At 41.3% G+C, this 134,991-nt stretch overlaps 3 protein-coding genes across 4 annotated transcripts; 1 reads left to right on the plus strand and 2 right to left on the minus strand.

Annotated features, from left to right (window-relative positions):
- Positions 1 to 1,914: 1,914 nt before the first annotated feature.
- LOC133444712 (ankyrin repeat domain-containing protein SOWAHC-like) lies at positions 1,915 to 36,287 on the minus strand. 2 transcript variants are annotated; one of them, XM_061722586.1, is made up of 4 exons: positions 36,205 to 36,287; positions 15,058 to 15,130; positions 3,309 to 3,404; positions 1,915 to 2,571 (listed from the first exon to the last, which is right to left on the minus strand). In XM_061722586.1, the coding sequence occupies exons 1-4, from the start codon at positions 36,241 to 36,243 to the stop codon at positions 2,423 to 2,425; spliced, it is 357 nt and encodes a 118-aa protein (XP_061578570.1). In that variant the 5' UTR covers positions 36,244 to 36,287; the 3' UTR covers positions 1,915 to 2,422. The 2 variants fall into 2 exon arrangements, with proteins under 2 accessions (XP_061578570.1, XP_061578569.1); XM_061722585.1 differs by lacking the exon at positions 36,205 to 36,287 and having other exon boundaries at positions 15,058 to 15,332.
- An 8,489-nt stretch (positions 36,288 to 44,776) lies between these two features.
- Positions 44,777 to 105,816, minus strand: LOC133444879 (uncharacterized). The gene is made up of 8 exons (XM_061722774.1): positions 105,669 to 105,816; positions 94,231 to 94,516; positions 90,146 to 90,228; positions 67,322 to 67,492; positions 56,473 to 56,517; positions 51,563 to 51,685; positions 51,330 to 51,341; positions 44,777 to 44,845 (listed from the first exon to the last, which is right to left on the minus strand). The coding sequence occupies exons 2-8, from the start codon at positions 94,502 to 94,504 to the stop codon at positions 44,777 to 44,779; spliced, it is 777 nt and encodes a 258-aa protein (XP_061578758.1). The 5' UTR covers positions 94,505 to 94,516; positions 105,669 to 105,816.
- Positions 105,817 to 111,546: 5,730 nt separating this feature from the next.
- LOC133444713 (Iroquois homeobox protein 5a-like) lies at positions 111,547 to 115,819 on the plus strand. Its single transcript, XM_061722587.1, has 3 exons — positions 111,547 to 112,013; positions 112,871 to 113,276; positions 115,073 to 115,819. The coding sequence occupies exons 1-3, from the start codon at positions 111,789 to 111,791 to the stop codon at positions 115,651 to 115,653; spliced, it is 1,212 nt and encodes a 403-aa protein (XP_061578571.1). The 5' UTR covers positions 111,547 to 111,788; the 3' UTR covers positions 115,654 to 115,819.
- Positions 115,820 to 134,991: the final 19,172 nt, after the last annotated feature.

A 134,991-nucleotide genomic window follows, 5' to 3' on the forward strand; every position in this document is an offset into this window, starting at 1 on the left:
TGTCACACTGAGGCAGAAAACCTTGTCCATGCATTTGTTATTGCAGGACTGGCAACTCCAATTCCTCATTAATATGATGTCATAAAATGACTGAACAGCCTCCAGCTGATTCAAAATGCTCCAGTGAGACTTCTGAGGATAAACGGCTCCAATCATATTTCTTTAGTATTATCCTCCCTTCCTGTTAAATCCATGATAGAATCTAAAAATGTTCTTCTTATTTTCACACATTAAATCCTTAAGGACCTAGCCCCTTCTTACCTTAAAAAACTCATATAGTTCCAAATGATCGCAACCGCACACTTGGAGGTGGAGAATTGTGATTCCTAGAGTCACTAGATGTATGTAGGAGGTAGACCCTTCAGTTATCCGGCCTGTTTCTTGCAGAACCAGCTCCCAGCAGGTGTTTGAGAAGCAGGCACCTTCTGTACCTTGAAGATTAGCCTTGAAACTTTCCTTTTAGATAAAGCTTCTAGTTTTTAGTGGCTCAGGTACCATAAACCATCCCTTTAGTGATGCTACTTTAGTTCTTGACTGTTCTTGACAACATCCCCCGTTACACTGGGGGATGTTGTCACTCTGTTCTCTTTACTCTTGCGGTATGTTTATTTCATTTTTGCAATGAATATTGTTCTCCGCTCATAGGCAGAGATCTCTGGGCTAATCTCTCTGTTTGTTTGTCGCTCTTTCATCTCAGACCCCCAACCAGTGGAGACAGATGGCTGCCTCAGAGTCTGGTTCTGCTACACGATATTGTTTATCATTTGGTTATTAATGTATTCACTCATTCCTTGTCTATTAGGATCGTACCTCTCCACTGTCAGCTCACGCTTGCCCAAGAAGGAGAAAGGCACCAAAGTGAACATTCAATGCAATCTGTTGGGTTCCATAGTTACCATGTTAGAATGGACTGGATTAAGTGTATTGGACATTCGCCATATAGATGTGCTTTTTGCAGTTTTATTTGATGTCTATTATTCTCGCTTCAGCTGACATTGTGAAATAAAATATCGCCCTGGTATCTACTATTAACGTCACAAAACAGGAGTTGTATTCTCTGCCTAATGGGATATCAATAAACATCATGAAAAAAAAGACCGTGTGTGTGTGTCATGGATCACATGCCGAGTAAGATCAACTGAACATTTACAGTCTACAAATAAAAACCTTTTAACCACAACTTTTATGCATTCCTTTAGCAATGGTAGATGTTAGACTTTAATCAATTACACTATTACATTTTAATGACAGACTAAAGAAATGGATTTCTGATAAATACTTAATCAAAAAATGTTATTTTAACCGACTGCATTGCAAGTATTATCGTTCACTGTAGTCACAGTAAATGTAAAATATTCATAAAGCAAAGTTAAAGAATAAAGGAAATCTTGTCATAGCAATAGTTATAGGTAACACTATTTTTCATAGGAAATGACCATTACACAATTAATCCCCCTGTTAATTTGAGCTGCTTTTAGATAAATTTTACACATTATAATTTAATATTTTTACAACTAACTTGAAAGCCAGTAGCCTGACTTTACAGTAGTATTTCCTTATTCTGTGGATGCGGGAAGGTGGACCACCTGGATCATCTGCAGATGATTGCTGTGAAAGTGCACTCTTCCTTGAATGTTCTCATTAACCAAACATTTGTTAGCTCGGTGGCCTTTGATCATCCTTGAAGCTATGAAGGAGCATTTGTTATTAGAGTCTGCCATGTCCTCTCACCAGTCCGCTCATTTCCTGCTTATCACATTCACAAATGGTGCTGGCATGCCCTATTAAAGCAGATAATGATCCTTGCGCCATGAGCCGACCAATGTATTGGAAGTTAATGAAGACATTCATGAGTGGAAGAAAGCGGGAGGGGGAGACGTGTTTCAGTGTCCAACATTCACAGCTGATTCCTTTCAGAGATTAAACACCGACATTTTATTTTTAATAATCTCAATCAAGGTCTAATCAACATGCTGGAGAGCATATTTGTAATCAAACACTGTCCAAGTGCCTGGTGCCGTGTTATAGTTAAAAAGCTTGTCGTTCATTTAAATCAATCTAAACAAAGAAAGACACAAACTAAATTCATGAACACTCTGGAGTTACTCTGCATTTCCACTTGCATAAGGAAAAGTTACTAAAAAGATGAAGACTGGAAAAGAGGAAGAGTTTATATTGTGTAATCTGTTTTATTCTTTCTCTACAGTGTTTGCACAAATTTTTCTCATGATAGATTCATTAGAGAATTTTGCTCTTCATTTCCTATCATTTCCAGGTTTCCATGCAGGTTGGACAAATGAGTTTTGTGGCCATCACATGTTGGCCCAGTTGAGAGGCCTCTACTGGAATCTGGACAGTGACTTCTGAAAGGCAAGCAGCTGCAGACGTGCAGGACTTGGGGTTTCCAGCAGGACGGTGGAGGTCACACATGGAGGTCCAACCCATCGTGAGAGCCTGACTGAGGCAGCGTCCCAAACTCCAGATGGAGCTGTCCGTGACTGCGAGAGCGAGACAGACGCAGGGATGGCAGAGCAAAGCGTTGTGTCCGCTGCCCCCGACAGAATCTCTCCGCTGCAAACACAACACACTGAATCAGCTTCACATGGCCTGAGGCCTGCTGGCCAAGTCTCAGACTGAAACACCCACTTTCACTTTTGTGTATTAATGTTTGTGTTTTTTGGACATGTACCCATACTTGACCAGGCTGGAACAAATCAGTCTCTCAAGACACGCTGGCTGTTATTTAATTTTTCATCTATATGAAATATTTACATGTTGGTTCGTAGCCTTCATTCATAGCATTCATGATGGCACTCACATTTCTATTTTCTTTTAGGGCCACGTGAGTGGGATGTCCCCTTTTGTTTTAATGAAATAAAAATGATGTTTCAAAACTCAAAGTAAAGCCTCTTTTTGAAAGAACAGGATGTATGTGCTTGCAGATTACAAGCACATGTATGTTTTGGCTGGCGTTTTGCAGATGCGCGTAAATGCTGAGCGCCTCTGATAACCCCATTTTAAAGAACATTTTGATTAAACCATTAAAAATCCTGGGGAAAATTTCAAATTAAATCTGACATTGTTTAAATTATGTAAAAAAAGATTCTGACCTCTCAAAGTTGGCAAGACATGATATTATATACCAAACACTTCCAGCTCTTAAGAATGATAAGAATCATTTCTTATCATTCTCAATTTGAATACATTTTTTTAAATCCACATTTTAACTGTAGAAAATCTCTGAATTAAAAAAAAAATGTTTTAAATGTCTCAAAGAAGGTTCAAATGGGATTCTTAATACCACTGACCGGACTGAGGGTCTGGTTGGTTGAAGATATCAGTGCAGCCGCTCCAGTATTGAATAGCCATCTTCCCGTGATAATCTCTTATGTTGGTTTTAGCATCTGTTGAAAACAAAAACATATTGTGGATTGAAAACCTTTCCTGATGTCTGACATCATGTTTTTTTAACAATATCTTTATTGTTTTTTTATTCACACACAGGATATTATTATAAAGGACATTTCACAACAACTTTTGACTTAACAGTCTTAACCCTTAATCGTCTGGAGAAACTGAAACTGGTTTTAAATGCTGAAAAATCCAAAGTTATGTTTTTTTCAAATTCATCAGTTTTCCCGGAGAATACCCCATCAATTAAATCTCTCCATGGTAAAGCTGTTGGGCTGGTCACTAGCTACAAATACCTGGGATTCATTATTGATGGGGAGCTCACATTTAAAGTACACATTAAAAATTTGGTCTCTAAATTAAGGGTGAAACTCGGTTTCTATTACAGAAACAAGGCATGTTTTTCCCTCAGAGCGCGAAGGTTTCTGATATCAGCTACTTTTCTGCCTGTTCTGATTACGGCGATGTTGTGTATATGTGTGCGTCAGCCAGCTGTCTACAGTCCTTGACTCCGGTCCACCACTGTGCTCTAAGGTTCATAACTGGTTGTAGCCACCTCACTCACCACTGTGAATTGTATGCTAAAGCTGGCTTGCCTTCTCTGAATGTAAGATGATTTACACACTGGATGAATCTGATTTATAAGGATCTTTTTGGCTTGGTTCCTGGTTATTAGGGCCCAAGCACTTACAGTGCGAAGGCCCTATTGTATCTGTAGGAATTTTTCTTGTTCCCGTTTTCCTCATTTTTTTTTTTTTTTTCACCAATTTTCACCAATAAAGGTCAAGGAATCAAAACTAAGTCCGATGACACCACCCACGACTCTTTATGTTAAACCATTCAGAAGTTATGGCAGAAAATAGGAACGATCAAATATCGACCAATCAGAAGAAGGGGCGGGGCTAATTTGCACCAATTATGTTCAAGGACTCAAAACCGAGTCCGATGACGCCACCCACGACTCTTTTTGTAAAACCATTCAAAAGTTATGGCAGAAAGTAGGATCTATCAAATATGGACCAACCAGATGGAGGGGGGGCGCGCTTTTTGGCGTCTACCGTCGCCATGGTAACGCTTTTGACTGAGAAAAGTAATGCGCATCGTCGCAGGATCGAGACGCACATTTTGATGTATAGCAAAATTACATAATTAATTCAAAGTGGCCGACTTCCTGTCCGGTTTCAGCCATGGCGCCAAGAGACTTTTCTTTAAGTTGCGACATAATACAGGTGTGTACTGATTTCCGTGCATGTACACCAAACCGTATTGTGGGGCTTGAGGCACAAAGTTTTCTAAATTTATGAGACAAAATAATCTTATGGTAGCAAAGAGAGCTCAACTCTGCAGTTTTAGAAAAACACTTGCAAATTCACTAATCATCAGCAAATTAGGAAAATAAATTAATTAATTTGATGACACAGGTACTATAAACATTTAAAAGGCAGCAGTGGCACAGGTGGTAGAGCAGGGTGTTCAATGATCATGGATTGGCGGTTTGAATCCGCTTCCCCAGACATCTGTAGTTGTGTCCTTGGGCAAGACACTTCCCCCTCCTTGCCTCCACTGAGGGCATTGCTGGTGTGTGAATGTGTATAAATGTTCCGGTGGCAGTCAGAGTTGGCATGGATTGCTGCCACATTTCCGTCAGTCTGCCCCAGGGCAGCTGTGGCTACACGTAGTTTACCACCTCCAAGTATGAATAATGGAACCATTTTGAGTGACAAGAATATGATAAATGATAAAAATCAAATTCATTATTATTTAAAACAAGCAAATGATTATTTGATTTGCATATTGCAAATTCACAGCTAAAGTCATCTCAAGGCACTTTACACAGAACACAATTAAGTTCAATATAGTTCACTTACATACGATCTAATTCAGTTCAATTATACTCCAATTTCATCCAATTTGATGTATATCAGTTAATCCAAGTTATTCCACAAGAATCCAGATTGGTAGGTTAATACTAACTAATATATATATACAGCCTAGCTAAGGCACAGAAGAAGAGAAAGACAGCGAGTGATGAGCCAAGAAATACAAGAGTAAGTTTTGGACAGCATCATGACCTCCATGCCTCTAGATGGATCCTTAAAAATTAACTTGTCCCTTCAGTGAGTTGAAGATACAGGTTTTTTTTTTAATATAGCTTCTAATTGCACTAACCTAAGATGCTGAATTCTCTTTTAGGACAACGATTAGGAAAGGACAGTAATTTATCACGTGTTAAACCAGAAATACCAAAGCCAAAGTCCATCTTTCAAATACAGTCTATCAGTTTCCTAAAGGAGCAAGTAACTTCTCTTCTGGGAACTAATTCATGCACTTCATTTTTGCTGCCTTTTAAGCATCGTTTTTGGTTATATCTTCTTCCTTTACTGTTATAGTGTCACTTCACAATCAAAACTTCTTTTGGAAACTTTCATGGAAAGTTTATGTCATGAAATATTGACGAGAATGACATTTTCTTTTTGAGGTCAGACTGCAGAGCTCCAGTATTGAACTTCATTTTGTAGATACAAGTGGTGGAAATATGTTATAAATGCAGAGATCCCCCTGCAATATCAGGATCCTCATGGACGTCCTTAAAGTTTTCTAGTCTAAGCCATTGAAGTGAGCACCCTGACAGCAGAACATCCTGCAGAGATGACCCCTAGTCTTAGGAGGTGTTTTGCTCTCACAGGAGGAGCTGGAAACTGCTGCTTTAAGGGATGAGAGAACTAGATGACAAAAGTCTATCCAGGGGGTGTGAATGGAGAGTGGAATATCATTTCTGCTTGTCTGCAGGTCCTGGTGCTGGGCTTACGTGATCACATCACTGTGGTGCTACAACAGATACTGTTCACCTGTAGCGCCCATTAACCAGAGGTGTATTATCCAGACGCCATAAAGTAAAAACGCTGCCATGTTTCTGGATTAGCCTGTACATTTAGAACAGGGGTTTACACAAACGACCTGCCATCTACCTGCAGAGGAGCTGGTTTAGTGATTGGTTGGAACAGCTGCTGGACAGGATTTTTACTTTATGTCACCTGGATTATACACCTCTGCCATTAACACACTCACTGCATATAAGGCTGCAGGATTCTGTCCACTAACCAAGCTGATTACCAGTGGCCTCCACTGAAGGGAACACGGTTCATCACATGTATTGGGGTGCCTCATTAGTAAACTTCAACCAGGTTTGCCAGATGCAAGACTGCTTAAATCCCTTGAACCTCCAAAAACAGTTAACTCAGAATGAGGCTTATGACCTCAGGAAATTGAGGTGGTGGGTATTCTTTTGAGAAAACACATTGAGCCGAGGAGGAGAAAAGGTCAACAACTCCTTTTGAAGGAGGACAAAAAGCAGCTACCCAGGGTTTACAACAAGTTCTTTCCTTCAGCATCAGAGGGTAAAGCCAGCAATATCCAGGTTTACCCCTGCGGGGCTCAACTACCAAAAGAGGGTGTTTATTGGTACTGCCTCTTCTGTTGCTTTGATTTGTTTATCTTTTTTTTCCCAAATAAATGAGTTTTTAATCAGCTAAAGCGATGACATGTGAGTGCTGACTCATTTCCAGTCCAACTGAAACAAACATGGGTGTAGCATATTATATTTTGCCTTAAGATTAAAAAGTTGAAGGCTGGTATGATTTTAAAAACTTGTGATTGTTATTATTGTGTTGTATAATGGAGTTTCTTGTGTTAGTCCATGAACTGGGTGGCGTTTGTGTATTCTGCACCAAACCTGTTCTCTTCCTGCTGAAGGATAAACTCTTGTATTTAAGTTGCTGATTTCAGAGTTGCAGGAAGTTAAAGCAGGACACATGTGGCTCATGTTGATGTCCCCGCTGAGCAGGCTGGAGGCTGAGTGGAGATGCTAATGGTTACAGCTGGTAACCGACTCTGGTCATTACAGGCAGTTTAGCTCCCACTGACTCCCCGCCCACTGGCCTTAAACACAGTTTCAGTTGTTTCCCAGAGAAATACGAGCCGAGTACCACAGCAGTGAGGAGGCCTCACATCAACCAAACACACTTTTCATGAAACCATATCTTCAACCACCAGCTGACTTCAGATCAACGCAGCAGGCGGTTGTGTTGGAGTAACTCTGTAGAGTGAAATTTAACTCTCAGCTGCAGCACCTTGTTTCCTACACTATTTCAGTAAAGTAAAACACACTGAAGGTGAAGTAAAGAAGCACTGAAAGAGGTCATGTTTGTTCAGATGGTTTGTTAAAGTCTAATTGAAATAATTTTTGATTTCTACAGATTTTTCTTCTTGATATATATATATATATATATATATATATATATATATATATATATATATATATATATATATATATATATATATATATATATATATATATATATATATATACAAGGTTCTGTTTTTGTTTTGGATTGTAGTCAAGTTTGACATTTGAGAGGACTTTACTGCATACTAATTGTGACAAAATTTCAGTTTCTTTTAAAGAATACAACTGTGTAATCAGAGTAAATTTTCTGCACTATAGTGAGATAAATTCCTCAAATACTATATCAGCACTGCTGTAACATGGCATCAGTATTTATGGTTAAAAAATACTAAAATAATAAAAGATTTGCACATTTACAAATATCTTGAAAACTAAATTACTGCAAAAAAGTGTTTTAATGATATTCAGATTAGATCAAATAATTGAAAAAAAACAGACTTTTACTCATTCAATATTACATTTATTTAAAATAATGTGAGTTAGATAGATAGCATATGGTTGTCAAGTAAATTGTATTTTCTCCAAAAATGTTGCTGTTGATAATTTCTATTCTTTCAGAGAATTTAATTAAACCTTTATCAACTTTTTCTTTGAATATAAGATGACAATTGCATTTTGGTCTGATATAAAATCTTGTGTTTTTAATCAAGTTGATATTAATTACAAGTTTAATTTGAGACGCATAATTTTCTTAACTTCGACACTATCTAAAATAGATCTCTGCACTTTTTGGCCAATTCCTTTATTTGTAAAATTCTTTGTTTTCAAAAGGAAGTTTTTAGACCAAATACTTTCTTGTCCTCTTTTTAAAATAAACAATAGAATTTGTGTTGTTTCTCAATTCCCTTAGCATTAAAAAAGATACAAATATCTTATCAATCGTCTTATCAAATATCATTCAATCGTTAACTAATAGATGAGTTACCTACTACTCTAGTATTAGTACTTGTGTTTGGTGCAGGTTCAAAGACGTAAATGGCAAATGTTCTTTTTCATTCAGCCACAGGTTCATGTCTCATCATGTCTGTACACTAACCATTCTTGGATTAAGTAGTCTGTTTCTCTCACATTGTCCTCAGAAATGTGACCTCTTCTAGAATTCTTGTTTGTTTCGGCTCCTCCCTCTCTTGAGGTCAGGCTATACAGTTTGAATTGAAGACATCTGATTGTCAGGTCTGAACAGTTTTTTTCCTGCTTTTATTTTGTCCTGTTGTGTGCTCGGCTTCCCCCTCGCCCCCTTGTGTAGACACATGTTTTCTGTCTGACCTCACAAACCATGTGTGGACCGTGCACTCTGACTTGCAGCACATGGCTGTCTATGGTCACAAAGGAATCAAACCGACACACCGCAGGGATCGTCATGAGCCCGTCAGGAAGTGGCCCTGTGATTGGAGGCCCAGGATGGCCTCATTAGCATCAGTATGAACTCCCTGCCTTACCTCTTCCTGGAGTGGAGGGGGTTGTTTAGACTGCAGTTGTCAGTCTGAGCGTTGGCTCTTTTGTTTGTGGCAGTGTTTTGCATCAGTGGTTTCTTCAGCGTTTAGAGTCTGTGAGGCGTAGAGAGGAAGAATCCCTTGCTGGCTCATTCTCAGTGTGTGAATATCATTTTGAAACTTGCATATAAAGAAAAAATTCACTTGGCTGTTACTGAAAACATACATAAAAAAGAGGTCTAACCTCCCAAATTAATAATATTCTGGTTACTGAATTTAGCAAAAGTCCACGTTTATTATATTTTCATATTTATCTATTCATCCAGAACAAGCTGAGCAGAACTTTTTAACAGACTCCTTTCTGTAAAACACCAATTTCATTTATTTTTTACCTGAGTACCTTTATCTGAGTCTGCAGCGAACCCCGTGAAGCTGACGCATCACACTAAATTCTGGGTCATTTTGCTCTGCTCTAGTCTGTCTGCAGGAAGTTTTTGAGCTCACATTCACAATCTTCTCTGAAGCTGAAGGTCCCTGCTTTCACCGAATACCAAACAAATCTGTCTTCTGGAAGTAACCATGGCTGTCCACAGAGAAAAGAGATATAGTTAGCGTCCCAGAAATTCAGTATCCCAAGAATCCACACTCGGTTTACATCCGTGGCGTAGTCAGAAAAAATACATTGTGTATGCACCAGCAAAGACTGAGTGCGCCAAATTCATTTTCAACAAACTGAGGGTAGCAACCCCACAAAAATTCAAAAACATGTATCTGTCTCCATTCCAACATTATCCATCCATCCATTCATCCATCCAGAGATGAAAACTTGTGGTTCGAAAACCTGATCCCCTCCGGGACCTGGCTACACCTAAAAAATTCTGCCCATAAAAATTATGAACAGAACCTGTGACAAAAGCTAACCAAACTCCTGCTCCGATCATACAGAGGACAGTCCTTAACAGATGACCCCGGACCTCATACCCGCTGAGCATCCCCTACAGAATGACATGAGAGACACGGTCAAATGCCTTCTCCAGATCCACAAAACACATGTAGACTGGTTGGGCAAATTCCCATGAACCCTCGAGCACCCTGCGGAGGGTATAGAGCTGGTCCAGTGTTCCACGACCAGGGCAAAAACCGCATTGTTCCTCTTGAATCCGAGGTTCGACTATCGGCCGTGTTCTCTTCTCCAGTAACCTGGTGTAGACTTTCCTGGGGAGGCTGAGAAGTGTGATCCCCCTATAGTTGAAACACATTCTCCGGTCCCCTTTTTTAAAAAGAGGGACCAACACCCCGATTTGCGACTCCAGCAGCACTATCCCCATGCAATGTTGCAGAGGCGTGTCAACCAAGACAGCCCTACGACATCCAGAGACTTGAGGTACACAAACTACCTCAGTGACCTTGGCTTGGGTGATGGACGAGTACATCCCAGAGTCCACAGTCTCTGCTTCCTCACGGAAGGCATGTCAGTCAGATTTAGGAGATCCTCGGAGTATTCCTTCCACCGTCCGACAATGTCTCCAGTCGAGGTCAACAGCTCCCCACCTGCACCGTAAACGGTGTTGGCAGAATACTGCTTCCACTTTCTAAGGCGCCAAAGGGTTTGCCAGAATTTCTTCAAGGCTGACCGAAAGACTTCCCTGACAGAGGTCTCAGCCAGACGTTCCTAACAGACCCTCACAATACGTTTGGGTCTGTCTGGTCTGTCCAACTTCTTCCTCCGCCAGCGTATCCAACTCACCACCAGGTGGTGATCAGTTGGCAGCTCAGCCCCTCTCTTTACTCGAGTGTCCACGACATATGGCCGAAGATCAGATGAAACGACAGAAAAGTCAATCATTGACCACCGGCCTAGGGTGTCCTGGTCCCACGTGCACTGAATGGACACCCTTATGCTTGAACATGGTGTTCGTTATGGAAAAACTGTGACTAGCACAGAAGTCCAAAAACAGAGCACAACTCGGGTTCAGATCGGAGAGGCCGTTCCTCCCAATCACGCCTCTCCAGGTATCACTGTCATTGCCCACGTGAGTGCTGAAGTCCCCCAGTAGAACAATGGAGTCCCCAGTTGGAGCACTATCAAATAATCCTCCCCAGGGACTCCAAATAGGCCGGGTACCCGTCTACGTACTGCTGTTCAGCCTGTAGGCACAAACAACAGTGAGGTACCTTTGCCCAACACGAATGGCAAGGAAGCGACCCTCTCATTCACCTGAGTAAACTCCAACACATTGCGGCTGAGCTGGGGGGCTATAAACAAACCCACAACAGCTCGCCGCCTCTTACCCTGGGCAACTCCAGAGTATTGGAGGGTCCAGCCCCTTTCAAGGAGCTGGGTTATAGGGCCCAAGCTATGTGTGAAGGTGAGCCCGACTATCTCTAGCCAGTATCTCTCAACCTCTCGCACAAGCTCCAGCTCCTTCCCCCCCAGCGAGGTGACATTCCATGTCCCTACTGCAAGGGTTTTGGTCCAGGGATTGGGTCGTCGAGGCACCCCACCACGACTGCTACCCAGCCCAAATAGCACCAGCCTGTCATGGTCCTTCCTGCAGGTGGTGAGTCTACAGGAAGGCGGACCCATGTAGCTGTTTCGGGCTGAGCCCGGTCGGGTCCCATGGGAAAAGACCCGGCCACCAGGCGCTCGCCTTCGAGCCCCAACCCCAGGCCTGGCTCCAGGGAGGGGCCCCAGTGACGCCAATCTGGGCGATGTAACGGTCCTTGATTTTCTTTTGTCCATTTTGCCCATTTGGCTTGTGAACTGCTCTTAGTCTGGCCAGTCAGCTAGGACCTGCTTGCCATGGGAGACCCTACCAGGGGCGTAATGCCCCAGACAACATAGCTCCTAGGATCATTCGGGCAACACAAACCCCTCCACCACAATAAGGTGGCGGTTTAAGGAGGGGCCAGCATTATTAACAGTATAAAACATTCTCATCAGTGGCTTAATAACAAACCATTTGTCTCTTAACAAGCCATGGGTATTGAACTAGCAACAGACACAGGCCGCACATAATAACTTTGGCAAGCCTATAAGATCATACTTATCTTATATATATGCAACACTTATATATATATGCAACAAAAACATATGTTAGTAACTGCTTTAATATAAAGTCAACAGTAATTCGCAGCAGGTCTAGACATATTCACACATATGACATTCTCTCGAGTAAATCAGTAACAATAAAAAACACACTTTATATGTGTTCTAAAAAAAACATCACAAAATCAGCATACACAAATATTGTGTACTCATTGAGATGAACAGAGTAATATATAAAACACTCATGTGCGCACTCACGCACTTTCATAGAGCCATAACGTTGGTATCCACATTACGCAAGGTCAACAACGCTATTTAACCATCTGAACGCAACTGTTGGGCTCATCATTCTACACATGTAACGGAGTTAATGATTCCACTTGCCATTAATTGCGTCTGGCTATTATTTATGGGTTTTAGTAGTGTCATTGTATGTTTACTGTTTTATTTTGTTACTTTTACTGTAATAAGACACGTGATAGTTACGACGGAGATGTGCGTACTTGAACGCCTCACGCACGGGAAGTGACAGAAACGCGTATCGGTCTCAGTCTTCAATTATGCTGTTCGGGTGTGTGTGCGGAGCTGTGAGCTCTACCAAACTGGCTGTTGGAACTAACGGTGTGATGTTCTGTTACCAGGCTCAGCAAATAAAAACCAGAAAATGAACGTGTGTGCTTCTTCTTCAATTACACAACGCAAGAGAACGAGTACAACCGCTACACACACATGATTATGTAACAGCTTGGCCTGATTAGATGGTTTAGTATTGTAAAGCAACCAGCAAAGTAAAAGTCAACGATATTGCTGCTTACCTGTGCGCACCAGCACTGTGCAGCTATTAATTTAAAGGGCAAGATGGCGAGGCTTGGCCTTGAACGTGTTTATTATTTTGTGTTTATTATATTAGTCCAGTACCTCCGTGATCTTTTTCAAACATGAGCAACAAGATCTTATTAAATCTTTCTCTGAGCATTGTAGCTCTGCTGATGGATTTAATCTTCTTTACAACTGAAAAAAGACGCTCCACAGAGCAACTTGTAACACGCAGTGATATCAGAATATGAACCAGTGTATGTTTGGGAAAACATCTTTGTCGCAGGAGTCTAGGACTTCATTGATGGATGGGAATTGACATCCTCCATCCACTTTCAGTTTGATGAGTTTCCCAAACACAGTCAATTCATAATTCAGCAAGGTTTCAGAGATGAAGACAGAAGATGGCTGTGATGTGTTAACACAACCATAACAATGTTTACTAAAAGAATACAAAGAGCAGTTAGCAGCACTGAGATTATAAACATGATGCGGTGTGACAATGTTCCTGCTCAGCCGACATTTGAAAGATGTAAAAACAAGAATTTCTATAATACATAGATATCAATAACTTCTGTCAATGAATTATAATGAAACAGCATGAGTCACTCTCTAGCTTCCTACAGTACACCACTTAAATCCACAGCACAAACAAGTGACAAAGATGAGCATGCAAAATGCCATGGATTTGGAATCAGAATTCTACATTTCCAAGGATTAGAAATCTGCAAACCACTAACTGTCAAACAGCCCCAACAAAAAACAAATTGACATGTGGGAGACAAGCGCTTCTTGCTCCTAATATAATCCTTTGAATGAGATGTACTGTAGTCATTGTAATAAATGCGGATGAAGCACAAAACACTGCTCAACATGTCTGCCTGAGTTAGCTCTCTCATTTTATTAAAAATACAATGAAACCCTTTTGTTCTGTAAAAATTTTATGTCCAAAACAAATTAACAGGATATTATTTTACTATGTTAATAGGGCCCGAGCACTCACAGTGCAAAGGCCCTATTGTATCTGTAGGAATTGTTTTCTGACGAAATGAAGGCCTTTTTGCCCCCCTGCACTGCAAGCCAGGCCTGGCGAAAAATTTGATATTTAATGGTTTGCATTAATGGGCGTGGCCTAATGGCTCAACAGTGCCCCCTAGAAATCGGTACTACACACCTGTATCATGTCGCAACTTAAAGAAAAGTCTCTTGGTGCCATGGCCGAAACCGAACAGGAAGTCGGCCATTTTGAATTAATCATGTAATTTTGGCGCTATTTATGCCATTTTCACGTGTCGTAGGCCTACTTTAACGAACTCCTCCTAGCAGGATCGTCCGTTCAACATAAAACTCGCTCAGGAGACACAAAAGACGTTAACCATGAAAAGTTAATAAATAAAATGGTGTGGCCGTGGCGCTGCCTTAAGTTTCAACGTTAAACAGGAAGTGATACTAGAAGCTGATTGGTCGATGTGATAGTTCCTATTTTCTGCTATAACTTTTGAATGGTTTGACATAAAGACTCGTGGGTGGGTTCATCGGACATGATTTTGAGTCCTTGACCATAATTGGTGCAAATTAGCCCCGCCCCTTCATCTGATTGGTAGATATTTGATAGTTCCTATTTTCTGCCATAACTTTACAATGGTTTGACATAAAGAGTCGTGGGTGGTGTCATCGGAATCGGTTTTGAGTCATTGCCCCGCCCATTCTTCTGATTGGTCGATATTTGATAGATCCTATTTTCTGACATAACTTTTGAATGGTTTGACATAGAGAGTCGTGGGAGGTTTCATTGTAGTCGGTTTTGAGTCCTTGACCTTCATTGATGAAAATTGCACGCGCGAGGGCCCGTTCATCGCTGCTTGCAGCTTTAATTTACATTATTACTGCTATACTAATATTTTTATTGCCATAGTATGTTGGAAAAATAACAATAGATAAGACTCAATTATGCACACACACTGACATGTGACTTTATTTTAGTCTTTGCTGGACATGTATTTGTGAAAATGAGCCAGACATAATATCACTAGCATGTGGGATGGAATTACAGGCTGGTAGATAAAGTCAGAGATGTGTGAAAAAGATAAAGAATTACTCACTGTAAGTGCTGATCAGTGTCTGGATGATGTCCTGGTGTCCATGGATAGAAGCAAGATGCAAAGCTGTGTAACCCTGAAAACACAGTCTTATGATCTGTTCACAGAAGTAATTCATTTTCATGTTCTCACAGTAACGATGCAGTGGAAGCAACTTGAACTTCAAGAGCTCCATCCACCACTCATTGAATTTCCATCAGTCACTTAAAAGATAAATCTCCTATTGGTCTGTTTTAAGCTGGAAATGTTCAGACTTCAGTTCTTTCACATGCTGTCAGGTTAAAATTTACAGAATGACAAGAGACCAACAAAAACGCTAACTCAGTTAAAGAATAAGAAAACCATTAGAATTACTGTCAATGAACTCAAAGGAAAAACAGTTTTATATCAGTTCACATTTATGTTCTAATTAATTTTCTATTTTTCAATTAATATTCTTATTCGATCATAGTATCTGACAAAAACCTAGACTGTTGTATGTAAGTTTCTGTTCTAAATTGTGAAATTAAACTGTGTTTCAGACACAGAAAAATGAGAAGTGTATAAGGTCACATCTTTTAAGTGTAGGAACAAGCAATTAGTTTAGACTTAAAAACACTATGGATCCAGCAGCTATAGAGCTTATTTCTCACCTTATTTTTCATTTTATTACATGTGTCAGAAGCAAATTGCCTTAGATGCTTGAGGTTAAATATTCAATTCAATATGAGGTAGTCTGCATTGATGAAATTTGTCAGCAGGAAGTACAAAAGTCATGCTTAAACCTGATTGACTACAAGTTAAAATTCCAAAAGCGAAGAAAAAAATTGATACACAGACATAAAGAAAAAGAAGAAACATAAGGGAAAACATTTGAAAAAACAAAATAATAAAAATAAAGTAAAGAAAAATAAAAAAAAACTGCCTAAGAATTATCACAAATGTTCTCTATCCGAGGCACTGGAAACTGCCAGACACAGACTCACATCCTTGTTCACCACTGAGAAGGTAGACATCTGAAGTTCAAGCTAGGAAAATCAATAGGATGTCTTCCACATAACCTTCCAAAATGCATGTTCAGTGGCAGGGTAATAACTTGAGAATCAATCCACCCAAGATTGAAGGTATGTGGGAGAAGGAGGCAATACATACCACCAATGCCCCATGGTTACTGGATCTAAGAACTGACCACAGTAGTCCCACAGAAAAATTCCCAGTCACCCTAACAATGGCAGACATCTGAGAAATAGTCTCAGGCACTGGATGAAGTGTTTACCAGCACTAGGCCTGGACATGATCCACACTATGGCTAACAAAACTAACCACACTCCATTAGTGCCTAGCTAGCAATGCAAATGAAACAGCTGCTCACAGATGGGACCCTCTTAGAATGGCTAACCCAAGGTCGCACAGTCACCATCATGAAGGACCCCCAGAAAGAGTCCCCCATTCAACTACTGGCCAATTACCGGCCTCCGCACAACATGGAAGCTCCTGTGAGGCCTCAGAGCAGCCAATGATACCTGACAGGCACATGAACCCTCATATAAATACAGCTCAGAAGTGAATTGGTAGGGACACCAGAGGAGCCAAGCACCAGCTTCCGACTGACAGCAAGATGTGACAAACCAATCTCTGCAATGCCTGGATGAACTACAAGAAAGCCTTAGACTTAATGCTGCACTCATGGATACTGGAATGCTTGGAGTTGTACAACATCAACAGGACTCTGAGAGCCTTCATCAATAACTCACTGTGACTGTGGAAGACTAATTTGGAGGACAACTCAAAGACAACTGCACAAGTCACCATCAAGTGTGGCATATACCAAGGACATGCTCTGTCCCCACTACTGTTCTGCATAGGCTTCATCAGAAAGAGTGGCTATGGATACCAGTTCCGAAGTGGAGCAATGATCAGTCACTTCCTCTGCATGGATTACATCAAACTATATGCTAAGAGTGAGCGAGACTTAGAGTCGCTAATCCAACTCACAAGGCAGAGATAGCATAGATATCAGAATGTAATTCGGGCTGGATAAATTAACTTTAATGGTGTCCAACTGCCAAGTGTTGAAGAAGGAGATAGAGAATATCTGGAGTGGTGCCAATAGTAGTTGTTTAAGTACCTGTGAGGGATTTACGTCCCTCAAAGGGATTTAAATCAAAGACAAAGATACTTGAAGCTGTTTCCCCTACGCTCAAGTGTTATGGCTCCAGCTGATCTGAGGAACAACATCACAGATCTTGGACCAGAAGAAGAATCAATGACAACGACACATGAAGCTGTTTCCCCTAACCTGGGATAGTGCCTCTATCTGATCCCAGGGACATCACGGATCTCGGCCCAGAAGAGCACAGTCCAAGGGACAGCAAAAACACTGCGCAGAATCCTCAAGTAGTATGCCTGAGCTTGAAGAGGACACCCAGAAGTGGGCGAGAAAGGAATATCCATCAATTTATTAACTTATGATATCTGTGTTTGAGTTGTATGTGCAGCAGCTAAGCAAAGAGACCCAGACCTCCCTCTCCTCAGCCAGTTTCTTATTCTAGCATTCCCAGGTCAAATGATCTCTCCAGCATGTCCTACACTTACTTATTTTATCTTTGATGCAGAATCCAGCAACATTGTGGAGGAAACTCCTTTCAGCTGCTTGTATCCAGGATCTTGTTTTTTCAGTCACTAGCCACAATTTGTTACCTTAGGTGAGGGTAGGAGCATAGATCAACTGGTCAATATCGGAACATTTTGACTCCCATCTCTCCAGTCCACACAACAAAAACCACACCAAGCTGCCTGTTGATCTCTTGCGCCACTCCCTAAAATACTTAAAATCGTGTACTTGAGGTTGTACCTCACTTCCGGCCCAGAGAGGAAATTCCACCCTATTCCAACTGAGAAACATGGTCTCAGATTTTAGGTTCTGGTTGTCATTCCACACTTAACTGCAAACAGCCCCAGTGAGAGCGGAAGATCTCCTCGTGATGATGCCAACAGGACCACATCATCTGCAAAAGGTAGAGATGAAATCCTTACACTACCATACTAGAACCCTTCCTCGTGCTTGGCTGCACCTTAATATATTGTTAATAAAGTTGTGAACAGAATAAGTGACAAAGGATAGCCTTGGCATTGTCCAACTTCCACCAATAACTCTGACTTGCTGCGTGCAATGCAGACCAAACTCACTATATTTCTACAAGGACTTGATATCAATAAGCCCATTACTCCACATTCCCAGATCCGTTCCTACATCATACCCTGAAGAACATTGTCAAATGCTTTTTCCAAGTCCATAAATCACATCTGGACCAGTTGGGCAATCTCCCATGCTCTTTCTGAGGATTCAGACCAACACTTTGATTTGTCCAACTGGTCAAATGTCTTCAAACTCCCTAATTTTCTCTTTCCCATTTTTTTTTGTCTTCATTGAAATAAACTTTGCTCATCCACTGAAGGGTCTTAAACGGTACATGGGTAAGCAGTAACCCACCTCAGGTTAAAAAAAGAAGAAGTAGATTTCATGAAAACCTGTCTCTTTTAGGGACTAATATGCTGGCAAACCTTTTCCTGCAGCAGTAGGTGATCATGCACCTACTGCATGATTGGCCATATGTCACGGACACTCTGATCATGAAATCAGATACATTTCATAAAATATTTAAAAATTTAAAAAATATTTAAAAAAGCATCTGTTTCTGAAGTTGAGTCTCAAGGGGACTTAAAGCGACACTACGTAACTTTTCCACCTTAATATCATATTTCCAGAGTCATTGTGATGGTACATCAACTTCCAACAGGTTTAATGACACCTCTGTCATGGTCTGAGGGGTCTGTATCGCCTTCACTGGCACTATGTAACTTTGAGGAGCATGGTAGGAACCCTGCCACACTAAAAAACTACAAATTTTACGGCTTTGACTGCTTTACGGCATAAACGTCACTTCCCCCTCCTTCCCGATTCGCAGTCGAGACGAAAATGGGCGGGGCGTGAAGCGCAGAGCTCCGCAGGAGCTGGTAACCCGTGCTGCGTTATGGCTGCAGCAGCTCCACATAACAGACCAGGGAAAAGATCCTAATGGTTTAACTTTTCAACGGTTTCCTGCTCGGAGGCAGAACCACGGAGGCCAAGTATCTGATATAACGGAGTAAAAGAGTGAAAGAGTCGCCGGCTCGCTTTGGATCGCGGCTGTAACGACCAAACACACAGTAAAGCCTGAATTATGGTTCTGCGTTAAATCGACGCAGACCTACGGCGTAGGGTACGTGGCGACGCGCAACGTACGGTGCGTGTCGCCGCGTAACCTACGCCGTAGGCTCTGCGTCGATTTAACGCAGGACCATAAACAGCCTTAAACCACAAACACTCACACAGACCGGGTCGGATAAAAACACGGGTTTTATTCCCCACTTCGCCAGCTAAACGCAGTTGCTGGCCAGCTCTCTGCGGTGCAATTAACCCCAATCTTCAGATAAAACTAGTTTGTTGAGGAAAAAATATTAACTCTTATTTGTAGCTGCAGAGGAAAAAAATAATCTCACGAGGAAAACAAAAATATTGCTCACGCCTCGTAGTCTCAGCATAATATAGCGGTCAAAAAAAAAAAGAAAAAGAGAAGTAAGAGGGATACAAAACATGTACTGTATGTTGTACTATTATACAAATTTATTGAAACACATGACTCTTCAGTAGAGATTTCATATGGATCCAGACCGTTAATAATCATTATTTTCTCCATATACCGCTCCCTGGCTTCCTTGTTTAAGGTATCCCGGTAAATTCCAGTTCCTTTCCAGCAGTTTAACATCTTTTTTTTTTGCGTTCCGTCTGTTCACTTGGTGAAACAGAAAAGCGTCCCGTGTTCTCTCCATGGATCTGGTTCTCTCATCAAAACAAATGCACGTGACGGGACAGGAGTTTTCCGGCAGTACGCGCTGGTGCTCATGGGAAACGTAGTGTTCTTTCTGGTAAAACACTACCGCTTTTGTCCACAAGATGCCGCCAAACTCAGAAAAGCTGAAAGTTACGTTGTGCTGCTTTAACAGAGCTAAAAGAATTCATTCATTTTCCCATATGAAACTGAGTGGATTGAGCATCCACAACAGGGATTGTATTATTGTATTCTCTCTCTCTCTCTCTCTCTCTCTCTCTCTCTCTCTCTCTCTCTCTCTCTCTCTCTCTCTCTCTCTCTCTCTCTCTCTCTCTCTCTCTCTCTCATCATTTGCCAATCAGTCTGCCTGCTCTGATTTCCTTCCCTGCTGTCAAATCTGATAGTTTTGTGAAGCCGGATGCAACTCAATGGTGGCCATCGTTTATACACTTTTAACACTGACAAGTCCCAGTGCACCAGCTGCTCGTCATGCCGTTAGTGTCAGAAACAAAAAGAGCTCTCAGTGCTGTCAGTCCACCGTTTAAACACACTACAGTGACAGAAGAGACGTAGCAGAGAGTTTGAAGTTTGTGTTCATTAAGAGGACAGGTCTGTAGATTACACGGTGCTGCTGCACTAAACTCTCATCACAGCGTTGACTGTAAATGGACCCTAGAGGCTGTTCAATGTGAGAACAGATACGCTGCTGTCACACTCTTCCATACTGTGTCTTCACCACAGTGTCTTCATCATGTAGCGATGCACACACATTCATACAAAAATAAACATCTATGCATTCAAATCCAAGATTATGTCTCTCATAAAAGACTGAGCGCTTTCTCACGAAAACACACATGAACTGGTGACATCATCTTTAGTCGCAGGACAGCATGAAAACTTCTCTGAGGCTATAAACAGAGTCTGTATTTTGCTCAAAGTCTCAGTTCTGTGTCACATGAGTTTGAGTCTCATATCACAGGTAAAGGCCACTTCATATGTAGGTCCTGAGAGATGGGAACAGCAAGGTCAAGACTCATCTTAAATTCAAGAAATTATGACATTCAGTTAATTCGGTTCAGTCACTTAATAGATGCTGCACATGCTCAGTGTTTTTCTTGTGGAGCATAAAGAGGCTGTTGCCTGTTTAAAACAAAAGTTAGAGACACACTGTTCTTTTTACTGTTATTTCACCTATGTAATTAAATCACATCATGGATATTATCTTCAACTTGTGGCTGTAGTGTTTATCAGATGATATTATAAAAGTAGAACAGTGTAGAGGTCTGGCAAAGCAACTTAACAAAGATTAAAAAAAAGAAACTAAGCAGATCACCTGGACTGCCGTTCAGGTCACAAACTGCTGTATGTAAACCATAAACATAAAGTCTGTAGAAAAATGAATCAGTTATTTTCATCCATTCTCAAACACATTTGACTTAAAGCAGCATTGAAATTAGCACAAGCCTATGATGAAAAGAAGAAAACAAGCACCATTACGTTGCCCGGATTGGTGTCACTGGGGCCCCACCCTGGAGCCAGGCCTGGGGTTGGGGCTTGAGGGTAGCATCTGGTCGCCAAGTCTTTGCCCATAGGACCTGGCTGGGCTCAGCCCGAAACGGCAACGTGGGACTGCCTTCCAGCAGGCTAACCACCCACAGGAAGGCCCTTCAGGGGCCGATGCAATGTGGTTTGGGTAGCAGTTGTGGCAGGGTGCCTCGACGACCCAGTCCTTGGACTGTTAATAGGGACATGGTATGTCACCTTGCTGGGTGTAAGGAGCCAGAACTTGTCCAGGAGGTTGAGATGTACCAGCTAGAGATAGTCGGGCTCACCTCTACGCATCGTTTGGGTTCTGGAACTCAGCTCCTTGAGAGGGGCTGGACCTTCCACTACTCTGGGCAACTCTTTTGCCCTTTGGGTCGAGGAAAGGTTTCTTACTGTTGCTTGTGCCTACAATGCAAACAGCTATACAGAGTACCCAGCCTTCTTGGAGTCCCTGGAAAAGGGTTCTTGATAGTGCAGAATGGGGACTCCATTTTTCTACTGGGGGACTTCAACACTCACGTGGGCAATGATAGTAATACCTGGAGGGGCGTGATTGGGAGGAATGGCCTACTCGATCTGAACCCGATCGGTGCTCTGTTATTGGACTTCTGTGCTAGTCACAGCCTGTCCATAACAAACACCATGTTCGAGCATAAGGGTGTCCATCAGTGCACGTGACACCACACCCTAGGCTGGAGGTCGATGATTGACTTTGTTGTTGTTTCACCTGATGTTCGCCCATATGTCACGGAAATCAAGTAAAGAGAGAGGCCTAGGGCCGCTCGGTGGCGCAGTGGGTTAAGCGGCGGCTCATATACTGAGGCTACAGTCCTCCTCCTGCAGCGGTCGCGGGTTCGAATCCAGCCCGCGCACCTTTGCTGCGTGTCTTCCCCCTTCTCTCTCTCTACCCCTTTCCAGTCTGCATCTCAATAAAGGGCCACTAGAGCCCAAAAAAATCTAAAAAAAAAAAAAAAGAGAGAGGCCTAGCTGTCAACTGAATACCCCCTGGTGATTAGTTGGATACACTGGCGGAGGAGGAAGTTGGACAGACCGGGCAGACCCAAAAGTATTGTGAATGTCTGTTGTGAACGTCTTGCTGAGCACTTTATCAGGGAGGTGTTCAACTCCCACCTCTGGGAGAATTTCTCCCAGATTCCAAGGGAAGCTGGGGACATTGAGTCAAAGGGGATCATGTTCTCTGCCTCAACTGTCGACAAAGCAGCTCGAATTTCTGGGCCGAGGTCTCTGGTGCAGCAACCACCAAACCCAGTGGTGGACACAGGAAGTAAGGGCTAAAGAAGGAATCCTATTGGGTCATGTTGACGCATCAGAAAGGGGAAGCAGTACCCTGCAGGTAGAGAGCTGTTGACCTCTGGGGACATTGTCAGATGGTGGAAGGAATATTTCGAGGATCTCCTCAATCCCACCAACATGCTTTCCACTGAGGAAGCAGAGGCTGAGGATTATTGGATGTACTCTTGCATTAACCAAGCCAAAGTCACTGACTGCGTTTACATGCAGTCAATAACCCTTTAAAGACCCGAATATTAGCAATAACCCGGTTTTGCACGGCCATGTAAACACCAATAACCCCTTTGAATAACCCGAATTTGCTCATATTCGGGTTTTTAAAAACCCAAATATGACCTCTGGGTTACTCCTTTTAAAACCCGAATATTCGGTCATGTAAACGCCAAACGGAATATCCCCATCAAACGGAACATGAATTTGTTTTCTGTGCATGCTCTGTTCGCAAGGAATCTTGGTCTTTTGAGTCCAGGACGTACTTATAAACAAGGAGAAACGCAAGACCACGCCACACTTTTGGAGTGAGGAGGAGACTAATCCTTTTATAAATGTAATGAAGGATATGAACATTTTGGCATTTGTAGACGGTAGAAAGTACCGGGATAGAGAGATTTACAAGAAGGTCAGCGAAAAGTTGCGCGAAGCAGCATTTGTTTTGAATTTGGATACAGGAAAAAGAAGCGGAAATGACGGTAATTGCGTCATGATGTTCTCCACGCGTCGCTGGTTTGATCGAGATATTCCAAATGATTAATTACCATGTAAACAGAATATTCCGAATGTCTGAGTAACCGGAATATTAGCAATAACCCAAATTTTGACTGCATGTAAACGTAGTCACTGAGGTAGTTCATAAACTGCTCAGTGGCAGGGGTGAATGATTTACAACTCAATCTATGCTCCCACCCTCATGAACTTTAAATAATGACTGAAAGGACAAGATCCCGGATACAAGCTACCGAAATTAATTTCTTCCTCCGGGTGGCTGGGCCCTCCCTTACCCTGCGTTCACACTGAAAGCGTCAAAAATCTCCCGACGCCAGCATCTCGCTGCTTGGTGCGTTCACACTGAAAGCGGCATGTACTGTTGACGGCTGCAGTGGGCGGGGCTAAAGCTGCGCTGCAGAACTGGAGGGTCAGTCTATATAGCCTACACATATAGCGTGCACATCTTCAGTTTCCTATTTCACTATGGACCACACTTTGGGACGCCTTCTTTATATTTTAGCGTTATTTCCGCGTAGATAAGAGTGAGCTTGATGCTCCTTAACAAGTTTGGTCCTGGATCAACATCAAATGTCAGCGAGCCCTTGCTCCCGGTGAACTATAAATCAGCCTACACAGCTCTGCTCCTGTACGCATGTCAATGAGTGTACGTTCGTGTGTACACGAAAGTACAATCTGCATTGAGGATTCTCGCTTCAGGAATCCCGGTCTGTGATTGGACGCTGCCTCGGCGTCGCTGCTCCTCATTTGCATAATGTTCAGATTTTTCAACTTCAAATTGACGCGCTGCTCCGGCTGCTCCCGACGCCTCCGCTGCCTCTGCTGCTCTGGCTGCTCCCGCTGCCTCTGCTGCTCTGGCTGCTCCCGCTGCCTCTCGACGCGCGTTTTCATAGAAAATGAATGGCAGCCGGCTGCCTATGACGCCCGTGACGCTTTCAGTGTGAACGCAGGGTTACAGATAGGGTGAGAAGCTCAGTCACTCGGGAGAGCTCGAAGTACAGCCACTGCTCATTCACATAGAGGAGTCAGCTGATGTGGCTTGGGCATCTGTATCAGATGCCCCCTGGATGCCTCCCTGGAGAGGTGCTCCAGGCATTTCCCACTGGGAGGAGACCCCTGGGAAGACCCAGGACATGCTGGAGAGACTACGTCTTTCGACTGGCCTGGGAACACCTCGGAATCCCCCCCAGAAGAGCTGGAGGAAGTGTCTGGGGGGAGGGAAGTTTGGGCATCTCTGCCCTGACTGCTGTCCCCGCGACCCGGTGCCAGATAAGTGGATGAAAATCGATGAAATGACAAATATGCTGGAAGATGATTTTCCTGTGATTCTTTGAGACCTCTGTCTCTTCCTTCTTGAGGTTAATGACTGTTACTTGACAACATACTGTCATGTAGATTGCAGGTGCATTAAATCATGACTTACCCCCTTCAGTGAGCAAGTGAGCAGGCATGGGGAGGTCAGAAAAACACTGAGTTTAATATTTTTCATCAAACACAGAAGCAGCTAACTCATGTCACAACATCAGTGGAAGAAATCTTTCTGAAGGAAAAATATCTACTTCAACCTTGTTACACCTAAAGGAAGTAAAGTAGAACAGCTTGATTTATAAAGATTTCTAAAGCTAAGGAGGTGCGGAAACTCACTTACATGCTGTTCAGTGATGGAAGAGTGAAGGAGATGGTAATGTAGAGGAAAAACGGGAGAAAAGCATTAGATGTCTTTATAATAAGAACTTATTTGAACTGGGAAAGATAGTTTACTTTTGTGCACATTTGCATCACTTTCATTTTGCAATGAAAATGTATTTAACTAAAGTCACAAATGCCAAAACAGAGATAACAGTTTGTAAAATGTCAACAGTTTCAAGCAATTATGAAATATCCAATGGATTGTTCTGACTTTTATGGTTGAAGTAATTCTCTGGACATGTCAGAAACTCAGTTCATTCATTTGTTGTTCATTTTTCACATTCTCGAGAACGAATTAACAACCAGGCCAGAGACAACAGAGTCTAAATCATGTCAGAAGCAGCAAGTTTACTTCATGTAGGCTACCTATGTCTATATAGTAGAATAACAGCACATCTTTCCTCTGCCCTGATGGTCAACAGTCAAAATATTGTTTGAAAATATGTTATGGTCAACACTTGGTCTCTGAATTACATCCATCATTAGTTCCCTTGGGCCCAAAATAAGATGTTGTGTCTGATTCATTTTGTCTGACTGCCCAGATTCTCAACATCACAGAAAAAAAACAGGAAAGCACATTTTGTACTCTGAAGCTGTTGCCAGAAATGACTTATTTCATTTTCTGCAACCTGTAATACAACCCTGATTCTAAAAAAATTGGGAACCAGATTAAATATACATTTTAAAAATGAATGCAACAATGTGCATATCTCATAAACCTATTTCATTTAGAGCCAAACTTAAAAAACATATCAAATGTTTAAAGTGAGGAAATACACCACCTTCAGTAAAAAGGTCATTTTGAATTTGATGACAGAATAAAAAATAATAATAAAAACTATTGTGACAGGTGAAGGAGACACAGCAGGTGGTGGAGTTGGTGTCAACAGACAGCTGTGGAGAAGAAGAGTATACCTAAACTAACACAGGGCTGCACAGAGACAGACAACAAAACAGCACTCTAGTACTTTTACATCCAGTTTAATGTTAGAATTCAACATAGCAAAGTTCTAATCATTCAGAAGCATTATCAACTGCACTGAACCATTCCATGGGTGTATAATATAAATCTTCGATTTTGGATGGTGTTGAGAAGCATCTCAGGACCTCATAATAATGGATTCGAATTGTATTGTGCTTTTCTGGACACTCAAAGCGCTCACAATGGTTCCATTCACTCCTTATTCATACTTGCTGGTGGCAAACTACGTGTGTAGCCACAGCTGCCCTGAGGCCGATTGACGGAAACGGGGCAGCGATCCACGCCAACAGCCTCTCCGAGCACCACCAGAACATTCATACAACATTCACACATCAGCGATGCCCTAACTGGAGGCAAGGAGGGTGAAGTGTCTTGCCCAAGGACATAGACAGATAAATGGGGGGCGCAGGGTTTGAACCGCCAATTCTTCAATCAGGTCCGCCAGTTGGACGACCTGCTCTACCATCTGAGCCACTGCTGCCCCAGTGGCTGGTGCAGGTGATGAAATTAACTTCACAGAGGCTTTTTACATAAATATATGCCATTGCTGTCCTTCAGAATCACATATTACATGTTTGTGTTACAAGCTTACAAGCTTTACATCTATGTGTGCAAAAAGGCCTACACAGGTGCAGGACAAAAACAGAAGTAAAAACTGAGAAGACTGGTCTCGACATATGCAATTTTTATCATGATTCCCCATGATCAAAAATGAGATATACTGATCCTGTTATCACAAGCAATATTATGTGATGCTGAAAACTCACAATTTCATGTTCACATTTCCGACTGCTGACTTGTGTTATGGACTCGCTCCAACTCAGAAAGCACAATTCACATTCAAGTGAGTGTTTAAACAGAGATAAACTCAGTGACTGAAGGAAAATCCATTACACCAGCACTAAAATCCTCCAGTGAATCCAAACCGAAAGTGAAACCTGAGCTGTTTTTTACTCTTAATGCCATTCTATGGATTATTGATTTTTGATTTGCTGGCTGCTTTAGCTGAGAGGCTTTTTATCAGAGTCATTACCTCCTTAACGATTAGAGACAAAAAGTTAATTATGCAATTATAGAGCCAATAACTGACTTGTCTGCTTTGCTTTGCTCTGGTGCGGCTTAAACATTATCTCCTGCGAGCACATCATCATCATCAGCAACAGCAGCGACGAGAGGTGGCCGGGGAGCAGAGGAGATTAGCACTCTCACAGGCAGATGCAAAATTGAATTCTCCAGGCTCAGGGCCTTCTGGGAAACCATCAAGTAATCACAATATTGGCCCTTTTGTATCAATCCATTGCACTTTTCCACCGTGTGTGTGTGTAAGTGTGTTTATGCGTGTGTCAAATTCCACATTTTCACCTTCATTGCCTGTGAAAGAAAAAAAAAGATTTCTGAGACAGTCTCTTAAGGGTCCGCTGTGAACAACCGACTTTTACTACTCGGTATTTTCTTTGTAGCAGTGATGCTAGATGAGCTTAGTTTCCAAAAATATAACCAGTTAATCCAGCAGCTGACTGTTTACGTGTAAAAAAAATGAAGATTCTGAAAGGAGAACATGCAAACTTACAGGTCAATCGTTACCTTCTCAGAAAGGTTACCTAATGATTACAGAGACGTCCTGGACAATGAAGAACATATTTGTGGAGAAACTCTTCACACTTGAAAGTACTTTAAGATTTCTTCACAATTAGTCATTAGCTTTTTAGATGGGTCCAGGTTTCAATTAGCTGTTTTTAAGATTGTGCTATTAGAACGCTCTAGTCAAAAGACGAGAATGTTCTAGGCATATAACTGTTTTCTAATGACCACTTAATTTTTGTTGTATTAAGGTCCTGAGAGTAGTTGTCATGTTTAAAACATGAACCCACATCTCAATCTCAATTTTCTGTCAGGGTTTGACACTTCATTTTTTATTTTGAAGCCCATGTCTTTGTGTTTAAGTTCTGGTTTGACCTTCCTGTTTCCCATCGTCTGCACCTGTGTCTCGTTAACCCTTGTGTATATCTGGTCTTGTCTTTGGCTGAATTCCAATCTCCACCCTAAACCCTCAAGCCCTGAACCCTCACATACTTTAGTGAAGTCAGCTGTACGTGATTAAGTGTGAGAGGGTGTGAGGGCTCCAAATGGTAGAAATAAGGCTGAATCCCAATCCGCACCCTCACAGACTTGCAGACTTACGTGCGCGCTCCCGCACCTTGCGTAAGGGCTTAGGGCTGTCCCATTCCTAAAGTCGTTAAGTGCGCGAGGGCTCCCGGCAGACATTTTGAGCCCTTACTGCCCCCTTCCCGTAAGTCAGCATCCCCGCACACTTTGGGAAAGGGAATTACCCACAGTTCATTGCGTTGTGACATAAAAGGAGGTTACCAGGGAGAATGTAAACAAAACAGGGGGCGGAGGAAAATAATTCATGTGCGACTGCGAGACGAAAGAAGTTCACCTGTAAATATAAATACATATCCCACTGGTGATTTAAATTCAGAAACTGTTGTCCCGTGATGATTTTTCAACGGCCCTATTATTTCCTTTACAAACAGGGAGCGACCAACAAACAGATTATTTAAAGGAGCTGTATGTAAGAGCAATAATAAAACTAATCATAAAATGACCCCGATATGTCAACAGACATTTAAAAATCATGTTCATTTCAAATACTTATGTCACTGACAACAGCACTCAAGCCAGGATATTCCAGTTTAAAAAGAGGAGTTGCAGCCCTCAACTGATGTTTATGTTGTCATTTTTTGTTTTGGCCTGAAGCTCCACCCTCCACCTATCTCCCAATCACCAAGTCAGTATTGTTTCTGAAGCTCCACCCTCCACCGATCTCCCAATCACCAAGTCAGTATTGTTTCTGAAGCTCCACCCTCCACCTATCTCCCAATCACCAAGTCAGTATTGTTTCTGAAGCTCCACCCTCCACCTATCTCCCAATCACCAAGTCAGTATTGTTTCTGAAGCTCCACCCTCCACATATCTCCCAATCACCAAGTCAGTATTGTTTCTGAAGCTCCACCCTCCACATATCTCCCAATCACCAAGTCAGTATTGTTTCGGCATCCGGGTTGCCAGCTCGGCTCTAATTATCGCAGCCATGGCAGCCTACGTTCCTGCTGCATTCTGCAGCCTACCTGGCAACCTCTGGTCGGGGAGAGGAGGGGGAGGGTACACGCCGCTCAACATATTTTGAAAGTGACTGCAGTACCAGTTTTGGCCATTTCTTACAGACGGCTCCTTTAACTATCGTTCTTTATATATATATATTTAATTTTTCTTTTCTTTGTGAGCATGTTCGACATAAAGTTTTTCATTCACTCATTCATTCATTCAAACGGAGGGAAGAAAACCAAAAAAAGGACAAATGACGTTTTGAACTTTCTTCAAGACTAAAGACAAGAAAAGAGGCTGAGGGAGCTGGATGAAAAGGAGGAGGAGAGGGAAAGGAAGAGGGATGACCAGGGGTCCGTTTCACAAAGCAGGTTTAGTGAAAACTCTGAGTCTGTTAACCCTGAAATGAGGGAAACTCTGAGTTTTCCGTTTCACAAAGGGAGGTAACTCAAACCAGAGAAAGAGAGGTAACTCTAGCCTGTTTCACAAAGAGAGGTAACTTAAGCTCTCGGTCAGTTACCGTAGTAACAGACTCTCTGAACCTAACCTGGTCGGGACCAGGTTTATTTCAGCGAACCTGGAGTTTCTCTCTGTCTCCTCCCTCAGTGGCGTCAATTCAGCCAATGGGTCTTTACGCAATTGCATCCGTTTTCTGCACCATGGACAGCAAGCGGCAGAGTTAGAGAGCAGAAAAAGCTTATCTAACAAACGCAATTTAACTCGTTCACTTTATTCACTATGTCAGTGCAACAATATCACAGGGACATCCCAGTTTAACTTCAAACAGTTAAAGTCCAAATGCAAAAAGGAGAGGGAGAGTAAAAAAAAGTCAAATATTTCCCTTAAACAGATGTATAAGAGGATTTATATCTTACTTTGAGATGAACTTGCATAATTAATCCATCAGTGGCTAACAGCCTCGTTAATATCTTCTGGACCCATCACTTGCCTTCTTTCTTTTTTTTTTTTTTTTATTGCGTGGTTGTCTGCTTCCTTTTCATTTTTGTAAGTTAACACTGCAGAGCGCACTAAAAACGAGATTGATAGCAACCACTGTCGTCAGGGACCTCACATTTCAAGATATGAGGGGGGTACAAGTGTTGGGAAAGATAATACCTCCTGAAATCCATCATGTTGTTCTGATATGCATTTGTAGTTATTTTATATGTATTAAGTAATAGAACAAATCAATACAAATAGACACAGAGTAATTCCATAAATGTATTTAAAAAAATGAAACATTTACATTTTCCCCTGAAGTCGACGTGTGGCAGCTGCCGTACCCAATTGACGGCCCTGGTCTAAATGACAATAAAATTTCATTTTTTTTTCTCCAAAATATGCTCTCATACTCACCATATGCACGTATTAACACTTCTAACTCCAGTGGCGTGAAGTATGTGGATCTTGAGATGCAAACTGATGTTTCCTCAAAGGGATTTTGTAAATTGAAAAGATAAATAAAGTTAAAAAGAAAAAAAAGAAAATGTATGTCGCTCTTTTGTGTCGCCGGTTGCCATGGTGAATCCTTGTATCAGCGCTCTACTGATGATGGCTTTTGATTTCCCTCACGCACAAGCTTAACTCCAGGTGAAACTACTTAGAGTTGAGTAAATTACCTCAAATCCGCTGTTCTGGAACCGAAAAATCAGAGTTTCCGATCTCAGAGTAGATCAACTAAGAGTTCAGGATTAGACTCAGAGTTTGTTGAACCTGCTTTGTGAAACGGACCCCAGTTATCTAAGTTAATTGACATTTGTGTGAAGATGGAGGACAACATTTTTTTTTCTTCATCATTTTTTTCATTCATAATTTGAGGTTCAATTTCTTTTGTTTTCATTTTATATTAGACAAATCCTCAGTTGACCTGGTGTTGAATAAACAAGACTTGCTTTTCTTTAATGTGAGTACAGTGTTTGAATTAAGATTCCCTATGTTAACAGAAATGCATACATGTAAATACTAGCAAGATAGTTTTAGATCCAACACAAACAAGTCAGGCAGTAATTTGGTTATTAATTTATTTATGACCACAAAATGTAAACAATTTCAGCAAGTTGAACAAAAAACGTTGCAGTAAATAGTAATAATATAACTGAAATATTTAGCTCAGGTTACCATCAATTTATACGCTCTCTTACAAAAATGAAATGACATCATGCTGAAAAATGGAAAGTAATATTAGTTGGTCATAACACAGCTGGAATATTTAACTCAGGATACCATCAGTTTACACGTTCTTACAAAAATGAAATTACTCGGCGATTGAGCCTGGCATACTGGATGTGCTGGTATGGGTAGATTGAAAGAAAGACAATGTTAACAAGGAAATACATATTGTACTGTGCGCATGTTTAAATTGTGTTCTTTGTTGAATTTTATGCTCCTTTATATAGGCTACCACTTTGTTTTCAAACATCCGGATGATCATTCCCAAACTTATAATACCGGTACGTAACATTTTGATCTGCCCTGTTTCCGGTTTCTGTTAAAGGTGACCTATTATGGCATTTAATGTATATTTTAAACAGGCCTTGAATGTCTTAAAAACAATCTAAAGCTTGTTTTTTCTACATAAATCATAAATCCAGCCTGTGGGCCCTGTCACTAGTTTTACCGCTTCTAACCTCTTTTTCTGCGCCTCATTCTAAGGGAAGGGGGGGGGTATGATAATGAGGCTCTGTGCTGATTGGCTCCCTGAATGACGTGTAGCAGGGGAGGAGCATAAACCTCGCTCCGCCAGAGCAGCCCGAGCCTGTAAATTATCACAACACTGAATTTTCACAAATGGAAACTAAATAACATTTATGCACTATTTAAGCCGGATCTACCTGGCGGATGCTGAACGCTGGCCCCGGAGCCACGCCGGGCGCCCAGGAGCAGCGCTGCTGGATCAGCGCGCATCACCGCGGCTTTAACGGGGGAATCTGACCGGTTCCGACCGGCCGGGACCGCAGGAACCGGCCTGGACTGGTAGCAGGGACTCCCGGGGACCGACCAGCGCAATTTCAGCCGGATCTGCCCGGCGGATGCTGCGCGACGGGCGCCGCAACCCACGGCCGGCGCACAGATCCGCTCCGGAGCGCATCCGCGGCGCATCCGCGGCGCATCGCCCATTACCGGGGATCAAACCGACAGATTTGCCTGAAAATCTCGGAGGGTGAAGCTGGTCCAGCCTGGGACAGACCCCCAAGGACCCAGCTCCCAAACCACCCGGGAACCTGGATGATTTAACCCGGATCTGCTCCGCCGCGGCGCCGGGTCCGACTGGCTGAAGGATGGACCGCTCCAGCCTGCGGAGAGAGCTGGTTGTGGGCGTGGTTTCAGCAGGGGAGGCTGAACCGGTGGAAATCTGCTCCCGTCGTGACGTCACGACGGGAGCAGATTCTAATCGGCTCAAAAAAAAACACGTGACACTGGGGGACTCTGTCCGGCGGGGGTCAGAGAGCTTGCAGAAATTCATGATATTTTGTCTCCCCTGTGCTGGCAGGGTGAGGGGAGACCACTTTATATATGTTAAAACAAGAAAAAACGTGTTTTTCATAATAGGTCCCCTTTAAGGAGCTTGAGGCCGGATTGAGGCAGAATTTATGAAAAAAATTCGTATATGTTTTAAGTTTTCTAGTAATAATGTCAGATGAAGCGTTCCAAACCCAAAAGAATGAGCCCTCTAGTGTATCTCTCCGTTGCCTTGAACAGGCTGTGTGCTGCAAAATGTGCTGCAATTCCGGGCCGGAATTTCCCGCGCTGGGCTGCGGATGTGACGTCACATGACGCTGCATGCACGTTCTCCCCGTTCTCCCGTGCCGGCTTCGCTGTTGGCTGCAGTACCCCCGACGGCCGTCGTGGTGAAGGGTGGCGCTAGAGAGTCTCATTTCTTAAAAGGAGCCTCAAGCTCCTTTAAGTGCTGTCCCATTCCTATTTATACCATTTGGAGCCCTCACACCCTCGCACACTTGATCACGTGACGCTGACGTCACTGAAAGTATGTGAGCGCTCAGGGCTTGAGGGTTTAGGGTTTGGGATTGGGCCTAAGAATGGGACAGCACTTAGCAGAAACCGGAAACACGTCAGATCAAAATGTTTTTTTTTAGTTTTTTTTTTTATAATCTTTATTTAACATTTCAATTTACAAAATTCCTAGTCAGATCAAAATGTTACGTACCGGTATTATAAGTTTGGGAATGATCATCCGGATGTTTGAAAACAAAGTGGTAGCCTATATAAAGGAGCATAAAATTCAACAAAGAACACAATTTAAACATGCGCACAGTACAATATGTATTTCCTTGTTAATGTAGTGTCGTTCAATCTACCCATACCAGCGCATCCAGTATGCCAGGATCAATCACCGAGTAATTTCATTTTTGTAAGAGCGTGTAAACTGATGGTATCCTGAGTTAAATATTCCAGCTGTGTTATGACCAACTAATATTACTTTCCATTTTGAGCATGATGTCATTTCATTTTTGTAAGAGAGCGTATAAATTGATGGTAACCTGAGCTAAATATTTCAGTTATATTATTACTATTTACTGCAACGTTTTTGTTCAACTTGCTGAAATTGTTTAAATTTTGTGGTCATAAATAAATGAATAACCAAATTACTGCCTGACTTGTTTGTGTTGGATCTAAAACGGTCTTGCTAGTATTTACATGTATGCATTTCTGTTAACATAGGGAATCTTAATTCAAACACTGTACTCAGATTAAAGAAAAGCAAGTCTTGTTTATTCAACACCAGGTCAACTGAGGATTTGTCTAATATAAAATGAAAACAAAAGAAATTGAACCTCAAATTATGAATGAAAAAAATGATGAAGAAAACTACATTGTGTCCACCATCTTCACACAAATGTCAATTAACTTAGATAACTGGTCATCCCTCTTCTTTTTCCCTCTCCTCCTCCTTTTCATCCAGCTCCCTCAGCCATTTTTCTTGTCTTTAGTCTTGAAGAAAGTCCAAAACTCCATTTGTCCTTTTTTTTGGTTTTCTTCCCTCCGTTTGTTGGTCACTCCCTGTTTGTAAAGGAAATAATAGGGCCGTTGAAAAATCATCACGGGACAAAAGTTTCTGAATTTAAATCACCAGTGGGCTATGTATTTCTACTTACAGGTGAACTTCTTTCGTCTCGCAGTCGCACATGAATTATTTTCCTCCACCCCCTGTTTTGTTTACATTCTCCCTGGTAACCTCCTTTTATGTCACAACGCAATGAACTGTGGGTAATTCCCTTTCCAAAAGTCTGCAGAGATGCAGACTTACGGGAAATGAGCAGTAAGGGCTCAAAATGTCTGCTGGGAGCCCTCGCGCACTTAACGACTTTAGGAATGGGACAGCCCTAAACCATGGATGTATTAAATAACTGGATAGGAGATAGGAAAATGGCCGCCCATTCATTTCAATGCAATTTGCTCACTCAGCGCATACGCTGAAAAAGGTCCTGACTTCCGGGTTTACTTCTGCGTTATCGGGCCCATAGAGCATACGCAGTTGAGTCACCTCCCATGATGCTCTGGGGCCTCCCATCATGCCCCGGGGCAATGATGCGAATATTAATATAATATGTATTAATATAATATATTAACTAATGTATATTATTACATGTATAGTATTACATATATTATTAATGTATTCATATACTATAATTACATAATATATATTTATATAATACATTCGTGGAATGCACGGACACGGCTGTGACGTGAGCCGTGACGTCACGTCCAGAAAGAGACTTTTCTTTGACTTTTCTGGCCGTTATAAAACATTTTTGACGGATATAAAGTCCATGACTTAAAAATATAGAATACAAAGATTAGTAATTGCCGGTGATTACAGCTGGAGGTGTCCTGTGAACAGTTTTAGAGGCTTCTCTTTTACTATTGCGGTCTATGGGAAAAAAGCTTTCGGGGCCCCATGGGATTTTTTGTTGCAGTACCACGGCTGGCCACTGGGAAAAATCGGCATGCCTGCTGAGTGCGAGACCCGGGGGCTGCCCTAAACCCTTACGCAAGTCGCGGGAGCGTGCACGTAAGTGTGTGAGTCCGTGAGGGTGGAGATTGGAATTCAGCCTTTCCCTTGCTCCCTGCTGGTCCGTACTGTTTTCCTCCCTCAGTGTTTCCACGTTCAGGTTTTTGGTTCTTGTTTGAGCACTGCTTTTGTTGTATCCTGCTCAGCAGCGCTGTTTGTTTCATTAAATAAATCACCTTTTTGGAACTCCTGCCTCCTGCATCTCTCCTGCATCTGGGTCCTTCTAGTCCATTTTCTAGTAGACTACCATGGTTTTCCCACATAATTTCCTTGTATTTAGCACCATATATGATTCCTTAAATTCTGACCAAAGAGGAAAACTCTCCCTATCACGGTGTAATGAGAAGATAGCTTTCTCAGGATATTGAGAGGTGTTGGTTTTGTGCCTAATTAGACCTTTTCCTTTTCTTTTTGATACTTCAAACAATTTCTTTGTTCGTTTTCTGGAGGTTATTTTTTTTGGTGTGATATTTTTCTGTTTTCCAGAAGTGTATTTAATGGTCTTCCAGGAGACACTGGCTTTTTGATATTATTTTATAACCCAACTCTTGTCTGTACTTGTCCAGAACTCTGTCCCGACTTCTCTGAAGAGCCCCTTGGTCTCTTTTGTGCAACCTGCTTGGTGGTACTGAAGAAGCTGTAGCTCTTACATGTGCAGAAATATTTAGATCATGTGACTACAAACAGTTGGATTGATCTAAACTATTAAGTGTGCAGATTTATCTTAGTGCTACAAAGCAAACTGGGTGATTACATGGATTACTTTTTTTAAATTCTTTAAAAATAAATTTGCTGGCAAAGAGCAGCGGACAGCTAGGTTTTTGCTGTGTGTTGCTAAAGTGCGAGACAGATGCTCATCCTCACCATGACAGGTGCTCATCCACACACATCCACACAGAGACCCAGCTCACCGATCTGACATTGACGTCGGCTCCGAAGCGAAGCATCATGTCAACGGTATCCTGACGGCCCTGCTTGGCTGCCCAGTGAAGTGCTGTCTGAAAATACACATATACTGACATGAGCACGAGCACACAGCTGCATCACAACCGCACACAGCTCAAACACACACAGCTGACACTCCAACAGCACTGACATGTCATGAACACTGAAAACTGAGAATGACGCCTGTTGAAGAAGGCTGGTGCAGTTTCGCTCCTGAATGTTATTCAACGCATGCTGAAAATGTTCCTCTCATCAAAGGCTACTGATCAATACTTTCTCCATGATCTCCATGATTATCAAGGTTGTTTTTGGTGCAGCTTATAAAGATTTTGAGTCATACTGTTTAGTGCCAACATGCGCTCCAGTGACATTGGTCTTCAGTGGTAACAGTAAACTTGACAGGAACACACCAGCAGGTCAGGTGACAGACACCTTGTCTAGACCATAAACTGTGTAATTACGGGACAAATCCTCTGTGATGTTATCGAAAGGTTTCTGAAACTCTCTTTTTCCTCATACTCCTTGGCGTCATGCTGCCAGTGTGTTGGCCAAACAGGCCTGAGAGGGCAGCTGGAACACACATGTTACATCAATCCTGTCCTGTCAATTTCTTCTTGGAGTTGACAATATGTGATATGACAATAACCGTCTCTCTCGTTGCACTCATTCTTTTAGAGCAGGGGTCGGCAACCCGCGGCTCTAGAGTTGCATGCGGCTCTTTAGCGCCGCCCCTAGTAGCTCCCTGGAGATTTTTCAAAAATGTTTGACCTTTTTTTTTCCTTTTTTTCTTCTTTTTTTCAATTTTTTTCTTTTTTTTCCTTCTTTTTCTTTTTTTCTTCTTTTTTCTCTTTTTTTCTTCCTTTTTCCTTTACTTTTTAATCTCGACATTTCGACTTTTTTCTCGACATTTTGACTTTTTTCTCTACATTTCAATTTTTTCTCCAAATTTTGGCTTTTTTCTCGAAATTGTACTTCAACATTAATCTTGACATTTCAACTTTTTTCTCGACATTTCAACTTTTTTTCTGGACATTTCAACTTTTTTCTCGACATTTCGACTTTTTTCTCGAAATTTTGACTAATTCCTCGACATTTCGACTTCTTTCTCGACATTTCGCCTTTTGCCATTTGCCTTCATTCTAAGGCTTATACAAGACTTTTACTTTTTTGTGGCTCCAGACATTTTTGTTTTTTTGGTCCAATACGGCTCTTTCAAAATTTTGGGTTGCCCTGTTTTAAAGTTTGCAAGTCTGAAAAGTGTTTGTCCCTATTTTATCATACAGATGGTAACATTAATAATGTTTTTGACCAAGTTGTTAGTGGCATTAACAGCTTAGTTCTTTCAATGTCGTTGTAAGGCACTGAGACTTTCAGTAGCCAATGAGCTGCTAAAGCTTGACTAGGTCCCGCCTCCCTGCTGTAGATTGACATGGCCCTGATTTGACATTACTTGTTACTGTATTACTTGTTTTAAAGTGAGCAATTTTGAAGAGGGCCTTTAGTCCCAAACCTAAACCAGCAGTTGTTAGCATAAATATCAACTGTCATAAAAACCACTGGAAGATTTTCACACACAACTGACAGCTTCCTCTAGTGGCCACACTTATTACGACCACTGTCAACTTGGAGAGAAATACTGTATCCAGATTACCTGGAAGTAGAGCAGGAACCATTACTGACAGTCAGAAAAGTCCAGAAACAGTAACTGCTGTAAGGTAATGATGATAAATGATGGAGTTCAATGTTGTAAGTGGTTGTAAGTGGACTCAGTCCTGTAATTCTGCATGGAGAGTTTAAACATACTCAGTGGTTCCCTCACTTCGAGAATATCCAGTTTACCTCAAATTTGAAGCTGAAGAAATAAGCCAAATGTCGTATTTGACAATATCAAACCTTTTTATCTGTCTGAGTGTAAAAAAGATAACTTTAAAGATGTTTCTACAGCAGTGCTGCCAGCTGTTCAGACAGTTCATGCAGTTCATTTTCATGCATGTGTAGGTCTTACAACGTTCAGCATCAGAAGTTACATATATGTGAAATTAAAAGTGCGGCTATTGTTCAGTAGTTGATATCTTTATTACCAACATATGCACCACGTGGATTCAATAGACATTTAAAGTTCAGATTTTAGAAGTTTGACTGTATCAACAGATATTTAATAGATACATTAAATGACAAAGGGCTGCAAATCAGTTTTATGTGATTGTTTCAGCGCTTCATGTGATTATTTGTCTGTATGCTGCACACAAGTGTTGAATTTTCTTTGGTCTACACTCAGATTTAAACTGACCAGGCTGTGGTGGAAAGATTTATTGCTTCTGTCTTGTTTCAGAGGCAGTGGGCGAAATGGGCCTCATTTAAATACAGCCCTGCTTTGAAGTGAATTCACGCTAATTAGTTTAAACAGATTTGGCTGTGAGCTGCAGACAGACACACAAACTGCTCTGCAGTAATGTGAGATTTAATTCAGCCCAGTGGGATTTAATTCTCTGCTAAAGAGCCACATTCAAGGACGGTTATCCCATCGCCATTGTGTTGAATTAAGCGTGTTTGTTAATGTGTTCTGATCAATCTGTGTGAGCGCCACTGTGTGAAGGACACAAGGATATGAGATGTTCAAGTTCAGGAAGCTGGACATTTTTCTATTTAACACGTGCTGCATATACATCTACAGTCACGTGACATCTGCAGCTGAAATCCCGTCAAATTCTGGATGCTTAAATTGCACGTTATAAGGGAATACTATTCACAGGTCCTAATTCTACTTTTATATTCTAGGTTTGATTTTTTTTTTCTCTGAAGTCTATCTGACAAAGAAAAGGATCTGAGTAAGACAGCATGCCTTAGATCTGAATTAATTGCATAAGAACTCAATCGGTGGTTTGAAACAAATGTACAAGACTAAATATGGACTGTTTCCTGGAGAAAGGTAGAACTTTCTTTTTTGAAAACTGTTCATGATGCTTTGTGCTGAGTCTGTCTACCGATCTCTGCCCTCATGACTCGTGAACTAATCAGCCTGTGTATCTCACGCCACGCCAGTTATGAAAACATAAAAAAAGTGTGATGGCGCTATCAGGGGACTCGATTCAACTTGACAAGATTGTGAACACAAAATGCCAATGAATTGCAACAATTTCTCAGTTTCTGTTTCAATCAGACAAATGATTGAAACTGTTGTTTGACTTATTAAGAGTAACTAAAGAAAACATAATTTTATTGTTTTTTTACCAACTTGTTTTGAGGCTTAGCTGCTGAATGATAATGGCTGAATTAATATTACGAGTAAATATAAATTAAATCAATTGTTGGTTCAAAACTTACAATTGTTGGTATTTTGGAGTTTGCCAGTTATACTTTCTTTTTTAAGTAACCATAAAAGATTAAATAGAAATCAACTGGACTTGTTTTCTTGTTCTTCCACATATTTCCTCTCTCATCCTCTTTCATCCACAAGGTTTCTTAATTCTACGCGAATGGTGGACAGTTCTAGGCGTATAAACCGTTCATTCTTTATTATTCAAATCAATCAATTCAGGTTCAAATCGCATGATTCACATTCAGATATAAAGAATTCAAATTCACTTCCTACTGGCACAAGATTTATCCCATAATTCCTCCGAGTTATTTCAATGAATCATACTGGACCTTTTTTTTTTTAACGCGTGGGATGTTTTGGTCACATGAATGAACATGGGAATAGTTGTGAAACTGCGTTGGGAGGAGCACCAAGACTGTGTTGTGAGTGAGAGCAACCACTAAGCCTTCACATGTCTAAGTTTTTAAGTGTCTTTGAACAAGAATTAAAGCTTGAAAATCCTCACCATGGTCTGTCTGTGATGTGAGAACTTTTCTCAGTTTGGTTGCAAACAAAACACAACCATCTTTTTCTATTCTCTCCATTGCTCTGTTGCTTAATTCATGCCAAAAATATGACATGGAGGCTGTAGGTGGTGTCAATATGTTAATCTTGAAAGTATCCCTCTTACATCAGGATGGTACTGCGGACAACTGTTTACTGTACACCCAAATAACCAATGTTGATGACCACATTTGACCAAGTCATACTTGCACAAAGCCCAAGTCATGCAGTTTTCATCTGCTCATGTCAGCTGTTGCACCTTAATGAGTAATATTTGTGTGGATCTCTGTTAATTTGCTTAATAGGCTCACAAAATCTATCACAAGAAGAATAGCATAACAAAGATTAAAGAGCATAAAGGTGGTATTATGTGGATTTGTTTTTAAAGATGCTACCACCTTCACACCTGCAAATAACGTATGCTGACATTCTGGTTCCAGGATGTCAGTCCTGACTCCTCTTCCCTGATTACATAACATAGGTGGGGAAAAGCCGTGGTTGTTCAGAATCAAACTGTTGCTTCTCAAATTGCTGACCTGAAAGATCTGGCACATTAAACCCAACATAATGAAAACTTGGCTTGGTGCCTGATTTTTTTTGTGTCTGTTGGTAACTTTCTAAAGAGAAACAACAGAGTAAACTTACACCACAGCATCTCAGTGCCCACAAACTCCACTGACAGCACAAACACAGCACAGGCCGTACAGCAAAACACTCCACACAGTATGGACTTACAAACTGGATGAGTCCGAGGAGAAGGATTTGAGACGAGCAGGAGGAAACAAACAATAATACACATCAATAATAGAGCGAAAATCTGATTCTTTAGTTCTGCATAAATAAACCTGAAAACACACTTACACTGCAGCATCAACTTTTGCCCAGAGCAATGATAGAAAGCATCAAGCTGCAACGAGCACTTTCTTACACAAACTTTGGAGACTTTTACCATAAAGGTACCTATAATAGTTGTGTATTTTTACTAAATAACCTATTTAAAATATCATATTTAGATCATATTATGTCTTGACAGCAGCAAAAAAACTAGATATTTGATAGACTATCATGCACCAATGGTGTTTTCTAGTTTTCTTTGTGGGGGTGGTGCGGTGTGCAGCATGAGGTGTGCGTTGATCAGTTGCCTTCGGGTGCCCTTTGCTTGTTTGTCGCTGCCATTGCGCTGCATGCACCTCGTGATTGTCCAGTTTTCTCCCTACTTCTCTCTCTCCCCCCTCTTATTCTTCTCCCTCTGTCTGATGGTGGCCAGTGAGTGGTCCTGTTACTGCTGGGTTTCCTGGGTGAGGTGGTGCTGGTAGCACCATCGCTGTCGTTGGCTGTGGTGGTGGGGGATGGGGGTGGATGAGCGTGTCCCTCGCACCCCTGTTTTTGCAACATTATTTCTCTTAGTATCATTATTAGCAGTGTTATTATTACCAATATTGTTGTTATCGCTGTTAAAGTTTGCATTGCTATTTTTGTTGTTATCGTAACTGTCATCCCATTTTATTTGATACACTTTGGAATGTGTATTTGTACTCATGTATGCAAATTTATGTGCATATGTTTGTACACGATTCTATGCATCAGTTAAAACTGTGTGTGTGTGTGTGTGTGTGTGTGTGTGTGTGTGTGTGTGTGTGTGTGTGTGTGTGTGTGTGTGTGTGTGTGTGTGTGTGTGTGTGTGTGTGTGTGTGTGTGTGTGTGTGTGTGTGTGTGTGTGCACGTATGAATGTGTGAAGTGTGAATGTCCTTATGTATGAACCTATAAATACGTGTGTATATGTTTGAATGGGTGTATGTGTGTGTGTCCCCTATTTATTTATTCATTAATTAATAGTATTATTGTAAGTAGTGAGCAGATGTAGTAGTATATAATTTTTATACATATTGGCACAAATGTGTATGTATGTATGTTTAGGTATATGTACTTTAAGTACATGTACTTCCATCTGTAGGTGCATACCTGTATCTGTTGAGTTTGTAATGTCTTTGTATTTTTTTAATGCCTATCAATGTTTATTCATTATGTCCCATTATGTAAATAAATCTTTCTTCATCCCTTTCAACAAAATATCTTCTCTGCTATAAAGTCAGAAAAGAATCCTGTTGCAGGCTGAGGACTCTGTATGTGTCTTTGTTCATGATCTAGACACAAATATGGTCCATATTTGTGTCTAGATCAGGACATCCTTTGGTCGGAGCAGTAAGCGTTTTGCTTTAATGTTGCAGTGGATTCTTATATATTCATCTATTCACAACTTTGACCGCATGTCCACCCCTGGACTGGATTTAAGTCAAGATCAGTTTTAAGATGAAGATTACCTCCTTCCAGCATAAGGAATCACATGGGGACTGTTTCCATAGTAACAATCTGTGGCCTGTTTCCTGCAGCCTTCTAGCTTTTAATGCATCTGGAAATGAATCGGACTGTGATAACTAGTTAGGTGTTAACTGTGGTCATCAGATCAACAGTTAGATGGTTCGCTCATCTGAGGCTAAATGCTTCATAGTTAATGTTAAAGAATAGCCTGACATATGAAAAAGAATAAAAAAAAGATTTTTACTTGAAGTGTTAATTATACATTGGAATCAAAAACACAAAAAAAAAATTGTATTAAAACAATTTCTAAATATTTATTTTATCTATCATAATAAACATAATAATATAGGTAAATAAATAAGTACATGTACGTATTTTTTTCCTTTTTTGATTAAGAGGATGCTACAAATGTCTGAGAAATGCATGTATCAAATATGATACATCTGGCATTATAGAGTTAGGTGTGGGTGACAAATGCAAAATCATTTCATAATTTAGAAATTTGTGTCAACTCGTCCTGCTTCACTTTTTCCCATTTGTAAAAATGCATAACCCTGACAGTTTGGACTGATTAGAATAAAATGGGTGAATTCCGTCCTGGTCTCCCCCTCCTCCTCATATTCACTTCAACACCCCCTAGTCCTATTTGGACACCCTTTCCCTCCCCTCACGGTGCTGCTGTAACATTGATTTCAGCACATTGAATTACACTACCACAACGTTCCTTATGTAGTCAACGACCGGGAGTGAAAATCAAAAGAGACAGCCACCAGGTGGAGAAGGTGAAAAAAAACAAAACAAAAAAAACAGAGGTTCTGCTGTGCTCAGGTTGGTAAATGGATGCTCATTGTGTCCTTGCATTGGTGGTCTGATGAAGATTGACTGCTGTTTTCATTAGAAGGTGTTAACTGAATCCAGGCTAACCTGCTGGCCTCTTCCAAAGCTCAGTGAAGGTTCCTCCTGAACCCCCATACATACTGACTGCACTGATATGACCTATAGGTAATGCTGATAATACTGAGAAATTGTTTTTCACATCATGTTCTGACCATGCACAATTAGTAAAAGCTCTTGTTGTATGCTTATAGTTGATAGTTTGTTATTCTTTTGATTTTTTCTTTTTCAAAAGACAGTAATAAGAATATGGATTCATTGATTCATTTTCTTTTTTTTTTTTTTTAATGATTTTTTTATTGGAAATAGTTTCACATTATACAACAGTAGTAAAGCAAAATAACTGGGAATACTTCCATCCATTCATTGATTCATTTTCAATTTAATTCAAATTCAATTTATTTATCCCCAAAAGGAAAATAAGTAGTACATAGAACTGACTAACCAAGCCGGGCTGATAGAAACCCACAACAAGAACTCAGTGTTACAGATTTGCAAACATGATAGACACCTGTATGCCTCAGCAGGAAGCTCAGACCACCGTCAGACTCTCAAAGCCATGCAGCATCTGATGTGTGTGTGTGTGTGTGTTGGGGGGGGCTGCCTGCTAACAGAGCCAAACCCAGTGTGTTGGGCATCTGTTGGCCCTGTGGTGGAGCTGGAGAGAGGCAGGAGGCGAAGCAGCAGGAAAAAGCACATCAAAAAGGTGCAAATTTCACTCCCTCCATTTTGATCAAGTGAGGCATGAAAAGGAGTGTAATACTCTCAAGTGGCGCGAGGGTTACACCATTGATGTTGTTATTTCTGCATGGGGAGGTCCACAAAGCTAATGGGAGGGGTTGTGTTTAACAGTGAGCGCTGCGTTAGGCGAGGCCATATGGAGAGGTCCTTTTGCAAAAGCTCTTGAATAGGAAGCTTAGAGTTTCATAATGCCGTGTGAAACTCTACTTCTGGCATAGGCAGGGAGTTTTCAAAGCCAGCCTTCAACAGCTCCACCATATGTGCCGCTCTAAAACACTCTCTTTTATGGGCCATGGAATCACACTTAGACAATAAATATGAGGAACATATGCTGAGACATGAGCAGGCAGATCTCAAAGAGCTGTTGCTGGAAAATAAAACAAAAAAAAAATCACAGATCGATCCAGAAACAACGCAATCTGGCTTACAAACTCCCTGACTGGATATGTGCCAGAAATGAGGACAATCACACTACAGTCTATGTTGACTAATATCCAAATCGCCAGTCTGAAGCCATGAAATCAGGTTTTGAGACAAATAAAAAGCAGTGGAGCAGATATATCTGGTGAGCAACTTCCCTTCAGGCTCAGAATTTGCTCAGATATTAATTACCATGTAATTACAGTATCATTACACGTCCTCGCTGTCTGGGCCGCTGAGCCATTCAAATCCCCTGCAGACCCATTGAGCATGCATCTTACATTATGATGCTATGTCCAGATTAAGTGTAAGACAAGGGGCCCGTGGCCACATCCAAAGACACCCCGGCCTCATCTACAACACCGCCAGACTGCAAATGACAGAAAAACACAGCAAAATCACCACAACAGTGTTCCTGTTTGTGTTAGTTTTGGTCTGTTCGAGGATGTGTTGTCTTGTTTCAGTGGTTCTGTGTCTTTGTGTCCCGCCGTGGCTTGGAGCCCACACCTGTTCAATAACCTGAGCACAGCATCCGGAGCAAGGAGGAAGGTGAAAACAAATCGCCTGAGGTTTTTGTGTATGTGGCACAGTGTTCAGTGTGGTGTCAGAGCTGTCAGCTCATTTGAAAGGACCACATGCTCTGCACAGCAATGCTGCCATTTTGCAGATTGTGTAAACAAACATGCCAGAAAATTGGACATCTTTGTGAATCCTATTTATGTCAAGTGCATTTTGTCTCCCCATGAAACACACACACACACACACACATACACACACACAAACGCTACAGAACTACAGAAGACATGCAAACATTGAAACTGTTGGGATGGCAGCGAGCTGGAGGTGGGGGAACTGCTCTGTGTGATATCACTGCTGAGCTAATTGAGGCAGAAGTGTGCTGTCGAATCCAGGTTCTGTGTGCAGATGATTAGTGTTACTGCAGCGGAACGATAACGACAACTTACCCCCTTTGTGTAGAGAAAGGTTTACATCACAGGAGGCCATTGGAGGTGATTGGAATCAGAAACAGAGAGAATAGATTGACTTACCAATTGCTCCTTTTACTGTAACAACAACAACTGATTAAACTGTGAGACAACATAGCTGCATGTTACAGCACAGAGGGGTTCACAGCTCTAATGACCGTTTAACATCAGGACATGTCACACTTTGAATCACATGCACAACTGTCCAGACACAATGAGCAAGTTCGGAGGATGCAGGCCACTTAACTTTGGCAGAAGTTATGCATAAATCCTTACTTTACCAGTGTTCATGCAGGTCTTTAAAATTGTACTGCCTCCTTGAGCTAAGTTGATACAATCATTTTAAAGGATCATGAGGCTCCTTTTAAGAAATGAGACTCTCTAGCGCCACCCTTCACCACGATGGCCGTTGGGGGTACTGCAGCCAACAGTGAAGCCGGCACGGGAGAACGGGGAGAACGCACATGCAGCGTCATGTGACGTCACATCCGCAGCCCAGCGCGGGAAATTTGGGCCCGAATTGCAGCACATTTTGCAGCACACAGCCTGTTCAAGGCAAAGGAGAGTTACACTAGAGGAATTATTCTTTTGGGTTTGGAACGCTTCATCTGACATTATTACTAAAAAACGTAAAATGTATACGGATTTTTTTCATAAATCTTGCCACAATCCGGCCTCAAGCTCCTTTAAAGGAGCAACGTGTAAAATAATAGGTTGAATTCGGTGACGTGCGGTCAGGGGAGGCAGGGGAGGCTGTGCCTCACCTGCCATCATGAAAGGAAAGAAATGTAAAATGAAAAAAAAAATATTTTTTTATATTTATCAATTGATTTGTACTATAAAGTAATTTTCCATTTAACTTCACCATTTTTAGATTATTTTTTCTTCAAAATTGCCGAATGTTCACATTTGCCGTTCAAATGCTGAGAAGATTCGGGCGGTGAGGCACCTGAGTACATTTCTAGCGAGAAAAATATATTTTACTTTCATAATATTCACTCAGTGAATGCACATAATCACTCGCTTGCTCGTAGTTGCAAAGTTTTTTCAGATCTCGCCAGAATAATGTGAATATTGTGTATTGTGTGTATTGTGTAATATATGTGTATATTTCTTGCTGGAAATATCAAAACGCATTTTTATGCAGAAACTAGCTCAAAATATTGATTTTTTTCACTAAAAAATTAGAAATGTCCGCCATGTTTTTTGGTGTCACGGCCAGAATCTTGAAAGTCATGTGACTTGGACGCAAAACGAATAGTCAGAAAAATGTAACAGTTATACAATTCAAGGGCTATTATTGTAACCCCTCTACGTTTTTGCACTTTGGACCAACGTAGGCAGGGTACGTTTTTATGTGAGACTGGGTTGCGAAGGCAGAGTACATTTAATGTAAAAAAAAGACTGATTGCAAAATCACAGAAAATAGCCTGAACACCTGATAAAGAGCTGACATGAAAAAAAAGATCTTGTAAAATTAGGTCTGAACGGTAATGGAGAAGCTTTCTTAGCATTCTTGTTTTAATGTGGAATATTTAACAGTTTATTGTTGTTCCTATCAAGTTATGTCATGTAAATATTCATATGCTCCGTAATGATCCTTATGCGTCAATCAAATATTAAATTAATGCATATCCTTCATGTGTTATCCAAGCAAAAAGTGGGAGTCAGAACGTTTCCATGCAGTTTAAGTTCCTTGCAGATGTTTTGTGTTTTTCATTAAAACTCAGAGCGCGTGTCCTCCTGATGGGATTCTCATTATCACATCATCTTCTTCATCTTCACCTGCTTTCTGACACACAGCACCTTCTTATCCAAACTAATAGGATCATTACGATACATCCCCCACCTCGAGTCACTCCCTCCACTCCCACTCCCTATTCATTCATTCCAATAAGAAGATTACTGACTTGTTTACCACTCTTTGAGCATTTAATGTCCTTAAGCCAATTGTCTTTTTAAAGTGCTTGGTTGTCTAATGCTGTGTGTTGTGTGTCAGCTGCTGGCTGTAAGCGGAGAGCTGTTGGTGGATACGGACAACGGATATTTCCACAGACGAACAGTATTTCTAATAGGTGAAGCAGAGCTGCAGGCTGATTTAGCAGAGGAAAGTAGCTTTTATTTGAATATACATGCAAGAACATTTGTTAAACTGTTAGAAAGTTGGAAGTGTGACTTTAAGAATTCCGTAGGTCAATGTAAGGCATAGTGACAATGATAGGACCTGAGTGCAATGGTTTGTATTGTTTTGTTGTCGTGTTTGTTTTAAGTGGGGTTTTCCCACCGTTTATGTCTATTTGTTTTGTTAGGTTTATGTTTTTGTTTTCGATGTGTTTTAAGGGTATATGTTTGGATATCATTTTGGTTCTTTAACGGACCAGCCCCAACTTAGGATAAGAAATTAATGACAATAAGTGTTTCCTACTTTTTTTTTTTTTTTTTTTTTTTGATAAGTCCCCTTCATCATGAAGTAAGGTAGGAATATTATTTAACTATTTAATTATTATTTCAGAGTCATTGATATGACAGATATGGTAGTACTATCTGGTATTTTAAATTAGTGCAATGAGAATTTTTGGTTAGTAGCCTATATCTGGCATGATTATAGCACTATGAAATATGTTTTGGTGTGTATGGACTTTGACTGACTTAATTTTTTTTTTTTTTTGGAAGTTGAGTTGTGGGGGTTTTGTGTTCTATGTATGTAAGGTATACCCCTCTTTTTGTGGTTGAAAATATATATAAAAAAAGAAAAAGAAAGTTGGAAGTGTAGCAGAGAGAGGACTGATTGTAATCTAGAGATCACCATGAAAACGCAAACCCAATATTCAAGTGGATTCAGCAACCTCACATCACCCATGATGACTGAGGGAAGAATGCTTTAAAATCATTCCTACTTTCTCTCCATTTTGCTCTTGCTTTACATTACCAGTGTCTCCTCTGTAACACATCTGGATCTAGGGTCTTATACTAGTGATTACTTGGTCTTTGAAAAGCATAGTCATGCTACCGCATGTAAACAACTCACCTTCTGTAACTGCTGCTGATCAAAAGCAACTTTTAAAAGTTACATTTTTAAACATGCTGTTGTGAATACTGTTGAATACTTCCAATTTATCATCATTAAGAGCTAGTTGTTAATAAAGAGGATTCAAGGAAGATGGGTGACATTTTAACATACGAAAAGGTCAGCATTGAGTCTGTATCGGGCCGCTCGGTGGCGCAGTGGGTTAAGCAAGCAGCTCATATACTGAGGCTACAGTCCTCCTGCAACGGCCGCGGGTTCAAATCCTGGTCATCCCCATTCTCTCTCTCTACCCCCTTCCTGTCTGCAACTTGAATAAAAAAAAATCTTAAAAAAAAAAGCATTGAGTCTCTTTGTAGCTGCTTGTTGGGTGGAGTCCACAGGTCGGGACCCGGGGCCTCGTGTTCAAAGGTTGTGTGGATTTCATTTTAAATCCTTGCGCCGAAATCTTGCCATGGTAAATTTGGTATGGTATATTTTAAGGATCTGGGTTTCATCCCAATTAGTTGTCTAATCCAGCCGGCGTGCCGCTGCACAGGGATGACGACCTGTCAGCAGCTCGAGCTGAATGGTTCATGTTGCTCAGATAGGGAGCAGTTGGGACCAGCTCAGCAGATCCAGAAGAATCTTCTTAGTAACCAAATCAGTTGAAGATCCAGTCATCATTCTGGACCAGCAGGTCAGTGTGATTCCTGAAGACTTGCTCCCTCCAAACTATTCTGTCGTCCACAATTCCACAATTACACGCAACATCATGCAGTCATTTTATAGGAAATGCATATAATTGTCTAACCTTGTCATTTTGAAACTAATCTGATGTGTCTTGCTCTTAATTAATATGATCATCAACACTGTTGTCTTGTCAGTGAGAATCAGAGTTCATCTCATTTCATGTGATGGATGTCTGTGTTCCTCACAACTGATCATTGATGTGTGTTCACATCTTCCCATAACAAAACACAGAAAACGTATCAGTTTGCTTTGGATTTAGGACACACATTTTTACACCAGGTCGGAAATGTGCGTGTTTATAAGGACGAATCCACCCAATGTCAATTTTTTTAACATACTAACATGTGCGTGGAAAACGCTGCACTGTTTACACACGAGGCCCCTGGTGTCTAATCAAGGCCTGCTGGGAGAGCTGCAGCCCCTGAGTGCATGGCTTTGACTGCAAAAACTGCTGGAATGAGGAGATGGCAAAAAGGAGCAAAACCACTTATTGAAATACGTAAGTACAAACATTGTAGATTCTCACAAATCAAGGTTATGATGTTCCTTAATGCTTAAGGTCAAATATTGATCATCAAACATCAAACTTCTTCATGTCATCATGTTGTACATCATGCATCAGCTGGACTGTTGTGATTATAAAATCAGGAAACTGTCTGGTTTCAAAAAGGAACTGGAAACCTTCTAAGTGGATTTAGACCCTGTTCATAACATTTTCTGTTCTTTTAAAGTATGATTTTGAGATTTATTACAGGTTTTTAAGGTTATTCACGATCAAAGCCAGTGGCGTAACATCATGGTGCAAATATTTTTTTTGTGCCCCCATCCCTGCCCTAAACAAAAGCAGGCACACACATGCACAGCCATTATAGAGAACAGCTATTGTTGCCATGTAGGCTAACTTTGTGACTGTCCTCCTGCCCCCCGGGCAGTCGGGTCTACGCCGTTTCATTTATGGAGGTAGATGGCGAGCTTTCCTCCGGCTGGACGCTGGCTTTTTCCTCGGTTACAGCAAAAAAAAGTATCTAATTTTGTCATTTTTGCTTTAAAGGAGCTTGAGGCCGGATTGTGGCAAGATTTATGAAAAAAATCCGTATACATTTTAAGTTTTCTAGTAATAATGTCAGATGAAGCGTTCCAAACCCAAAAGAATGAGCCCTCTAGTGTATCTCTCCTTTGCCTTGAACAGGCTGTGTGCTGCAAAATGTGCTGCAATTCGGTCCCGAATTTCCCGCGCTGGGCTGCGGATGTGACGTCACATGACGCTGCATGTGCGTTCTCCCCGTTCTCCCGTGCCGGCTTCACTGTTGGCTGCAGTACCCCCGACGGCCGTCGTGGTGAATGGTGGCGCTAGAGAGTCTCATTTCTTAAAAGGAGCCTCAAGCTCCTTTAACATCATCCTGGCTCTTTTTTTTTTCTTTCCACTTTTGTGCGCTGCTTTTTTGTTTGGGCTATTTTCTTTTGTTTACTTTTTTTCTTGCTGAAAACTCCACAACACGTCATCACGCACTTAACATGACTGACAGGTAGCCTATTAAGGTGATTGGACCTTTCACAAAAACTTTTTTTCCCCTGCCTCCTTCATGGTGTAGCTGCACCGGTTGCACCGCTGATATATACAACTGTGATCAAAGCTGCTATTCTAATGGAGCTTGATTCCACCCATTTAAGTCTTTGGACTGTTGTTTCAGTGCTTCTGGTTTATTTTAATTGTAAGGCAGCGAGGCATCACATTCATGTCCAGAATTGAGAGTTCAAAATGTGTCACTTGCTTTCTCAAAATTAAGCGGCTTGAGAGCAGGAAACCACCACGTGCGCACGTTAGATCCTGTTTTGATTGAGAATCCAGGCCATTGCAACACAACACAAGCTGTCACGCTTTCAGAATCACTTGATTTGCATGAAACGTCTCCACCTCAAAACTGCAAGAAGAAATCAGCTATCAAAAGTAGCTTTCCAGGAAGGTGGTGGCCGGGCTGAAACTAGACTGAGCTGTCTCTTCAGCGAACAGCTAATATAACTTACTCCGGAAAATTAACATTAATCACTCGGAAACATTAATTTTGATAAACTTGTAAGACTCTCATCAAACACAGCACCATTTTACTCACATTGATGAAGTCCTTGTGAGTGTAGGGAAGAAGCAGAGCGACATTAATTTAATTACATGAACGTCAATGTGTATTTTAGTTAAATATACACTAAATGAAAATGTTGGCATATTTCTTCTATATCAATCAAGTTTACACTCTTCAGAACATTGTTCAGAACCAGGACAAGACCAAACCAGCACAGGGTTTGCAGGTCAACTATTAAGTCTCTAATATGCAGTTAAGAAGCGGACCTTTTTCAAGATGAGACTGGGCTCCTGAGCAAGCAGCAGACGCTGGGCAGTCATGTTCCCCCGAGCCGAGCTCCTCAGCCAGTCCTTCTCCAGAGGATCCATGTGCACTCTGTGGAACAGCGACTGGGGGAAAAGAAACAGAAGAATAAAAGAAACTGTCCTTTTATAGCAGCTGCTAGGCGTCAATGTTCCTGCATGAAACAGGAGCTACATATTTTTAAAAAGCGGCGAGTCTCATGCTAAAAAAAACAGATCTCCAACACATGTCCTCATTGTCCTCTTCTTGTGGCAGGGGCTGCTGGTGAGCAGGTGGTGGTCATGATGCTATTAGTTGTGTTTACGGGCCAGCAGGGCACTGCAAAGTACCACCCAGGCCTTTAATCAGAAGCCTGCCAGGCTGTCCTCACTGTTTACCTGATACCTCCATGTTAATTACGCTGGCTGAGCGGGCACAGAGGGAGGCCGTCCTTCAGCCTGGCAGCACCACCACGCTGCAGGCGCCAAAACACCGTCAGAGCCTCAACATTTATACAACATGAGGAAAACACCCACAGCTTCAAACACATTTGTACTTTCAAACACACGCACGCACGCACGCACGCACGCACGCACGCACACACTCACTAAGTTAATTGTTATATTCTTAGGATAAAGCAAAGATCCGACACAACAATAATACACTGCAAAAACTCAAAATCTTAACAAGAATATTTGTCTTATTTCTAGTTAAAATGTCTCATTTTTAGTCAAAAAAATCTCATTACACTTAAAACAAGACTCATCACTGGAAAAAAACAAAACTTTTCACCTGTTTCAAGTAGATTTTCACTTAAAATAAGTAGAAAAATCTGCCATTGGAACAAGATTTTTTTGCTTGTAATGAGAAGATAAATCTTGTCCCACTGGCAGATTTTTCTACTTATTTCAATTGAAAATTTACTTGAAACAGGTGAAAATTGTCAAATAACAAGTTATTTTTCTGGTAATGACTCTTGTTTTAAGTGTAATGAGATTTTTTGACTAAAAATTAGACATTTTAACTAGAAATAAGACAAATATTACTGGTAAGATTTTGAGTTTTTGCAGTGTAATGACACTGATATATACTAATATGTATAAACTAACTACTACATTTTTCTGGTGAAATAAATGGACCTGGAACTATTGAAACTGTCACAGTTTGGGTTCAGTTCCTGTTTTATTTTGAAACCCATGTCTGTGTTTCAGTTCTATCTTGACTTCCCATCTGCCCTGATTGTCTGCCCCTGTGTCTCGTATATCTTGTCTTGTCGTTCCCTTGCTCCCTGCTGGTCTGTACTGTTTTCCTCCCTACTCGTGTCCTGTCTGTTTGTTGTAAGCTCTTGTGTCTTTGGTTAACCCTCCTCTTCAGTGCTTTTGGTTTGTTTTTGGCATAAATAAACAAATCTACCAACTTCTGACCGAAATGCACACTCAAGCTGCACAATTTTATTTTCAATTTGTAAGTCACTGAGGCCACTGACAAAAACCCTTGATCAGAAGCATATCAGTAAGCGATCACCTCTCAATCATTACCTCATCAATCTCATTATAATACTAGCCTGCTGAAATTGTGGAGCTGTTGGCAATGCCATATCCACCCTACACCCAATAAAAAAAATAGTTACAGAGTGACTTCACTTTTTACAACATGAGTTTGTACACGTTATGCAACAAATTTTTATTTGCTCAATTCTCTTTTTACCATAACTAGTGGTAATGCCACATACTGTATGAACCGACTGAAAAAATGACACAGTTGACCACAATGTGGTGGGAATGCGCATTCTTTTTACTGTTCACAAATGGCCAGCAGCATAGAAGGAGACAGAAAAAGAATGCTTTTTTAACATAAAACTGCTGTGGTAGTGATTGAGATTAAAATAAAGTTATTTAGCACCTGGTTGATGGAAGAACAAGGTTGTTATCTGCATTTTGTATTGTAAATGTATATTTTGTTATATTTCACGGAGCATACACATTGGTGTTGAGGGAAAACGGTTATGTTTTCGGCCATAAGAGAGGTACTATTGCATTTTGGTAGATTACTCATGCTTAGTCAGTTCTGTAAAGGCAAAGTTTTACATGATTTGGTGTTATTTGTTATACTAGGTCACAGAACCATCAGTTTGAGAGACTATATTTTAATTTTTTTCTTTACATTTTGTGCCCTACAAGACTGCTAATTACAGAACAGCACGTTATATAGTCTGAATAGCACAGCAATCTCATTATGTTTGAAGTAGTCCAAAGACCTTTAGTGAGCAAATTTGACTAAACTGAGCTTTTTATTTTTAGCTCAGAACTTTGCAAAATTGTTCTGTGGGAACCCCAGGATAAAAGCTACAAAGGAACCCATTTTCCCTTTTAAATCACGGCAATGAAAAACAGAAATCAACTGTGTGATAAACATCTGCGCGTACCCTGACTAATCTTTGTTCCTCCATGGATCTAATCTATCAGTGCTGGGAAGATCAATAACCTCTGTACAGCTCTAGTTAAAAGCAGAGTTTCCCTGCTGATTCCATCACAGCCAATGAAGCCAACTTTGACCCACGATTATTATAGGATGTCATCATTGGAATGGCGTAGAGTGAATGTATTGTTTGTTGGCAGTTTGTGTGGAAACTAATGGTTATCTGCTATTGGGCCATCAGTGATGCTACAGAGGTTGTCCAAACACACTCAAATATGTGTAAAAACTCATACAAAAAAAACACACACACACACACACACTTAGGCCCGGTTTCACAGACAAGGCTTAAGCCTAGTCTCAGACTAAAATGCTGTTTGAGCTGGCTTAACTTTAAGTCACTTGCACAGACATATCTTAAAATAGTCATAGATTTAGTCTGTTCTGGATTAAACAAAGCCAATTGCAAGAGGGTGGATTAGAGTTACTCTAGGACTAAATTGAAGTTTATATTAATCCTGCAAAGAGGCAGGTTTAACTTCAGCTTAGTACTGTTTGTGAAAGGGAGCACAGATGGTTTGGGAGTATGGAGTATTTGGAATATCTAAATGAAGACCAATATTCGCTACAGAGGCCAGCCAGACAAATACTTGTGGATAGGAGTAATCCATTGAATCAGTTTGATGAAATAACTTTCCGAGACCGCTTTCGTATGTACAAAGAAGATGTACTGGAGATAATTACTTTGCTTGAGCCTAGACTTTCCTCCATGTCTCAAAGAGGAAGGCCTGTACCCAGTTCTCTCCAAGTTCTGATCACTTTGAGATTCTTGGCATCTGGAACCTTTCATCGTGAAACTGGTGATTTGTGTGGTGTCAGTGAAGCAACAGTGTGTAGAATAGTTCACAATGGCCCGGTTTCCCAGATCAGTTAAGTAGTTCTTAACAGCGAAAGACTTCTTTCACAGGCTCCTTAAGATGGTTTGAAAGAAGTCTTTCGCTGTTAAGAACTACTTAACTGATCTGGGAAACCGGGCCAATGTCTGCAGTGCCATTTGTGAACTGAGAAATCTGTACATTAAGTTGCCTGATGCTGCTGAGCAAGCCAACTATAAAGTGTGATTCTACGAATATGGGAACTTCCCAGGAATGATAGGCTGTATCGATGGATGTCATGTTGAAATCAAGTGTCCATCAACTCCTGATGCTGAGGAGTACAGGAACCGTAAGAATTGGTTTTCCATCAATGTTCAGGCTGTATGCACTCCAAATTTAGAGTTTTCAAACATTGTTGCCCGTTGGAAAGGAGCAACACATGACTCAAGGATTTTTCACAACTCTTCATTGTGTGCTCAGTTTGAGAGAGGGCAACATATTGGAATACTACTTGGTGGCAGTGGATATGCTCCTATTTATTCACACCTTGGCCACATCCTACAACAACTGAGCAGCAAAGATACAACAGAGCTCATATTCGCACTAGAGGGATGGTCAAGCGTATGTTCGGAGTGTGGAAAAATCGATTCCAGTGTTTACGCAATACACTTCGTTTTGAGCCAAGAAGATGCTGCTAGGTGATCATTGCTACAACTGTTCTGCACAACTACCTGAAGCAGCATAATTGCATAGCATAATAATCCTGACCCTCCAATGGAAGACCAGAATGATCCAGATGTGCCCATGCCGGTGGCAGAAAATAACCAACGAGGACTTGCACTCAGAGCTGCTTTCACATTACAGCACTTCAGTTAGAAAAAAGATACATTTAACCATGGAATGCATTGATTATGGCTTGTTTTTGCCTTAATAGTGTTTGTTGTGTACAACATATATAAATAGTGTGCTGAAAAATTAAATGAGAAACTCAACCAAGGCTGTTCTAAAATGTAGGTTGTGGTGACTACAATACTCACACTCTTGTCAAGTGAGAAAACATTTATTTTCATAACATATTTCATTACATTACATAGCTATCTCTTGCATCTTTATTTGAACAGCTCTCTCTTCTAATTTCATTAGATTTTCATTTTCATTTGAGTTGAATTCACTGCAAATGGCAGCCCAAGCACTCCTCTTCTTATGTTCAATAGCAGCACTATGACCTTTACTTTCAATAACAGCATGATTTCCCACAATTTGTTTAAGTAGAGTTTTTTCATACTCAGTATAGTTCTTTGAGCGTGTTCTTTTAGCTTCAACCATGTTTGGTGTCAAAATTCTCCAGCAAAACTGTCCTCAATTCCATTCCAGGTTTTTGTGAGCACCATTAAGCTAACAGACTGTGCTCCCACTTAAGCTAATGAGGTGTTCTCATTTAAGCTTACTCCAGGACTCCACAGTCTGGGACTAACTAAGACAAATGTAAGCCACGCTCATGCAAGCCACTTAAATGACCTAGCTTTACTAGTCTGACTTAGGCCTACTCCTGGCTTGATATAAGCCTTGTCTGTGAAACCGGGCCATAGTGTAAAGTGACTCACCATGATGGATGAAGCAGCTACACTCCTCGTATCGTCCTCCTCGCTCTGCAAAGCAACATAACACATACATTAACATACACCTCTTCTTTAATTCATTTTCAATGGGTCCTTCTACATTTGATATTAAATATTAAATGACTAAAAATCACATATATTTGCTGAAATTATGTTTTTGATTTTTTTAATCACTTTGAAGTGATTTAAGATGTATTTTTTTTAATGTTTAAAATTTGATATTTCACCGGAAACACTTAACATTTTCTCTTTACTTATTAGACTCAAATAGTTGTTTACTACTAATAGTAACTCAGAAAGTCACATGGTCTTGATTGTTTTCTTCATCAAGTTTTTTTAAATGATCAAATATCAAAGTTTTATAGCTTTCATATGTCATTATATTTTTCATTGCAATATATTCAATGACTAAGCTGAAGTAAAGCAATAAGATTAAATGAAAAAAGCTGTGATGATGAAACAGTGGTTAATTATAGTACTACGGGGGCCCTGAAGTGCAAATCACAACGACAAATCAAAAAACACAATGGCAAAAGCAAAGTCATAACCGCATAATGTAGTTGTAATTTTGCTTTTGCCATTATGTATTTTAATTTGCCTGTGTGTTTATTTGCCAAACCAAAAAAGGTATATACCCTCTGCGACATAACAGATGAAGCTGGGCTAGCATAGGCCAGGTCACAGGGCCATTATAAATGTTCCTGGCAACGTGGTGGGAACATCACAATGTAGGCTGCCATCTCCAATATGCACTAACTTGTTTGGTGAAAAAAAAAACAAACACATGTGTGTGTGTATCTGCAAATATTTCTGTGCATGTGAACAGTCTGAAGAACTTTCTACAATTTAAACCATTTTAGTATTATGGCAAAGCATACTAAAGATGAGCGTGCTTCATTATGTCCAACAATGTGATGTTGGTTAGACAAAAGATCTGGCAACATGAAAGACGTGTGTGCCATTTAGTGCAAAAGTTTCATTTTGATTTTATATGTAGTTGTAGTAGAAGCAGTGCTTCATTTTGCAGGATACAGTATATGAGGTATTTTGGGTGCGTGGTTTTGTAAATTGTGTGAAGTATTTTGATAAAACTAGCTTAGTTTTCAAAATTGTGATTTAGCAATTAGAGAAAACTGTAATAGCAGCAAGTGTGTTATCCCCCACGGCGGTTATTTTTCAAAAAAGTGTAAAACACATCTTACGGGTTGAAATGATATACAGTTTTTTCGTCCAATCAGCGATGAGTTATGAGGGATGGGAATCGAGAACCGGTTCTTGTTGAGAACCGGTTCCCAGTGTTTCAATTCCTTGGAATCGTTTGCCTTTTTCGTAAACGATTCTCTTATCGATTCCAGTGGGCGCGAATGACGTCACCAAGCACGTTGCGCAACGTGCGCATTCGCGCCCAGCAGGAAAACACGGGGACAAAGAGGCATAAACGCTCGGAAGTTTGGTTACATTTTACCAAAAAGGATGACAACAGGGCGACAATTCTTGCAATGTGGACATTTTAACAAAGGGGGGAAATTGTTAGGACTCGGCCAGCTGATGCGCTGGGAGCGCGGAGTCAGCCGGCGTGTGGTAAGGCTGATTTATGGTTCCGCGTTACACCAACGCAGAGCCTACGGCGTAGGGTTCGCGGCTACACGCACCGTACGGCGCGCGTCGCAAAATAATTTGTGGTTTTTAGTTAATTTCTACAGAAGAATATTTATTTTATTATTATTATTTTATATTAAATACATATTTTACTGTATATTACAAATAATTTTGTGGGGACCCCTTGGCACCATCGAGGAGCCCAAGGCTGGGGGCATCTTAAGACCTCACTTATATTTTTTTGTTCAAAGATATAAAAGTTTTATATCTTTGAACAAAAAAGATCAGAGAAACAAAGAAATCGAAACAAAGAAACAATTTTAGTATCAACTTTGTTTTATTAAAACAAAGTTGATACTAAAATTGTTTCTTCTCCTTTTTTCCAAATGAGAATCGATAAGAGAATCGATAAAGAATCGAATCGTTAAGCAGAATCGAAAATGGAATCGGAATTGAAAAAATCTTATCAATTCCCATCCCTAGTTATCTCTCCCAAGGGTACCTACCAAAATCCGTTGTGACTTTGCTTTGGCAGTTGTGCTTTCTCTTTTGTCGTTGTTATTTGCACTTGAGGGCCACCATATGGTATTCATCAGCTCTGGGATAAATCTATGTATAATTTTATACTGTGTGATGTATCCAGAATATCCAGAGTGAAGCTCTTTGAAGGCGTGATGGAGGGTCAAATCTAACAAATCCATTAAATCTCTAAAAAGATGGCTACGGCTCGCAGACACACTTCAGATACCTCTGAGAGGCTGAAGCTGCTTTCATCTCCCAACCTGACATCTTTATTCACCATCCGAAGACAGTGTAGCACAGTGGAGAATCTCCTTTCAGCTTGTAAATGAGCACTGTTCCATTGTCTTCCATTTATTCTTTCATTTTCTCCATATAATACACAAATAAACCCCTTTCATGTCTCTATTTCAGGCTCTTAGAACTCTAAAGCTTTCCACAAGTTTTTTGTGACATTTCTCTTATCAAGAGGACATTACACTGCATTCGACATACAGTATGAGCTATCAGGAGACAATGAGGGAATTTTTAAAACTTGTTATAGTTGTTACAAAGAAATAGGCTTATCAGGAGGAACTCAGATCCTTCACATTGTCAGTTTACCCTATATTGTGTTTTATATAAAATATGTTGATCTGAATAGATATCTTCCAAAACTTAATGACAGTTGTCTACCCACTGACTGCTACTGCACATCTGTCATGCATCTGGTTTTGGTACATCCTTTATGTGGTTCATTTTAGGCATATGCATGTACTTATAGTAAGATACATTTAAAACTCCAAACTTTAGCTTTACAAAATGCTACATTGCTTATTTTTAGCAGGCTTGATTATTGTAACTGCATCTTTACAGGTTTACCTAAAAAGTCAGTTAGACAACTGCAGCTCATCCAGAACTCTGCTGCTAGGGTCCTCATTAAGACCAAAAAAGTGGACCACATCAGTCCAGCTCTAAGGTCTTTACATTGGCTGCCTGTCCGTCCGAGGACAGACTTTAAAGTTCTGATGTTGGTCTATAAAGATCTGAATGGTCCAGGACCAAAATACACCAGGGACCTCCTGACCTGGTACGAACCTTCCAGACCCCTCAGGTCATTTGGATCTGGTATTTTATCAGTTCCCAGAGTCAGAACCAGACATAGAAAAGCTGCGTTCAGCTTCTATGCTCCACATGTCTGGAACAAACTCCCAGAAAGCCTCAGATCAGCTGAAACACTCAGTTTATTTAAAGGGGACCTATTATGAAAAACACGTTTTTAAACAGGCCTTGAATGTCTTAAAAACAAGCTTTTGATTGTTTTTGCTAAATAAATTAGAAATTCAGTCTCTGAACCATGTCTTTATCTTCCCATTCTCTAACCTCATTATCTATGCAGGATTCTGAGTGGGCGGGGCTATGATAATGAGGCTCTGTGCTGATTGGCTGCCTGAATGACGCGATACACCACTACGAAAAAATGGCGGAAGCTCCAGCCGGCGGAGTTGTTGTTGTTGTTCCGGCCAGAGTTAGTTGTGGCCGTGGTTTCACGCATCGCTCCTGTCGTTACGTAACGACGGGAGCAGAATCTGAACGGCTCGTAGAAGCCACACCACACTGGATGGCTCATCCGGGCGGCTGTACAGACACTGCAGAATTTGGTTGCTTTCCTCCTTCTCTGAGTTGGCAGGCTGAGGGGAGACCACTTTATATATGTTAAAGCAAAAAAAAATGTGTTTTTCATAATAGGTCCCCTTTAACATGAATTTCTGAATTTCTGTTTTTAAGACATTCAAGGCCTGTTTAAAATAGGTATTAGATGCCATAATAGGTCCCCTTTAAGTCCAGGTTGAAGACACACCTGTTCTCAGCTGCATTTGAATAAAGCTCTAAATCTGCACTTTTACTTTTAAGAAAACTTAAGAAAGAAGACAAATTTAGAAAATGTTATCTGATTGAATCTATTGTTCTTTCTTTCTTTTTTGTTTAATTTTTAAATCATGCACTTTATTTATGTTTGAATGTAACATAAATGAATCACCTTGTTGTTGAATTGTACTATGAAAATAAACTTCTCACACAACAGCAGAGCTTTTATGCAAAGTGCTCCCCTGCCATCAGGAAATGTCAGTGACACCAGGACATGAGGGAGGGCTAACCTGCTCCAGCACCTGCCAACCAGCTGTTTCCAAACTCAGCATTCATAACTGGCCATTCTAACAACTCAGTGAGCAACAAAGAAGTAGAGCTGCACCAAGGCCCAACCAGTCATGGAATAAATCAAAGTGTTTGGCAGCAGCAGTTACCTTCTAACACACAAATAACCACATCTGAAAACCAACGTCACACAGCAGGCAGGAAGCTGTAACTTCCGTGGATTCTGTGTGAATTCACCTACATTTTTTACCTAAATACTGGGATGGGATAAAGACTAGTATTTGATGATTTTAAATCGGTTTCAACTTTGGATTGAGACTGCTTTTAAGAATATGTTTTAGATGGGGTTTAAATTTGGTTTCAGGCTCATTTTGGATTGGTTTGGACTGGTTTTACGTTTGGCATGAACCTGGTTCTTGACACCAGATTTCAGACTGGTTTCAGACTGGTGTGCATTTTTTTGTTAGAGTTATTTTGAATTTGGTTTTAGATGGACATGCTGCTGTTTTTAAGGCATATTTTGAACAATATGTCAGTTGTGTGTGATTTGATCTCAGTGTGCGTTGAGCTCTTCATTTGATCCAGTCTGACTCCACAATGCTGCCGTGAGGACTTTGAGTGCTCAGACAGTCTTCTGTGTTCTCTGAGCTGGACAGGCTGAAATTCCCTGGTGATTATGTAAAGCTTGAATGTCTCAGTAAAACGGCTTCATGGTAAAAAGACACTTTGAGGATTGTGGGTAATAAAGGAGGAAATACTCATCTCCTCCCTGCACAGCGGGACGACGTCCTGGTGTTATGATGGACGTTAACTGTGTTGGTGTGTCGCTGTTGAAGCCGTCCCGGGGGAGGAGGAGGAGGCTGGTCTTCATCTCCCTCATTAGTGAGCCAACACACACTCAGTGAAATTTCTCACAAAACGATTGTGACTCATGGTGGAGGTGAATTTAAGGGAACAGAAATGAGGAATGCACAGAAGCAGTTTTTTTTCCTTTTTTTTTGCATGAAAATCTTGGAATTTATGAAACTGTATTAGCAAAGCTGCTAATGTCACTGCTCGTTTTTAGAGAATTAAGGATGTAAAAGGTTACACTAAGAAACAAGAATATTTTGCATCTGCAGAGAAAATGCAAGTGAAGTTTGAAAATATTGAGGCTGAAACATAAAGTCAGACTCATAAACATCCCAGTTTACGTGCAAAAAAGCAGGTTTTTTACACACTGGAGCCGACTAACCAAATGAAGAAGTTTCCCTGCAGCCTCCTCCTGCAGGAGGCGTGAGGGGGGGCTTTGTCATTAACTGGACAGTGGAAATCTAGGTGATGTCAACACTTTAACTAATATCAAAACTTGGAGAGGAAAAAAAGGTAAAAGTGTGTGGTGAGCTGACAAGACCTCATCATGTGAAATCTGAACGGTGACCTCTCCCTCCTCATCTTCATCCGCCTCCCTTCAGAGGAATCAACATGATAATAAAATCAACTCGCTCAGTTCCAGGAAATGTGAATGAGCTTCAGTTTCTTCCCCCAAACAAAGCAGGCGTCCGTTGGCATAACAAAAGGCTTTTCCAGTCGCTTCCACGCCTCTGTCTATTCATCCTGTCAAAACACAGCCGGCTGACTTTTCCTCCTCCTCCTCCTCCTCCTCCTCCTCCTCCTCCTCCTCCTCACCCCTTCCTCACCCCTCAGATGCTCTGACAGACTCCCACCTCTCATCACCATTCAGGAGCGGCTCTTTTGTATGCCCAATGCCCATCCTAATTGATGGCGTTTGCAAAACGCTTCACCAGACTAGCGAGTGGTGAAACCCTGCCGAGTGAACGACCGCTTAAAGGAGACCACAGGAAGAGGAGAGGGAGGAGAAATCTGAAGGGTTGAAGACTAAAAGGGGAAGGAAGGAAGCGATGGATCATTAAAGAGAACAGAGTTGGTGAACCAACTTTATCTGCTAACATTCTCAGTTTTTGCTGAATTAACCTTTTTAGGTGCCTTTTGTTGTCGTTGTTGTTTCAGTTTCACAAAATTAAACTGAACATAAGACACAACATTGACATCAACACAAAAAAAAATCATTTTAATTGCTCTTTGCAAATATTTTTTAGAAGAAAACTAAATCTGACAATGATCTCAAAGTATAATTTAAATTCTACATGTGCGGACATCCTTGATTTTGTTGCTCCTTTTAGGACAAATCGCACAGAAGTACTCTCAGAACCGTGTCTTAACCACTCCCTCTCAGGCGCTCATGTTGGCATGCTGAGAAAAAGTGAAAAGAAGATAAGCTCCATGTTTCTAAGGGCTCGGACAAAACAACCCGAAAGCCGGCCATTGGCAGAATAGCAGTCGGACTGAAAGTCGGCTCCCATCTTCCCGAGTCGGTCAAAGAAAAGTACCCGAACGCACCAACCCGACGCCAACGGGTGCGTACGTTCTGCATGTGTGAGAGGCGTAATACGTCCCTATAACTGCAGCCGGCGCTAATCTGTGATCTTTCTTTGCTATCTAACTTCAGGCCTATCTCTAAACTGCCCTTTTTGTCTAAAGTTTTAGAAAAAGTGTTTTTCATTCAGATCCAATCATTCCTAGTGGCCAATGACATCTATGAAAAGTTACAGTCTGGATTTAAAACTTTCCATAGCACAGAGAGAGTAATGACTTAACGGTCACTATTGACTCAGGAAATCCTGCTATCCCAGTGCTCCTAGATTTGACTGCTGCTTTTGACACGGTGGATCACGGGGTCCTTTTAGCACGACTGGATCAGTGGGTGGGCATTACAGGCACTGCTCTCTCATGGTTCCAGTCCTATGATCGAAGTTTCACTGTGCAGTTGGGTGAATTCACCTCATCCTCAGCCCCTCTCACCTCTGGGGTCCCTCAAGGCTCCATCCTTGGACCAGTTCTTTTCCTGCTGTATGTGCTGCCACTAGGGTCAATTTTCAAGAAACATAACATCTCTTTTCGTTGCCATGCTGATGACATGCAGTTTTATTTGCCACTGACATCAAAATCCAGTGACTCTATACAGACATTGCTTGATTGTCTAGCTGACGTTGAATCCGGGATGACCTCAAACTTTCTGGATCTGAATGAAAACAAGACTGAAATCATAATGTTTGGATGTGGTCCAGCAGACTTTCCTTCTGGCTTTCTTGGTTTCCTTACACCCAACATTAAGTCTTCTGTGATATTTGATGAAAGGCTAAAATTTGATCGCCAAGTCAGCTCAGTCATAGAAAACAGTTTTTATCATTTAAGGATTTTATCAAAAGTAAAAGGATACTTACCACAAAGATCCATGCTTGTATTAACACCAGACTGTAACTCTTCTCTGAGAGTAATGTCAACTCAACTCAACTCTTTGAGTTTTTACTCTGCACATTTTAAGGCCACGTTTACACGTAGCCGGGTATTTACAAAAAACGGATATTTTCCCCTCTACGTTTTCAAAAATATCCTCGTTTACACGGACCCGCATGAAAACGCTGTTAACGTCATGCCAGCCAATCAGAATCCTGGAAAAAACATCAACAAATGACACGTGTAACTTCCAGTTAAGGCTGATTTATGGTTCCGCGTTACACCAACACAGAGCCTACGGCGTAGGGTACGCGGCGACGCACACCGTACGGCGCGCATCGCCGCACGGCGCGCATCGCCGCGTACCCTACGCCGTAGGCTCTGCGTCGATTTAACGCGGGACCATAATTCAGGCTTTACTTCCAAGACGGAACGAGAGTCTTTCGTTTGGAGTGACAGAGAAGTGGAGTTACTTTTAAGTGTGACTTTAGAATATAAAACAGGTAAAATACAAGAAAATATTGACGTGGCCAAACTAATTGCAAACACAGGTCGCACACATGACGCTGTGAGTTTCTGGTGCATAATGTGACGTTCTGAAGCTTAAATCTCTGTTTTCCTCTGTTTTCCTCCGTTTTCCTCCGTTTTCCTCTGTTTAGACGCAAACGTGAAAACTGAGTTTTTGAAAATCTCTACTTTGGCCGGAGTTTTCAGAAATTATCGTTTTTGGGGGCTTTGAGCTGAGTTTTCGTTTAAACGAACGGCCAAAACGCATGAAAACGCCTCCGTTTTTGCTCCGTGTAAATGGGGCCTAAGCATGTTCACCCTCTCTTTATCCTTACTGTGAAGCCTCCTACTGAGCTCAAACCTGTTGAAAAGTGGAGGTGGACTATGAGGAATGAGTTAAAACAGAAGTAGCAGTACAATAACAGAAACTCTTAGACCTGCTCTGGTGTTCCCATTGATTAAATATCTCCGCACATTAACATATTAATTGAGATTTCCCAACAATCATGTTTTGCCAATGGATGCATTGAGATGGGGCATGCAGCAAGAGGAGGATTAATAACCACCAGACTGCAGCGTCTGAGGCATTTTGGAGAAGAAGCACTTATCTGTGGGCACGGATCCTGGCCTTATGTAATCTGCCCTCTCATTTATTGCTGCTGCCGCCTGATTGTTTGAGATGAAAAAGCCATTCTGGAGCAGGCGGCGTCTTCTGTTCTGCAGCGTGGCCCCCGTTGTCAAAGACTCACGGAGGCCACCGGGGGTCAAGGGGATTATGATTACGCTACAGCCTCATTTGGCGGACTCCTTGTTGCCCCCGGTGACCCCTCCATAGAGACAGCCTCTGTGTGCGCTGATGAAAGTAGATAGCTCTGCCAAGGAACAGGAGTGTTTTGTTAAGAAGGGCCCGCTGTTGAATCGCTGTTGTTCAGTTCAGAAGTTCATTTCAACACATTGTTTTGAGCTTTTCAGAGGAGCGTAACTGATTCCCAGCAGGATGAAATCGGACTGGAAGGAGGAGGCACTGCGGTTTTCAAACAAATCATGAAAGCAACGCATGTTTGCTCACAACATGGAAGGGGGATGCTGGGGTTTAATCACACAAGACAAACAAAACCTGGTTGCCTGCACCTCTGTGTCCACAGAGGACGTTTTACCTGAACTGTTAATATGAGCCATTAAAGTCTCAGATTAAAAACATGACACTAAAACCTGCCAGAACCTGTGTGCTATGAAAGAATAAATCCTTCATAACTCAGCCTTTAAAAAACCTTGAGATTTCAGACGCTCCCATTTTATTCTTAGCTACTGTCTTTGCTCTTATATGCATCAGTATTTGTAAAAATAGTTTTATTTGCTTCATGAGCATCAACAGATCATGACAAGGGGTCTTGAAAGGATCTGGTGTGGGACTCATTCTTAATAGCTCACTACATAGCATGTTTACTGTTTTAGTCTTGTTCAAATATGTAGCGAGAACTGTTATTTCCAATATAATGTATTCAGTGTATCCCACAGTGCATCATGAAAGGTTTTATACAACCAGTGGTCACTCCGTTAGCCGTCAGTGATTTGTTTTATCTGAGCGACAACAGCAATGGAATAAACAGCAATGATAACAATCGCACTAGTCTTGTCCGAAAGTTCATTCTGCTAGTGAGCTCAGGTTATTGACCTCTACTTAGTTTATTTCAAGTTAATTTCTATAGCACAATTCAAAAACAAGTACTCAACTTAGGACTCACCTACATGGGAACTTGGGAGTTGAGCACTATGTAGTGAAGTAGACGGTGATTTTGGACATACCCTTGTTCCATTTTATTCCATCACCCGCTCTTAGAAAATCTTATGTAAGAGCAGATAAATTGTGACAAAAAAACTATTTTCTGTGTTTTAGAGCAGTGGAGTGTCACAAGTAAACGCAAAATATTATCACTGTTAGCAAAAACCACCTAAAGTAACTGGACTTCAGTCCCAATCATGTTGTAGCTGACCATCACTTGACAGCTGATTAAATTAGATCACAGATCTACATCATGGCAGAATTTAAAAATCATGACGGAAAAGAAATCCAGAAAGTGACTGAGCAAGAAAACAAGAGGAAGTCTTTTACAATGTCATACAATAGCCTAACGTCCTTGACGGCAGGGAGACCCTCTGAGCTACAACTTATCTAAATTTCTTTGGGCCACTTTAAACGTAATTTTCATTGTAAGCCCGTATCATAAACTTGTTTCTTCTGGATTTAGTTACATTTTTTTTTACAGTAATACTGAAGCAATCCTAAATATTCAATTGGTCAGCTTTTCAGAACAATACTTTCAGATAATGCATATATTTGAGAATTTTGCTTTCTGACACTGCAGAAGCAAAAGAAAAAAGAATTAAAAGCTACAATTTAAATTTCTTTGCATAAATTATTCTAATTTCAAATCCACTAGAATTTGTTTGATTTTTAGGGCCCGAGCACTTAAGGTGCGAGGAGCCTATTGTATCTGTGGTGTTTATTAATTATGTTTTAGCAACTTTGATTTAACAGCAGCATTCTGTAAAAATATCTTTACAATTTTATTGTGGTCATGTAATTAATTAATGTGAAAAACATTAAAAGTGTAACGTTCCATCTTAGAAATACTTTGGGTTTACAAAACTTCGGACTATAGCACCACGAAGGTCCTCTTAAGGGACAAAAAATTACATCCTATTGTCTAAGGCAAAACATCTGTAGCACGACCAGATGGAATAAGAAATGCTTACAGATTACATGTCCACTCACCCTCCTGGAAACGGTCAATGAGAAAGAGTCACTCCTTGGAGACAGGAGGTCACAGCAGTTCATGTCTCCTCCGTCAGCGCTGCTGCCCAGAGTGGTGATGCTGATGGCGGCAGGGATCACCAGGGCTGGAGGTCTCTCTGATCTCTGGAGAGTTGCTGCTGGCCGACGGGACTGAAAGTAAGAAACACGGCAGCGTGTCTGTGCAGTGGTGCAGTGCAGTACAATGACAATTGACAATGTATATGTGTATATATATATATATATATATAGCCACATATTTTCAACAAGGTCCTAAATCATATTTTTTTGCCCTTCAGGCATCTATTTGTAACTTCTGTGCTTTTATTTTGGCGGTCTTTCGGTTTCCTGCAGACTCTTATTTTGGCGTTTGTTTTCCGAGTTAAACAGGAAGCAGCAGTTAAAATTGGCACCGTGCTAGGATTGCCATGGCAACTCTTTGTAAAAGCAGGCTGGTTAACAGTGCAGACACTCATTTTTACCAGAGAAAAACACTTTTTCTTACCTGTTGATTCCCCAGCAGAGGCATCGCTTGTATATGTATATGTATTGTATGTATATTTCATATTTGTTTTAACTAAGTGAACTTATAAGTCTTTCGAATGTTGATATTTATGTTATAAAAACGAAGTTAGAAGACTAAAAATAACGTAGAATTGATGGATAATATGGATGCTATTTTTGGTCCATGGAAATGTTAGTTAGATTTATATAGCTGTAACTACTAGGTGGTTTAACTGATTACATTATTTGTTGTTTTTCTCCCAGTTTCACTCTCTTCATTTCTCTTTATCCTTTAAATGAGGATTCAGTACAACGTGAAGAGTGAAAATAAATCTACAAAAAATAATTCCCGGCATTCTTCATGTCCATGAATATAAGAGAGTTTAGCTGACTGTCTAGTTGACGTTAACACACCTCAGCGAGGTCAGTAGCCTACAGTGAAAAAGCGTAATTCAGCTGAAGTTTCAACATCCATAGAAGCAAGTAGGAAATCAAAAGAAAAATGGAATCAAGGGCTAATAATGCATCTGCGCATACAAGAACATCGAAGAGCTCTCTCTCCTCAGAATCGAGCGCAGCAGTAAAGGCACGGGCTAAAGCCGAAGCAGCGAAAGCACGAGCTTCATTTGCAAACATGGAAGCGAAGCTCAAAGTAGAAAAGGCAGAAAAGGAAGCAGAGGTACAATTAGGAAAAGCAAAGTCGGAAGCTGAACTGAGTGCACTCGCACTTCAAAGAGAGGCAGCTGCAGCTATCGCCCAGGCTGAGGCTTTAGAAGCAGCTGAAGAGGTAGACCTGGAAGGCTCGATTGAAATCGATCCATCTCAAGATGATTTCCAAAACCAAATTGCAGCACGCACTGACGCATATGTTCAGAACCAAGCTGAGCTTCATGCACCACCGACTCGGGCGTCTGTCCATGCAACACCACCTCAGACAGCATTATCAGACTCAAGCTATGTCACATGGGATTCTCCATCACAGCACAACGCAGAGTTGCACACAGGGCATGAAGAGGACGAGACTCCTAACAGACCATCTGGCCACAATGCAGCACAACGACAGCCATTCGTCAGCAACCAAGCTAGATTCAGAAATGTAACGCACATCAGCACTCCACACAATGGAACTCATAGAGATAGGGAAAGACGTGATGGACATTACACAACATTCTACAGAGACAGTGGTCAGCATACAACAGCTGCTAGGGACAGCAGAAACATCACAAAACCCATGATGACACATCATCCACGCAAAACACCACTCAAGGAGACAGCTCCATCATACGTATCTGTGTACGCTCCACCCACAGCGAGCGTGACACCTGAAACGGAACACCTGGCACGATACCTGGCTCGTCATGATTTAGTGAGTACAAGTCTCTACCAATTCGACGATAGACCAGAAAACTATCTGTCGTGGCAGTCATCATTCAGTAATGCTACTACAGGCTTAGGACTCACATCCAGTGAAATGTTAGATCTGCTGATAAAGTGGCTCGGCTCAGAGTCTGTTAAGCACATCAAAAGGATTTGCTCTATGCATGTTGGGAACCCAAATGTAGCACTGAAAAAGGCCTGGGACCGCCTCCAAGAGTGCTACGCTGCACCTGAGGTAATGGAGAGGTCTCTGTTTAACAGACTGGATGAATTCCCAAGAATAACAGCCAAAGATTATGGGAAGCTGAGGTACCTAGACAATCTTCTTATGGAACGCCAGGGTGCCAGAGAAGAAGGTTACCTCACAGGATTGATCTACCTGGACACTGCCAGAGGCATTGGGCCCATTGTGGAGAAACTCTATCACGAGCTACAGGATAAATGGCTCACAGTCAGCTCAAGATTTAAAGAAGAAAACAACGGTTACTTCCCTCCATTCGATTACTTTGCTGATTTCATCTGTCGCGAAGCACGTCGAAGGAATGACCCCAGCTTTCTCCTTCCATGCAGCGGCAGCAACAGCTTGAAATTAGATAAAGCAGTCTTGAACAATTATGGAAGAAAAATAGCTGTTCACAAGACAGCTATCTTTTCAGGTGAAGACCCACCTGCAAACTCACCTGAGGCAAAGCCTGATGGGTTGGAGCCAAACATTAGCTGTAACTAATGTTCATGAAAACTAGTTGGTTTAACTGATTACATAATTTGTTGTTTTTCTCCTAGTTTCACTCTCTTCATCTCTCTTTATCATTTAAATGAGGATTCAGTACAATGTGAAGAGTGAAAATAAATCTACAAAAAGAATTCCCGGCATTCTTCAATTGAAACTTAAATATCGCAAAAATCGTAATAATTAGCATGATGAGGTTGTGTGGTCCTTTAGTGCCAATGGGGCCAAGTGTTTGTAAATTGGAACGATGTCTCTACAATACAGTTCGGCCGAGCAATAAGTGTCCGAATTTTCGCCTTTTTTTTTGCTTTTTGGCATCTAGCGTTAACACGGTAACACGTTTGACTGAGAAAAGTAATGCCCATCAAGGCACGATGGAGACGCATCCTACGATATATGCCATGCATGGGTGCACATTGCGGTCCGGACAGCATTAACAGATGGTTTATTCACATGCTCCCCCATACAAATGCATAGGTTTTTGATGCCATGATAACAACCAGGGTGCGATTTGCCGGTGGGGATGGTGGGGATTTCCCCCCCCTCTGGTTTACATGTCCTACCCTCTGCTGAATTATTTTTATCCTCGTGGGGACAAAATGTACCCCCCGACCCAAAGTATTTTCACCATTACATCGTAACTATTAACAAGTAATAACAACCAAAATACAGAGAGGCCGTGTTCATTCTGCTTGTGTTGTGATTTTGATACCGGGAGCGAGTCAGAGGCATCGCGACCACAGAAAGCAGTTTTATTTTGAAAACCAACCGGATCTTCTTGCATTCCAAAAGTCCGACTTCTGGCCCGCCAAAATAAAAGATACAGTCAGTCAAATTAATGAAAAAATTAAAAGAATCCAGAGCAGCATATCCTCATATTTTACAGGATCACAACCAAAAATCCAGAAAAAACATGCGACAGAAGATGAAACAAGATCTGACATTGCTGATCGGATGGTGGACAGCAGCATCTCCCCAGCTGAGGAGAGCTCTCATGTTTTCTGTTAAACTGATATAGAGAAAGAATTAAAAAAATATTAATTTTGTTTATTTATTTTTATTTGGCACATTTAAAAACAATATTAGTAGAAAATACTTCTGCAAATGCAGTGGTTCAGTTCATGTTCAAAATAGGCCTACCGCCTACGTTATGTAAGGTTTACACAAGAAACAAGTTTTCATATAGCCTATGCTGTTGGTCCGCTGTTGTGTGGTAATTTTTCTGAATAAAAATATTTCTCAAAATTATCCCCACCTCTGTTTTTTTCACAAATCGCACCCTAACAACAACACACCATAAGATAGAATGGGACAATTTGGCTTCAATATCTCAAAAGCTGGAAATGACATCGTAATGAGACCTCAGTATGTTGTAGTCCACAGCAACCCGAATCTTTTAAGGTTGGATCAAAGTCTGTACGATATTGCGTTGCAACGCAACAAGCGTCCAAAGTTCCGTTAGCATCAAAATGAGCATAGTGGAATATCTCAAAAACCCTAATAGCTAGCATGATAAGACTAAAATATGTTGTAGTACAACGTGTCCCAGGTTTTTCAATGTTGTAATGATGTCTGTACGATAAACCGTTGCTTAGCAACAAGCGTCCAAAATAAAATGGAAATCTTTTTTTAAATTGAAAGTTAAATATCGCAAAAACCGTAATAAGCAAGCATGATGAAGTTGTACGGTCCTTTAGTGCCAATCGGGCCAAGTGTTTGAACGTTTGAACTATGCCTCTACGATAAAGTTCGGCCGAGCGATAAGCGTCCGAATTTTTGCCGTTTTTTTTTTGCTTTTTGTCATCTAGCGTTGCCACGGTAATATTTTTGACTGAGAAAAGTAATGCCCATTGAGGCACGATGGAGACGCATCCAACGATGTATGCCATGCATGGGTGCATGTTCGGGCCGCATTAACGGACGAAAAAAATGTGCGGAATAATAAAAAAAGGGAAACCTTTTCTGTATACTATTATATCGCCTTCATTTTCATGTTTTTCCACGTTTTTCCGAGCGTGCTTTATTTTTGGCGGGGTTTTTTTTTTCCACATCAGAGCGGGGTCATGCTGTTCACCCGCTGGTGAGCAGTGGGACTTTTGCGACTTTAGCTTTGTTAGCAAAATGCTAGCAACATTGCCCTTTGGGCCATTCTGGACGATTGCAATATGGTCATGCCACTACTTGGCATGCCCATAATGATCCAGTAGTGTTTATAGACCTACATCCAATATTCCTATATTTGTACATTTTTTTTATATAAAACTGTTAAAAATGTCTTTGTTAACTCTTTGTACAAGTTTTGGTAAATCATTTTGGTCAGGATTTAGATGGCACAGAAACAGTATTAGAGAATTACCAACCATCCGCTCATGATCTCAGACTGTGAGCTTGTGTCTCTACTTGTCCTGTTAGATCTCAGTGTAATTTTTGATATTATTGATCAAAACAATTTGTGACAGAAGCTTGAATATTTTATTATATGAGAGAAACCGCACCCACCGTTTAATAGATCCCAGTTTGTTCATGTCAACAGGGAGTGTGTCTGTTTGACTGGAGCATTACTTTACCATCTGCTGTTGTCAGAAACCGTGGAGACCAAGACTTCAAATTTACACAAGGAAAACTCATTTTTAGTTCACTTTGTTAATGATGATGATGTCAACATTGTTAAGATTGGACTACGATGATTCCTTATTTTTGTGTGTCCTAAAAGTCTCCAGGTGATTTGAATTCATGCATAAAAGGGTTTTTATGAAGAAAAGATTCTATTTCTCCAAATTTAGGTTCTCTTGACTGTTTCTTTTTTTTGACCTGTGCATGTAGATGCATGTTGAAATAACAAATAGTTTGTTTTTATACTTATTCTTTGTAAAGAATAATACATTTTGACAGAATGAAGCAGATTTACACACTGTGGAAATAGAGATGAGACTTTTTCTCTTAAAAGTCAAAAAGGATCAGAGAGATAAAAGAGGAGCTGAAGGCCATTTTGCCAAACAAACTGGGACGTTGTCTGTTTGTCACCCTGTACAAACAGTTCAGGCTTCAACTAAATGCAGACAAAAAAACAGGATAGAGAAATAAAATAAAATAATACACTTTTCTTTTTCACCTCATACTTCCATATGATCCCAGCATAGCACTTTGCTCTCAGACTGCAGGCTTCCTCATGGTTCCTGCAGTTTTCTGAAGAACGGAAGACAGAGCCTGTAGTGATCCGGTGCCTCTCTTGCGCAGATGCCTCTCAGTTTGGATTCAGGAGACAGAAACCCTCTCTACTTTTAAGACTAGGCTACAAACTTTCCCTTCCACTAAATCACTTCCCAGGGTTATCGTTCTCTCTCCCTGTCCTCTGACCTCAGACTGGTAAAGGCAGATGACCCCCCTCCCTGAGTCTGGTTGTGCTGGAGGTCTCTCCATTTTTGAGTTCTGCCAACGGCGTGGTTAAATTGTTGGGTTTCTTTCAGTAAAACGCCCCAACATGACTTTTTTCTTTGTGACTTGGCACTATATGAATGAAATTAACATGGGCTGATAGTCAAGTGAGCCTAAGTCATGAGCTGGAAGTCTGATCCAGAGCTCTGTTTGCAAACACCACAGGGACTTTCAGAAGTCTGCACAGTTCTACTTTGGCGGGTGTCTGAATCTGAAAACTGAATGCATTTGTACCCATCAGTATGAACACCTCCTCCCTCGTTTTCATATTTGAATCTTGTTTGTTTCCATTTCATTACACACAAACTAAAAGTGTAAACCAAAGTCTGTGATGGGAAACAGACTTGAAAACAATATTTAAACTAATTCAATGTGACTATATTCAGTGTGACATCATTGTGCTTCCATTATTCACCATGACGTGATGCAACTCTGAGGTGGAGCTGAAGTGGAAAAAGCCAACCTCTCCTACCTGCTGTATGGCACAAAGATGATGGAACAACACCGAGACAAACAAGCCTCCACACAACACAAAGCAGCAGCTATCACTTCCAATCTTCACTCACGTCCCTCAGACAGCTCCCACATTACCATATGAGAGAGTTTACGACTCAACAAAATGTCCGCCTCCTTCACCTTTATCTGTGGCAAAGGCAGCATGCCGGCTGCCGAGCCTGTTCGCTACAATTACACCTCAGTCGGCAACAGACACCAGCAGTCGTAGTTTAACATCTCGCAGAACCATTATTGTCCTTTAAGTGGCGGGGACTGCAGTCCCAGGAGGGCTAATTATACTTCACACACATTCAGAACCACACGTTGTCACTGATAAAACACGTCACACCGATCGTTTTGATTTCAGCTAATTATTTTCAGGACTACATGAATGTTACTGTAAACAGTAATGACACTACTTTGCACTTAAAACACGCCTCTCATTTCAGACTGAATCCTCACATTGAGGCCTCAGGTTCCCAGAGTTTTGAGTGCTGGGTTGTGCAGCCAGCATACAGGGCAGCAGAGGTTCAGTGCTGTTACATCTGGCTGTTTAATCAGGAGATGCTGCATGTGGTGAAACCTGCAGCAATAATTAAAAACAACAACAATCACGGAGCATCGGTGATGATCTAGAGCCAGGACGCAAGTTTCCGCGCAGGTGCCTGTTACCTGAGCTCTCTAGAACTATACCTTTGCTTGAGTTTTGGGTCTAATTACTTTGAAAACATACAATCACACTGGTCAGCAACAATACTCAGGTCGGCTGTGGCGTTGACACGATGCTCAGTTGGTACTAACAAAGTGTGCCAGGAAAATATCCCCCACACCATTACACCACCACCATCAGCCTGAACCGTTGATACAAGGCAGGATGGATCCATGCTTTCGTGTTGTTGACGCCAAATTCTGACCCTACCATCCGAATGTTGCAGCAGAAATCAGACTCATCAGACCAGGCAACGTTTTTCCAATCTACTGTTGTCCAGTTTTGGTGAGCCTGTGCGAATTGTAGCCTTTCCTGTTCTTAGCTGACAAGAGTCACACCCGGTGTGGTCTTCTACTCTGTAGCCCATCCGCCTCAAGGTTCCACGTGTTATGGGTTCAGAGATGCTGTTCTGCAGGCCTTGGTTGTAACGAGTGGTTATTTGAGTTACTGTTGCCTTTCTATCAGCTCGAACCAGTCTGGCCATTCTCCTCTGACTTGCGGCCTTAACAAGGCATTTGCTTCCACAGAACTGCCGCTCACTGGATATTTTCTCTTTTCGGACAATTCTCTGCAAACCTTAGAGATAGTTGTGTGTGAAAATCCCGGTAGATCAGCTTTTTCTGAAATACTCAGACCAGCCCATCTGGCACCAACAACCATGACACCTTCAAAGTCACTTAAATCACCTTTCTTCACCATTCTGATGCTGGGTTTAGAAATTTGCGTTAACGAGCAGTTGGACAGGTGTACCTAACAAAGGGACTGGTGAGTGTATAACACAATTTTTGAAACAGAGATGAAGATCCTGGGGGATGGGGATCTTGAACATTTCATCCATTTGTGTTATTGGTTCCTGGAAAATATTCTTACTGATCAAATCCAACAGCTCATCCTTACTATTTGTCATGCATAGAGGACAAAGATAAGATATTGTTTCGTGAAATATAAAATAGTTTAGGTGTTATTACAAGAGGCTGTTGTTTACTTTAAATAGAGAATCACAGAAGATCATGTTGATGGACAGTTCTCATTAAAGAGCAGTCCTTCCCAGACTATTTGGAAAGTAGTCTTGGAAAGACGATAAAAATACAGTACATAAGAAACTCTATGTGTACAGTAGGTCACATCATTAGTTTACATCATAGTTTATTACCCTGCATACAAAACAAGAATTGTAAGAATCCCAATACTGGATGCTGTGAAGAGTCAGCAATGAGGCTTGATAGTCATATTTTTGGTACATCAGCTAACCATACTGAACTACCCAGAACTGAAAAAAAAAAAAAAATATTCTCATTAAATTATGGAATCATTTTTCAAAATGTTTCAAAATATGCCTATTTGTGGAAAGAATATGTAGTATTGGAGTTAAATAAAAGCTTGTTATTTATTTTCTTCCTAATTGTCCTTGTGGTCAAGAAACCCCAACACAAAAATGGTTTGGCCGCTGATCAAAATTTGATGTTATCATTTAATTCAACCATTAGAAAGGTCAAAATGTCCGGTCAGCACAAGTGCGGTGCTCAGAAAAGAAGAGAAAAGAGAAGAAGAGAAGAAGAGAAGAAGAAAATAGAGGCCTCATAGATTCTCTACACAAATATTTTAAAAAGGGTGGTGACGGTGAAGCTGGAATTAATAAAGTCAGCGTAGAGCAAGGTAAGAAACAGTGCAGCCAACGTTTACCAACCTTGTAACTTAACCTAACTGGCTAGCTCTAATGTTAACGTCCATTAGCTTGTATACAAACCTGAAGAGCAGAGGGAGAGGAGAGGAAGAGGGAGAAGAGGAGATCCGGGCGCAGGGGGGCCCATCTTAGATTATTTTGTCCGGGGCCCCGGCAAGACTGTCAGCTGGCCTGGATGTGACCGTTCCTTGCGACAGTCATGTCACAGTATAGTGGCATAATCCAAAGATTAAAAATTGGACCAAGAAAACTAATATAAACAAGGGGCAGTATAGATGAGTTGGTCTACTATTGCGTAAGAAATGAGAAAACACACATTGCTTCCTCGTCCATTCTGTGCTGTCAATTCAACACCATATGTATTGCAAATCAAATTCAGAATCTGTAATCAAGAAAAAACAAATCTCTGAATGTTTTTAATAGACACGACTCACAGGAAACACCGACTTGGGAATTAGAATGAAGATAAAAGTTTATTTGTGATAACAGTCCAAGTTCAGAAACCAAATAACCCCTCCTATACTGTCCAGAATAATCCAGAGAGCCTAGTCCATTACTCGAAATCCAAATCCAATGTCCGTGCCCAATAACCACTAGAGTCGTCCAGGGATGCAGAACTAGAGAGGGAGAAGCAGAGACTAATCCAATAAGCCAGTCCAGGAGTCAAAAACCTGAAAATCCAATGAAGGCCAAGCAGACAAATCCAATGAAGGCCAAGCAGATAAATCCAGAGAGGCTAAACAAAAGACGAGGTCAGGAGAAACAGGACTGCATCACTGGAATCAGGCAAGTCACAAGACAATCAGAGCGGGATACAAACAGGCTTAGTTAGCTGAAGATCTGGCAACAGAGTAGAAGAGCGCAGAAGTTGAGTATCCATGTGCTGTTAATCTGCAATCAGAAGCATAGGTGAGGTTTCATTCAGTTGACACTCGGAAAAGACAGCTCTGACCGTGATATTTACTCCAGACCCTCACTTGAGTCTACAGAGGGCACAGAAAGCATCCTCACCAGGGGTATCACAGTATGGTACGGAAACATCACTCTGGCGGAGAGGAAAACGGGTCATCAAGACTCCAGAGACAGTCATTGGATCTGACTTACCCTCCATGGACTCCATACCCCCAGGGCTGTACGAGGAAAACACAGTGTATCCTCAAGGACAAACACCAGCACACACCCTGTTCAAATGGGGGGAGTCAAGCTATAACCTGAGCGTCAGACCCTATAAGGCTTTCACAGAAGCTTCTTCCCAGCCACTGTCAGGCTGGTGGCACAGGACATCAAGGAGGGATGGAAACATCTCGCCCGCCACTGACACTATCTGTCCCCTCCCACACACACATGTAATACAACCACCCCCTCACAACGTGCAATACTTACAAAAGCAAAAGTAAAATGTGCAATAGGTTGTAAAATGTGCAATACGTTTCTCATCTACCTCTTAAATTACCTTTACCAGACATTTAACGTACAAGAATTCCATTGTACCTGTACTGTCTAGTGCCTGTGCAAATGGTAATAAAACTCTATTCTATCCTTTTCTATTCTATCAAAATGTTTAATGAAACCAACATCAGTACAAAAAGAAATGTTCCACAGTCAATCAGATTGAATTCCTTTGCAGTCCATAAACTCTCTCCAACAGCAGAAAGCCTTGTCGATATTTACCCTGGTTTTAGCTCTGTTTTCATCTGCTCTTTTTTTCACTTCTGAACTAGGTGTTTTTTCTTGTGACAGATGGTTGTTGTGGTAACAAACTTCTCTTCCCCAGAGCTTCAGCCATCCTTGCTGTTTCTAGGTGTGTTTCCATTAGCGACGTCCAGGGTAAACCTGCCAGACAGGAACCTCTAACAGCGCTGACTTCCTCACCAGCCCCTTCAGCTGGCGTGTCTCAATTACACTGTAGCCCCACACAAGAACCATTGACCGAACAAACACTACAGCTGACCACATGATAGTAATGTAGTGTGTGGCAAAAATGAAGAATGTAGCAAAAGAATAAACAAAGAAAGAGGAGAAGGTAGTGATTAAGATTTAAAATAAAATTCCCCAGTGGACATTTTCATTGGTGGAATACGCCAACCAGGCCTGAACAACTCGTTGGCCCAGCTATCGTTTTTTCTCGCATCAACATGTTTCGGTTCCAAATGATTTAAATGAGTTGTGTTCATGTGATTTATGTTCACATGAGAAGGTTGAACTGATCAGCAGAGACCCCTCACCAGCTGGTTCCTGAAGGCCAACCTGACTACCTCTCCTACTACAGGAAAGTTTTTGCCCTGTTAAGGTTCCTGAAGGCCACTTGTTCAAGTCCATCCCTGGTAATGGTGTGTGACTCCCAATCACTAATCAGTGTGAACACCATATTGACTTCAAGACTGTTATGGCCCTTTTGCACTAGTCCCGCTTCACCTCGGTTCTACCCGCCACAGCCCCGTCTTGCCCTTTTGCACTAGGGCTGAGACGGGTAGAGCCGCTCCAAGCCGATACTATTTCTGTAACCATTCGAGCGAGGTTCTATCCGGGCTGAGCCGGGACTATTTCTGAGGTCACCACCCTCCTCGCCACCGATTGGTCGGGGTGCGGGGCCGTCATCAAACTACAGGCCCCTGATTGGTCGGGGGACAGGGCCGTCAAACGTTTGAATCAGGAAGCGGGAGTCAGCGCGAGAGCAACCCACGGCTCGCAGCAATTTTATTATAAAGCGCAAAACGTCTGTTTGGTGATCCAACTCTGAGGTGCAGATGTTCATAAACCTGGTGGCTGAGGAGAGACTTAAAAAAGGGATGTAGACGGGCTGTTTTACTCTCAGCCGCTCGTGGCTCCAGCTGATTTCTCATCAGCGCCGACATGAACAAAGCGGTTGCGCAATCGAGTACGTCACAGCAGCTTCACCCCAACCCCCCCACTTCTCCCCTGGCTGTGGAAAAGCAAACGGGGACAAACGGGTAGAGGCGGGTAGAGGCGGGTAGAGGCGGGTAGAGGCGTGACGAGCCGAGTCGGGCTCAGTAAGTCCTAGTGCAAAAGTGCCATTAGTCACACAACAGCAAGTCATGCAGTCTGGACACAACAGCAATCTGATATTTATGGAAGTAGTCTAAAGCTCTTTAGAGAGCCAATTTGACCAAACAGAGAATTTCTTTTTAACTATGAAATTTGCAAAATTGTTCTGTGGGAATCCCAGAATAAAAGCTACAAAGGAAGACATTTCCCCTTTAAATCACTGCAATGAAGTCAACTGTGTGATAAACATCTAAGCATAACCTGACTAAGCTTTGTTTCTCCACTGATCACTATCAGCAATGTGAAGATCAATAACCTCTGTGCAGCTCTAGTTTAAGGCACAGTTTTCTCTGCAGGTTCCAGTCTTTTTACCTATCCTAAAATAGTAACTTGGGGGCAGTACCAACTCGACTGGCAACAAGTTCAAGTACGCCCACAAACCGTGCAACTTCTTTGTGTCATCATGTTGTCATGAGGCTTCCATGTTACTCACTACCGCCGCACATGGCAAAGATTAGTATTACAAGACCGGAAGGACCAAAGCACGTTATTTATTCTAACTCCATAGATATCTCAGCAGAAACTGAAGAATGTACAGAAAATGACACCGTACCCAAGTATTATTTCCGTCGTTTTTGCAACACATCTAACTTGTCATTTTACTGACATGACTGCACCCATGTCTTCTCTTTCTTTTACTGTTTTTAGGATATTGTGAGATAAATCATCCTAGAATCTTACGCATTGCGCCTTTATCATGAAAACGTAGCTTGGCAGGCAAAGCACCCTGGTGAAAAACTAGTGTTTCACAGTACACTATAGCCTACAGTGTTTTGTAACATACCGTGAGAATTCACCATTTATAGTCTCATATCCTCTGAGGCTTTTTTTTTGACATAAGTGTGCTGCTTGATCTAGTCTCCAACAGAATATTTTATGACAGGTAGGTAATTCTGCAGGTGAGTTAAGGAGGGTGGAGGTGGGTAGAGGGGCTGGGCCTATTGTCTAACCTGGGATTGTGATGTGCTTATTCACTCAAAACCTGAATGGCTTACAAAAACAAGTAGAATCAAATGGTTTCCCATCTGACTTTTTTTTCACGAGTTTATGCAGCTGCCCTTGTTAAACTAGCTGTGAGCACTGTTTCCGAGGCAGACCAAGTTACAGGTTTCATCTGTTGGACAAACAGCACGAAAAGAAAGAGACTGTATTTTTGGTAGAGCTTCAGATAAATCATCAATAATAAACTGCGCAGAAACACTAGAATGAACATCAGTGTAAAAAGAAAGAAATCCATCTAACAGACAGCAAATCTGACAACATGACCCTACACACTGGCTGGTTAATGTTTTTGTCAAAATGCATATTTCTAAAGACACTTTTGACCCTTTATTTAATAGTAAATATAGTAATAGTAAATAGTAATAAAAATATAATTAACAGGAAAGGTGGAGTAATTATAAGAGATTATGTGGTTAAACAGGCCATCATTCTGAGGACTTAAACCACTACCAGGGCAAAGACTCGGAGAACTTTAGCCACAGAGAACAGATGCTTAGACTAACAAAGTGGAATAACAAAAAGGGCTAACATGACCACAATATCTCCAGTTTGCTTGCAACTCACACTGCAGCCTGTCTTACACGCCACCTGTCAGCCTGTGCACTTCTTATCACTGTTTCAATCAGAGTGATGGAAACTGCAACTGTCGCCACTGCAGATGTGTGGTATAAACAGTAACCACAATATTTATGAGTAATTATCCTGCAGGGTGGCTGCAAAATTCACAAGTGATGATGAGTCGCATGGCTTTGCATCGATTCACAGTCTGTTCTATTTATTTTATTATGTCGGGCTGAATTCTCAGTCTGAATTCCCCCCTCGGCACAGATTAGAAATGATTTAAACGTTTTAAATACAGACTCATGGGGCGTGTGTGACGACCTCTCCAATAATCAACTGCTTTCAGTGTATTCTTTATTATTTCACTGTGCCTGCAGCAGCAATAGCAGTATGGTGAAGGCTAACATCAGTGGAAGATGGAGGGTTAACTTTGATAAGGTGCTGAGTCTCCCCCTCCCTGCCTCATTCCCCATGCAGCAGGCAGCGGATCCCCAGTGAACATTCAGGCCTGTAAATTGTTTATCAGACACTAATGCATGAGCCTAATCCTATTTGCATTCATATTAGTTCCCCGTATCACCATCTGAAGGACTTATTTGAATTCTTCTGAGGGGTAAATAACTTTATGCATGATATCAGTATCTTCATAATTCACATCACTAAAGTCAATTTGGTTGATGTGCTCATGTGTGCCACAGTGCTTCAGAAGAAACTTATTTAGAGGTGCTTGAGATCAGTGAGCGGGGAGGTGCTATCACAGGCTCTCTCTCACCTCCCCCTCGGATGCAGAGAGCGCTCCACCACTTCCTTCCACTCACTCATCTCAGTGTCTGCCAGTAAGCTGCCCATCTACACAGCAGGGAGGAAAATGCTGTAGGTCTGTTCCTGGTCATGACCGGATTAAACTCCTGAAGGGCTACAAACCTGCTGTATTGCCTCTATGGGTCCTTCCCAATAAACATCAGTTTCACTCTTATTTCAAACAAAAATGTAGTGATTGTAAGTCTGTTATCTGAGAAAAAATCCTAATATCCCAAACCTTATTTTTTTATTTTTTTTGGGGGGGTACTAAAAAGTTTTTTTTTCTGCTTGGATGTTTATTTTTTATGTTTTCATTAAAAGCAGAAACATACATTCTCTTACCATCAATTTAAATTAAGTTAAAAAAAAATAAAGAATGAAGCAGTCTGACCATGCAAAGCATCCAACAGCCTATTAACAGTACAGTGAAACTGAGTGCTTTTCATTCTAATTTGAAATCAGTCATCCATTATCTATATCCACTTCTATCTGGAGACACTGAGGTCTGCTGGAGCCTATCCTGTGGGTGAAGGGCAGGGGCACATCCTGGCGGGGTCACCAGTCTATCACAAGAGACTGCCGTGTGAGTCTGTGTTGATATAGCCTAACATGCATGTTTTGGGACTGTGGCAGGAAGCCTGATTGCCCAGAAAAACTTACAGAGGAAAGAAAGAAAAGACAACATGCAAAGTTTTGAACAAGAACCTTCTAGCTGGGAGGTGACTGTGCTGTTACCCAGTTTGAGGTCTAAGTACAGGTGATTATGAAAGTAAGTAAGCGAAAGAGTCCACATGGCATATTGCTTAACTTTTGAATGTTCTTAACTTTGATGTACAGAGCATACATTTTAAAACCAGTGCTGTGTGAAAAAAGACTTTTCTAGGAAATCCCCTATTACTGGTTTGAGGTTTGAGCTTCTGGGGTCACGGTACTGTCAACTATCACTAGCTTAGGTGAGATTTAGAAATTAACCCCATGTTAAACCTTGCATGACATAGGATCGTCATGTGACGTCTTATCCCCCAATGTGGTTTAACTTGAAGATAACGTTTAGCCACTCAATTGACCCCATGTCAACCCTGTTGCTAGGTCGGACAAAACTGTCATCTCTCCGTCCACTCCCATTGTAAAAACAGGGTTTTACATTACTTTATTTTCAAATTAATGTACCACAGAAAATCAACAGCAACTAGATATAAATAAAAAGGAACACTTAAGGTACCGTGTAGTGAGTTTAAAAAATTTGGTTTACAGCGAAAAACGAGAGCTAATTCCAGCTTGGTGGAAGGGTGGCCGTCCACATAGCTTTATCCAAAGCAGACATTTTTCATAATTTACCATTGGTTTTTGGATAACATGTATTCCTTTGATTCTCTCTGGGTAGTGGGTGTCACTTTTACAAGTGACCCAAGCACACCGCTTAACCATTATAATATTAACAAATAAAATGCTTTTGCGGTAGCCTGCTGCCGAGCCAACGTTTTGGCAGCATGGATCGGATTTCTGCCAGTTTGAGGATAAAAAAATACGCTGCACCCTTACTACACTGTGTGCAATGCATCCCTAAGTGTTCCTTTTTTCTAATATAAAGTAGTTTTTTTTTAAATCCAGTGATTTAAATTTTGATACAAGGCAGGTAAAAACTATGCTTTTTCCATTGATGTGAACGAGAGAGACTATTTTGAGCTATTTTGCCATGTTGATAGCCTAGACCAGGGGTCGGCAACCCGCGGCTCTAGAGCCGCATGTGGCTCTTTAGCGCCGCCCTAGTGGCTCCCTGGAGCTATTTCAAAAATGTTTGACCTTTTTTTTCTTTTTTTTCTTCTTTTTTTTCTTTTTTTCTTTTTTCTTCTTTTTTCCTTTTTTTCTCTTTTTGTCTTTCTTTTTCCTTTCCTTTTTAATCTCGACATTTCGACTTTTTTCTCGAAATTTTGACTTTTTTCTCGACATTTGACTTTTTTCTCAACATTTCGACTTTTTTCACGAAATTTTGACTATTTCCTCGACATTCCTCGACTTTTTTCTGAACATTTCGACTTTTTTCTCGACATTTCGACTTTTTTCTCAAGATTGTACTTCAACATTAATCTTGACATTTGGACTTTTTTCTCGAAATTTCGACTTTTTTCTCGACAATTCGACTTTTTTCTTGAAGTGCATCATGAAAAAAAAAGATCTTCCCCCAGTTATAGCTAATATAAATACATACAGCATTTGTTGCCTTCATTCTAAGACTTATACAAGACTTTTCATTCTTTGCGGCTCCAGACATATTTGTTTTTTGTGTTTTTGGTCCAATATGGCTCTTTCAACATTTTGGGTTGCCGACCCCTGGCCTAGACGAACATGCACCGTTCTGCAGTTCTACATAGTGTCCCAGTGTATGAATAATAAAAAAGATGAATGTGTGAATGAACACAACTTGTTTATTAAGTTAGTAAATGTTTGTCAGAATTTCATATGTCTCTGATAATGGCTCAGGTACTTTTCTGTGAATGCACTTTGGTGTTTGATTATGTTATAGCCAACCATTGGCAGGAATCTGAAAAACAATTCAGAATTGCAACGGGAGACTATCGAAGACTACACAGTCCTAAGGTTTATTGGCCCAGAGGCCTTTGAAAAAGCTGGAACATTTGACTATGCTAAGGGAGAAGATCCCAAGAATCCAGATGTCCTGCTGAAAAAGGTTTACAGACTTGTGCTTGCCAGCAAACTACAACATAATGGACAGGCAAGCTTTTAACTCGGGCAGTGAAAAGCCAAGTGAGTCAGTTCAGTCTTGTAGAATAACATTGAAAATATCAGTGTAACAATGTGACTTTAATCTACTCTGTGATGAACTGATATGGGACTGAATCCTCTGTGACAGAAAGCAACTGTTTCCACAAACAACTGCTAGAAGGAAAAGAATCTCACTCAGTAATTGGGGGTTAGCATTTGTATGCACACTTGTACAATGGCAGGAGAGGCAGAGGAAGACTGGACTGGTCATATTTTGATTTGTGCAAAATGATTTCAGTAAGAGCCACTCTGCAAATCCTGTTGCCATTCAGGGTAGCATGGATCTGGCACCCGCTCCATCTCCCGCATCACTTAGCTCCTGTGAAGCCAGTGAGGCCAGCCAAATAGACAGCAGGGCCGCAGAACCACTCGATAATGCCTCCCAAGTCGTCTTCCCTCCCCTCAACTTAGCTCCAGGCACCTGGGAGGTATTAACACCCTCTATGTTTGCCCAGTGTAAACGTGAGTTCTTTGTCCAAGGAAAGTAACGGGATCTAATCCAAAATCCTCTCCAAGCCTGCTGCCACTCTTAAAAGAAAATTTCCCGTCCTCTCCAATATTTACCTGCAGGCTACGACTCTAACGGCAGGGGGTTAAGTCAAGTTCATGACATCCTCTTTCTCAATGTAAGCCTAATAAATGGTTAAATAAATGCCAAAATTCCAACATGTTTCCTCATAAAAAAGTAATTAAAGTTTTCACTGCTTGAGTTGTCCAACTGAATAAATTAATAAATGGGGGGTGTGTATGTAAACCAAGTGCTTTTATGTTCTGATTGCTCTGGCTTTGTGTTTACATTGTAGTGTACTCCTCATTTCCATTCAGAGGGACTAACTAAATCTGTCTTTGTTGAGATACTGACATCTTGTTCAACTTCAAGCTTAGCTCCATATTTCACTTGAAATGCTGTTTAGGTTAAACCAGTGCTAAGTTGGCCACATGCTAGCTGACGGCAATTGGCTTGTTGTGTTTTAACTTTGTTTCTTGTCCTTTTGTTTCTGTTTCGCTTGTTTGTGTTCAGCTTGTTTGCTGGACATCCTGTTTTATTTTGATACCGCTATTACATGCGTGTCAATTCTTTTTGAACTTTCTTTGTTGGCCTCCTCTGTCCTGATTGTCAAAACCTGTGGCTTGTTAGCCTTTGACTGTGTCAGAGTTTATTTATTGGGTTTTTTTTTTTTTTTTGTGGTTTTTTTAATATCCTGTCTTGGCTCTGTTTTTTGTTTTATTAAAATTACTTTGTTCACCACTCCTACCTCCTGCTTTTCAAAATGTAGGTCCAACAATTCCTCAGACCTAAGAGCTTGGACCAAACCTGTAGATCTGACCCAGTTTTTCACAAGAAGGTGATGTATTAAAGTGTCTAAATATCCAAACTGATTGTGTTTATTAGCATTTCAAACAGAAAAACAAACATGTGCCAACCAAAGAAAACAAAGGCACAAAGGAACAATTTGCAAAAGGTCCCCCTATAAGTACTGAAGTTAAAGGGATTGTGACATGAAAAACACATTTTTCTTGATTTTTTGTGTTTTGTTGGGTGTCTTGACATCAATTACACCCAAAAAACAACAAACTTTTAACATTCAGTGTATTGTGTGCTTTCTGGGATTTTCCGCATAACTATGCAAAAACGGCGCATCTGGTTTGGTGGCGGATCGTTACGTAACGATCCGCTAAATCACCGCCCCCTCCACCCAGCTCCCTGTCTCCGCTCCTCTCCAGCGCACCATAAAGGCTGATTTATGGTCCGCGTTACACCGACGCAGAGCCTACGGCGTAGGGTTACGCTACGACGCGCACCATACGCTGAACCCTACGGCGAAGGGTCTGCGTCGATTTAACGCGGAACCATAAATGAGGCTTAACAAGGAGCTGTTTAGAGCGTCTTTTGTTCTAATCACCGGAGGAAAACTGCTAAGAAGACCCGCGGCCACTGACTGGACTTAAGATAAGGGGACAGTGCTGCTTGCATGCCTTTATTTTTATGATTGTTTGCTGTGGTTCTCCCTGCTGCTCTTCCGTGCACGCTTCGCCTGTCGCTCCGACGCCGCTGTGAGCGTATGGCTGGAGGAGGAGGAGGTTTGGAGGAGGAGCGGAGCAATGATTGACAGGAAAGGGGGGAAAGGAAGCATTTTTCACGGCGCAAAAAAACACTGTAATAAAAAGCCAGGAAAAGAGTACTAAGAGTGAAGTTTTTCTTGTTACACTCTTTTAGACACATTTGAGGGATGTTGGCCAAGACTTTTAATAGTGTTAAAAGCATTTTAAAAATGATGTCACAATACCTTTAAATCGCTTGTATGACACTGTCCAAGATTTTCTCATGTTGTATCTTAAGCTCGAACACTCTCCTTTCCATTAGTCTCTTGAGTCTCTTTTTCCTCTTTACTATAATCTCTACTGTCTAATGTAACCTAATTTTCCCACAAATATTATGCCTTAAAGTGATTGCCACAACCTTAATCCAAAATATGCTGTTAATTTTTCTGTTTATTTCACGTCAACATTAATGAGTGATCGGTTGTGAGGCACACAAACATCCATCACATACATGAAGTAAACTCTCACTGACAGAAAAAAATGTTGTGATGATCTTATTAATTCATAACTCAAATGAAATTTGTTCTAAAATGACACGGTTAGACTATTGTATGCACTTACTATAAATGACTGCATGAAGTTGCGCATAATTGTATAACTGTGGAAGCAATGCCACAGCTAGAGGAAGAGTTTTGAAGGGGGGTGTCTTCAGGGACCACACGGACCTACTGGTCCAGGATGACAACTAAATTATCAGTTGATTCAGGTAACCAAGAGCGATCCTTCTGGAGCTCTGTGGTGAACTGGTCCCAGCCACTCTTGTGTTCCCAACAACAGGAGCCTTTCAGCAGGCGCTGCAGGCAGGTCAGACATCAGTCACCTCTGAGCTGCGCCATGACGGCTGTATGGGACGACTAGTCGGGTTGACATCCAGATATCTAAAATGTTCCTAAACTGTGGCTCAACTGGCAAACATTAAAATGCAAATGTAGTCTGTTTTAGTCTGTAAAGTTTGGTTATTTTCATTGAATGTGCTTTCGGATCATTTTCGAGTTACCGGCGCTGGCAAGATTTTAGAAAATGTAGTTTATTCGATGATGGAGGTCGGTCTCTCCTCATGAGGAGTTAACTCCAGCATCCCTGGACCTCCTTATGTGGGGTCAACTCCAGCATCCCTGGACCTCCTCATACGGATGCAACACTCCATTAATTTGCAGCAACTCTTCTTTCTACATTGACTTTGATGTCGTCACTTTAATCAGCTGTGCTGCGATGTTCCATTCCTGGGGGTTTAAAGTCTGAGTCACACACTCACAATCAATGTATTTTCTTTTACTATTTAAACCGGAGACTATACCACCAGATACATTATTTTTCCTGGCCTTAACTTCTGACAGAAGTCTCCTTAGCTCACAATTGGTGAATTTTATTTTTTTCGTGCTCGCTTTTGCCATTTTCTTTGTTTGGCAATTCCCATAAATATTTATACTCATTATCATATTCAAATTGATTTACTACAGGGAGGAGACAGGGTGGACTGTCATGCAATTCAATTTCCCGTTGATTGTGATGTTTAAAGAAAACATGCGTATTTGAACGTACATATAATTAATTCTCTTAATTTGCTTTTGCGTTGTAAAGATTTCTGCGCAAGGACTGAGGATTAACTCTATGCAATTTACGGTATGTTCATGAGGCCCCTGCTTAATTCATACACCCTGAAGGGAACACCTTTATCTATGTTTTTGACTTCCACAAAGCTTCTCTACACAGTAAATGTATTTTTAATTTCACTGTCCTCTGTAGCCACACTGGAGTTGTCATTTGAAGTAGCTGCTTTGTTCCCAAGAATCCTACTGTCTAAATAAATGTATGTTTATTGAAATAAAGGTGGCTCCAGTGTTGACTAACACAGGAGTTTGTTTGTCCTCTTCAGTATTAGAACCTATATCCTCGGCTCCTTATCAGTTTCCAAGATTACAGTGGGGATTTGACCCTGCTTGTAGGGTTATCTGGGCCCTGCCCAAACATTCATCAGGTCTCTAGTTCCAACTTAGAAGGGTGAGCCGTGGCCACATCAATACCTAGGGATGCTTGTGGTTTTTTTGGCAGCTGTGTGCAAAGTGCCCAGGTTCGCCACAAGCCCAGCATATTCCAGAGGCAATGTCTGTGGTCCACATGTTGGCCATGTCACCAGTGCAGGAGGTTGCTTTTCCCTTGCGCTCACTAAGCTACAGCTGAGCCGCTTGATGAGCTATCTGTACTCTTCTTCTGGTCAAAGAGCCAATCCGTCACAGGAAATAAAATATTCCATCAAATTAAAGTTTAACAATCATTTTCACATGAAAGAATATTTGTTCAAAACATATATATATATATATATATATATATATATATATATATATATATATATATTAGGGCTGTCAAAGCCCTTTTAGTTTCCTCCATATGAGGTTAGACATAATCACATGGAAAATTTAACTGACCAATGCACTTCTTGTACAATGTTTTAGATGCATATGGTTCATTGTTTTACATTGAGCTGTTTAAAATAACAAGAAATGTTACTGTAAGTTAGTCTTTACAAGTGTAAAGTTGGGGACTACATTGTGTTTGTATTTATGAAGGAATGTTACATTCGGGTCAAAAGCTTTTTTTTTGTGGAAAGTTGAATAAACATTGGCATAAAGCAAGCAAATTTGCCCTTTCTTATGTTGTTAACAGTATTAAAAACATTTAAGAAAAATACCTTAAGGTAATTTAGAACAGAAAAAAATGTGTGAATAAATGTGCGATTAATATGTGTTTAATCGCGAGTTAACTATGGACAACATGCGATTAATCGCGATATATATATATATATATATATATATATATATATATATATATATATATATATATATATATATATATATATATATATATCGTTTCTATATAACAATAGCTAAGGAATCACTACACCAAAAAATTTAGTGTCTGTCACAATCTGAATATCGAGATATTAACACTTTGGAGAAAAGCAGCTCTTGAGTGGAGTATTGATTGAGACTATCACGACTGTTGATGTGTGAAACAACTGAAAGAGTGAGTGTGAATTTTCAGATGATGAGCTGTTAGCATTGATGTTGTTGAAAGTAAAGAGGAAAACTGTCAGATATTAACAAGCGGCATGTTTGTGATGAAAGGCAGCAGGATTCAAAATGAAATAAGAATATTTAAAATAGTTCAGAAAGAACAAATACATTATTGAAAACCTGGAGCATGTCTTAAATCCACGCCGTGACGAGCGGAGACGTGAATGCATAATTACAGCGCTAAACTCACAAACTCTGGAGAAAAAGGAAAAACATGAGTTGAAAAGTGATTTTGAAGAAACAGAAAAGTGCCAGGCTGATGAAGAAGAGCTGTCAGGAAGGCCGGGCTTTGAACGTGATCAGAGGCATCGTTTAAAGAAAGAACAAAGGCAGCAAATGTGGGGAAGAGAGCTACCTGTGAGTGCAGGGAACAAAGGCACCAAGGAAGACGAGACATTTGGCTCCAAACATGGAGCTCAAGTCATGAATAAAGATGAGCTGCTGATGACTTTTTATCAGACTCTTCTTTCTTTGGACTCACCTCCTCTGCCTCAGTGACGACCAGCTCCGGGACACTGCCATCGGATTCCTCAGCTTCACACTGATTGGCTGACAGGTTGGGATCTATGTGGAGAGATACGTGAAGTTACACTTGTTTCTGATCCAGAAGGGATAGCTTAATGCAAAGAGAAAGGAGGAGGGTAAACCTAACCGAGGAGGTTCATGTTCATTTCTTTCTCTATATGTTTACATCTCTGTTTAAAGCAAAAACCATGGTTTAAAGACCATATATTTTATTTTTATGCATACAGTTTATCTAAATCCAAACAGCTGCCTTCAGTTCAGGTGGCTGTTAACCCAGCTGTGTTTTTTTCAGAACTTTGACATCAAACACCTGTACGTCATTATGCAAGTACAGACACATTCACGTTTACATGCACTAACAGAAAGTCGAGTCGTTAATCTGACCGATATCGAATATTTAAAAGCCATGTGTACACTTTAGCCAGGCTGTAGTCGAACTGAACTGGAGCTTTTAGGATCGAGCTATTAGTGCCAGATAATGCGGTCCTAATTCGAGTTATTTTGGCATGTATATACACAACCCATGCTTGGCCGAACTACTGACTGCCCCGGGACTCCCCCTTCCGGGAGTAACGACTCTGTGAAAGCCAGAATATCAACACAGTAGGAGAAGAAGAAGACGAACAACCAAGAACTAACTGGAAGAACGCCAACGCAAAAGTGTGTGTGGCGCCACCTAGCATCGCAGAGTCGACCTCACCTCACTCAATAATCCAGTATATTCCCAGACTGCAGAAGAAAATAATGTTGCCAAACGTCAGTGATGCAGCGATGCACCAGCAAGTTTTCTACTCATATACCTTTGTTTTGTGTTTATTTACATGTAGGTGTAGTAGGGAGCAATGATATATGGCTGTTGTGGTTGTCCAAAAGGTGTTCCTTCTTTTGTTATAACTTATTTAAATATAGTTACACTGAACATTGAAGTTATAATATAAATGGAGGAGCTTATTTATCAGAGTAGACTTAGTAAAAAGCAATCTTTCTGAAAGGAACAAAAGCGTTAAAGATTTTATCTGACCAGGAAGTCAGGTTGTCACTGATATGAGCTTTGTTGTAAAATGAATCAAACTGTGTCTGTGTTGTCGTAGAAACAAGCTTCTTTTTATCATTCCTGACTTTTAGTCCAGGTTGCTTCTGGTGGACTGCTTTGACAACTAATGAGCTTTTGTTTATATTGGAGATAATATGTACTCTTGTTTTCTTTTCACTTCTTTTCCATATTTTTTATTTTGTTCTTTTTTTTCTCTTTTTCATTCATTAATACGGCTAATCCATCAAACTGAAGATGTCTGAAACATACTTTATTGATCTCTTTTACAATTTTTAACTGTTGAAGGGGGTCCTTTTGTGTCTCAAACAATTGTAAAAAGTTGTCTTGTTTTGTTTGATCTTGACTTCACCACAATGAGAACAAACAACAGCAGCTATGGTTAACCTTCTTGCTGCCTCTCTGATGTTTGTATCAACTCATTTCAAAACCACAGTGCTCACTTTTCAGAAAGCAGATGCCTTTTCAGAGTAAAGGTGGGATCACACCTCTACCAGCACTTCCTGACATGGTCTTCCATGCATAGATTCAATGATGGAAACTCACACCTCCTGCTTTTTCATTCTTCCACTGCCTGCAGAAGAAAAACGTCTCTGTTGCTATCACACGCACAGCCATTAGAGCAGTGGTCCCCAAACTACGGCCTGCCTGCCTCCACATTTGACCCGGCCCCCTGAACAATACCAGAGAAGGAAAAAAAAAAAATGCTACAATGACCTCACTTTGCCTCAGCACGTTTTTTTTACCCTTATGGGCACCCATACCCCAGTCTAAAGCCCTGCACGGGACTGTTTTCTTCATCCCGCTCCCGCCCACTCCCACAGTGTTTATATCCACTCCCGCCCGCATCCGCAAAACTCTGAGAATTTATGCCCGCACAATAATAGAAATGCATTGATTTTGCCCCCCGGGGAAGACCCAGGACACGCTGGAGAGACTACGTCTCTCGGCTGGCCTGGGAACGTCTCGGACTCCCCTCGGAAGAGCTGGAGGAAGTGTCTGGGGTGAAGGAAGTCTGGGCATCTCTGTTGAGACTGCTGCCCCCGCGACCCGGGAACGGATAAGCGGTGGAAAATGGATGGATGGATGGATGGATGGTTTTGTGTCTTCTCCCGTCCCGCAACAGAAATGTTGTCCTAGACAATCTATCTGATTTATCGTTAACATAATTGTGGAGCTTGATGGATAATTGACAGTTCATAGGCCACCTGACAGAAAGTTAGATGGAAATCTATCATTGTCATCATCACACAATCTATTTCGCCTTTCGCGCACGCATCAATTACTGTATGTGATTGAGGTTATAGCAACGAGAGTAGGCTAAGAGTGGCTCAAATATAAATAACACTAATAAATAACATAAAATAAACAAAGTTAATGAATGAAACAAATTAATTTAACAAATGAATCACTTGGCCATTATATTGCTGTGGAGGAAGAGAATGTTGCTGCCGACTGCAGTTCGAATCCCGTGCGTCTCTTCCAAGATGCTCCACAGACACTAAACGCAGTTTCTCCAAATATCGGACTTGCCTTGCTTTGTCTTTGTTTTGTAAAGACCTTGTTTGAGGTTCCTTTCCACGTCATTGATTTCCATCTTGTGGCTAGACTACATCCCGATCCCGCAGTGTTTTTTTTATCTGCCCGCAGCAAAGTTCAAACCGTCCGCTCCCGCGAGATTTGCATTGGGTCCCGAGGGACCCGGCGGGAGCCAATCCCAATGCAGCCCTCTACCCCGGTCATAGAACGTGAACGTGACCCCCCCAGAACGGAATAATGGCAAAAAGGTTGGGTAAGAGAAAAATTGATTCAGAATGCAGGGTATTTAAATTGTTTGAAGCTGAACCTAGGATTGTGCACGGCACAACATAACTTTCTTTCCGTGAAGAACCCAGAGAGGGTTCTTTGTTTTTTTATTGATTTCATAAATAGTGTTATTAGCCTATATATTTTCTGCGTTACAGTATTTTATTCTGTAAAGAACCCAGAGAGGGTTATTTGATCTCAGAACGGGTTATTAATATTTGGATATGTGTGGTGCGCTGGAGTGTCAGAATGTTTTCTGGCAAACAATAAATGATTACATTTAGGCACCCCAGCGATTGTCACACTTTATCTGTTATAAACTGACCCTGGCCCCCCATCAGAGAAGGGAAAGGTTATGTGGCCGTCACTGGAAAAGGTTTGGGGACCCCTGCGTTAGAGTATGTGTGGGAATGATCGTTCTGCTTTAATGTTTCAATGTTCACTCTTTCCTGATCTTTGCAAACATAATAACATAAGATACAGTATGTCCTGCCACCAAGCTGGACAAACCCAGACTGCAGCCCACTGTGAGGAATGCTGAGCGTCTCATCAGAGCCGCTCTGCCCTCGATCACAGACTTCCAACTGCTCCCATCTGACAGTCCTCCAAACCAGGACTGACAGGCACCAGAGCACGTTCTTCCCCACAGCAGCCTCCCTACTAGACCATTAACTGTTATCTGGCACAATTATTGTATATATGTAAAAAAAAAATTATGGGAGATCATATTTTTTTATCCCTAGATGATTTTTTTTTTTTTTTTTGGGAGGGGGCGGGTGTTGTTGATCTCAACAGAGAAAATTGTAGCTTCTCAGGTTCAGAAGGGAGCACAAAACAATTTTAATTGCATCTCATTAATGCAAATTATTTAATTTCTTTCAGAAGTTTTTGGTAAAAATGTTTAAATAAAGGGCTTAAATGTAATTGTTTTTCCTAATGGAATAATATATGACTCATTCGTGACTCTTTCAAGGACTTTCAGAAAATCAAAAATATTGCATTTGTTTAAATGTTTAAAAGAAAAAAGAAAAAAGGCCATGAAAATCCACTGGCAGGTTTTGGGGGTTCCAAGGGTGTAAAGTGGAAATAAATGTGGAAGCCAAACAACATATTTCACAATTAGTAATAAAAAGCACAAAGTAAAAACACTAATGAAGCATCACAGAACAACATCTCCTCCTCACCTGTGTCCACAGAGCCCTGGGTCGGCTCATCCTGCTCCCCATCCGGAGCTGGACCCTGATTTGACGCTGCCTCGTTTCCTACCTGGAACTCCAGCTGGTTCTGAGTTGCATGTGGGTAAACGTCTTTGTCAGAGCTATCACATTCATCATCTGGCCCTAAGGAAAGACTTTGTTGATCCTGATGGGCTTTGAAAGCCTCAGAACTACAGTTTGGTTTCGGCTCTTGAGTGGCTGTGTTAATAGAGGAAAGGCTGTGCTGCAAACCATCTTCCATTGTAGTCAAGCCCTGAAATAAAACAACAAACACAAACAGAAACTCAGAGCGAGTGATGTTTTAAAGTGAAGACAATGACTTTTCCAGTTTGAATCATGTTTTTTTTTTAAATCAGTTCCTTAAAAATGAGCAGCTCTGATGCATACTGGGCCTAAGCATGAGGTGATGCTGCATTTCTTGACAACTGGGAATACAAGTATAGAATTCCTACACCAGGACTTGGAGCACATTGGACAACCCCAACTTCTGCATTTTACACCATTCCTTGCATATGAGATGCAGTGTAAACAAAACAGTTGTAAAAAGCAGTTCATGATTTCTGTTCCTGTTCATTGGTGTCTCTCAGAAACCCTTTGTTGCATGTTGCATGTAAGAGGACCAATTCTTCAAGACACCCATCTCATTAGCTGACTCTTTAGTCAATATGATGTTTTTAGTGTCCACACTGGCTAGTGACCACTAACAGACAGGAAAGATATAACACTGTATATATCCCATTGTTTATGTGTGGAAAGTGAAGCAACGAGGTCTTCTCCCACGGAGAGCATCTCTGGAAGGTAATGTATCCAAGCAGCTCATCAGTTAAGCTCAACCAAGCTTCATGCATATTATCAAGTCCAATCTGAAGGCTTTATCCAATCAAAGCTGACATTGCTCTCCTATGTCAGTGCATCCCATAAGCAGAGGCAAAACAGGGGAAATATGTGCCTGTCTGGAAGTAAAACTGCAAAAAAGTCAGGAAGAAAAAAAGTCTTGCTTTTTTAAATTTGCTTTCAACTAAACTTATCAGTGGTTAAACAAGGTTTTTTTTAATAAAGCAATGTTGAATGCCGTAAGATGTGGAATAACAGGTGGAGTCTGATCAGGCAATTGAAACTGACCAATCAAGAACCCATTTTTTGAGCCATTGGCCTCCTCAGTTATTGTTATCATATAAAATGTGTAAATGTGCAGGGATTCTTGTCAAGCTAAGAATGTAAAGCATCAATTCATGACATTTGTGCAATGATGACATTGAAAAATAATTAGTGGATGATCAAATCTAAAGGCAGATTGAAAAAATCTCTTCATCTCTTCAAGTGATTTCTGTCTTTTTGATGCATCCTTGTTTTGCTGATGATTCCAGTGAATCTGCAGTCATGTAAACACACCTCCAATCTTAATGTACAGCAGCTTGATGCTGCTCATCTGAAGCCATCATCAGCTCTGTGAAGTGTCTCACTTCCAACACTTAGCCGAGGAATCCCAGCGGTGGTAATTATGTCTGAGCACAGATAACAAGGGGTGCATTTCATACTTGAATAATAACTATTTAAAAAGAGTGTTTTCCAATTAATTAAACACACTGTCTTTAAGTAACCTCTGGACATTTGCCCTGCAGGCTTAGCTCGTTTATGAGCTGCTGGGGAAAAAACAAACGAGCACTCCTTTCATGTGAAAATCCTCACAAAAGAGTCAGTACCACAGAGAATACGTAGGCAGCAGTGCTGCACATTTCCTTCAATATTCAACTTTGTACATGCAAATTGTGAACATAACTTTTTGATATGATAAAACAGCACCGCTGTGTAATTTCAGGCCTGCTGGGGTCTCGACTAGGCAATGATGAAAGAGTCATCTGAGCTTTTCCGAGCCATTACCCCCTCCTCCAGGAGCCCCTCCGTGTGTTTAATACAAGGCTCCTGAGCACCAGCAGCAGCGGCGAATATGAGGAGCACTCACCTCTGTCACTGCTGTGGAGGCTTTTCAAAAGAAATGCTTAAAAAAGCGTGAAAATGCCACCTCTAATCTGCTGGAGCCATCTGCAGAGGAGCAGCTCGCATCATTTCACCCATCAGTGCAGTCAGCCCCATGAGAGGCTCCTCACATTACTCTGGCTTCATTAGGCTAAATCAATATGCGTTTAGCATCCCCACTTATAGAGTCACATCGAAGCCAGAGCGGCGTAGATTTGCAATGGGGCGAGCAACAGAAAAGCTGTCAGCTACAGAGTTGCAGGAGGAAATCTACAGTCTGTTCAAGCTGCATGCTTCTGCAGAGAAAGACAGTCACAAATGTTTCTCACATCATCACCTCCATTCTAGTACTTTCAGATGGTTCATGTACAGTAAAGATTTTCACTGTAGAATAATAATACACTGCAGGGTTATTGCAGGGTTTCATGTCATTCATAGGATCTATGACGCTGTTACACTTTAACAAAGTTCTGTAAAATTATGGAGGACTCACACCTGCATCTGCCTCTATTCTTGTAAACAACAATGGAATTTATGTCTCACACATTTGATGTAACAATAAATACAGTCAGATTAGCCATTTCTACAAAAATGTATGGTGTTACACAAAGACAGTGTTTCCCAAACTTCCTCTGCTGGGTAGAAACCATCCCTGCTTTACCTGGACAGCATAGGTCTAACAGCTACTGTATGGTCCAAGGAAAAAGTGCTCAGAACTCATGTGCATCTTATTTCAATATGTTAAAAACTTCAGAAAATATCAAATGCACATATTTGGGAAAAGTGAGGATCAGGGGCGGATCTAGGATGTCAGGAGATCCGGGGCTTAGCCCCGAGGGGGGGGGGGGGTCCCGGTTTGGCGGCGTTTTCCCACTCCTTTGGACGTACAGTAGCTACAGCTCGGTTTGCAATAGCTCTCTACCACTACCAAAAGTTTTCTACCACTTTTAAATACACCTGGCATGTCCAAATTTTGGGAGATTTCTCTCCACTTTTGTCCCTTTTTATTGAGGTCACGATAGGCCTGCAGTCTTGTATTCCACAACTCCTCACACAGACGCACAGCCAAAATGATTTTTTCTTCAATCTTGATCGTCTCTGATCTATAACCTGCAAGTTTTTTTCTCCCTCCACCACCTTCTCTCCTATCGGACACCGCTGAGATGTCGTCACAGCGCAGCACGGTGAAATAAAAAAATGTTCAATTTGGGCGCAGGCAAATGTTTTAAGTTATTTAGATAATTTTAGATATTTTGCGGCACAGTATCAGGCCAGCAGAGATCATTTTAGATGCTTCCCGTGCCCTGAATGCATTAAGTGACAGGAGCATTATTTGATAGGATGTTACTGGATTATCAAATTATGCTACCCCTGAAATATTGATTTAAAATGGCTGAATTGAGGTATAAGTATGCTGAGATTCATCCTGCAGTGGTAGTGAGGTGATTAGTATCTTACCTGAATGCATTAAGTGACGGGAGCATTATTTGATAGGACGTTACTGGACTATCAAATTATGCTACCCCTGAAATATTGATTTAAAATTGATAATATGGGCTGTTGAGTATTTGATCCTTCAAAATACACTACCCATGACATTAATTGCATTACTTTTTGTGAACATTATACGATAAAGAGGAAAAATAAAACAATTCTATCGCTTTATTTGATATTCATTCAGTAATTCTCGTTTATTTAACCAGGCAGGTCATTAAAAAACACATTCTTATTTACAATAACGGCCTGGCAAGAGACAAGGACCACTTGGGGGGAAATGAAGTGGTTTAGGGAGTAAAACAGTAAGATTGTTGCTCTGCAAAAGGTAGAAAACCATTAAGGAACTTTTTCTGATAGGGTAGCAAAACTCGACAGATAGACGCTATCGGTTTATGCGGTGGTAGCATTTTTCGACGAAGCAGCAGAACTCGACAGAACAGCGGCTCGGTCTGCGCTTTGCGCCCAGAGCGACTGCTTCCCCACCGAGCTCGGCGGCGCGAGACGGACCTGCCGAGGTGTTTGCGCCCCAATTGAACATTTAGACCAGACGATTTTTTTTTTTTTTTTTTCAGATCCGGGCACTTGCGCCGAGTCTGCGCCTAAAACCGGCGGCGTGCGCCCTGCGCGGAGACAGCACATACACAACCGCTGTGCGCCCTCTGTGTGAAAACCGCTTTAGCCAATCAGTGATTGTTGACATGGGGGCTCGCCTGGCCTCCCTGTGGGCGCTCGGTCATTTCCGTGGGCGCTCGGGCCCCGAAGCACCCACGGTGCCGGCGCCTATGGATCCGGGGCTTTTGGAAAAACATTCGGGGCTTGAGCCCAAGTAGCCACCCCCTAGATCCGCCTCTGGTGAGGATCAATCCCAGGTAGCGTTGGGGAGACCACTGGATAAAGAGTGGTAGCCTATAGTTATAGAGGAGGGCTGGATTGCAACTAAGGTGAACCACTTTGGGGTTAACACACCTTAACCCCTAATAGTTTGACTAGAGATGGGTTAAATGCAGAGGAAGAATTTCTCCATTGTAGGGATTACTAAAGGAAAAAATTATATTTATCTATGAAATGTAATGATTTATTTCAGATAAAAACTAGAAACTGGATTCTGTTTACAGGTAAATAAGATTTAAATTACACAATTACACAATTGAACAGATATTTGATCTCAAAAGTATTTTTTGTCCAATCAGCTTTCAAGTCTCACTCTCTTTACTCTCTTGTGCAGTTATGGATACCTCCAGGTTCAAACTCACAAAGTCACAGCCAGGGTTTAGATATTAGTCCGGTTCACTATGTTCAGATACATGGGTTTGTAGGATGAAGACGGGGATTTGTAAAACTATACATTTTTGGAAACCTTATAACCTAACGAATCAGAAAATCAATGTTGCCATTTTTTTCGAGGTAGTTATAGCGGCCATCTTGGATCTTTAAAAATGGCTTCTTTCAAAAATGAATTTCTCAATATCTTGCCTCCTAGATGGCCTAAAATCAAGATTGCAATGGTTAAATATTATATTTTTGGGGCAAGGAATCCAATTGAGCTGATCACATTGTAAATGAGACATATGGGTGGGTATTTTGCATTTTAATCATATCTTACATTGTTTTACATGATCAAATGGTGTTATTATTGGTCCAAATGTAGCTGGTTTGACTGAGACATGCAGAGATTTCTATGGTATTTTGTAGGATGGTCCATATATTCCCAATAAAATAAAAATATCCCTATATAGGTGTATATTCTCTGTTCACTTAATATGTCACCTTCAAAAACAATTTCACTGGCTTAATCTACATCTCTGGCGGTGAAAAAACGGATGGTGCCAAAACATCTCGGATGAATCCAGGTATGTTGCTTTATCATGTTATCAGTGTAATGTTGATGTTAGGCCTACACAGCATGGCTAAGGTTAATGCTTGTTAGCAAATGTGTTGTGTCAACTGCAATGTTAATTATTTTTGTCAGAAGCTGTAAAATGATTTCTTGATATTATTTGTCCAATATATTTGAATTCTTTAGGGAGTAGCTGTGCACTGAGCAGGGAAATAAATAGGCCCACAGTGAACCAGGCTGTGTCTCAGATCCATGCAGGTATGGTATGGCATGGTGGTTGTCCAAAAGCTGACAAAGAAGCCACCAACAGTAGTCACAGTAAAAGATTTAAGTGTATGGTTCTACAGTAGACTGATGTCCCTAACCAGAGATTACGATGAGGTGATTCTGGTTTTTGATACATACAAGGCTGATTCTTTGAAGCACCTCACAAGAGAGAAAAGACGAAAAGGAAAGGACCCAATTCAATATCAAATCAGGGACGACACAAACATTAAGAGCATTCCGATGAGCCGCTTACTTTCACATGACCAATCAAAAGCGGATCTGACAGAGTACCTAGCGTCAAAGACGATTGAATACAGCCAAGAGTCCCCCAAGCTTGTCATCGCTTCTGCTGCAGCTCACACTGAGAGCAACAGTGGATTGAATTTTGAAGACAACAACCACAAAGAAGCAGACACCTTGTTAATCCACCATGCAGTTCTGGCTTCACGTCGAAACCACTCCAGTGCACAGCTCATGTTCTTCTCCCCGGACACAGATGTACTTGTGTTGGTTGTTGCAAATTATGAAATCTTGCTGGAAAATACTTGTGTTTCCATGGCATCTGGGATTTTGGAAGTGAAGCCAATATGGAATGCTCTTGGTGCAGCTCGAGCAAAAGCTTTGCCAGCGTTTCACGCATTTACAGGAGCAGACAACACAGGACGCTTTTCTAGAATAGGCAAAGCTACCTGGTTTAGCATCTACCTCAAAGCTGATGACCATGCAATCAAGGCTCTTCAAATGCTTTCTGAGACTAAGAAAGTGACAGAGAATCTCCATTCTACATTAGCTAGGTTTGTTTGCACTGTATACTCTCCAAAAGGGATCCAAATTGACAACATCCCTGAACTGAGGTGGCATCTCTTCTGCAAGCACATGGCAGAAAGTGAGAAGCTTCCACCCACACTTGGTGCTCTCAAGCAGCATGTCCTAAGGGCCCATGTCCAAGCCCGCGTGTGGGGTCAGGCTGACATCGCTCAGCAAGAGTTCCTTGACCCACTACAGAACGGCTACCACAAGGACAAGGACGGCCAGCTAAAACCAGTCACAACTGAGCTCCTCCCTGCACCAAAGGCCATCATTGAAATGGTCAGATGTCAGTGTAAAGCAGACTGTTCTTCACTCAGATGTTCTTGTAATTCAGTGGGGCTCCCCTGCACAGAACTATGTCAGTGTAGCTCTGACTGCCAGAATGAAGAAGACTGTCGTGATATCATGTATGCAAGTGACAGTGATGATGACATTGAATATGCTGCAATATAGACATATCAGGAATGAGAAATAATTGAACATTCAATGTACAGAGGATATTGTGTGTATAGTTTATATATAGTTGTTTTGGGTTTTTTGTGTGGTGGGGAGGCTAGCTTTTAGTGTTTGACCCCAAACTTTGTCCTACATCCCCCGAATTTCATGTCAAAGTGACTGATGATGTCATAGTGTGTCATGATGATGTGCGATGAAAAGAGTGCCACCTTTTGTTGTTAAATGCTTGATTAAAGGACCCTCAAATGGGCAAGTTGTTTCCTGTCTTTTAACATTTGTGATAAAGTGTTTGTGAATTATGCCATTGTTTGGATGATATACATATCCGGATTACCAGAAAATAACCTTTAATCATGTAATAATGCTAATTGCCAACCCATAGATTGCTCATTTACAATGGAAAACACCTCCATTGGATTCCTTGCCCAATTCCTTGCCTCAGAATGCAGATTTAACCACTCCAATCTTGATTTTAGGTCATCTAGGAGGCAAAATATTGAGAAATTCGTTTTTGAAAGAAGCCATTTTTAAAGATCCAAGATGGCCACTATAACGACCTCGAAAAAAATGGCAACATTGGTTTTCTGATTCGTTAGGTTATAAGGTTTCCAAAAATATATAGTTTTACAAATCCCCGTCTTCATCCTACAAATTTACCTAAGGAACCTGACTATATCTGGATGTAGAGGTGCTCCTTCCTTTTAATGTGTCCAGGATTAAACCAACTGTTAACAAGCACCACAATTTCTCCTCCTGTACTCCTTCCCCTCTACTGTACCTGCATACTCTTTTTTGCATATCTGACATCTGACTCCTCATTTTGCAACAGTATGGGGATGTTTGAGCCTGAATATGCTCCATATCACATTCCTCATAATGATTAACAGAGCAAATTGTTTAACCTCCCTCCTCTTTTCTACTTGTTTTATCCTGCTCCACTAGACTCCTCTGTTACTCCTATTACATATGGCTTCTTCTCTTCAGTTTGTCTGGGTTTGGGGTCTTATTACTGAAATCTGGAATCAATTACTTAGCTACTGTATACCAGTTGTGAGCATGTTATTCTACGTTTGATCACATGATGGATCAGATGTTTGTGCTTCAAGAGTCTAAACATTGAAGAACAACAGTGTGAAAGAATTCCTGAGGACTTCTATGTAGGACCAAGACATAGCTTTTGCTTAAGTTCTGTCCCCACAGCGAGGGACAGTAGAAATTAGGTTTTGCATCGACAGTTACCCTCATAAAAGGATCAGTACCAACAGTACAGACCCGGCAACTGCACACGAGTCAGCGGTAAGTGACGTTATTTTTTTATGTTATTTATATTTGTTTACAAGTATGATCTTTGCATGGGCTAACTATTTAGCTTAGCTCCAGTGTTACTCCATGTTACGGAGCTCTATTAGTACCGTAATACATTTTTCTTCTGTTCATGGTTTCAGATCTTCCAAACACCTGAAGCTGTTCAACGACACCTTCAGAAGACGCACGGTCCTTCCTTGAGCCAGTAATAGTGCATACATGTTATTTATATACAACTTATGTTCTTTTATTTTTTTTAACAATAAAGTTGCCATTTGTGAAAATTCAGTGTTGTGATTTCTTTACAGTTAACATGATTCATTTGTCTTGTAACATAAGAAATGATGAGGAATCAGTAAAAAACTGTGGTGTACCTGTTTAGAATTCAATTAAATCTTCCTGTTTCACCAACGCAGAGCCTACGGCGTAGGTTACGCGTCGATTTAACGCAGAACCGTAATTCAGGCTTTAAAGGGAAAGTTTCGTTTTTTATAACCTGGACCTTATTTCTGGCATTTTTTATGGTCGTATACTCACCCAGAAAAGTTTGGTGTTATTTGGAGTCCTTCGGAAGATAATAGGAGTTTTGTGCGCTTATCCATATAATGGTAGCAAATGGGGGCACAGCGGGACACAGACGATGCAGCGTCTAAATAACACATTATTGCCGCGAAACTCGTTCATTTCTTTTATGAATCACTAGATCTGCTTCTGGGCATCTCCCAGGACCTGTTGTCTACATCCGGGGCTGTGTGTGTAACAAGGAAATCAGTTTGAAAACAAGACCTCTGACCTGCATGACGTCATCTCTGTGCGCGTATCCCGGAACAGGTACAGCTAGACTTTGCTAACGTATACTCTGGCTCAAAACGGTAAGGACGTCCATCATATGCAAAGTCGTCGTCCACAACCTCAGAATTTGACAAATATTCAAACATGTTTCAAATAACTAACAGTAAACTAACAGTAGCGAACTCCAGCTGTACACAAAGCTGTGTCTGCGATGCGCGCACAGAGATGAAAAATCAAAATCAATTCCATTGCTTTATTTTCTATTGGACTGTCCTAACTGGCCGCAGCGACGCAGCGACGCAGCGCTGCGCCGTTTTGAGCTGGACATTTGTCGGACGCCCTGCTTCTATTTTCTTCCTGTCACTCACGTTGAAAGCGCTGTAGGAAACGGTCACGGATGAGGAACGGCTGATCCAGTTAGTTGAAATGAGAAGTTATCTCTATGATTCCTCCTCATTTCACTACAAAAACCTCAATAAAGTGGCAGCTGGCTGGAGGGAGATGGACAGAGAGCGTTCGATGTCACGCAGTCGGACGCTCGCATGCAGTTACACGGTTTTATAGTTGTGGGCGTGGTTTGCATTTTGGTTACGTAACGAAAGGGGAGCAGAATCTGAAGGGCTCGTAGAAGCCACATCACACTGGACGGCTCATCCGGGCGGCTGTACAGACACTGCAGAATTTGGTTGCTTTCCTCCTTCTCTGAGTTGGCAGGCTGAGGGGAGACCACTTTTTATATGTTAAAGCAAGAAAAAACGTGTTTTTCACAATAGGTCCCCTTTAAGCTATCAGATACAAGTCTGTAGTGACTTATATCCGGTAGTTTATTGATAAGGTTTTTTTCATTATTTTGTAGGTTGGTTTTGCTGTTCGGATTTCCAGTTTTCCTTTTTCCTGCAATGTCCTGATGTGAAACCAGAACCACGAGTGAGTAAAGCCCCATCCATACAGCTATCTGAGGTCTGGTGGGAAATGGCTGCAAACTCCAGTCGGTCCATCACTGGGACAGTAGGAGGTGATTTCAGCAGGCTGCCTAACGCTCAGCCACACTATCAAAACACCTTGCCAAAATGCCTCACCAAGTAACAAGCAAGCTAACGATACTGCTAAAAAACATGCACCGGGTTTTCACCCACAGTGGTCAAAAGGGCAGCAACTGGCTGGATTGACAGCAGGACATACGTTACCACTCAACTCCACCCGCTGAACCGGGCCAGCATCTCCCTCTTGCAGCTGCAGTCCGCAAGTAGCAGCAGCGATGGGGAAACCGAGGCGAGAGCTGCAGGGTGTCCCGCAGGAACAACGTGGTGGATGCTTTAATTTTGTACAGTTGTACTGATTATTTCATTTTACATATTTATTGGCGTTTTTTCAGCACTGAGTTTTATTCATTGTCAAGTGAGTGAGCATCAGTGAGCAGTGATATTACAGTAAACAACTTGTTGCTGACTGTGGACCGGAAAGGGGTAATATTGAGATTGCAATATACCATAATGCTTTGTGAAAAAACACAGTGGGGAAGGGGATGTAGCACTTTTCATCAGATGACTGTGAATGCACAGCTGAAGATTGGAGGCAGAATAAAGAGGGCATCTCTATATTGTCTTTATATACATTTCTTATCATGTGATCTGTATAAGAAAGTCTCTCAGGACAGGATGCAGGTGGTACAGGAAACTGTCTGTCAGCTGGTGAAGTGACTTACACCTCAGGATGTTGTTGTAAGAACTCTCTGAGTCAGTATTCAGATCTGAAGCCACACACAAAAACACTTTTGGATTCAGTGAGTCCACTTCCTGACCATGTCATCATGTTTGCTGTTTCTCTGAAACAAACCGTAAGGCTTCTGCTTGCACTTGATGGAGCTCATTAAGCAAACACAGCTCAACTCTGCTGCTTTCCATGACAACATGTGAACAGGTAAAAACACTGAGATCATTCTGCAAATACTCAGTTCCTCACGTTGCATCAGTCTCTCTCTCTCTCTCTCTTTCACCCACACACACACACACACACACACACACACACACAGAAACACATAAAAAACACCAGGAATTTGGCTAAGAAATCCTAAACAAAATTAGATATCCTAAATCCAGAGCATAATTTTAAGGAAGTGATGGCATGATAGTTTAAAAAGACAAAGGAAACACCTGAACATCCTCCTCACAACTCTTCCTGCAGCCTCCTCTCTCCTCCAAGAGCTTCTCAGGAGCCAATACCGCCTTCATTATCTTAAAAAGTTGAGTTTATGTCTCACAGGCAGGAAGTTAGCGACAGGTGCAACTCACAAAAGTCAGAAACCAACATTTATTTCCTCTGAATATGTTTCAGAAGTTCAAACACAGGTTAGACAGGCAACGACCGAAAATATCCGCTTTTAATCCCACTCAACGCTTAGTCGCGGGTGGTCAGTTCGCTTCCACTCCCACCTAAAAGCTGCCCCCCCCCCCCCCTCTCTTACCTGCAAACACGGAGATGATGCAGCAAAACCTCGTCCTTTTGCCTGATAGTCTGTGCCCCCAGTGTGGAGGGGAGCCCACCCGTCGGGCTCACTATAAATACACACACACAGGTGTCCTGTCTGGCAGAGAGCAACGCCACTTTCACTCTTCCTGCTGTGTGGAAAACCTTCCGCTCTGCTAATTATAGGAAACACAAATGAGATTAACATTCAGTCTTTACTCCACAATCTCACTGAGCTGCTCCCGGGACTAAACACTTAGAACTCAAATACACTCTCACTTAACTGTAGTGTTTGAACATTTACTTTAGCATCATTTAGCTCATAGTTGTGCATTCCTGTGTAAAATAGAAGCATTATTAATGTCTTAATAAGAGTCAATGAGAGTGTTATAAATGATGTTAAGTCAGAAATTATTCAGATGTTTCAGTTCCAGCCTTCTAAAAATGTGCATAATTTTTAAATCTCAGACATTTCTTGTGTTTCTATGAATTAATTCAATCTTTTGTTAGTCGGATGTTTAAGGCTTTTGGCCACTTTTAAAAACGTTTGTCATTACTTTATTGGTTCTTTACTATGGGGAAGAAGAGGAAGCAAAGCAGAGGCATTTTAGTACAACCTGGAAACTTTTTATGGGAATTAACAGGAATATGTTGATTGAATGGGAATTAACTGAATGATTGTTGGAATATTTCACATACAAATTAATAGAAATAATGTAGATCAAAAGAGTCCTCACTCTGGACGCTAAACCAAGCTCAAGCTCAGATCAACTTTTGACAACAGAAAACCAGGAACAGGTTGACAGGAACGCACCGGCTGGGTCGGGGCCTCACTTATAAAAGAGTGCGTAGGATTCATCCTAAAAGTGTACGTGCGCTCAAAAGCCGAAAATGGCGAGCGCACAAAAAAATCCTGATTTATTAAAACACGCACACTTGCACGCAATGTTCTCTTTATAAATCACAGTTCAACTGGAAGAGTTTCAACAGGGTTTCAACAGGGTTTCAGCAGGGTTTCAGTAGGGTTTCAACATGGTTTCAACATGGTTTCAACAGGGTTTCAACAGGGTTTCAACAGGGTTTCAACATGGTTTCAACAGGGTTTCAGCAGGTTTTCAACAGGGTTTCAACAGGGTTTCAACAGGGTTTTAACAGGGTTTCAACATGGTTTCAACAGGGTTTCAGCAGGGTTTCAACAGGGTTTCAGCAGGGTTTCAACAGGGTTTCAACATGGTTTCAACAGGGTTTCAACAGGGTTTCAGCAGGGTTTTAACAGGGTTTCAACATGGTTTCAACAGGGTTTCAGCAGGTTTTCAACAGGGTTTCAACAGGGTTTCAACAGGGTTTTAACAGGGTTTCAACATGGTTTCAACAGGGTTTCAGCAGGGTTTCAACAGGGTTTTAACAGGGTTTCAACATGGTTTCAACAGGGTTTCAGCAGGGTTTCAACAGGGTTTCAGCAGGGTTTCAACAGGGTTTCAACATGGTTTCAACAGGGTTTCAACAGGGTTTCAGCAGGGTTTTAACAGGGTTTCAACATGGTTTCAACAGGGTTTCAGCAGGGTTTCAACAGGGTTTTAACAGGGTTTCAACATGGTTTCAACAGGGTTTCAGCAGGGTTTCAACAGGGTTTCAGCAGGGTTTCAACAGGGTTTCAACATGGTTTCAACAGGGTTTCAACAGGGTTTCAGCAGGGTTTCAACAGGGTTTTAACAGGGTTTCAACAGGGTTTCAACAGGGTTTTAACAGGGTTTCAGCAGGGTTTCAGTTGGGTTTCAACAGGGTTTCAACAGGGTTTCAACAGGGTTTCAGCAGGGTTTCAGCAGGGTTTCAACAGGGTTTCAACATGGTTTCAACAGGGTTTCAGCAGGGTTTCAACAGGGTTTCAACAGGGTTTCAACAGGGTTTCAGCAGGGTTTCAGCAGGGTTTCAACAGGGTTTCAACATGGTTTCAACAGGGTTTCAGCAGGGTTTCAACAGGGTTTCAACAGGGTTTCAACAGGGTTTCAGCAGGGTTTCAACAGGGTTTCAACATGGTTTCAACAGGGTTTCAGCAGGGTTTCAACAGGGTTTCAACAGGGTTTCAACAGGGTTTCAGCAGGGTTTCAGCAGGGTTTCAACAGGGTTTCAGCAGGGTTTCAGCAGGGTTTCAACATGGTTTCAACAGGGTTTCAGCAGGGTTTCAACAGGGTTTCAACAGGGTTTCAACAGGGTTTCAGCAGGGTTTCAGCAGGGTTTCAACAGGGTTTCAGTTGGGTTTCAGCAGGGTTTCAGCTGGGTTTCAACAGGGTTTCAACAGGGTTTCAGCAGGGTTTCAGTTGGGTTTCAGCAGGGTTTCAACAGGGTTTCAGCAGGGTTTCAACAGGGTTTCAACAGGGTTTCAACAGGGTTTCAACAGGGTTTCAGTTGGGTTTCAGCAGGGTTTCAGCAGGGTTTCAACAGGGTTTCAACAGGGTTTCAACAGGGTTTCAGCTGCGTTTCAGCTGCGTTTCAACCGTCCTAGCGTTGTGAACACAATTCCAGAAAAGGTTCCGTGCACATGCTAGGAGTGCACACTGCAGAGACTCAGCTGAATTTGACTGGTTTGATTGGTTTTTCATCAAATAAAGGATGTTTTTTTTTCCCTAAGTCTATTTAAGGCTTACAAACGCCTACAGTTCAGGAAATAAACGATTTATGCCTATCGATTCCAGAGAAAAGTTTCTAACTTTGAAAATTCACAGACTTTTGCATCGCTCTTTTCAAAAAATACATTTAATGATTCATGCCATGAATAATTAACTTTCACCATTAGCTGCAACTCACATTTAGAGACTTATTACTCTGTATTGATCCATCGGGAGCTTTTCTTTTTTATTTATTTTTTTAATTTGCGTGCATGCGTGAACATAAAACATATCTTATGGTAGTAAGTCTTAGCATAGGCAAAGAACTTCAAATGAATAACATGTTTTTTGTTCTCAGGGTATGTGCTTTTTAGTGCCTTCCTCTGTTTTTGCCCTTCCCGTTTGTGTTTTTTCCTGGTCTGTGGTCATTTCTGTGTTTGCTTGCCTTCCTGAATGTGTCCTCTGGTCATGGCAGCGCTCACACACCTGTTGCAGATTCACTAATGAAACCAACCGTAAACACCTGGCCCATGCAGCCGTTCATTGCCAGATCTTTCCATCACCTGGGGGTTCAGAAATATTCCCCACTAATTCCTTCTGTTGCTCACGGATTAGTTTGCTTGTGCCTGAGAGCTCCATCCAGTTCCTGCCTGCCTGCAAGCCATTTCTGTTGTTTCTACTCTGTCTGATCACCAACCTGAGGAATTTGCCCGTAGATATATACTTCTACACTGTCCTGCTGCTTGTCCCAGTTTCAGCTGGCCTTAGATGTCTTCACACTTGCCTCTTGAGTACTGTGGTGTCCAGGTCCCATGTGGCTGCAAAACAACCGCAAATCAGCATCCCTCCATCACTGTACTTGACACTGGTAGGTGTTTGTGATGAAATGCATGTGATTATTTTTCTTTAAACCTGGCACTGCGCCAGATAACTCCACCTTGGTTTCATTGTTCAAGAAGTGTCATCATGCAGCTTTTTTATTTGTGTTTGATGAGGTATTGAGTTGAGATCTTTATTGTCCGTGTCAAAACATTGGTGCTATTGAGGATCCGAACGACACAGAAATCACGAGTACTAAAGAGGTTATTTCATTATGACTTCAATGAAAAAGTGCCAACAAAACAGGAAAATCTATATGACCCAAAAATAACTTGAAGAACAGGTCAGGGACAGAAACATGGCCAGGAACAGAGACAAGAGAAGCAGAGACTAGACCAATCAGAAAGAAAAACAGATGTAATGACAAGAAAGAAGGAGACAGGACACACAAAAAGGGCTGAGGAGACATGTGACTCACTAAGGAAAAACATAAATAAATGTCTCGCAACATTGTGTCTTACAGAAATCTTATTCAAGAAATCTTAGTTATTTTTTTTCATAATAACAGAAATAAAGACTCATGACCTTCTTTAAGGATGCATTGGTGTAAATAACAACAGGTTACATCATCAATACATCTGATAGTAATGGTTTGGGACACAGCTGATTATTCAGTGTTAGTAAACCATGAAATATGCTCTTTACAGTAATATGTCATGCTTTCTTTGTCTGACCAACAGTACAAATCTAAGGCTATACCCACAACCTGCAAATATTCGCTCAAGAACAGAACCTGCACTGTTCTCATTGAACCAGATATTAGTCAAGCAGTTTGGGATGCTGGTTAGTTTTAAATAAAAAAATCAATACAGTCAAGGCCCTGAGCAGCAGTGATGAAATGCCAAAAAGTATGTTTGCTTTTGTATAAATGTGAGGAACCTGTTGTAGTTAATATTGTAGTTTTTGTTTCACTGCACTTATCAAATATCTAATCCACTAACACTCTAGAGTTTACTCAAACGCCTGTGCAAAAAGGTCCGTTTTTAGTCTGCTTTTGAAAGCGGGCTGTTGGAGCAGACCTTAATTCCTGCTTAGAGGAATTCCAGAGAGTGTAGTAGTGACTGAAAGCACCATGAGCAGATCTAGTGTGGATTCTAGGTATGATGAGAATACTCTTATTTGATGATCTAAGGGAGCATGTCAACCATGTAGGAGGGAGCTAAGCCATTCATAGATTTAAAGACAATAAGAAGTACTTTAAAATCTACTCTTTGTTTAACAGGGAGCCAGTGAAGAGAGGATAAAACAGGAGTGATGTGTTCATACCTCTTGGTTTTTGTTAGAATTCTGGCTGCAGCATTTTGAATAAGCTGGAGTTTATGTAACACTTGCTTTGTTAGTCCTGCAAAAAGTGCATTGCAATAATCTAATCTACTGGAGATAAAGACATGAACCAACTTTTCAGAGTCTGATTGTGACAGAAAGCATCTTACTTCTTACCATCTTACTAAGATGGTAGAAGGCAGCCCAGGAGAAATTAGCTAGTGTTTCTGGAAGTTAAGATCAGCATCTAACATAACACCCAAGATAGATGGTTGTTTTGTTGGTTTTCCTCTTGTTTGTTTGTTTGTTTGTTTGTTTGTTTGTTTGTTTGATTGATTGATTGATTGATTGATTGATTGATTGATTGATTGATTGATTGATTGATTGATTGATTGATTGATTGATTGATTGATTGATTGATTGATTGATTTAATTCTTTATTTCGAACACATAAGTGAAAAATATTAAATTTTAAAACTAATTCAAAACATCCAGAAAAAAACCACAACAACAAAAACGTAATACAAACAGGGGGGAAAAAACTGTCCAAAAAGGAGCAGGTAGAAGTAAAACTTATTTAACTCTGCCCCTTTGTTACCTCCATTATAAATTAAACATAAATATTAATAATAAATAGCTGCTAGTTTACCAGCTAACAAACACAATCTTTCCTTAACATAACTCCTCCTCAATCAAATAACTTCCCAGAATTTCCTTTTTGTACCGTTTTTTTAATTGATTTATATCTGCACATTGCTTCAACCCATCACCCAACCCATTCCATAGATCCACTCCAAGCAACAACTGAGATACACATGCTTTTCCTTTTAGAATGAACACATTGGTTTTTGAAGTTAAGCTTTCCTCTTAAATTATAACCCCCCTCCCTGTCACAAAACATTTTCTGTAAATTGCCTGGAAGTGAATCAGTTCTCGCTTTGAACATGATTTGTAGAGTTTGAGTGAGGACAATCTCTGCATGCCAGTAGTTTAATTGACTGAACTGGACACCAGCCAGTCACGTGTTTATTGTGGGCACACGTGGCAGCAGGTACTTGAGTGTTTACCTGCGGAACTTTGACTCCTGCCCGTCTGGCGGAGCAGCGACAGTGAGAGAGAGTCGGCGGGAGGAGCAGACGGTCCGGTGCGCGTCTGCGGGAGGTGGAGCTCAGCCCTTCCCTCCCTCTCTCTGCGTCTTCAGTGTGTCTGCGGGTTCCGCAGCAGAAACACCTGCGATGCTGCCGGATGAGTCTCCTCTCCCTCCTCTCCCTCCTCTCCCTCCTCTGCCGTCCCGGGGAAACGCGCGCCGGCGCTCTCAGATGTGAGTGCGCCCGTGCGTAAAAGTCCGGCTCCGTGCGCGCCGCAACGCCATGGCTTATCCTCAGGGTTTCCTCTTCCAGCCGTCCGTGTCCCTGGCCCTGCACCCGTCCTTCAGCTCCGGGGTCATCCTGGGACCCAGGACGGAGGAGATCGGCCGCTCGTCCTCGGGCTCCGCCTTCGCCCCGTACTCCGGCTCCGCGGCGTCCCCGGGATTCAGCCCGCACCTCCCGTACGGAGCGGAGCCCCGCGCCGCCGCGGCCATCAGCTCCTTCGTGGTGAGAACCGGGGTCCCAATCTGGGATTAAAGTCACATGTTGGAACAGAAAAGTCAAAGTGAAAGAGGAAAAAAGCAGAAGAGCAAAGTTTGAATGTTTCTAAACATGTGATTTGAGCGTAAAATAATTTGTAGCAAAGGTATTTCTCATCTTTCCGTTTTAGCTTGTCTAAAAATATTTATAAATGTCCATCTTGATTATTAACTTGATTTTTTTTTACCTCTCTGCACTGACTTCACAACTGGAAAAAAATTTAATTTTAAAAGGAATATGATACTTTTTATTATTATTACAACTTTTCATTTTGAACTTGTTTTCTGTCTCCTGAACAATCTCAAACTGAGTTGTTCCTGTCCATCTTTTTGTGTTTTGTGCAACATTCTGACCAAGATTTTTTTTTTTCAGAAAAATTAGAAACTTGGATGTAATTTTTTTTTATCAAAAAAGAAACACCATTGAATTCAGTGCTCCACCTCTGAGCGTAATACTTTAGTCAGATGTTTCATTGTCCAGAGAGTAGGATTTAAAGATGTTTTGCTCATGTGAGCATGAGTGCAAATTACTATGTTGTTTGTGTGTTTGCTTTGATTTAACCTTAAGTGAACTTGGTTGAGATTAAGTTCAGACTGCTGCCCCCGCGACCCGGTTCCGGATAAGCGGCGGGAAATGGATGGATGGATGGATGGTTGAGATTAGGAATCTTCTTTTGTGGAGGCGAACTGCCAAGAAACCTGCCTCAGCTCACACACACGGGCTGATGCAGGGATCCTTCAAACCACGTTGAAAAAATAAAGAGGTCACAAATAAAAACTGTTTACTCTGGAGGTATTAATGTATTACTGTGATGACTGTTGCAGAGTCCAGGCTACGATCCATCCTCGGGCATCACTGGACCCTTGGACTACCATCCGTTCGGACCCCTTGGGCCCTACCCTTATGGAGACCCCGCCTACAGGAAAAACGCCACGCGGGACGCCACGGCCACCCTGAAGGCCTGGCTGAACGAGCATCGGAAGAACCCGTACCCCACCAAGGGGGAGAAGATCATGCTGGCCATCATCACCAAGATGACTCTGACTCAGGTGTCCACCTGGTTCGCCAACGCCCGCCGGAGGCTGAAGAAGGAGAACAAGATGACGTGGACTCCCCGCAACCGGAGCGAGGACGAGGAGGAGGAAGACAACATTGACCTAGAGCGCAATGACGACGATGAGGAGATGATGAAGGTGAATAACGAGGAGACAGAGCTGAGCAACGATGATGGTGAGTGGGGGTAAATCGACTTGTCTGGTCCGGTTCGGTGTTTCAGTGTCTTCAGTGATTCGTTCACACATGATTGAGGAACCTATGGTTCCTCTCAGTGACCTCATGCAGCAGGTCAAAATAATCCCAAATGTCCACATTCAACATGAGGATCCACTGAGCAAAAACACAGAAACGCTGCTGGAATCTTCTTTTCACATACCAAACTTCTCTCTTCAGTCTCTTTAGTTTATGTCTCTGTTGTTTCAGATGCACAAATGTCCAAAACGATTCACACATGTTTGGCTTTAGGTTTTTCTCCTGGAAAGGGAGTTTTTACCTGCCGTTGTTTATGTAATAATTGCTCGGGGGTCACGTTCTGGGTCTCTGGAAAGCACCAAGAGACAACTTATGTTGTAATAGACGCTATATAAATAAAATTGGATTAAATTTAACATAAAATCCAAATACAACACAAATAGACACAAAACTACAAAATAAAACTCCAAAAAAAGCACCAGAGCTGAAGCAGTTCATCAGTCAGTTAATCAATAGTGTTTTTTATTATTTTCAAGATTGTATTAAGAATATTAACCAGATTTATCGGTCAAGGAAAATAAGTGACTGCAGCACTAAACATGTTGAATACTCAAAAAAATTAAGAATTGATTGTTTGTAATTTTTCTTAAGTAAAGCAGGAGGCTGAAACATGTCACATGTTTTGTTTTAGTTTTTTATTGCGTCATTGGAATTGTTCGTGCTTCTGCTTTCAGGTGTGAAAACATTATGTCACTTTGTGGTGGTTCAGATGCACGTAACGCTGCCAGTTTGGATGAAAAATAAAAAAAGAAAGAGAAAAGCAACACAGAAGTGCAAGTACTTCACATCTGGAAGAGCTTTTGTTTGGAAGTCTTGAAGTGAATGTGGTCAGTGTTGCAAGTCTTTGCAGAGCAGACAAGCTCCTCTACCAAATCTTTAGCTTACATCTTTAGATGTAAAATGGTGCTAATAATAAGTAAAAAATAAATGATTATAATCTGACTGCATCACTTCCTTCTGCGTACTGGTCAGGATTGCTGAAATACTCCTAACCGCCGTTACTGAGAATAACCTTGGTGAATCCGTTTCAACAGCCCGGGGCTCTAAGGTGAATTAACAACTAACTTAGGTTAACCGCTTCAGTTGGAAACAAGACATTGTAATGACATACACCCAACATCAGATAAAAACCAGCAAACATAAGTTACCTTGTTTTATTTAGTAAATTGAACCAGATAAACTTAATTAATTTACTTGTAATCAATTGAAGCAGCTGGTTTAAGTTGGTTAAACATTCTCTTCTTGCAGAGAAATATTCTCCAGTATACTCCATCATATACTCGCGTTAAAAAAACTCTACATTTGAGACTGTGGAAAACAGATGACGTGCAAACAACAAACATTACGTATTACAAACCTTTCAAGCATTTCTTTGTGTTGTAAATGAATAACCCATGAACATATAAAAAGATGGATAACGTAATTAAGAAATTGTGAAAATTTTTGCAGACTTTGTTTCTGCATATAGTTTTGCCTTTCCATGTTTTTGCAGTGGACTGTTCTTCTGTGTCTCGATTGGCGGACAAAAAGAAGTTATGAATGAAAGCGTCTGTGATTGACCCGAGTTTCCCTCTCGTCGGCTGATAGTCGGCTGCTCTAGAGGGAATCTTTTCTTCTTTTCTTCTTTTTCTTTTTCTTCTTTTTCTGGTATGATCTTCTGTGTTGGACACATCCGGCCTAACGCAGTGTTTTCTAAACCTGCTCTGTCCTCCCTGCAGATGCCCGCCGGGCCTCGGTCTCAGACTCTTGCGGGGTGATGTTCAGAGACAGCGCCAGCAGCGACACAGATCAAGGATTCACCGATCCAGACTTCAGGGACCGCCGGCCGCCCTGTCTGGGCCCCATCACGGTGTCAGAGGCTCCTCCTCAAAGCACATCCCTGGAGACTCTCAAAGCATCAGAGCCAGACCACACATTATCGTCAAGCGCACCATCTAAAGAACATGTGAACTCCTGTAGCACCACCCAGGGGCCAAATGTGGCCCCTAAACCCAAACTTTGGTCGCTGGCAGAGATTGCCACATCGTCGGACAAAAATAAAGGATGCAACGAGGCAGGGCGGACCCTGTTCTCTCACAGCCCTGCCCTGCCCCGACACATCTACTACACCACCCCCTTCATCCCCGGATACTCCAACTACGGCCCCCTGGGGCCCCTGCACGCCAGTGCCGGCTCGCGTTTGAACGGATTACATCAGAAGATGCTGCAAAGGGCCGAGGCTGCAGCCAGAGACTGCAGACTGCGCAGCCAGAGCCAGCAGGAGCTGCACGAGTTTAAGAGAGGAATGACGAACGTGTAGTGTTGCCGCCACATGAGGCTTTTATTCGCTGAAAAACCGTTGGCTGCCGATTCTACTGGATTTTAGAGAAACTACGGAACTCAGACTTATTTGGAAATGCAAATATTCCATTTCTGACTGTTTTCTATGTTGATAAGATGTAATCTTTGTAGTGCATTTCTGCACCCAACACCAAGTATCATTAAAAGATAGTTTTCTTAAAGTGGAAGTGAGCGGCTGCCGTTTGTTGTAGAGCTTTACTGTGACACACAGAGCTGCTCAACGGGAGATTATTACTCGGAGCTTTCACACAGATTCTGCTGCTTTAAAAACAATCAGAGTTCAGTTTCCTGGAGAAGAAAAGATCTGAAGTCTGTTCAGATGTTTCAGGTGAAGGCAGCTCAGCTGCTCGGCTCCGCAGTCAAAAATAACATCATTAGTTTTACTCTCATTCATTGTTACACTTCCTTTTATTTATAACTAAATCCCACACACACATGATCCACCCAGTTTGCCCTTTTGAAATACTACAACCCGTCCCGACATATTCTGGAAAACTCCTGAGATTTCCATCACGGCGGGGGTTTGTTTCTATTACAATTTAATAATGTCAACTTTTAAAATGAGGAACATTGGTAAGAAAGCAACAAATGGTGGGCGGCAGATCGACGACTCGCCCCGAGCAGACAATTCTGCTGTCTTCAAAGTTTGTTTAAATACGTCAATTTAAGTCAAACAGACCATTTCACAGGACAGAGCTCGGCTGGTGGTTTCTGTCATCAGTAATAATGTCCTAATGATGGCTTTATCTTGTCCCTGTAAGAAAGAAATGATCCTTTTCAGTTCTTCTTATATATTGACTGAGGCTCCAATAACATTAGTGCTGCTGCGACTTAAACAACGGATAAAAGCAGTAAACTCAGGTTAAACATATCATATCTATTATATCATAATTAAAAAAAGAAAAAAGGGGTAATTCACACGTAAAAAAAAAACAACTATTTCATGGGTATGTCGTTTAAACAACTAGTTTTCTCTTGGGAGCATAATTTAAAGACTATGACTTCAAGCCAAAGCAAGTTTGAGTTTTTCTGGTAAATTTGTCGACTGTTAGTTTATTTTCTTCAGCTGATGGAAACCAAACAGAAACTGAATGACTGGCCTTTAAAAACATCCTGACGGATTTCCAGGAGTATTATTGGAGATCATCTATAAAGGTCTGGCAGATGTTTCAGCCACCGTTGAATTTTACAGTATAGACATGAGCATCTTCTGTCACCTGCTCAAAGGATTGGCGTCAGAGCGTTCAGAATGTGTCTACAGATTTGTTTAGCTCTGCTCATTAAAAACGAAATGCTCAATGTTTTTTAAGCCTTGACTAATGGTGTGAGAGCTGCTGCCTGTAGCGCACAAACCCATTGATGAGCGTTTGAGGTTCACGCAGCATTTTAGTATCATTCAGCTCGTGGTTTTCTTTTTATGGCTCTTAACTCTTATGATCCTCATCTTTTTTATTTCTCTGAAGCTGCTGTTAAAACGATGCAGCAGACAGTCAGAGATGAAGTGTGGACGGGGTTATCAGCTGAGGAGCATTTCCCCCGGCCCCGACACAGATCCACGCATGAACACATGCAGAAGCTGCAGTTGGACATGTGAGTTATATGTCGCTGCCATCACGGTCACACTGTCTGTAAATTATCCAAATGCATGGTTTCAATAGTTTTTAATATCTCAAGTAATTTACTTAATGTAAATCATTTTAAGGGTTTTTTCATATTTGTACTATTTGTGATGATTTCAGTAATTATAAGAAGATATTCTTATTACATTAAAGTTTTAAACACAGAGTTACCATGCGCATGTGTTGATGTAAGATTTGTAAATCGCAGTTTTCATGATACAAAATTACATTGATTAACTGAATGACTTTTTGATGTTTGCTGATATCAAAGTCTGCCATCACAGGGTTTTTCTATTTGTTTCAGGAGGTTATTATTATTATTATTATTATTATTATTATTATTATTATTATTATTATTATTATTATTATTATTATTATTATTATTATTATTATTATTATCATTATTAGCAGTGAAGGTCACATATGTACATGCAGTGAGGACAAAATACAAAGATAAACGTGATGAACAAGGATTTGAAAAAAAAGAGCAAGAGTTTCACCAAAGCAGAAATCAAAATGATCCAGAAACAAAACCCTGAGGAACCTCAATTATATTTATTATCACAGATGTAAATATTGTTTTTTATACGACATATAACTTATCGAAAACGACATCAGCCAGAAAACACAGTTTTTGTGGACGCGATGTATTTATCCACTTTTTGTCCGCAGAAACCAGCCATGAATGCTGATGGGGCGTCTGCTAAGGTCAGATCAAAAACAGATTTCAGATGTTTTCTGACTCTTCTGGATCAGTTTTCAGTGTTTGTTCTCAGTAAATATGGATGTGCTCATGGTGGGACATGATTTCACAGATCTATAGCCTTAATTTAAGAGACGAAAGAAACACCACTGAGATCTACGAGGGGAACAAACTCACATTGTGTTAAAGGTCAGTGGATCATTACAGGGAAACACTCGTGTTTCTGTCAACAGTTAGGTCAATTCAAAGTTTGATAGAAAATCCGAGTCCCCTCCATCAGGCGTGGTCAGAAAGTGAGGGAAAAGGCCGTGTTACAATCTCTACCGAGTTGCAGCTGGACAAAGAAAGAAGGGAAAAAAAGTCGAGGAAGATCTATAGTTTCTTTTTGTTCTTGAAAATATCAGCAGGTAAGTATTTAATTTAAGAGTACGCTTCAGTGAACAGTAATGTTTTTAGGCCTGATTTAAAGGAGCTGACAGTTGGAGCAGACCTCAGGTCTACAGGAAGTTTGTTCCACAACAACAAAGCTAAAGTTGTGCTACAGCTCATTGTTTTGTTGAACGTCTTGGTGATTTCTCAACAGACGGGTCACATGCACTTTGTTAATGCAACAAACATGGATGTTCTTGAATATTTATCAAACGTAAACATGGTGCGCAATTCCTGCTTGTTGTTGTTTTATGGTGACATTATCTAAACCAGTGTCTCCCAACCTGGGGTCCGGGCCCCCCCTGGGGGGGGCGCGAAGGATATGCTTTGAGGATATGCAGTTGTAAAAATTATATTTGCGCATGTTAAATAAATAAAAAATAATAACACACCTAATGGAATACTGTAATCCAAGTCTGTATAAACTCAGGTAGTGTTTTAAAATGACCAAAATATATTTCAAAGTTATTTAGCAGGATAAAAACTTAATCATTTATTATTATATCATTATTCAACATTTAATCATACTACTACTCCAACAGGTTGTTAAAGGAAAAATGTTAAAAATGTTTGCGCTCATATTAAAAGAGACATTTTTCAGAAATTATTTTATGTCCTTGCAATTATTTTCTGTGCGTATTTTATACATTGGGGACACAAAATGAAGGTGAGAAAGACAAAGTCATCTGTATACAGGGTAAACCAAAGAGAAATGTATCACAAAAACATAATTAATGTTAATTTTTTCAATTAAAGATTTGTAACGAATAACTTTACTCTTTTGGTGCCAGTACGTACGGGTCGGGGGGCCCGGCTGCTCTTAGACACAAGTAGAGGGGGCTCCAAGGAAAAAAGGTTGGGAACCGCTGATCTAAACTATCCAGTCTAACAGCCACATGTAAAACACTGAACAAAACTGCTCCTGTGAGTTCTGTCTGCACAAAATGTTTACTTCTTTTTTCTTTTGTCTAAATGTTAATCAGCACATACAACTATAGAGTAGTACACTGTGTAGTACTCCCAAACTGACTTCTACATCACATTTAACATGTGACAAAGTCCACATGATGGAATAAAGCCCAACTCCTGACCCACTCATTCCTGTCTCACTTTGAAATGTCATTTTTGGATTCAATCGGGGTTTTACACATTATAAAGGTTAGAATAGAACCAGAGCTTTTATTAAAACAGACAAACTCATAAGACAAAGTAGATAATGAAAATTCACAGATGGTCATGGCATGGATCCGGAAGGTAATCACAGGTGGAAGAGATGTGTGTGAACACTGTCCACCTGCCAGAGGCCACATTTATAATTAGATCTCACCTCTACAAAGGTACCGGCTGCAACTGTTTTTCAAATTCAGTATAATGTCATGTTCAAATAAAAGTTTGCAACCATATATGTGTCTTTAACTAACTTAGAGCTGCTTCCAAGACAGTTGACGTGGCTAATTACTACCTAATATCAGCAAGTAAACTTTGTAATGTCACTTCACAGAGCAGAGAAACGATAATCTATCTATAGATATAGTTGGCATCTCAGCCATACTTTGATTTTCATCTGTTGCGGACATCTGTTGTAATTCACAGCATTTTTTTTTTTTTGGTTTGTCTGGCACACTCTTTCTCCCCAGTGTGTGTATGAGTGTGTAAGTTAGTTAGTGTTAAGCATTCACAAAAAAATTAAAAGCTTTGAAATAATGAACTTTCTGAGCTGCATATTCATTCTTAAATGATATATACTTGTATTTTGTTTAGAAGATTTTTTTTTTTCAAATTTATAATTTTATCTTCACTCAAATATCAAATAATGTCCCAAAAACAATCCTTCTTAAAAGCACAAACACACATTTTAGACTGGTGCCACTCCCCAGGTGAACACACAAAACACGGACACGAGCAGGGGGATTTCATGGTTAAGAGCTGTCTCCGCCCTCCTTTGCTTTCAACATGTTTCCACGTCTCATTATATGTGAGGTTTAACCAACAATTTACAAACACAAGTAAAAGGAACGTGATCCATAGATGATGCTGCTGTCCCAGCATTCAACGCTGTATTCTGTCTCTATAACAACACGCTGCCACAAAGATTAAACACAAAACTTCTTTAGTTAAATTGTGCTGTTCGATTCTAATTTTTAGGTGATGTAAAGTTGAAGAAATTATATTTAAAATGTTTAATATATGAATATAATGGATTTTTAAAGGGGACCTATTATGAAAAACACGTTTTTTCTTGCTTTAACATATATAAAGTGGTCTCCCCTGAGCCTGCCGACTCAGAAAAGGAGGAAAGCAACCAAATCGTGCAGTGTCTGTACAGCCGCCCGGATGAGCCATCAGTGTGATGTGGATCTACGAGCCGTTCAGATTCTGCTCCTGTTGTTACGTAACGACGGGAGCGATGCGTCAAACCACGCCCACAACTAACTCTGGCCGGAACAACAACAACTAAGGGCTAACTAAGGGCCGAGATATACTTGCTGTTCAGGCCGCGTACGCATCATGGCCGCCACGCGTATCCTGCGTTCATTTGGCGCGTCGACGTGCACGTTCTCAAAAAGACACTTAACGCGTACGCGACCTGCAGTTCTGGCTCTGGCCGTGAGTGGCGCTGGTCCCGGTCAGACACCAGCTGGTCCCGGTCTGATACCAGCTGGTCCCGGTCTGATACCAGCTGGTCCCGGTCAGATACCAGCTGGTCCCGTCAGATACCGGCTGGTCCCGGTCTGATACCGGCTGGTCCCGGTCAGATACCGGCTGGTCCCGGTCTGATACCGGCTGGTCCCGGTCTGATACCGGCTGGTCCCGGTCTGATACCGGCTGGTCCCGGTCTGATACCGGCTGGTCCCGGTCAGATACCGGCTGGTCCCGGTCTGATACCGGCTGGTCCCGGTCTGATACCGGCTGGTCCCGGTCTGATACCGGCTGGTCCCGGTCAGATACCGGCTGGTCCCGGTCTGATACCGGCTGGTCCCGGTCTGATACCGGCTGGTCCCGGTCAGATCCCAGCTGGTCCCGGTCAGATACCGGCTGGTCCCGGTCTGATACCGGCTGGTCCCGGTCTGATACCGGCTGGTACCGGTCTGATACCAGCTTGTCCAGCTGGTCCCGGTCAGATACCGGCTGGTCCCGGTCAGATACCAGCTGGTCCCGGTCAGATACCGGCTGGTCCCGGTCAGATACCAGCTGGTCAGATACCAGCTGGTCCCGGTCTGATACCAGCTGGTCCCGGTCTGATACCAGCTGGTCCCGGTCTGATACCAGCTGGTCCCGGTCTGATACCAGCTGGTCAGATACCAGCTGGTCCCGGTCTGATACCAGCTGGTCAGATACCAGCTGGTCCCGGTCTGATACCAGCTGGTCTGATACCAGCTGGTCCCGGTCTGATACCAGCTGGTCCCGGTCTGATACCAGCTGGTCCCGGTCTGATACCAGCTGGTCCCGGTCTGATACCAGCTGGCCACGAGTGACGACACGGAGGTCGCTGGCGCCGTTTCCTTCCGAGATCGCAACCAAAGCAATGTTTTATTAATATGAATGTTTTTTTTTGGAAATATTGAACTGGTCTGGACGGGTCACTTGTTCACTCTAACCGTAGACTACAGAAACTGTATATCAACCGGTTCTACATGTCCAACCAAACAAGGGAAAATTGCACGATTATGCTGCTCTCTGCTAGAGAAAGGTCCTGGAGAACAGTTGGCCTCTGCTGCGTGAAACCACGCCCACAACTAACGCCGCCGGCCGGAGCTTCCACCGTTTTTTCGTAGCGGTGTACTGTATCGCGTCATTCAGGCAGCCAATCAGCACAGAGCCTCATTATCATAGCCCCGCCCACTCAGAATCCTACATAGAGATGGAGGTTACAAACTATTTACAGGCTGAATTCCTAATTTATTTAGCAAAAACAATCAAAAGCTTGTTTTTAAGACATTCAAGGCCTGTTCAAAATAGGTATTAGATGCCATAATAGGTCCCCTTTAAGTCAAGCAAGTGCTCAGGGTTTTATTATATTTCATTATGACATAAGATGTATTTGGGAACAGTTTCTGGAAGCCTGAAAGCTTTTGGAAGTCTAAAAGTTAGAGAGAGAGAGACAGAGAGAGAGAGAGAGAGAGAGAGAGAGAGAGAGAGAGAGAGAGAGAGAGAGAGAGAGAGAGAGAGAGAGAGAGAGAGAGAGAGAGAGAGAGAGAGAGAGAGAGAGCTTGAACAGCTGTTCTTTCTCTCCCACCACTTCACCTCCAGCCGTGTCCCTCAGAGAGTCGGCTGCTAAGACTCTTACATATTCTACGTTTTTCCACAGCATCTTCAGAGATCTCCTCAATAAGATTTTCCTTCTCTTACGACCATGATCCTGGAGTGTGCGTGGGCCTGTGAAATGTGTGCTTCACGGTTAAAGTTACAAGGAATCTGAGAGCTGAAAGGAGAAGTTGTTGACAGCGAGGCCAAAGAAAGCACTACAGAACCTCCAAATCTGCTCTCATCAACACACTCGTATTGTTGAATGTTGAGAATTCCCTGGATTTATTTCCGTTTAAGAGCTGACACAAAGTTCATGGCCTCTATTTCTAATGTTTGCCTGTTTTATCATAAATAAATCAGTACAAATCCCAACTCCAAGGAAACAGACCCCTTCAATTTATAACTGTATCAGACATTTTACAACCTTGGTAATGTATAATGTAATGCTTACATGAGAGAAATGAAAGAATAATGGTCCCTCAATTAATTATGAGGGCAAATTACATATGTTGCGCAGTAATTAAATTTCAAATCTGTTGTAAAAGAAGTCTAGATTCTTTTCTCAAGAACACACATTTTTTATTAAAACCTTCCCTAAAAAAGTTAAATAACACAACTAAAAAGGGGGCATAGATTTCTGTAACTTGCAGACATATGTAGGATAATATGTAGGATAGGTAAATCTAATCAGGTGATGATACTGAGGGTTCAGACCTGCTTCAGCAGCAGTGGGCATGACCTCAAATCATTTTGTCCATAGCTTTACAGTTTAATTTGCTAATTATTTTTGTCGGACAAGAATTTTTAGGTTTTTTAAAATACCTGACATGTTTCAACGATTCCTTTCGCCTTCATCCGCTGATTAATGCCTGGTCACACACCATCTCGTGACTTTGATGAAAGTGAAAGGAATCACAAAAACATGTCAGGTATTTAAAAAACCTAAAGATTCTTGTCCGACAAAAAGAATTGGCAAATTAAAATGACTTCAAATCCATTAGCCCCTTTTTTTAGGTGGAGTTTCAATCACTTTAATAGTACACTAATCCAACACTTTTTTCTCTTCAGTTAAATGTCTTTAAGCTTGATGAACAGCTGAACTACCAGCTCAGTTAACAGCTTCACTCAGATATTTCAATAAAGGTGTCTCTTATCTCTTATGCTAAAAGACGTGGACTTCAGCGTGTCTTTAATCTTTAAAATAGTTGTAACTCACACTCTCACTGAAAATGTCTGGTTTTACACTGATGGAGATGGACTTATTTTTTAGTAAACCTCCAGGTGGAGAGGAGATAGTATGTTACCTGAATCGTTTCACATAATGAGGTTAAGTCCAGAATTCTTAGTGTTGTTAGTGAAGTCTTAGCAAGAGAGGGTAGAGTGGGCAAAAAAAGAGAGGAGAAGCAGGCAGGTGATGAAATGGCTTGAAATACAACCTTTTACCATTGATTATAATTGATTACAATTAATTTATAATTGATTTTACAATTGATTTACAATTGATGGGTTGCAACTTTGACTATTAAAGGTGAACTTTTTCAGATATGGAGTATTAACTTCATTTGAAGTGAATATGAAAGACCTAAAAGCATCACATTTAAAAAAAAAAGTATGAAACATTAAAGACAATATTCCGTCAGTTACTGACAGGTTTCAGTCTGATCAGATTTGATCCTTATGTTCAAAAGTATTTTTTGGTGGCTTTGATATTTTCTTAAAGTCATACAACACTTTCCAGCAGCTGCAGAAGCCAATATCAATTCAGGTTTATGTCTTGTAATGTTCAAACTGGATTCAGTTGGAAGGATTTAGTGTCTGCAGAAAACCTTAGCAGGATGGAGTCTCATCCACTCTGAGAAATATTGACTGCCAGAGGCAAGAACGGATGTCAGTAAATAATCCATAAACAGCGCGGACGGTGATTGGAGGAAACAGATGAAATTGATCATTTTAAATCAGCCTGCGCCGTGAAGGCTGACTGGACTCTCTGACCACATGAGCTGTGTTTACAGGCCTCGTGTTGTTGCAGTGGGATACTTTTATGTGACGGCTCAAGGCTCAGTTATGGTTCTGCGTCAAAATGACGCCGTGTCTACGGCGTGTGGTTTGGATCGACGCAGAGGACACGCTGTCACCTGCGCCGTCACTGACGTGCACCTCCTGAAAATTGTAACTACGCGTCGAGGAGACGCAGACCACACGCAGACAGAGAGGGCTGTGATTGGTTCGTTTGAAAGCGAAGCATTTACGGTTTCCGGTTTGAATCAGTAGTGAACTTCCAGGGCTCTTTTCTTCGTTTATGTGTGATTTTTTTTGTTTTTGTTTTTTGCACAATAGTTGTCCTTATTTCTTTGATTTACTGTGACCGGAAAAAGTCGGATAAACCATTCAGAAAAAGATCGCTAACTAGTGGCCGCGGGGGGTACTGCACCGCGACCAAACGGAGAGACGGAGAAGTCAGAAGGGTTCAGCACGGCGTCACGGCTGCGGCGTGTGCTCTGCGTTGGTGTGACGCAGAAGCATAATTCAGCCTTCACATTTCAAACAGCTGTAACAAGACAAACAACAGAAAAGCCGTCTGCCACTGGCGGCTGATTTAAAGGGGACCTATTATGGCATCTAATACCTATTTTAAACAGGCCTTGAATGTCTTAAAAACAAGCTTTTGATTGTTTTTGCTAAATAAATTAGAAATTCAGTCTCTAAGCCATGCCCTTATCTTCCCCGTTTCTAACCTCCTTCTCTATGCAGGATTCTGATCGGACGGGGAGGCTATGATAATGAGTGGCTGCCTGAATGACGCGATACACCGCTACGAAAAAATGGCGGAAGCTCCGGCCGGCGGAGTTAGTTGTGGGCGCATCGTTCCTGTCGTTACGTAATGACAGGAGCAGAATCTGAACGGCTCGTAGAAGTCACATGACACTGGACGGCTCATCCGGGCGGCTGTACAGACACTGCAGAGACCACTTTATATATGTTAAAGCAAGAAAAAACATGTTTTTCATTAGGTCCCCTTTAAACTTTCTGAAGGACGGATGCTGTCGCTGAACCTTGAGCTGGATCGTTCAAGACCCCACATAATGTTTTCTTTAAAGCTCTCAACACGATTGAACATGTACACATAGTTGCAGGTGGCAGCAATATTGAGAAAAAGGTATAGGACAAGTCAAGATCGTTTCATCTAATGTGCTTCTTATGAATTGAATTTGATTCAAGACGACTCCACTCGTATATTCAGACCAAATATTACTAAATATTACCCAATCTAAGGACAAAAACCACCACAGCTCTTATCCCCCCACCAGTTTGTTCAAAGTTTGTCAAAAGTCCCCCTGAGCGACTCCACACCTTTCTTCTCCCTCCTCTTGCTTCCAGCTGTGTGTTTTCACAGAGCTGGCTGCTGTCAGACGGCAGCGAGCATGTTGCTGAGGCGGTGAGGGGCCCAGCCGCGGGCCGTCTCACCCCCAGCTCTGCCAGATGTCACGTGGGGATGTCACTCAGGCCTCCTGCCACGCAGCTCCTCCGGCCTCGCCCTGCACGACAGCCACGACAGCTGAGCACAGGCTGGCCAGCGGGCGGCTGGTAGCAACATGCCGTCCCTCAAAGTACACCAGAGTCCCCGGTGACCGCCAGCCAGTCTGTGCTGCCTCCCCATCCCCACCGTTTGACCCTCTGCTCAGCAGATACTTCTACACCAGGAGTCGGCAACCCACAATATTGAAAGAGCCGTGGAGCTGCAAAAAATGAAAAGTCTTGTATCAGCCTTAGAATGAAGGCAACACATGCTGAATGTATCTATATTAGTTATAACTGGGGGAAGATTTTTTTTTTTCATTATGCACTTCGAGAAAAAAGTTGAAATGTCGGGAAAAAAGTCGAAATTTTCGAGAAAAAAAGTCAAAATGTCAAGATTAATGTTGAAGTACAATCATGAGAAAAAAGTCGAAATGTTGAGAAAAAAGTCGAAATGCCGAGAAAAAAGTCACAATTTTGAGAAATCGAAATGTCGAGATTAAAAAGGAAAGGAAAAAGGAAGAAAAAAGGAAAAAAAGAAGAAAAAAAGAGAAAAAAAGGAAAAGAAAAAGAAAAAAAAGAAGAAAAAAAGGAAAAAAAAGGTCAAACATTTTTGAAAAAGCTCCAGGGAGCCACTAGGGCGCCGCTAAAGAGCAGCATGCCGATCCCTGTTCTACACGTATTCAAAATCAGAGCACAAGCTTTACTGATACGGAACTCAAAAGAGGTGTCAGTCTGTGCAGCCAGAATTAGTCAACAGCCTTCACACATCTCTATAAAAACATTCAGTGTGTTGCAGCATGGATAGAAGGCGACAGACTTTTAAATACCTTGACACCATCACACATTCAGGATTGTTAGTGCTAAATGGTATATTTAACAACCAGAGATAGTCCTTATTTCCATGGAAGAGAGGGCGGTCCTCTTCATAAATGTCAACGGTTAGTATTGTGTGTAGTGTTATATAGTAATATTACATATTATTGTAGTTTATTATAACTTTGTTATATTTTACAAAGCTTTAAATTATCTCAGTCATTCTGATTTACCTGTACTCTGTTTAGTTTGAATTTAGGAAAAAGGAATAAAATAAACTTTGTTGTCCATCCTCTCTAAAACCTGGAATTGACCTGTTACATGAACGGACATAACGGTTAGTTTATCAATACTGTCAGCAAAGCAGTAGTTTACAGCTCACCTGAGCAACGCTCATCTAATCTGGAAACTGGAAAATTGGCCTTTGGTCCATGGATGGTATTGTCAATGTCTCCAAAACCCTTTTGTCTTTTTTTTAATTTTGGAAATAGTACGACATATTGCTTCAATCATGACTTGACTGATCGACTATTGATTGACCGTTCATATCCCACTCATATTTTTCCACCATATTTCTAAATTCTACTAAGAAATAATCATACTAAATTGATGCCATGCATCTCATCGCCAGGTATACCTTCTATTTGTCCTCGTCATGGAAACCTCCTGTGTTGGTGGGTTGACAACTCTCCCTGCAACATCCTACAGAACATGGCAACAGCAGTTTGGATCAGGGGCCAGTTAGCCAGTCCTGATTGATGTGAAACACCACGTATTAAAATATGACCAACCCTCTCGCCGACAGCTCTCCCACCCCCGAAGCTCAAGAGGATGGAAACCCCTTTTCTTTGGTGATAACCAGTCCTGCGATGCTACATAAAGGTCAGACAGTCATTGTCCCATTTGAAACCCTCTCAACAACAACTACTGCGTAAGCCGTTATGATCACCGATATTATGTTGTTGGATATTTCTTCTCTCCAAGTGATTTCAGAGCATTAATCATTTGCAATTTGCTCCTATAGATGTCTTTGCAGAGTGTTTCTGTGATTTTATAGTAGAGGTCTGCATAATTGTCACGTCTCTCCAGACATTTTGTCCTTAGACGGGCCCCCAGCTTGATTATGTTGTCATTTCAGTCTCCTGTCATCTCTTATTGTTGAGTTTCTGAATGAATGCTTTGATGACTTGTGTGAAAAATGTGTGTGATACATTGACTTTTATTTTATTTAATGCACCATCCAGTCACTGCAAGCTAAAAACCTCAGTGATTCAGATTCATCATGTTGGATGACCACTAATCATACCAGGTGTGCTTTTTGAAGTCTGAACTTCGGGCCACTGCAACATCTTCATTATTTCGTTTTTCTTTACATTTGTTATGAGGCATTTCTATATATATATGCTGTTTTAAGATATCATTTTAAGAAGTACTGCAGGGTCGTTCAGATGCATCTTTGCAAACCTCAGCTGAACTCCCACTTTTTTTTTTGAGATGGCTTTTTCTGAGCAACTCCTCCAAACAAGCCATCGTTGTTCAGTTTTCTTCTCACTGTACTATCAGGAAATTTAACATTTAACAAGCTAACTGAGGCCTGTAGTGTCTAAAATGTAACAAACCACAATATCACCTTGAAGCGAACTTGCTGGTACATTAACTTCTGGGAAGATTGGTAACCATCTTGGATGGTTTCCACTCATCAATAATCCTTCTCTCAATAGGAAGATAGGTTCTGAATCATTTGGCCATACTGGTATATTATGTCACAGACTGATGAGCAGCAGTAACCATGAAAGATGTCTTTCCTCATTGTCATTGTGTGAACACTTAGCTAAATGTTGCAGAGCAACAAGCTGCCAAAAGTTCAGTCAACTGTTTTTTTTCTTGTAAGAGGAAAATTCCTAATATTTTGTTTGTTGTCGTCGAGTGTTCCAGCTTGTTTAATGGATCTGATGTTTAAATTCATTTAATTTCAATTTAAAGCAGCATCATCATCATTATCATCATCCAAAAATGAACACATTTTTTTGGCAAATTAAAATGAAAGATTTATTTTTCAAGAATTTGGGACTTGTTGACTATTTACGTCAGCCTCCATTAATACACTGGATTTCTGTGGCACATATAATAATGAAATATTATCTTAATATTATAATAATCATTATTATTATTATTAATAATAATAATAATAATCATAATCATAAGCATAATCATAATAATCATAATAATAATCATAATATTATTAATAATAATAATAATAGCTATGGAATATTTAAGCAGATAGAAGTTAAATGAAGTGCAGCTGCAGAACTCTCAGCAGGTTTCTACTTTGCCTTGAGCGCCCCCTGTTGGCTCATGACCTCTGTCTTGCATCAGATTTCAGTAGAGCGCAATAAAGTGCACAAAGGGAGCCGCAGAAGCGTCCTGCAGTTACATATCCGTCAAAATCTTAATGAAATACTCAAACCCCACCAGCTAGTACAGAATTAATCAATCTCTTTAAATAAGAATGCATTTAAATTGTATATTGGATCAAATTCTCCGTGGGAGCTTCTGTTCACTAGCATTCACACATCCTGGACTCTTCTCATTTGTGCTTTAACCACATATTTATGTTTAATTAATTCACATTTGGTATGTATGCATTAATGATCCTTAAACGCACTTTTGCAGTGAGTGGCAAATTACCTCTATTTTCAATATGGGAATTAAATAACAAATTAGGCTACTTTAAAAATACCATGACTACTTGATAATGATTTTTTCAAATAAGAAAAAACCTCACAACAGAAAGGTGACATCTTTAGAGACTTTCTCATCAGCACCGTAAAAGCTCACATATAGACTCACATGTTAGTTTGCCAGAACTACAAGACTTGTTTTAATTCCTCCTGCTCACCGTGAATAACACTCATATGCAGACGTGTGTGGTCCTGATTCAAACTCATTTTTAATCTCAGTCAGCGTTAACAAGTGTCGTGAATATTTCTATTGGCCATTCTGCCCATTTAAAGGAGAAAATTGTTCTGTATCAGTTAATCTGATCATGGATTTGATGGAGAAAAGGGTTCTTTCATCAGTACTTTGAGCATCACTTCCTCGACCCCAGGAGAGCGGCGCCCTGATACCCCGCTAGTTTGTAAACTAGACACATCTGGCGTCTGGGTGTGCGGCTGTCGGGGCTGAAGGCTTCCTGTCAGGCAGCTGCCACACTCGGAGCAGAGGGCAGACAAGGAGGGGTGAAGTTAAACACAGTGATTGGACGTGCGTGCCAGACATGCTTGTTACAAAGACAAGATCTGCATCTTTGAGTCTCAACTCCTTAAAAAGATCTCAAGCATTAAAAACAACCGCAGAAACTCGCATAGTCCACACATGAAGTCCCAATAAAACATGTTTATTTCTTATTATTATGTTTTCATGGTTATGTTTGATTGGCTACTATGTTTGGGAGATTTCTTGTGATGTTAGATATTTGTCCGTCTGTGCAAGACAGAAGTTGGTCAGCGCACTGGTGCATGTTTTGTCATGGATGTATTTCAACAGTGCGTGGGGGTGAGGGCTCTGAAGGCCTGGTGGTGGTGGGTGCAGGCAACCGTATAAACTCTGCTGCAGACAACTGCATAAAAGTCTGAAGGCATGGATGTTATCGCTATGACAGCCAGGTGATGTATTGCTCTTTGCAAATTAGAACTACAACACATTTATCTCCTGAGCTGTCTGCATAGTTATGATGAAAAGGTGTTTTAAAGGTATGCGCATATTGTGAAAAATAACTGACCTTGGAACACACTAACTCTGTAAAGTCTGATAACGAAAACTAATATTTACGTGCAGTCTTTATTTACACAAACTCTGTGCGAGGTCAGAGGCAGAAGTAGAGTTTATTCATACGATTTAGGAAGTCTGACACTAACATTTTGATGAATGCTGAAACATGAGTAAATCTCACTCTGCCAACAGCTGACACACAAAGTTATCCCTCTCACGTTTTCATTGAATGTGGCCATTTATGTGAACCGAACTGAACATGGACAAGAGTAATCCATCTGGAATGATGACATCAGTCATTATGTGAAACATACAGAAGGAACAAGGTTGTGTTACGGGACTGCTGTGCTGTCTCTGCCACACCAGGCCAAAACCCCAAGACCTTCAAGACACCCTGGACTGAAACAAACAGCACATTGTGAGAAACGTCATCCCCCTCCATATCACGGGTCCTCCCATGAGCCCTAATATAACCCCCTAATCCAGTTGTGCATCTGTGGAAAAATCTGAAGAAGAAATCATTCAGCAGATACCCCTCAAACGTGAGACAGAGTACTCTGCTCTGTTTTATACAGTACAGTAAGCTCTACTATGTGATGTTTTAATGTCTCTGTAAAGCACTTTGAATCACCTTGTTGTTGAATTGTGCTATACAAATATTTTTGCTTTGTGTTACGGCCGCTGCCCTTTCCTCCTTTATGTTATGTTTTAATTTGTTTTCTCTCCCTGCATCTGCCAAGCTGCACTGCACAGTCCATCCCTCCGATCACCTGGGTCCCTGATTGGTGCGGCGTGTCTGGGGCTGGCCAATCCCAGCCGCCCAATCAGGAAGTGAACACCTGAAAAGCTCCTGCCAGGCTGTCAGTCTGGGCGGCTGATTGTGGGACAGCTTGCCTCTGTGTGTTGTGCAGAACGTTGTTTGTTAAGCTAAGATTAGCTAGCGGCTACCGTGTGTTCCTTTGTGGTTTTTTTATTTGTTAAACCCTTGAAGTGTGGCCAGGGATTTAGTTTTGTGTTTAACCTTGTGACTGATTTTGATGGTGACTTTGTTAGAAACTCTAGGTGCAGGGGTGCTGTTTTTGTTGTACTTTGGCTTTAGTGAGTGTAGACAGCCTTTGTTTTCCTTTTCGTTTTGAGATAGTTTGATTATCCATTTTAGCTCTTAGAGAGTCCTCTTTTTGTTATTTTGATTTAAACAGCACCCACCGGCCCTCTTCCTTGGTTTGTTTTTTCCTTTTTGTTAACCGGTATTCCGGCATTCCTGAGTAGCAAATAAACTACCTTATACCAACTGGGTTTTGCGTTGCTTCCCTTTTCCCCTGCGAGCCGGGTTGTAACACTTTGCATTGCCTATCTTTGTCTTGCCTTGCCCTGCCTATTCTTGCCTTGCCTTTTCTTGCCTTGCCTTGTTTTGCTCAAAGGGAGCGGGACAGAATTTCTGTAGGCAGGTGCATTCGTTTCAATGACAGCTACAAAGACCATTTGTTGGCAGTGGTTGTTGTTGAAGGTTGTGCATGAAGATATTAATTTAAGGGTAACTTTATTCATATACACCATTTTAATTTGTTTTACACTATAAAAACTTTAGTTGAATCAGAAATCAAGAGCAAACTTTGCTTTGTGTCAAACATGGAATAAATACTAAGGTGTTGTAAACAGCTGTCAGTTTCAGGTTATTTCAGAGATGCATTAGTTGTCTGTTTCCTTTTGTGGACGGTACCAACGAAGTCCTCCACATCTGTGTGACATTCTGTGGTGCGAGTGGGGACAGAGCCGAGCGGGTGCCTAAAGACTGCTGACAGATGGTGTTGTTTGCTTACGGTCGTTCTTCTGGTGATCCACACTACTGAATGCCACACAGCAGGAACCAGCTCTGTGTGTGTGCACAGCCTGTTTCCATTTGTAACCTTTTGTAATGAGATCTGAACATCAACAAGCATCTGGAGCTCCCTGGCAGCTGCACACAAACACTCCTGCACGTTTGGTTGCATTCACTGTTAACACGGCTAGAACTGGCGCAGAGCTGCAAACTGGAATTAAACTACTGCTGAACGTGAAGCTGTGAGGAGTCACATTCACGTTATTGCATCCTTCACTTATTTTTGTATGCAGGAAAGAGGAATTTTACCAACTCGTCTAAGATGTGAGTTACTCAAGTGTGAGGTGCATCTGTAGGAACACTGCTCATATTCTGAGACAAACAACTCACTCAATTTTTAATCCAACACGGTTCAGTGACACAATTTTTGTGAGAAAACACGTCCCGACACAGGCTACTGTAAAAGTTCTTTTGTAAACTTTCAACAAGGTTTGCTCCAAGTTTCCTGAGGTATTTCAGAGGCCATTAAACTTGCGCAAAGGTGAGCAGATGGGAATAAATGGAAATATTCACAACACAGGAGAGAAAGCAAAATAAGCTATTAATAACCCACAGGCCCAGAGACTGGTCTCATGATCTGTCCTGCAACAGTACGGTATGTGGGGGCTGCTGTCCTCGGTTTGGGGATTGCTTTGCTGTGGGACAAGTGGGTCAGCTCTCTGTTGCCTCGGTCTGAGGGCAAAGTACAAGTGCATAGAATTTATTCAAATACGGTAATCTAATTCAACTTCAGTTATATTGAACTTAATTGTCTTACAATGTACTGTGTTGAGCTTTTTTCAGCCACATTTGGCTCTGGGTTGGAGCCTTTCTGTGTCGTCTGCATGCTTTCCTCTGTGTTTTCCGGGGTTTGTCCCACTTTCTCCCTCATCCCAAAAACATGCATGTCAGGGGGTGAGTGCAACTGTTTTTGTGTAGTACCACAATGAACATTTGACCTATCCAAGGTGTGAAGTCTCTCGCCCAGTGTCGGTTGGGATAGGTACCAGCGCTCCCTGTGATCCTGAATCTAATGGAAGCTGGGGTGGAAAATGAATGGATGAGACAGGTGAGCAACAGGAGGAACTGATGCGACTGGTTCTTCTTTAATAAATATATACAGTTGTGTGAAAAAATGTTTGCCCCCTTCCTGATTTCTTTTTTTTTTTTTTGCTTTGTTTGTCCCATGTTTGTCGCATGTTTCAGATCATCAAACAAATTTAAATATTAGACAAAGATAACACAAGTAACACAAAATGCAGTTTTTAAATGAAGGTTTTTATTATTAGGGGAAAGAAAAAAAATCCAAACCTACATAACCCTGTGTGAAAAAGTGATTGCCCCCTAAACCTAATAACTGGTTGGGCCACCCTTAGCAGCAACAACTGCAATCAAGCCTCAAAAGCAAGTGTCTGATGCACACTGATTGTTGAACATTTTTATTTTTATTATTATAAATAATATGTTGGACATATTTATAATTTTTATTTTTCAAAATGAAGACAAAAAAAGAGGTGGGAGGAAGGGTTGGTACATATAAACTTGGTACAGATAAACTTTAGAGATGATGGCGCCTCTAGCGTCAGTTCAGCTCCAGCTCTAAAAGAAAAATAAGTAAAATAAAATAAAAAGCATGTGGCCAACACAACAGGTCATGTTATTGTTCCATTATTCTCAGGTGTTCTCTAATTACAGTCCAAGGGGCAAATTGGCCATTTTCATGAGGTTGCCTTTTCCATTGACAATAAATCCAAAAGGTCCTTCAGCCAATTGTATTCATGAAAGCAGTTTGGCTTGCAAATCTTCCAATTCATAAGTATTGTCCTCTTCACAGACAGAAAAGCTAGAGCAATGATACGTTGCATAATTTTTACATGTATATTTTCCACTGCCCTCCCCAATAAACATACAACAGGACATTGAGGAATATGAATATTGAAAATAGCTTTTAAAATGTCAATTAGGCTACTTCAGACCAGAATTGTTGGATCACTGGGCAGAACCATAGTAAATGCATAAATGTACCAAGCTCACCACAGCCATGCAAGCACAGTTCAGAGACATTTGGGTCCATTTTTTTAACTTATCTGGCGTGATATAAGCTCTATGTATAATTTTAAATTGTATAATTGTATATCTCACACAACTGCAAATTGATGTTGACTGCTTTAAAATTAGATTCCACTGATCTGCAGTGAGAGATGAACCAATGTCCCGTTCCCATTGTGACTTGGTGCAAGTAGTACTGTCAGACAGAGATGAACTTAGTAAATTAGTAGGCTAATTGTTGAACATTTGAGTAAATTGTAACATGTCAAACACTGAGACATGAATTTA

The sequence above is a fragment of the Cololabis saira genome, chromosome 5 (genome assembly GCF_033807715.1).
Source record: "Cololabis saira isolate AMF1-May2022 chromosome 5, fColSai1.1, whole genome shotgun sequence".
Lineage (NCBI taxonomy): Eukaryota > Metazoa > Chordata > Actinopteri > Beloniformes > Belonidae > Cololabis > Cololabis saira.

Bases quoted from the DNA above. Each gene is read 5' to 3' on its own strand.
- LOC133444713 (XM_061722587.1), top strand. From the start codon at position 111,789: ATGGCTTATCCTCAGGGTTTCCTCTTCCAGCCGTCCGTGTCCCTGGCC. The intron at 112,014-112,870 runs GTGAGAACCGGG...TGACTGTTGCAG, and splicing joins CGGCCATCAGCTCCTTCGTG to AGTCCAGGCTACGATCCATC. The intron at 113,277-115,072 runs GTGAGTGGGGGT...TCCTCCCTGCAG, and splicing joins AGAGCTGAGCAACGATGATG to ATGCCCGCCGGGCCTCGGTC.
- LOC133444712 (XM_061722585.1), bottom strand. From the start codon at position 15,229: ATGGAGCTCTTGAAGTTCAAGTTGCTTCCACTGCATCGTTACTGTGAG. The intron at 3,405-15,057 runs GTGAGTAATTCT...TGTTTTCAACAG, and splicing joins GACACTGATCAGCACTTACA to ATGCTAAAACCAACATAAGA. The intron at 2,572-3,308 runs GTCAGTGGTATT...TTGTGTTTGCAG, and splicing joins CCAACCAGACCCTCAGTCCG to CGGAGAGATTCTGTCGGGGG.
- LOC133444879 (XM_061722774.1), bottom strand. From the start codon at position 94,504: ATGGAAGATGGTTTGCAGCACAGCCTTTCCTCTATTAACACAGCCACT. The intron at 90,229-94,230 runs GTGAGGAGGAGA...CTCTCCACATAG, and splicing joins CCAGGGCTCTGTGGACACAG to ATCCCAACCTGTCAGCCAAT. The intron at 51,686-56,472 runs GTGAGTCACTTT...CTTTTCCCCCAG, and splicing joins TAGCTGCTTCATCCATCATG to TCGCTGTTCCACAGAGTGCA.